The sequence below is a fragment of the Coregonus clupeaformis genome, chromosome 1 (genome assembly GCF_020615455.1).
Source record: "Coregonus clupeaformis isolate EN_2021a chromosome 1, ASM2061545v1, whole genome shotgun sequence".
In the NCBI taxonomy this organism is placed as follows: domain Eukaryota; kingdom Metazoa; phylum Chordata; class Actinopteri; order Salmoniformes; family Salmonidae; genus Coregonus; species Coregonus clupeaformis.
In genome coordinates this window covers 61,086,878-61,222,885 of record NC_059192.1, presented here as the reverse complement: position 1 = coordinate 61,222,885, position 136,008 = coordinate 61,086,878, and the positions used below count along the sequence as shown (strand labels likewise).

General features: G+C 41.6%; 1 protein-coding gene across 5 annotated transcripts; it reads right to left on the bottom strand.

Annotated features, from left to right (window-relative positions):
• Window positions 1–19,559: 19,559 nt before the first annotated feature.
• LOC121571460 (protein bicaudal C homolog 1) lies at window positions 19,560–135,802 on the bottom strand. 5 transcript variants are annotated; one of them, XM_041882930.2, is made up of 21 exons: window positions 135,385–135,802; window positions 92,323–92,369; window positions 81,773–81,842; window positions 60,720–60,799; window positions 59,487–59,648; window positions 58,412–58,465; window positions 52,023–52,205; window positions 50,762–51,013; window positions 47,568–47,699; window positions 31,424–31,613; window positions 30,542–30,703; window positions 29,954–30,141; window positions 29,709–29,850; window positions 28,530–28,701; window positions 27,925–28,096; window positions 27,771–27,810; window positions 27,485–27,657; window positions 25,466–25,628; window positions 24,731–24,894; window positions 22,919–23,033; window positions 19,560–20,416 (listed from the first exon to the last, which is right to left on the bottom strand). In XM_041882930.2, exons 1-21 carry the CDS (start codon window positions 135,575–135,577, stop codon window positions 20,289–20,291), a joined length of 2,982 nt encoding a protein of 993 aa, XP_041738864.1. In that variant the 5' UTR covers window positions 135,578–135,802; the 3' UTR covers window positions 19,560–20,288. The 5 variants fall into 5 exon arrangements, with proteins under 5 accessions (XP_041738864.1, XP_041738890.1, XP_041738883.1 ...); XM_041882956.2 differs by having other exon boundaries at window positions 27,503–27,657; XM_041882949.2 differs by having other exon boundaries at window positions 27,937–28,096.
• Between the last annotated feature and the right edge of the window lie 206 nt (window positions 135,803–136,008).

The window sequence follows — 136,008 nt, the reverse complement described above, 5'->3', positions numbered from 1 at the left end:
GAGTCATTCTGCTGAGAAGGCAGAGGCAGTAGCTAACTGCTGCGTATATGTGATTTAATACGCTTGGAAATAGGGAAACCCTGAGCCCGCCTATCTAGATACACGCAGGCATGCACAAAAGGACGCGCAATTGCTTGTAAACACACACACACACACACACACACACACACACACACACACACACTGTGGAAACACAAAACATGACAAATGCCAATTCTTGCAGCATATTCAATGCCAACTAAGGATGTGTTGCTGTTCACAGTATGCTACCATGTCTTTATCAGTGTGCTACTGAATTTTGGTCCAATACAGGGCAAATATGAAAATGCCTGCATATTGATATGGTACTGGTACTCCCTGTATATAGCTTAATTCTTGTGTATTTTAATTCCTCTTGTGTTATATATTTTTTGTCTTAAAAAAATAACTCTGCATAGTTGGGAAAGGGTGAATTAAACATCCATAAGACCTTAATCACCATGGCATTCCAAATGCAGCACACTGATGAGATTCTAACTCAAAATCAAATCAAATTGTATTTGTCAATGGCACCGAATACAACATTGTATTCAGCCACAAGAGGAATTAAAATACACAAGAATGAAGCTGTACAGCGCCTTCAGAAAGTTTTTAGACCCCTTGACTTTTTCCACATTTTGTTAGGTTACAGCCTTATTATATTTTTTTTAATCCCTCCTCATCAATCTACACACAATACCCCATAATGACGAAGCAAAAACCGTTTTTTAAACATTTTTGCTAATTTATTACAAAGAAAAACGGAAATATTACATTTACATAAGTATTCAGACCCTTTACTCAGTACTTTGTTGAAACACCTTTGGCAGCGATTACAGCCTCAAGTCTTCTTGGGTATGACGCTACAAGCTTGGCACACCTGTATTTGGGGAGTTTCTCCCATTCTTCTCTGCAGATCCTCTCAAGCTCTATCAGGTTGGATGGGTAGCGTTGCTGCACAGCTATTTTCAAGTCTCTCCAGAGATGTTCGATCAGGTTTAAGTCCGGGCTTTGGCTGGGCCACTCAAGGACATTCAGAGACTTGTCCCGAAGCCACTCCTGCGTTGTCTTGGCTGTGTGCTTATGGTCGTTGTCCTGTTGGAAAGTGAACATTCACCCCAGTCTGAGGTCCTGAGAGCTCTGGAGCAGGTTTTCATCAAATATCTCTCTGTACTTTGTTCCGTTAATCTTTGCCTAGATCCTGATTAGTCTCCCAGTCCCTGCCACTTAAAAACATCCCCACAGCATGATTCTGCCACCACCCTGCTTCACCGTAGGGATGGTGCCAGGTTTCCTCCAGACGTGACGCTTGGCATTCAGGCCAAAGAGTTCAATCATCAGACCAGAGAATCTTGTTTCTCATGGTCTGAGAGTCCTTAGGTGCCTTTTGGCAAACTCCAAGCGGGCTGTCATGTGTCTTTTACTGAGGAGTGGCTTCCGTCTGGCCACTCTACCATGAAGGCCTGATTGATGGAGTGCTGCAGAGATGGTTGTCCTTCTGGAAGGTTCTCCCATCTCCACAGAGGAACTGTGGAGCTCTGTCAGAGTTACTATCGGCTTCTTGGTCACCTCTCTGACCAAGGCCCTTCTCCCCCGATTGCTCAGTTTGGCCAGTGTTTGCCCACAGTGTTATATCAGGCCAGTGTTTGAGAGACATTATTGGTAATAATCCCCTGTTGTGTTATTGCAGTGCTTTGATTACCAGAGAAAACGGATTAAGACGGCATCTGTTTTGGATGGTCTGTTTACAGTTTGGTGTTTCCAAACTTCTTCCATTTAAGAATGATGGAGGCCACTATTCTTGGGGACCTTCAATGCTGCAGAAATGTTTTGGTACCCTTCCCCAGATCTGTTCCTCGACACAATCCTGTCTCGGTGCTCTACGGACAATTCCTTCGACCTCATGGCTTGGTTTTTGCTCTGACGTGCACTGTCAACTGTGGGACCTTGTATAGACAGGTGTGTGACTTTCCAAATCATGTCCAATCAATTTAATTTACCACAGGTGAACTCCCTTTCAAGTTGTAGAAACATCTCAAGGATGATCAATGGAAACACGATGCACCTGAGCTCAATTTCGAGTCTCATTGCAAAGGGTCTGAATACTTATGTAAGTAAGGTATTTCTGTTTTTAATTTTTAATACATTTGCAAACATTACTAAAAACCTGTTTTCACTTTGTCATTATGGGGTATTGTGTGTAGATTGCCGAGGATTTTTATTTATTTAATCAATTTTAGAATAAGGCTGTAACGTATAAAATGTGGAAAAAGTCAAGGGGTCTGAATACTTTCCGAAGGGAGTACCAGTACCATATTAATATAGAGGGGTATGTATTTAAGGTAGATATGTACATATAGACAGGGTATAGATAATAACAAGAGTAAAAAAGGAACAGAGTAGCAGCAGTGTATATGATGAGTGTGTGTGGTGTCAGTATGTGTGTATGAGTGTGTGTTATGTGTGTGTGTGTACAGTATGTAGTGTATGTTTTTTTGTGTGTGTGGGTTTGTGTGAGAGTGTCAGTGTAGTTACTGTGTGGGTAGAGTCTTGTGAGTATGCATAGGGTCAGTGCAAAATAGGGTCAATGCAGATAATCTGGGTAACCATTTGATTACAAATTCCGCAGTCTTATGGCTTGGGGATAGAAGCTGTCTTGGAGCCTGTTGGTCCGAAGACCCGATGCTCCGGTAGCGCTTGCCGGACAATAGCAGGGAGAACCGTCTATGGCTTGGGTGGCTGAAGTCTTTGGCAATTTTTCGGGCCCTCCTCTTACACCGCCTGATATAGAGGTCCTTTATGGCAGGGAGCTCGGCCCCAGTGATGTACTGGGCCGTCCGGACCACCCTCTGTGGTGCTTTGCGGTCGAGTGTGGTGCAGTTGCTACACCAAGGCCAGTGCTCACTTTTAGTAGTGAGATTTCCTGTCCAAAAATATATCCCATAAAAATTGAAGGTCAATGTGTTTTATTGCTTTCTCTAAAGCAATTTGTATGAGAAAAGATGCCAGAGCACTATTACTCTCAAACCAAGCTATTAAACCAAATACGCACAGTATATGTTATAAAGTGTGGAAACTGTCACAGTATAATGTAAACTGTAGACCTACTACACTATCCTCTGGATTGTAGGCAACATTAGTTGTTTCTGTGTGTGTTTGCCCACAGTGTTATATCAGGCCAGTGTTTGAGAGACACAATTGGTAATAATCCCCTGTTGTGTTATTGCAGTGCTTTGATTAACAGAGAAAACGGATTAAGACGGCATCTGTTTTGGATGGTCTGTTTACAGTACAATTTAATGTAATTAACCAAGAGGTAAGCCATCTACAGTCATCAAACAGCCATTATAACCTATATAACCTCTACTAGATAACTAACAGGAATATAGATTATATAATTTATAACATGATTATTACCTCTATCATTTTCCTCACTTACAATTTGAGCATTATCTCTGTGCTTATCTGGTTCTAGGGAGGAGGAAGATGAGGATGACTGATTCTGCATCCCTCCTCCCCCACCCATGCGCACCCCTAGGGGGAGTCACCCTGCGTTAGCATCAGAGCCTGCTACGGGAGGGGATGCCGCTGCGCCTTCCACACTGATCTGTGGCCATACCAGTCCATTTCTCCCCTCCCCCTCTCTTCTCATAGCAAAGGCTCTTACTAAGTGCACAGATGCGGAACACAGCCCATTTGTGTGTGTGTCATGTCTTCATACTGTATTGGTAGTTTCCTCATATTGCTCACTCTGTTGCACTTAGATCACAGAGCCCATGTGTGACCAAGGTGACAGATTGAAGGAGAGAGAGGAGAAACCATACAGGGGGAAAAGGGAGAGACTCGGCAAGTCAAAACAAAAGAAAAATACATTTGTGTGTTCAAGACAACTGGGAACTTTGAAAAAAAAACTAGCTCTGACTGAGAAAAATAGTTTTGAACGGTTATCCAACTCGGAATTTCAAGCCGGGAACTCTGGCCTCTTTCTAGAGCTCCGACTTTCCGACTGTAAGATGACAGATGTCATGATTTGACCTCGTTTTTTTTCAGAGTTCCCAGTTGTTTTTAAAGCACCATTACAGTTTACCAACACAGTTCGTCTCAAGGGTGTGTGTGTGCGTGTCTCAGTGAGTGAAATGGAGCTTGACTTTGAATTGCATTGAGCTCGGTCTGTGCTGTTGTTGGATTAATTGCCATGCACAAAGTGAGAGAGTTACCAGAGCCAGCTCATCAAGACTTGGTCATTCCATCCAAGTTATGAGTGGAAATCTAATAATTCTAATTGATAAATAAGCATAACAAGACAGATTCAAGGAAGATGTCATACTATTATCACCTACAGTGAAGGAAAAAAGTATTTGATCCCTGCTGATTTTGTACATTTGCCCACTGACAAAGAAATGATCAGTCTATAATTTTTATAGTATGTTTATTTGAACAGTGAGAGACAGAATAACAACAAAAACATCCAGAAAAACGCATGTCAAAAATGTTATAAATTGATTTGCATTTTAATGAGGGAAATAAGTATTTGACCCCTCTGCAAAACATGACTTAGTACTTGGTGGCAAAACCCTTGTTGGCAATCACAGAGGTCAGACGTTTCTTGTAGTTGGCCACCAGGTTTGCACACATCTCAGGAGGAATTTTGTTCCACTCCTCTTTGCAGATCTTCTCCAAGTCATTAAGGTTTCGATTAACAAATCTAGTTGATTCATCTAATAATTATTTAGTAACTGGTTTCACAGCCTTTTTTTGTTTACTCAACTTTTCAGTCAAAGTGTTACCTGAATTTAATCTTTTTGGTTAGGGACACCCACAAAGTGCTTTTAACATACAATATTTTCAACATACATATTTGATACACATTGACATTGTGCATGTATACAGTAATTATTATTCAACTAACTGGGATTTGAACAACGTCTTGGTTCACGGCATTCCCATCTTCCTGCTATGCCACCATGTCTGTGTAAATTATCAGTTAATCTGACTATTCTCTTATCATTCAATGTTCTTATTTACTTGTTTTAGGGATTTCAGTTTTAATGTTACTCCTTAATCACTAAGATAAATAAACGTTTTTCTTGAGTGCACTTTTAACAGAGCTGAGATTTACTGTGAAGTGCAAAGTATAGGAATAGAGGTGAAATCAGTCATTGATACAGACATGGTGGTGTAGCAGTAAGATAGGAATGCTGTGAACCAAGAGGTTGTGAGTTCAAATCCCAGGTGAGGACATGTTGGATAATAGTTACTGTAGAAATGAACATGCACAATGTAACCGTGTGTCAAATATATAAGTTGAAAATTTGTATGTTAAAAGCACTTTTGAATATGTGTTGGTGTCCCTAATGTTTTTACTAAATTTGGGCCAACTAAAAATGTTACGCTCAGTTAACACTTTGATCAAAAACTTTAGTAAACAAAAAAAGGCTGTGGAACCAGTTACTATATAATAATTAGTTGAATCAACTAGATGTTTTGTTTTACAGTGCATGCTTAGCGTCATGTACAAAAATGCCCAGTTGCCCATTATATTTGCTACCATGGCTAGAAGAAGAGATCTCAGTGACTTTGAAAGAGGGGTCTCAAAGGACTGTAGGGTGTTTAAAGGGTGTGTGTGTGTGTGTGTGTGTGTGTGTGTGTGTGTGTGTGTGTACTGTATGAGTGTCTCATTCACCAGATCTCAACCCAGCTAACATTGAACCTAGTTGGTTAGCTTTAGCTAACTACAGACTCATACTACAGCATTTCATGCATGATGGCTAGCTATGACAATCTGTTTTGTACTGTACAGTGGTGGAAAAAGTACTCCATTGTCATACTTGAGTAAAAGTAAAGATACCTTAATAGAAAATGACTCAAGTAAAAGTTTCACCCAGTAAAATAGTACTTGAGTAAAAGTCTAAAAGTATTTGGTTTTAAATTTACTTAAGTATCAAAAGTAAATGTAATTGCTAAAATATACTTAAGTATCAAATGTAAAAGTAAAATAATAAATAATTTCTTATTCCTTATATTAAGCCAACCAACCAATTTTCTTGTTTTATTTATTTATGGATAGCCAGGGGCACACTCCAACACTCAGACATCATTTACAAATAAAGCATTTGTGTTTAGTAAGTCCGCCAGATCAGAGGCAGTAGGGATGAACAGGGAGGTTCTCTTGATAAGTGTGAGAATTGGACCATTTTCCTGTGCTGCTAAGCACTCAAAATGTAACGAGTAACTTTGGGTGTTAGGGAAAATGTATGGAGTAAAAAGTACATTATTTTCTTTAGGAATGTAGTGAAGTAAAAGTAGTAAAGTAAAGTACAGATACTAAAAAAAACGACATAAGTGGTACTTTAAAGTATTTTTACTTAAGTACTTTACAACACTGGTACCGTATGGGTTGGGATTATGGTTAATTGTTTAGCTACATGTCTAAACAAAATACCACCAGGTTTGCACACATCTCAGGAGGGATTTTGTCCCACTCCTCTTTGCAGATCTTCTCCAAGTCATTAAGGTTTCGAGGCTGACGTTTGGCAACTCGAACCTTCAGCTCCCTCCACAGATTTTCTATGGGATTAAGGTCTGGAGACTGGCTAGGCCACTCCAGGACCTTAATTTGCTTCTTCTTGAGCCACTCCTTTGTTGCCTTGCCCGTGTGTTTGGGGTCATGCTGGAATACCCATCCACGACCCATTTTCAATGCCCTGGCTGAGGGAAGGAGGTTCTCACCCAAGATTTGACGGTACATGGCCCTGTCCATCGTCCCTTTGATGCGGTGAAGTTGTCCTGTCCCCTTAGCAGAAAAACACCCCCAAAGCATAATGTTACCACTTCCATGTTTGACGGTGGGGATGGTGTTCTTGGGGTCATAGGCAGCATTCCTCCTCCTCCAAACACGGCGAGTTGAGTTGATGCCAAAGAGCTCAATTTTGATATCATCTGACCACAACACTTTCACCCAGTTCTCCTCTGAATCATTCAGATGTTCATTGGCAAACTTCAGACCGGCAGGATTTCAGTCTTTCACAGCGTAGTGTGTTACCAATTGTTTTCTTGGTGACTATGATCCCAGCTGCCTTGAGATCATTGACAAGATCCTCCCGTGTAGGTCTGGGCTGATTCCTCACCGTTCTCATGGTCATTGCAACTCCACGAGGTGAGATCTTGCATGGAGCCCCAGGCAGAGGGAGATTGACAGTTATTTTGTGTTTCTTCTATTTGCGAATAATCGCACCAACTGTTGTCACCTTCTCACCAAGCTGCTTGGCGATGGTCTTGTAGCCCATTCCAGCCTTGTGTAGGTCTACAATCTTGTCCCTGACATCCTTGGAGAGCTCTTTGGTCTTGGCCATGGTGGAGAGTTTGGAATCTGATTGATTGATTGCTTCTGTGGACAGGTGTCTTTTATACAGGTAACAAACTGAGATTAGGAGCACTCCCTTTAAGAGTGTGCTCCTAATCTCAGCTCGTTACCTGTATAAAAGACACCTGGGAGCCAGAAATCATTCTGATTGAGAGGGGGTCAAATACTTATTTCCCTCCTTAAAATGCAAATCAATTTATAACATTTTTTACATGCGTTTTTCTGGATTTTTTTGTTGTTATTCTGTCTCTCACTGTTCAAATAAACCTACCATTCAAATTATAGACTGATCATTTCTTTGTCAGTGGGCAAACGTACAAAATAAGCAGGGGATCAAATACTTTTTTCCCTCACTGTACCTGTCTATTTGTGGAAAAATCACCCTGATTAACTCTTTAGTATTATCCCAGTTCACCTATTTGCTTATGGTCTTGCCTACACCTAGCAAACAGTTTTATAAATTATATGAGACAAAAATATTCAATTTTATTTGGAACGGCAAGCCAGACAAAATTAAATGGGCCTATTTATATAAATAATTTATAATCACTAAAAGCTTCAGTCATACAAAAGTTATACTTAAATCCGAACTGGTTCTCTAGCAAATTAGTAAGATTGTCTCACCCCATGTTCAAGAATGGCCTTTTTCCCTTTATTCAGATTACAACCTCTCACTTTCAGTTATTTGAAAAGGAAATAATCTCCCAAATATCACCATTTCTAAAACAAGCCATAGAAAGTTGGTTGCAATTTCAATGTAATCCTCCAGAAACTACAGAACAAATAATGCAACAAATATTGTGGTTAAATTCAAATATACTAATTGATAAAAAAGCCAGCATTCTTTGAATTAAAAATAAATAAATGTATAATCTTCGTAAATGATATTATAGGTAGGACTGGAGGAGTTATGTTGCACATGCAGCTAACAAAACATATGGAAATGTCTGCTCTACCCAAAATTACAACCAAGTAATTGCAGCATTCCCGCAGAAATTGAAGAGGAAAGTGGAAGGGGGAAAAAGTAAGGAACTTGTCTGTCGGCCCTGCATTGAAGAACATAATTGGTTAAAGAAAATTGTGATAAATAAAAAAGTATACCAGTTTCATTTAAGGACCAAAGGATTGACAGCCGTCCCATATAGATTGCAAAATAGTTGGGAAGAGATTTTTCACGTACCAATTCCATGGCACAGTGTTTATGAACTGATATGCAAAACAACGCCGGATTCAAAACTTTGAATTTTTCTATTTAAACTATTAATCAAAATTCTTGCGACCAATAGAATGTTATTTATATGGGGGATGCAATCTTCCCAGCTCTGCAGATTTTGCTGCGAAGAGACAGAATCATTAGATCATCTGTTTTGGCACTGTCCATTGGTGGCTTGTTTTTGGTCACAGATCCAGGAATGGCTGAAGGATTGCAATATTTACCTGGAGCTAACCCTGCAGATAGCACTACTGGGTGATCTGAAAAGTCATAGTCAATCGATCAATAATATAATAATACTTCTAGCAAAAAAGTTTATTTTCAATTTACGTATATATATATATATATATATATATATATATATATATATATATCTAGGGCTGTCAAATGATTAAAATTTTTAATCAAATTAATCAGAATTTTCAGTGGATTAATCATGATTAATCACTATTTGCAATTACACCTGAATCCTAACCATTTTTTTTCTGAAATGCATACGATGTCCCGCTCACGTGCAACAGACAGGAACTGTTCTTTACAAGCCTCCGCAAAATGACGCTCCTCAGTTTTTAATATAGTCAGCGCAAAAGACTTCAGTTCCCACGTGTCACTGATTAAATGTGCAGTTACTCCGAGGTAATTGTTGTTACTCACTGATGTCCAATGGTCTCCTGTCAGGGCGATATGATTTACTTGAGCCAAGACCTCTTTCCTTTTTTCTTTTTCGTTTTCATAGAGCTCGTGGATTTTCTTCATAACTGTGGCTCTTGACGGTGGCTTATAGAATGAGTCTTGAGACGCCACTTGCAAAACATCAAGGAAACCTGAGTCTTCTACAATGCTAATGGGTCTACAATCCTTTGCAATCCATTTTGCTATTGTGTTGGTCAAATTATCTGAGGTTGATTTTGTTAATTGCCTGCAAACATTCAGCGTGGTCTGGCGCAAACCACTTGCTGAATCTGACGGCCCAGCAAACGCATGTTTGGCGTTGACATGGTACTTCAAGCTTGAACAGCTCCGGTGAAATTGAAACTCCTTCTTACAAATCTTGCAAATAACCTTGTACTTGTTAACTGTACCATCATCATTCTTTTTATATTTGTATCCGTCAATAGGCTCACCTTGCTCCATCTCGCCTCTAGCTCCCAACCACTTTCCTGACCTGAATAATTTGTCACACTGCGCATGCGTGAAATGCGTTAAAAAAATTGACGTAATTAACAGCAAACAACTAATTAACGTCGTTAACGCGCTATTTTTGACAGCCCTAATATATACACATATACATACATACATACAGTGGGGAGAACAAGTATTTGATACACTGCCGATTTTGCAGGTTTTCCTACTTACAAAGCATGTAGAGGTCTGTAATTTTTATCATAGGTACACTTCAACTGTGAGAGACAGAATCTAAAATAAAAATCCAGAAAATCACATTGCATGATTTTTAAGTAAATCATTTGCATTTTATTGCATGACATAAGTATTTGATACATCAGAAAAGCAGAACTTAATATTTGGTACAGAAACCTTTGTTTGCAATTACAGAGATCATACGTTTCCTGTAGGTCTTGACCAGGTTTGCACACACTGCAGCAGGGATTTTGGCCCACTCCTCCATACAGACCTTCTCCAGATCCTTCAGGTTTCGGGGCTGTCGCTGGGCAATACGGACTTTCAGCTCCCTCCAAAGATTTTCTATTGGGTTCAGGTCTGGAGACTGGCTAGGCCACTCCAGGACCTTGAGATGCTTCTTACGGAGCCAATCCTTAGTTGCCCTGGCTGTGTGTTTCGGGTCGTTGTCATGCTGGAAGACCCAGCCACGACCCATCTTCAATGCTCTTACTGAGGGAAGGAGGTTGTTGGCCAAGATCTCGCGATACATGGCCCCATCCATCCTCCCCTCAATACGGTGCAGTCGTCCTGTCCACTTTGCAGAAAAGCATCCCCAAAGAATGATGTTTCCACCTCCATGCTTCACGGTTGGGATGGTGTTCTTGGGGTTGTACTCATCCTTCTTCTTCCAAACACCTATTTACAAAGCTCTTCCCATTCCTCCTCTGGATCATCCAGATGGTCATTGGCAAACATCAGACGGGCCTGGACATGCGCTGGCTTGAGCAGGGGGACCTTGCGTGCGCTGCAGGATTTTAATCCATGACGGCGGAGTGTGTTACTAATGGTTTTCTTTGAGACTGTGGTCCCAGCTCTCTTCAGGTCATTGACCAGGTCCTGCCGTGTAGTTCTGGGCTGATCCCTCACCTTCCTCATGATCATTGATGCCCCACGAGGTGAGCTCTTGCATGGAGCCCCAGACCGAGGGTGATTGACCGTCATCTTGAACTTCTTCCATTTTCTAATAATTGCGCCAACAGTTGTTGCCTTCTCACCAAGCTGCTTGCCTATTGTCCTGTGGCCCATCCCAGCCTTGTGCAGGTCTACAATTTTATCCCTGATGTCCTTACACAGCTCTCTGGTCTTGGCCATTGTGGAGAGGTTGGAGTCTGTTTGATTGAGTGTGTGGACAGGTGTATTTTATACAGGTAACGAGTTCAAACAGGTGCAGTTAATACAGGTAATGAGTGGAGAACAGGAGGGCTTCTTAAAGAAAAACTAACAGGTCTGTGAGAGCCGGAATTCTTACTGGTTGGTAGGTGATCAAATACTTATGTCAGTTGAAGTGTACCTATGATACAAATTACAGACCTCTACATGCTTTGTAAGTAGGAAAACCTGCAAAATCGGCAGTGTATCAAATACTTGTTCTCCCCACTGTATATACATATATATTTATATTTGCGAGAAAAAAAAAACATATGGGGGATTGGAAGTGATGCAGACAATTACATTGATGGAAGTTACAATCTATCTGCAATATTAAAGCTGATCTACCAAAAAAAAAGAACAAAAAAAAGAAACCACTACTAAAAGGACACCAATAAGAAGAAGAGACTTGCTTGGGCCAAGAAACATGAGCAATGGAGATTAGACCAGTGGACATTTGTGCTTTGGTCTGGAGTCCATATTGGAGATTTTTGGTTCCAACCGCCTTGTCTTTGTGAGGTGCGGTGTGGGTGAACGGATGATCGCCGCATGTGTATTTCCCACCGTAAAGCATGGAGGAGGAGGTTTTATGGTGTGGGGTGCTTTGCAGGTGACACTGTCTGTGATTTATTTAGAATTCAAGGCACACTTAACCAGCATGGCTACCACAGCATTCTGCAGCGATACGCCATCCCATCTGGTTTGGGGTTAGTGGGACTATCATTTGTTTCTCAACAGAACAATGACCCAACACACCTCCAGGCTGTGTAAGGGCTATTTTCCCAAGAAGGAGAGTGATGGAGTGCTGCATCAGATGACCTGGCCTCCACAATCCAAATTGAGACGGTTTGGGATGAGTCGGACAACAGAGTGAAGGAAAAGCAGCCAACAAGTGCTCAGCATATGTGGGAACTCCTTCAAGACTGTTGGAAAAGTATTCCAGGTGAAGCTTGTTGAGAGAATGCCAAGAGTGTGCAAAGCTGTCATCAAGGCAAAGGGTGGCTATTTGAAGAATCTCAAACTTTTTTGGTTACTACATGATTCCATATGTGTTATTTCATAGTTTTGATGTCTTCACTATTATTCTACAATGTAGAAAATAGTCAAAATAAAGAAAAACCCTTGAATGAGTAGGTGTCCTAAAACTTTTGACCGGTAGTGTATATGTTACCCTTTATCAGAAAGCACGGCATTGATTTTCACTGCTACACAGACGATATACAACTTTACATTTCTGTGGCGGCAGGTAGTCAGCCTAGCAGTTAAGAGCGTTGGGCCAGTAACCAAAAAGTCGCTGGTTCAAATCCCTGAGCCAACTAGGTGAAAAATATGCAGATGTGCCCTTAAGCAAGGCACTTAACCCAAATTGCTCTGGATAAGAGCGTAAATGTGTCATCAGAGGATTTTAGCTCCACAGATAAATGATTAGACTGTATTAGTGATTTAAATACTTGGATGGCTCACAACTTCCTCCAGCTAAATCAAGACAAGACCGAGGTACTTATTATTGGAGCCAAAGCACAGAGAGAGAATCCACCCACACATTTTAATTAACGAGCAGCAAAGATAAAACACCAGGTAAAACCTAGGTGTTATTTTAGATTCTGAACTCAATTTCGAATCACACATTAGGAATGTGACCAAAATAGCTTTTTACCACATGAGGAACATTACCAAGGTGAGGCCATTTCTCTCTCAGACTGAAACAGAGAGACTCATCCATGCTTTTATTACAATTAGGGTTGACTACTGTAATGCTCTCCTGTCTGAACTACCCAAGAAAGCCATTGGTCAACTGCAAAACATGCAGAATGCTGCAGCACGGGTACTGACCAAGACCAGACAGAGAGCACACATTACACTGGTTTTAAGTTCTCTGCACTAGCTGCCTGTGAGTTTTAGAATTAATGCACCCCAATACGTCAGACATGCTTTTAAGTTATGTACCCAGTAGGTCCCTCAGGTCCTCTGGTACTGGCCTTTTAATGCTTCCAAAGCCTAGGACCAAGAGGCATAGAAGTAGCCATTAGTTATTATGCCCCCAGCCTCTGGAATAGCCTGCCAGAAAACCTGAGGGGGGCCGAAACTGTGGACATATTTAAAAGAGATCTTAAAACATACATTTTTAGCTTTGCTTTTCCTTAGGGTGTTTTTAATCGTTCAGTTTTTTTTTATTATTTTGTTTTTTATCCTCTTATGTTTGTTGTGTACTAAATATTTCAGTTTTTATTTATTGTTATTTATTAGTTTTTTCCTGTGAAGCACAATGCTTTGCTTTCCATGTCTGAAATGTGCTATGACGGTCTTGATTAAACTAAATTAAATGTAAACTAAATAAATGTGACCTTAGACACTGACATAATGACTTTGTGAGCCAGAGCTGATGAGGATAGAATCAGAGAAAGCACGGTTGCGTAACATACAGTGATTTCAAAGTGTTCAGACCTCTGTGAAGCCAAGTGTGCTTGTAATGTTCTGACTAAACAATATCATGGCCAAATCTGATTATCTGCTCTAAGAATTCTGGGAATTTTGTAAAAAAATAAAAATAAATTATAATAATTATGTAACTAATATTAAAATCCACTATATAGCCTGCTATACAGACTACAGTGTATATATGATACGTCAAGTTAACACCACACAAATAACCATATCCTTTCTCATCCACACCTTCCAGGGTTGTTTGCCTGTTAGAGTACGGATGTGGGATTGCTGCTGTTAAGGGCCAGTGGGTTCATTGTACACATGGTTAGTTTGTAATTAAATACCTTTTAGTCTCCATGGTTTATTCTGTGACGCTATTGTAGGACTAGCAGTAGCAGTCTCTCGCTTTGAAACAGCACTTAAAATATACATTTTCACACAAAGAAATACATTCTGCTGCTCCATTATGTCATACTCTATGATTGACTGAAGATTTAATTTTAGATATACATTTCATTCATGTGGCAGCTGCCCAAAAGAACAGGTATGAGTGTTCTAAAAAATGAAACCTCTCAAAAGCAATATACTGTAGAGACCAGGGTCGAAGTCAATACCATTTCAATTTCAATCAATGCATTGTCATGAAGTTGCACAGAAAGTCCAGAGTATTTCTACAAAAGTCATACATTAAAAGAGTGAAGCTACTAAGGTGACAAGCGGTGAGGTGATGACACTGCCTGGAAAGCCTTCCCTGTCTGGAACCATCCTCGTGACATTTGCAGGGGAGGATAAACAATTTTTGGATGCCATCTTTTTTACTCTTATTTTTAGATACCATCACACCGTCTTCGTTGATGTCAAAAGGGCAGCACTGTTTACAGGACAGAGAAAACATTTCTCTAATGTTATTGAAATAACTTATTTCAAACAGTGTAACAATTCCAGGAGATATTTCATCTTCCCACCACATCCATTGGACATGAACTATAGATTAACATAAAATGCAGTGTTATGTTGTGTAACATAAACATTCAGCTTTCTCTCCCCAGCAGGGCTCCTATTCAGATAATGATGCTCTGAGATAATGAGGGGAATTACAGTCTACACACTATGCTTTAGAAAACAGTTAAAGGAGGCCACCTGTTTCTGCTGTCAAAGGAGAAGATCCATTTGCATTGGATGAAAGATTTCTACATCAGAGACCATAAATCTGCTGTGGGAAAGTGCAATGGGCCTCAGAAAATGTTACAGCCTCATATAATGAAATAAAATAATAAAATAACTCTGTAAGCTAAATAAGATATACCATAAATAAGCCTACATGAAACATAGTCCTACATCCAAGAATTTGAAATGTTCACACCATAAAACTAGGAACTACTATTTCCTCCAAAAGCAATTTTCTGTAAAAGCCTAATAAATTAAAGGAGCATGTTCTAATAATAACCACTAAGGCTGAATTATTCAAATAAATGCTTTGTTGTAATTGAGCTCTATATACTGGTAGGCCTAGTGGAGATATTTTTGTTACTGTTGTACCTCTTGGAGGAGATAAACACTTAAACATCCAGTCAATAATGGATTGGATTTACATAGTGGTTTTTCACCAGGTGCTGGTAGGGCTTTACATTGCATGCAGCAGAAACTCCCCCCATCCATCACCAATGTGTAGCACCCACCTGGGTAATGCCATGGCAGACATTTTACGCCAGAGCTCATCACACATCAGTTGGAGTGAGAGAGAGAAATACAATAGCTTGTCAAAGTGAAAAAGGTAAAGGGTATGTAGCTGTGACCTGAGTGGAAGGATGATGCATTCAGCAGAACACGTAGCTACCCTCTGTGCCCCGCTGACCCTAGGGTCACTATTACACAGGACTGGATTACATTTGCCAGCTGGTGCCTCGCTCCATCCATCCTCTCTTCAGGGCATCTGAGGGAAGAGAGGGAAAGAGAGAGGAGGGGCAGATACAGTGGAAAGATAACAGTACAGCGTCCGTGTTCAGTATTGTGTCAATGCAGGCAGGATGGTTGGTATGGGTTAGTGTTAGTGTGATTCCTCTATGGAGTGGATTCATTCTCTGGGATTAGATAGAGTAGATTCTGCCTCTGGGGATTAGTGGACATGTCAGCTCTGCCACCAATCGGACATCAAGAACTGGATTTATATTCCAGATTATCGGAGCGTGTGGGTCTCACACAGGCTCTCTTAGCAATGGTTACCAGAGTGTTCTATCAATTTCACTCTTCACACTTTTGCACTGAATATTATTACTCACTGTAATAGTCAAATGTATGTGCTATGAACAAAAACAAAAGGAAACATCTTACTGCATACATTTATTACCTTTGTAATAACACTTCAATGTTTTGAACAAACTTTTTTGCTCATTTGATAACTCCTCCAAAACACAACTTTTATCTGTACTATATTTACAGATATAACATCATAGCTAAAACAATGTCCCTCTCAATAATCGTATCAACAAAAGCCACAGGCAAAAGGCAATGTTCCTCTTTAAATTCTTCGGTATAACCTTTTTTGGAACTGTACCTTTCTCTCACACAAAACTGGAGATATACTGCTAACAACAAGCATGGCTGCACAGGATACAAAAGCGAGGCAAAACATACATAAATTCCTTAGTGGTTTACATTCATTATAAATGTTGTACCATTTGATCTAACTCAGTATAAAGTAGACCCCTTCAAATGTATCCCTCTGGGAATAACAAGGACTAAACACAAACATTTAAGACATAATAAGTGTAGGGACAGGGAGGCTGGTGGTAAACTTTGATTGCAAATGACTCCCTTCATTAAACCAGATAAAAGGCATCAATAATTAATAGGATAAATAATAGGATCCCCTGTAGCTCAGTTGGTAGAGCATGGCGCTTGCAATGCCAGGGTTGTGGGTTCGTTTCCCACGGGGGGCCAGTATGAAAAATGTATGCACTCACTAACTGTAAATTGCTCTGGATAAGAGCGTCTGCTAAATGACTAAAATGTAAAAATTTAATTTTCACTGTAACAACATTCATTTCACAGACAACATCTCTATTACCCTCCAAGCACACAATGACCGCAGGCCTAACTTTACAGAAGCAAAAACAAACATTGTCTGGTCTGCAGGGTAGGTACATGCCTCAACATAACTGCACTGACATAATCAATGCTGAACAGCTTCAATATAGTACCATGATAAAGGGTTGAACATAACCCATACCTTTTGTGGAATAACAAATCCCTTTTAATATCCGATCTCTAAGATAAAAAAATAATGATGACAACACTACTGGTCAGAAATGACAACCATGTCAGGATATCTTATTGATCCAACATGGACATTGAGAATGGCTCAAATCAGTTAGGAAAGTGGTATAGCGTAAACACATGATGCAACAGATCTTCATGAGAGAAAGCATGCAAAAAGAAAAACAAGTGACTTCTCTCTGTGCGTGATTACAGAATGGTCGATGCTAAGACTTCTGCTGTCAGTGATATTGCTGTTGTGTGGAAACAAAGTTTTGGCATGTAAGTTGCTTTGAAATGTTCTCACTATTCTCTCTATATCTACTTCAACATTCTGTAATTTAGCTTTTCATTTTGGGCTCTACATACAGTTCACTGCATTGTCCGTCAAATACTGTACCATCTACCAACAAACATTCTGCAAATGAAGAGTTTGTACTTCAAACTAACAGTCTATGTGATAGAATGCACGAAGACTATCAACTTCCAGGCTTAATATGGGGGTTCAATCTAAAATAGTTACAGCAAAAACATTCCAGAGTCAGACAAAATTAATAAAAGGGTATGAGAATACTGTTTTACATAATACAGAGATCAGAGTGACTCCATCCTTTGATGATAAGCAGCACCACTGCACACATAATCATGTTACTTCAAATATAGCTTTACAAGAATCCCAGATATCTGATTGCACAACTGATACTGAAAATGGTATATTTCCACTATTCTTAATTTAAGGTAGAATACATGTTATGAGGAAACAATCTTGGTAAACGTAGAAATGTGTCTAGGCTAGGGGCTGTCATATGAAATAAAGTTGAGTTTACACCTATGGTGTGAGGTACCTCCTAGGTGAGAGGTAGTGTCAGTCCAAATAGCAATATTCTAATAGAAACAATTCCCTGCTGAGCAACTTAGAGAGAGAAGTAAAGGCATTCTATACTGTAGTAGTGAGGAGGCATTCTACATTGTAGTAGGTTGCTTCTCTGTCCGCAGCTCTAAAAGCGGTTAAAGTGTAAGGAAAGATAAAAGCACACAGTCTGGAAATAATTACAGGTCTCCTGAATAGATAGAGGAACACATAGTGGGATTCAACACATAGAAAAGAGACCACAGAAAGGCTAACTGACAAAGACCATTGACGTGACTACAGGAGACATAATGACAATGACTAAGAAAACCACAGGAGGCCAGCAAACAGTATCAGAGAGAAGGGCCTACTGTTTTGACAGACTGCTCTCTTTCTCTGCTGCAGTCTCATGGCACAGCCTGACGGCTCCAAAGATGATTGGGTAAAGGTAATTATCAAAGAGACTAATAATAAACTAATTAGAAACCACAGATACTCATTCATGAATGTATAAAGTAATGAAAACATTACAAAAAATACATGGAACTGATTATTACCCCAAAAAGATACAAAATAAATCATACTGTGAATAAACAATAATATTTTACTAAATACATACATTACTGGTCAAAAGTTTTGGACCACCTACTCATTCATAAGGGTTTTTCTTTATTTTTACTATTTTCTACATTGTAGAAAAATTGTGAAGACATCAATACTATGAAATAACACATATGGAATCATGTAGTAACCACAAAAGTGTTACACAAATCAAAATATATTTCATATTTCAGATTCTTCAAATAGCCACCCTTTGCCTTAATGACAGCTTTGCACACTCCTAGCATTCTCTCAACCAGCTTCATGAGGAAGTTACCTGGAATGCATTTAAATTAACAGGTGTGCCTTCTTAAAAGTTAATCTGTGGAATTTCTTTCCTTCTTAATGCGTTTGAGCCAATCAGTTGTGTTGTGACAAGGTAGGGGTGGTATACAGAAGATAGCCCTCATTTGTAAAAGACCAAGTCCATATTATGGCAAGAACAGCTCAAATAAGCAAAGAGAAACAACAGTCCATCATTACTTTAAGACATGAAAGTCAGTCAATATGGAACATTTCAAGAACTTTGAAAGTTTCTTCAAGTGCAGTCGCAAAAACCATCAAGCGCTATGATGAAACTGGTTCTCATGAGGACTGCCACAGGAATGGAAGACCCAGAGTTACCTCTGCTGCAGAGGATAAGTTCATTAGAGTTACCAGCCTCAGAAATTGCAGCCCAAATAAATGCTTCACAGAGTTCAAGTAACAGACACATCTCAACATCAACTGTTCAGAGGAGACTGTGTGAATCAGGCCTTCATGGTCGAATTGCTGCAAAGAAACCACTACTAAAGGACACCAATAAGAAGAAGAGACTTGCTTGGGCCAAGAAACACGAGCAATGGACATTAGACCGGTAGAAATGTGTGCTTTGGTCTAGAGTCCCATTTTGAGATTTTTGGTTCCAACCGCCGTGTCTTTGTGAGAGTGCTGCATCAGATGACCTGGCCTCCACAATCCCCCGACCTCAACCAAATTGAGATGGTTTGGGATGAGTCAGACTGCAGAGTGAAGGAAAAGCAGCCAACAAGTGCTCAGCATATATGGGAACTCCTTCAAGACTGTTGGAAAAGCATTCCAGGTGAAACTTGTTGAGAGAATGGCAAGAGTGTGCAAAGCTGTCATCAAGGCAAAGGGTGGCTATTTGAAGAATCTCAAATATAAAATATATTTTGATTTGTTTAACACTTTTTTGGTTACTACATGATTCCATATGTGTTATTTCATAGTTCTGATGTCTTCACTCTTATTCTACAATATAGAAAATAGTAAAAATTATGAAAAACCCTTGAATGAGTAGGTGTTCTACAACTTTTGACCGGTAGTGTATGACATACAGACAGACTGCATCCCAACTGCAGCAGCTGCTGGTGGATACAACACTGACCTTCGTGGAATGTCAATCAATCAAAACAATGAGGGGTCAAAGGTCATTGCTCTAGGTTCTGCGTTTAGTCAATGATCTCACTTTGACCTTTGAACTTAATTTCTCCATCTCAATAAGTGCGTACATTTGGCTTGGTACAAATACATCTGTGCTTTGAGTTAATACAAAATGCATAGGTATTCCAATGAGGAATCAGGCTTTCACAGGCAAAAGTCTAGTATTGTTAAAGTGCATGTCATTGATACAACAGCATACTACGAATGCAGATGGTATCAATGTAATTATTTTGTACTAATCATTTGGCCTGTTCCCTTTAACAAAAATGGACAACTACTGGGCAGTACCTGTCCTTCATAACTAGTAAAATACCCTTCATGCGTAGATTACTCCACAGAAACATCTAAGCACTATGTGGAGTGAACACTGGACTTTCTATACCAATGAGATGTCTCTTCTCTTTTTTGGCACTTCTGGTTAAACTATGGCTTTTTGTTATGGCCTTTAAAAAAAAGAGTTGAATAGTCATTGGTCAGACCCAGAGAGGCTGTAGACTGGCCTACAGAAGCCCAAAGAGAGGCACTGAAGACTGGTTCTCTGTTGTGTTAGGTCCTGGTGGAGTGGAGCTCTACCACCGGCCACTGACACTGGCCATGTCAGCGTGGAACTGACGAGACAGACGACCGCTGGCTCCCCCTTCCAGGAAGGAGGACCTGATAGGAGCCTCAAACAGCTTCCTTCGGTTCTTGTTCAGTTCTGAAAAAGACAAAAGAACACAATACTGCATATCAATTGCAATTCTTACAGATATAAATGTTCAATAACATACTATGTTTTTCCACTCCGACAAGTCAATTCAAACTGTAATCCATATAAAGGGAAATTACTGTTTATTGGTGTTCCGATACAGTCAAGACTTAAATCAACAATGGCAGGAAAATGTGCTTCAAATAGCCAATGAAGAATGAGAACAGCTCATATCAACAAGATCCCTCTTTGTGACCCATGGGTTTGCCAGGCAGATCACCAAACTAATTGGACACAATTATTTCAAAATGTGTCAATAAAACGGTCCAGCATCTCTTATTCATTTGATGGCTGAATCATCATCCTCTGTCAGCAAAAACCTGACATATGATAATTGAGACTGGTAGCTCCAAAGTTGCTATTTTTACTGGCAGAAATACAGGAAGTGGACCTTAATGAGTTGGGGTTGCCTTTAGGAAAGAAAGAAGGGGGAAATGGATTGTATTCCTCTTTTGGAGCCCTCAGAGTCCTTCAACAGAGATTAGAGCTGATCTGAGCTTTGCAACAGAGCGCATCAGTGGAACTAACTCTCGCCTTGAGCCCTTCTCCTCACAACAGAACACAGATTAACTCCCTCTCCCAACCTCAATGTGACCCCCTACTGCACCAATAACACAGACTCCAAAAATAAGCAGCAAAACTATGACTTAAATATGATCCCTTCTAGATATGATCCCTTCACTCTAACAATACCACAAAAGCGTGAAATCATCATACATGAGATGAAGGACAAAACATGTTATAAATGTAACATCCCAGAAACTGAAGGAATACATATACACTGAGTGTACAAAACATTAGGAATACCTTCCTAATATTGAGTTGCACCCCCTTTTGCCCTCGGAACAGACTCAATTCGTCGGGGCATGGACTCCACAAGGTGTTGAAAGCATTCCACCGGGATGCTGGCCCATGTTGACTCCAATGCTTCCGAAAATTATGTCAAGTTGGCTGGATGTCCTTTGGGTGGTGGACCATTCTTGATACACACAGGAAACTGTTGAGCGTGAAAAACCCAGCAGCGTTGCAGTTATTGACACAAACCGGTGCGCCTGGCACCTACTACCATACCCCGTAAAAGGTACTTAAATATTTTGTCTTGCCCATTCACCCTCTGAATGGCACACATACACAATCCATGTCTCAATTGTCTCGAGGCTTAAAAATCCTTCTTTAACCTGTCTCCTCCCCTTCATCTACACTGATTGAAGTGGATTTAACAAGTGACGTCAATAAGTGATTATAGCTTTCACCTGATTCACCTGGTCAGTCTATCATGGAAAGAGCATGTTTTGTACATTCGGAGGGTATTCAGACTTTTTCCACATTTTGTTACATTACAGCCTTATTCTAAAATGGATTAAATTACATTTTTTCCTCATCAATCTACACACAATATCCCACAATGACAAAGCAAAAACAGGTTTTTAGAAATGTTTGCACACTTATTTACATAAGTATTCAGACCCTTTGCTATGAGACCATGAGAAAAAAGATTCTCTGGTCTGATGAAACCAAGATTGAAGTCTTTCGCCTGAATGCCAAGCTTCACGTCTGGAGGAAACTTTGCACCATCCCTATGGTGAAGCATGGTGGAGGCAGCATCATGCTGTGCAGCAACGCTCCCCATCCAATCTGACAGAGCTTGAGAGGATCTGCAGAGAAGAATGGGAAAAACTCCCGAAATACAGGTGTGCCAAGCTTGTAGCGTCATACCAAAGAAGACTCGAGGCTGTAATCGCTGCCAAAGGTGCTTCAACAAAGTACTGAGTAAAGGGTGTGAATATTAATGTATTTCTGTTTGCAAAAATGTCTAAAAACCTGTTTTTGCTTTGTCATTATGGGGTATTGTGTGTAGATTGATGAGGGAAAAAAAACAATTTAATCCATTTTAAAATAAGGCTGTAACAAAATGTGGGAAAAGTCAAGGGGTCTGAATAATTTCCGAATGCAATGAATCAAAATGCCACCTGACTGAATCATGTTCTCTCCTGGCAGAGAAAAGGTATTACTCCGGTAGTCATGCATTTATAAACAAGGATTAGTTCATGTCACAACAAACATGTGGGGCATTCATTGCCTTGGAACAGTATGAGAGGATCCGAGCTTCTCTATGTCAGACAAAAAGAGGAACACGACTTGCACCACTGACTACTGAAACCAATGGATGGCAGTAGATATTGTAATTAATGTTCAGCTATGGGTCAGTGGAAGTACGTGGCTATACTCAGGCATATGGCAGGGCCAGAAATGAGAGGTTTAATGAAAAGCATAGAAGACCATTTCACACAGCCTCCATCAGGAGAGGTTCTGGCACGCCCGACAGCCACCTCAACACTTCTGACAGACTTCTGAGCTATTATCAGCACATACAGCCCAGCAGGATCTCCCACATGTCATTGGAACTGGGTTCACACAAATACACAAGTACACACAATGTTTGGACATTACCATAGTCATTCACACCGGAGATGGCAAGCAGCATTTTTCTGCGTGCTCCAAATGTGGTGATGCCCAGCTCTTTCAGGTCCTGGTCTGTAAGAGTGAGGAAGGTCTGGAGATCGATCTGAAAATAGTGCATGTGTACAGTCAATATCTTTATCATGTCACTGCACACTATACAATTTTTGGGATAACAAAATAAATTCCCCCTTTGCAACATAAAATACCTGGGGCCTCATTTATAAACTGTGCGTACGTACAAAATATAGCCCAAAATGTTGGTGTGCCAGTTCACACACAAGTTGCCATTTATAAAAATTTTACTTGACGTGAATATGTGCTCACCTCCCTGCAAACTTAAGACCATGTGTACACACATCTGTAAGTAGTTGAAATATTGTATTGCAAGCTGGGGTGATATGATGACAAGCTTATTCATAAAAAAAAACTAAAAACAGGAAAACATTAACAAAAATGCAGCCATTTGCCATTAGTGAGAAGAGCGAAAATCAATGTTTTATTTTTAGAATCTAAAACAATTAGACATAGGAATCTATCTATTCCTCAACTTTTCTGGCCGTGATTAGTTCATATTCCTGAAGTAGCCATACAACAAATTACAACGCGCATATCTAATTTCCTAGGACCTAGTAGCCAAGTAAATAGATGGGCATTATGTATTTCAAGTTTTGAAATCCCATAGGCAGCGCGGTTTATAATATGCAGTCGAATTTAACAGGTGAACAGTTGATCATTTACATTGAAGTAGGCCTATTTATGCTACTGTTAGTACTGTAATTACATTTTGGGACATTCATGTAATCTCTTTTTTGGAAAGGAGCTTCAAGCTTATCACCTTGCACATTCACCACCCTGTGAAGTTCATCATAACTTATTTCATCTGTAGCCTAATAAACTACATGCTTTCCCGAGTCGTAATGGGAGGACCACACAACATATAATTGCGTGACTACATCGATATGATGGTTATTATATCAATATTTGTGCATAAAGGTGTTTCCACAGTCATTTCCCGCATAATTAAACTTAACCAACACAAAAAGATCCCACCATGTCGAACGAACAAATTGTCTGTCGGCATTTATAAAATTGTATCGGCATTTCATGTTTCCATCAGCTCGGTCGTGACTTTTTTTCATGTGTCAGGTAATTCATTAGCATGAAATAGTTGGATGGAAACGTGGTTATTGTCACCATAAAAGGTGAATGGCGAGCGTTTTCCAGGAAGAGTTTTAATACTCGTTCATGCTCACAGTTTTACGACAGGTCTGATTTATAACGGGAAACATGCATATGTATGGCGTGCACCAAGTTTCTAAATCTCAATATTTTTGTACATGCGCAGACTTTTCAGAAATGCCGCTAATAGAAATGTAGTATGATATTTACAATGGTTAAAAATGAGGCCCCTGAAGCCTATCCATTATCAAGTATTTGCAATGTGTGTGCTCTGATTTCAGTAAAAGTATTAGTTGGATATAAATCGAAGTATAGTCACTGGACCATGAGGACCACTCCAAAATATGCTGCAAAAAAGCTTAGCCTAGGTCGAGCGATGGGCAGCTAAAATGGAACTCCCTGCAAAATGTTTAAATCCATTTATTTATTGACAATTTCTACCCGAAAAGTTTAATACCAGCATGAAAATCTTAGCCTAAGCACTGATCTATCCATCCATAAATTCTAGCCTATGCTTAAGGTAGCATATCTCTGATATAGTCAGCCAAGCAGGGATGGATGGAGGCTTCTGCTCTTATGTTAATGTGGCAAACCCATGCTATGGCAGCCATAGACCAGTACCTCCTGTTGTTGGAACACGTCAGTGTATTTCCCCAGGCCCAGCTTGCTGAACAGCTCCGGCAGGTCCGACCCTTTCAGAGAGGACTGGAGACTGCAGCCGTTGCTCCCGGTGACCGAGGAGATACAGTCAATGTAGTTACTGCTGCTCAGATAGTGCTCTGCAGCTGTCAATCAAAAGATGTCACAGGAAGACAAGACAAGTCAGACAGTCATCATTAAAGACTTTCATAGAAAGTTATCATTGTAAAAAAAAAATGTACGCAACATAAAATAAACCCTGACGCATCTTGCTGCCGAAACATTGTTGTGACTAATTATTTGTATCTATTAGAGCAAGAGAATGCTGTTAGATTGTTTTTAATGTGTGCAATATAAGCCAACATACTGTAGATAAAATGTGCTTCTCTTCAGCATAACCGGTAGCGATTGGCTTTGATGATGACAAATAATTGAATACAAGAGTAAAAACATGAGGTGGAAATGAACAGAAGTATCTGGTCTCTAGAACTTTAGTGCAGGTGTGTTGGAGGAAGGAACACTCTCACGTTTTCATTAATGATGCAAGCTTTACACAGCATCTGCTGTTCAAGGTTAGGTGTTTTTATTTATTCATCATCAAAACTTTTAAGAGAGTTTACTTTAAATGGGAGTGTGATGATCTAGCCTTCTTGCCTTTCATTCTTATTTTTTTATTTCCGAAAAAAAGTTCAGATGGGTATCTGCTGAGTAGCTCACCAGATTTGTTCTGCTTCCTCTTGGGACTGCAAACAGACACTGGGAATTCGGCGTGGCCGGGAAGTCCGTTCCCACCCCCGTTCCTGTCTCTCCAGTTCTCAGAGTCACTGCCGTTGCCCACGCCCTCTCTGCTGCCGGAGCGGGAGAGGGACAGGGGGGAGCCCTGGGGGCACAGAAGGGGGACATCAGAACATATTGGGCTGTACAGTGGCTTGTGAAAGTATTCACCCCCCCGGCATTTTTCCTATTTTGTTGCCTTACAACCTGGAATTAAAATAGATTTTTTGGGGGTTTGTATCATTTGATTTACACAACATGCCTACCACTTTGAAGATGCAAAATATGTATTATTGTGAAACAAACAAGAAATAAGACAAAAAAACAGAAAACGTGAGCGTGCATAACTATTCACCCCCCCCAAGTCAATACTTTGTAGAGCCACCTTTTGCAGCAATTACAGCTGCATGTCTCTTGGGGTATGTCTCTATAAGCTTAGTACATCTAGCCACTGGGATTTTCGCCCATTCTTCAAGGCAAAACCGCTCCAGCTCCTTCAAGTTGGATGGGTTCCGCTGGTGTACAGCAATTTTTAAGTCATACCACAGATTCTCAATTGGATTGAGGTCTGGGCTTTGACTAGGCCATTCCAAGACATTTAAATGTTTCCTTTTAAACCACTGAATTGTTGCTTTAGCAGTATGCTTAGGGTCATTGTCCTGCTGGAAGGTGAACCTCCGTCCCAGTCTCCAGGTTTCCCTCAAGAATTTCCCTGTATTTAGCGCCATCCATCATTCCTTAAATTCGGACCAGTTTCCCAGTCCCTGCCGATGAAAAACATCCCCCAGCATGATGCTGCCGCCACCATGCTTCACTGTGGGGATGGTGTTCTCGGGGTGATGAGAGGTGTTGGGTTTGATGGCCAAAAAGCTCAGTTTTAGTCTCATCTGACCAGAGTACCTTCTTCCATATGTTTGGGGAGTCTCCCACATGCCTTTTGGCGAACACCAAACGTGTTTGCTTATTTTTTTCTTTAAGCAATGGCTTTTTTCTGCCACTCTTCTGTAAAGCCCAGCTCTGTGGAGTGTACGGCTTAAAGTGGTCCTATGGACAGATACTCCAATCTCCGCTGTGGAGCTTTGCAGCTCCTTCAGGGTTATCTTTGGTCTCTTTGTTGCCTCTCTGATTAATGCCCTCCTTGCCTGGTTCGTGAGTTTTGGTGGGCGGCCCTCTCTTGGCAGGTTTGTTGTGGTGCCATATTCTTTCCATTTTCTAATAAAGGATTTAATGGTGCTCCGTGGGGTGATCAAAGTTTCAAATATTTTTTTCTAACCCAACCCTGATCTGTACTTCTCCACAACTTTGTCCCTGACCTGTTTGGAGAGCTCCTTGGTCTTCATGGTGCCGCTTGCTTGGTGGTCCCCCTTGCTTAGTGGTGTTGCAGACTCTGGGGCCTTTCATGACAGGTGTATATATACTGAGATAATGTGACACTTAGATTGCACACAGGTGGACTTTATTTAATTAATTATGTGACTTCTGAAGGTAATTGGTTGCACCAGATCTTATTTAGTGGCTTCATAGCAAATACATATACACAAATCACTTTTCCATTATTCATTTTTTTGAATTTTTTGAAACAAGTTATTTTTTTCATTTCACTTCACCAACTTGGACTATTTTGTGTATGTCCACATGAAATTCTAATAAAAATCCATTTAAATTACAGGTTGTAATGCAACAAAATAGGGAAAATGCCAAGGGGGATGAATACTTTTGCAAGGCACTGTAGTTTTACCTTCTCAGTAATGGTTTAGTTCTGTGACTCACTGAGTATCAATTAAGTTTAGTTTTCATTAACTTACTTTTGTGCTTTACATATTTACCTATTGGTTTTCATTGTTTTATGCAATCCATGATGATGTTTCTTATTACAGTCTTTGCATAAGTTTTCATATCAGGTATGTTACTATAAACACGTTCTCTTCAACAGCGGAAACAACCTGGTCCATTGGTGTTTACCTCATAGTCGGAGTTTACCTCGTAGGTGGTACTCATGGTGGGTTTGTAGGGCACGTGGTTGGCCCTGCGCAGCTCCTTGATGGTCTCTGCTGGCATAGACTTGGAGAAACCCAGACCACTCCACGTGTTAGTGGGGGTCCGCACCTCAGTCACAACAGGCTTCTTCAACATGGCTGGACACACAGACACAGATAAACACCTCTTACCAATTAGTGCGAAAGGTCAGAAAAACGGACACAGTTTCCGTTGAGACTAGACAGGAATTGCCTGAAAGATTGACACTTACCCTTGGTTGCTAACAGCTTTTTCTGTTCATATTCAAGTGCCTGAAATAGAAATTGAGAGGGTCAGCGTCAGTTTTTCTACTTGTCAAATTCACATGAGCCATTTATTGATATGTGAGTGCGTGTATGTGAGAGAGAGAAGTGGAGTTCGAATACCTCTAGTTGTACCTGCATGTTGGCAAAGGAAGAATGTGGTGCCAAGCGGATCCTGTCCCTCTCGTTCTGCTGTGCTGCCCTCTCTGCTGCCCGCTCACTGCCCGGAGCCCTCTTATCTGTCACAGGGCTGTCTGAAGCACTCGACTCTGGGTCTGACAGTAGGCAGTCTGAGCTGTGGGAGGGGTACAACAGAGAGGAACAATTATATTAGAAAGACAGCAAGGTACAAACCCCATCACAATAGAGTAGCCTACAGCACAGAAAAGACATACAGCACAGCTCAACAAGGTATGGCATATTACAACAACGCATGACAGAATGCAGTATAACAGAGCAGTCCCCTGCTTTGTCTCCAAATAGCACCCCCCTCAAGCCCTTTTCCCCACTGACGTTCCTTCTGGAAAACGAAAGTCCTTTTTACATCAGCCCTTTTAACATCAGCAGTTGTCACAAAGTGCTAATATTTTCTATTCTATTAATTTATGGGAGTCATACCCACTGAACTAGAATGAGTTCTAGTCCTATGTTCATACCCTTTAGGCATGGGAATGGAAGCGTGAGGACATCTCTGAACGCCTTCAAAGATTTTATATAGGTAGTCTTACTGTAGCTCTGGACAGACATACTGGAGATGGGAGTTCTTGGTCCCCTGGAGGAGCTCCACCGCTTGCCGTTTCCCTGACGTCTTACAGGAAGCCAGCATCTGTTTCAGCTCGTTTCCATTTGCTGAGTGAGATGGGCTTCTGGGCATGCCCACTTCCACAAAGGTGTCAGAGCCTGGTGGAGAGAACGTAAAAGAGCATTTGTGAAGAAACGGTAATGTGGGATATTATATTTCTTCCTTCATGATTTAATAATGTCGATCAGTAGGCTATATATCTAGCTGTATGTACTATTATATCCTTTACATGTGACAAATGAGATACAATGAATTTCTATATTCTTATAGAATCCCTGTATTTGACAACCAAGTTTTTGTACTTCCATAGCAACCTTTTCTTTAGAGGGCATTATTGCTCAGCTTTCCATTGTCTGTCATGCATACATTACAGTACGTTCTTTGCACCTGCAAGTCACTCTGCATGATTGCATGAGCATTACTAAATATAGCTGCTCAACCTCACAGTGGCACCTGTGTTAATAAAAAACAGAAGCAGTCTAATGAAGGGGCTTTTTTCTTCTTCTCTCCCTCTTCCAGGCAGTAACCTGGCCTGCAGAACAGGATTTCTGTGTGCGTGTGTGTATGTAGGCCTTGACAGCGTAAAATAATAAGATGTCAGTCATCTTAATTAACATCTCCAAGCTATTATGTTTAGTTGATTCACCCTGGGCTCGATGGTTACGGGAAGCAGAGCCAGTTGGAACAGGTTGGAGAACACAGGAGGTGGTCAGGGAGAGGAAACAGTTACTACTGTGACCAGCCAAGCTGGGGCTGAGGCTGGGGAGTCAACATAGCTCCAGCTCCAACAACATGGGAGCGTGAGAGCAAGGCTACACTCAAACCACACGTTAGAGATGCAGGGAATTCGGAACCTCAACCACTGGAATACCAGCCATTAATGTCACCCTGCTGCAACCTAATAAAAGTGGTTTAAGAATGGGTACTTGACCGCATATTGGTCTACATATAAGATGAAAACAAATATATTGTGGCATAAATTCATTTAGCAGTTTATAAGGCCAAATACCAAGGTTTCCTTGTGGGTTCTATAAACCTCTAAAGTATAGCTACAAGAGCTATACATTTCCATGTTGTCTGTAGGTACGGTGTGTGTATGTGGTACCTTCGTCTTGGTTGGACTTGCTGGAGCGGGGTTCTGACGGGTTGTGTCCGCTGGCCTCCTGGACTGAGTCACACTGGTTGGGGTTCAGAACCGTGTCTGCCAGTGACGCACTGGACATCCTACCATAGACTGAGCCAGGATGCTGCACACAAACACAAATGTAGCCATATACATTATACTCACTATAGGCAAGGTATATATTCAATCTAACAGTTAGTGAGTATATGTCTATGAAAGTCAGTCACCTTGACATGTCCATTGAGGGTACAGGGGCCTTTGGAGCAGTCAGGGACCCCGTTGGTCTGCTTGTCGATTGGGGCAAGCCCAGGGGGAGGGGAGGGGGTGTTCTGGGTGTACCCCTGGACCCCAGAGAGCAGGATACTGCTCAGAGTGGCCTGGGCTACAGGGTGCATCATCAACTGCGACGAGAAGCCTGGATACACGAGGGAGAAAATCCTACACCTTTATCATAACATTTTCATCATATAATAATTTATTACATTTGTAAAGCACTTTTCATTATGCAGAATAATCTCAAAGTGCATAAATCCTTTTTTATTTTTTTATGGACACAACTAGACAGGGCAACTGACAAATAAAGCACAGCTGATGCTACAAGGGACACCAAGGACCACAGCTATTAACAGAAAGCCTTCCTAAAGAGAAAGGTCTTTAGGCCCGTTTTAAAGAGCCCAGAGTCTGTGGTGCCTTCAGGTGGTCCGGGAGAGCATTCCGGAGGCTGGGTATCAATCCCTTATAGCTATTTGTGAGCAAGGTGAGAAACCTGAAGGTGTGAGACAGCGAGAGATTGTGCACTAGCTGTCTGTACTCACTTTGGGTGCTGGTGAGAGAGCTGGGCCACAGTGAGGGGGAGGGAGATGGGGTGCTGGGGCTGGGGTTCTGCATAGGGCTCATGGAAGAGTTCAGACTGTTGAGAACAGAGTTTGGAGCCGGGGAGCTACTGAGAGAATGGGGCACTGATGCACCTAGGAGGCCTGGAGGAGAGAAAGACACAGAGTATAAGAATTTGTCTCAATACAGTGTCACTCTAAAACTATTTTCTTCCCACACCAGTAATAGATATTATTGCATACTACCACATCACTCATCAAGTCCTTTCATATCAGTGGTCAGAAAATAAGAAAATAAAGAGAGAGACATTTGAGAGAACTGGGTCTTTGACAAATATAACTCAACACAGTCAATAACTCCATGTTAAACTCTGCTACTCTATGTTTCAACCCAAACATATCAAAGCAGACTGAAACAGGTTTGTGGGTTTGACAAACTGATCATTTCACTCCAGAAATAAGGCTCGGATTTCTCTGGCAGGCTGAGCTGTAATCTGATGGAGAGGGATGTAGTAATTAACTATAGGCTGAGATGTGGAGGCCCATATCTTACCATGGGCCTTTGGGTTCATACTGTACGCCCCAGGAAGGGACTGTCAATGTGGTCAGTTTCCAGACATAAACCTCCTACACACTTAGAACAGTTTATCCCATGATACATAACTCATGAATCATACCGTTGTAAAGGAGTTTGTCTCATGTTTTTTTCAATTGTATTTCTTATTGTTTCTTTTCACAAGATAACAATACAGTTGGACTACATACAGTATGACACAAGCCTCTTTTTCCAATCACTGGTCTATAAACGTGTGGGAAAGGTCCTTGGGATTACATTTGTAGAAAGCCACAATCGAACTCCATTACCCAGACTGCTCAGCCCCAGGCCAGCTGAGGCCAGGATGTCCAGGCCGACAGGACAGATTAGGGTGGGGGAGGGGCCGTTGGTGATGGGGGAGATGGCTGATGACACCCCGTTGCTCTCCAGACCCAGCAGAAACTTCCGGGCCTCGTACATGTTCACTGCATTCCGCTCCACACTCTTTACTATCACAGACTGAGGAAGGGAGAGTGGCAGAAAGAGAGATGGAGAGACAGACAAGAGGAAGAGAGAAAACAACATGGCAGGTTTTTGTCAGTATGAACTGTACAGGAGAGACATTAGCAAGGAGAATAGGAGACAATACTGGTTCCTCAACTTTCGTAGCATAATTTGTCTTTCTTTAATGTAATGAACAGTGAAATCGAAAGGGATTAGTAAATTGTCAAAACAATCTTGATAAAATGGTTTTATTTCAATTTACGTGTGAGAAAGCATATGGGAGTTTGGGGAGGATATTCAACTTCTCCAGTTTCAATATTACCATAAAGAGTTCTTGGAACATAGCGAGGAATAAAAAATGAACATGCACACAAATGATGTCTTTGGACCTACATTTGCCAAAGAGGGCCCTGTCAAATTGAGTCCAGTCACAATCTTTCTTTCTCCACACCCTTCTTCTGTTATTTATTTTTATTTTTTATGATCAGCTTCAATATTGCAGATAGATTGTAACTTCCATCAATGTAATTGTCTGCATCACTTCCAATCCCCCATATGTTGTTTTTTTCTCGCATATATATATATATATATATATATATATATATACACACATACATACATACATACATACAGTGGGGAGAACAAGTATTTGATACACTGCCGATTTTGCAGGTTTTCCTACTTACAAAGCATGTAGAGGTCTGTAATTTTTATCATAAGTACACTTCAACTGTGAGAGACGGAATCTAAAACAAAAATCCATAAAATCACATTGTATGATTTTTAAGTAATTAATTTGCATTGTATTGCATGACATAAGTATTTGATCACCTACCAACCAGTAAGAATTCCGGCTCTCACAGACCTGTTAGATTTTCTTTAAGAAGCCCTCCTGTTCTCCACTCATTACCTGTATTAACTGCACCTGTTTGAACTCGTTACCTGTATAAAAGACACCTGTCCACACACTCAATCAAACAGACTCCAACCTCTCCACAATGGCCAAGACCAGAGAGCTGTGTAAGGACATCAGGGATAAAATTGTAGACCTGCACAAGGCTGGGATGGGCTACAGGACAATAGGCAAGCAGCTTGGTGAGAAGGCAACAACTGTTGGCGCAATTATTAGAAAATGGAAGAAGTTCAAGATGACGGTCAATCACCCTCGGTCTGGGGCTCCATGCAAGATCTCACCTCGTGGGGCATCAATGATCATGAGGAAGGTGAGGGATCAGCCCAGAACTACACGGCAGGACCTGGTCAATGACCTGAAGAGAGCTGGGACCACAGTCTCAAAGAAAACCATTAGTAACACACTACGCCGTCATGGATTAAAATCCTGCAGCGCACGCAAGGTCCCCCTGCTCAAGCCAGCGCATGTCCAGGCCCGTCTGAAGTTTGCCAATGACCATTTGGATGATCCAGAGGAGGAATGGGAGAAGGTCATGTGGTCTGATGAGACAAAGATAGAGCTTTTTGGTCTAAACTCCACTCGCCGTGTTTGGAGGAAGAAGAAGGATGAGTACAACCCCAAGAACACCATCCCAACCGTGAAGCATGGTGGTGGAAACATCATTCTTTGGGGATGCTTTTCTGCAAAGAGGACAGGACGACTGGGGGCGGCAGGTAGCTTAGTGGTTAAGAGCATTGTGCCAGTAACCGAAAGGTCGCTGGTTCTAATCCCCGAGCCAAGTAGGTGAAAAATCTGTTGATGTGCCCTTGAGCAAGGCACTTAACCCTAATTGCTCCTGTAAGTCGCTCTGGATAAGAGCGTCTACTAAATGACGTAAATGTAAAATGTAAATGTAAACGACTGCACCGTATTGAGGGGAGGATGGATGGGGCCATGTATCGCGAGATCTTGGCCAACAACCTCCTTCCCTCAATAAGAGCATTGAAGATGGGTCGTGGCTGGGTCTTCCAGCATGACGACCCGAAACACACAGCCAGGGCAACTAAGGAGTGGCTCCGTAAGAAGCATCTCAAGGTCCTGGAGTGACCTAGCCAGTCTCCAGACCTGAACCCAATAGAAAATATTTGGAGGGAGCTGAAAGTCCGTATTGCCCGGCGACAGCCCCGAAACCTGAAGGATCTGGAGAAGGTTTGTATGGAGGAGTGGGCCAAAATCCCTGCTGCAGTGTGTGCAAACCTGGTCAAGACCTACAGGAAACGTATGATCTCTATAATTGCAAACAAAGGTTTCTGTACCAAATATTAAGTTCTGCTTTTCTGATGTATCAAATACTTATGTCATGCAATAAAATGCAAATTAATTACTTAAAAATCATACAATGTGATTTTCTGGATTTACATGCTTTTTAAGTAGGAAAACCTGCAAAATCGGCAGTGTATCAAATACTTGTTCTCCCCACAGTGTGTGTGTGTGTGTATATATATATATATATATATATATATATATATATATATATATATTTTTTTTTATTACTTTCCAACCCCACCATCCCTTCCCTAATTGGAGTAAACCAGTGAACAACAATGCTTAGGCCTCTACTTCATGCTTATACATACTATACACATTTTATGGACACAGTCAATAATTATATTTTGTTTGTTTTTACTCCTGAACTTCATCCGATCATTTTCATGATGTCCATCAAGTATGCTTCTATATGCCATATCTTTCTAACTGTGCTCTTTCACAAAAGCTCACAATATATAACCTTTATACTAATATGGACACAGCATGTCTTACACTAGTTATCTTGTTGTTATTAGTTGTTGTTATTAGTCCCATCCTTCAGCTCCATTCAACACCTCCCATCTATCTCTTAACACCATCCATATTGGATTTTGTATTTGCCATATTATTTTTCAACTGTACTGTGATGTTTTACAAAAGTTCTGAACCTTTCTATTCTCATAGTTTCTACAGTTTGTGAATTGAAAATAAACATCTTTGCTAAAAGTATTATTATATTATTGATCGATTGACTATGACTTTTCATATAACCCAGTAGTGCTATCTGCAGGGTCAGCTCCATGCAAATATTGCAATCCTTCAGCCATTCCTGGACCTGTGTCCAGAAACAAGCTACAAATGGACAGTACCAAAACAAATGATCTAATGATTCTGTCTCTTCACAGCCAAATCTGCAGAGCTGGGAAGATTGTATCCCCCATACAAATAACATTCTATTGGTAGCAATAATTTTATATAATAATTTAAATTGAACAATTCTAAGTTCTGAATCCGGCATCGTTTTGCGTATCAATTCATAAACACTATGCCATGGAATCGGTACGTCAAAAATCTCTTCCCATATAGATTTGCAATCTATATTGGACGGCTGTCAATCTTTTGGTCCTTATTCATCACAATTTTCTTTAACCAATTATGTTCTTTAATGCAAGGCTGACAGACAAGTTCCTTACTTTTTCCTCCTTCCACTTTCCTCTTCCATTTTTGGGGTAATGCTGATTTCCTTTTCAAATACCTGAAAGTGAGGGGTTGTAATCTGAATAAAGGGAAAAAGTCCCTTCTTGAACATTGGGTGAGACAATTTTACTAGTTTGCTAGAGAACCAGTTCGGATTTAAGTATAATTTTTGTATGACTGAAGCTTTTAGTGAATGCTTTAATATTTAATAATTTCTGTCCTCCTAATTCATATTCATTATATAAATAGGCCCGTTTAATTTTGTCGGGCTTGCCGTTCCAAATAAAATTGAATATTTTTTTTTCATATAATTTTAAAAACTGTTCGCTAGACGTAGGCAAGACCATAAGCAAATAGGTAAACTGGGATAATACTAAAGAGTTAATCAGGGTGATTTTTCCACAAATTGACAGGTATTTACCTTTCCATGGTAGCAAGATCTTATCTATTTTTGCTAACTTTCTATTAAAATGTTTTGGAGTGATATCATTTATTTCATTTGGGATATGTATTCCGAGTATATCCACATCACCATCAGACCATTTTATTGGTAAACTACATGGTAATGTAAAAAATTGTATCTCCCTTCTTAATGGAGTAGCCGAGTAGCCAGAAGCAGGGGGGTGTTTGGAAGGCCGTTTGGATTAGTGCTGTCACCTTGTTAAAGTAGAGGTCTGGGTAGGGCTGAGTTTACACTGGCATCACACCAATGTACCCAACTGGCCTGTCTGGGTTTAGGCATCATGCTGGGGCACAAGGAGGGAAGGGCACCTGGCTAAGGTGGTTAGGTTGGGGCCAAGTAGGTTTGATGTGCCTAATATATTGTTCGGCTTATGATGTGCAGTGCTTTACAGTTAGGGCCAGGAGATTTTCCTGACCGCTTGACCTGACCAGGTAACACCTTGGGCCCTAGCTGTAGCGTTAGCCTGGTAAAGTAGCTCTGGATTTGTGTGAAGGCCACTATGTAACATACTATACTGAACAAAAATATAAATGCAACATGTAAAGTGTTGATCCCATGTTTCATGAGCTGAAATAAAAGATCCCAGAAATGTTCAATACACACAAAAAGTTTATTTCTGTCAAATTCTGGGCACAATTGTGTTGACGTCCCTGTTAGTAAGCATTTCTCCTTTGCAAAGACAACCCACCCACCTGACAGGTGTGGCATATCAAGAAGCTGATTAAACAGCATGATCATTATACAGGTGCACCTTGTGCTGGGGACAATAAAAGGCCACTCTAAAATGTGCAGTTTTGTCACATAACACAATCCCACAGATGTCTCAAGTTTTGAGAAACCGTGAAATTGGCATGATGACTGCAGGAATGTCCACCAGAGCTGTTGCCAGAGAATTGAATTGACCATAAGCCACCTCCAACGTTGTTTTAGAGAATTTGAGAGTACGTTTAACTGGCCTCACAACGGCAGACCACGTGTAACCACGCCAGCCCAGGACCTCCAAATATGGCTTCTTCACCTGCGGGATCGCCTGAGACCAGACACCCAGACAGCTGATGAAACTGAGGAGTATTTCTGTCTGTAATAAAGCCCTGTTGTGGGGAAAAACTCATTCTGATTGGCTGAGCCTGGCTCCCCAGTGGGTTGGCCTGGCGCCCAAGTGAGTGGGCCTATGCCCTCCCAGGCCCACCCATGGCTGCGCCCCTGCCCAGTCATGTGAAATCCATAGATTAGGGACTAATTTATTTATTTCAATTGACTGATTTCCTTATATGAACTGTAACTGTGAACAACCGTTGAAATTGTTGCATGTTGCGTTTATATTTTTGTTTAGATGTAGGACTGTCCCCGATCCCAAAATATATTGGTCGACCGAAAGTCGTCTATTATAGGTCAACATTTTTAAACATGTATTTTTCCATATATAGACACACCTTATGTGTTTCAATAAAATCAACTATATATGCATTGAGCTTGTCGGATGCTTTAGGCGCAATGTATGATGAAATAAGACACAAATGACTCCAGAGGGAGCCAGAGATCAATACATTTTTTTTTTACCTGACCCGACCATCCTCTTCCCGCTCTTACTGGCTTTCGCAGATTCTGCCATTACTCTCCTGAAGTTGCCGGTAATAGGCTACACGAGGAGTCAGCAACCTTTCTCATGTGGAATGCCAATTTATCTTACAATTTCTACCGATCTGCGTTCCAGTTTTGGTTTTCATATGCACATTTTCATGTAACAGTTTCATTTAATTTATAATAACGTCTTTGTATCTCAAAATCCTTGTCATGTGGTTAATCAAAATTCTATCCAAATCTAAATGAAAATTATACAAACCTAAAAAGTAACTTCTATTGCCATTGCCAACTATGTAAAAATTGCCTATAAAGCCAACAAATAAAACATTGCAGCCTGCAGGTAGAAAATATCCTGATAAGAATAAATATCCTAGAAATCAAATTGGCTATGCATGGCCTGTCTGCAGCGAACTTTAAGCATTGTATCAACTATTAACTTGGGTCTGGAGAGTTTCGCGCTAGCAAACTTGCAACATTGTATAAAATATTCTGGGCCCTGAGAGTTTTTCCACGCCAGTGAGCTCGGGACAGACACAGCTGTAGGCTATTTGCGCAGGTGATAAGAAGTAATCAGGTAGGCCTATTCTATGATGTTTCCACTGGATCAGAGCATGTCATTTTTCCATTTCACGCTGAGTGGTTATCGAAAGTGAGAGAGCTGGAAAGATTTTTCAAATACATTGAGTAACTATTGTCATTGGATGTAAAAACAGACTTCGTTTGCTTGCTGTTTGAGATGAAGAAAACAATTCTTTCAAAAGCTCCACAGCTCATTAGTGGTGGTGCGCTAGGCCAATCAGAAATACTATCAGATCCCCAAATGGGCACATTTATATGCCTATATTTGCGCGCAGGCCAGGTAGCCTATAGGCCTACTTCTATGCGTAATCAGGTGCGCGTACAAAAGTGCTCCAAACAAAAGACAATGACTAAATTGACAAAACTCATAATGGAATGAAATAAACCAAAACTTGGTTTCTCACAAGTGTAGCATAGGTTGTGTGCTCTGCAAACAACGCGTCCACTCCAACAATGAGAACGGAACGGTAAAAGACTGGAATAATAATATATTGAATGCATTAACAGAAATTACTGTAACAAAACTGTAAATGTACTATTGGTGATACAGTGCATTCGGAAAGTATTCAGACCCCTTGATAGCTTCCACATTTTGTTATGTTACAGCCTTACTCTAAAATTGGCCTTACTCAGCCTTACTCTAAAAAAATGTTTTCCCCCTCATCAATCTACACACAATACCCCATAATGACAAAGCAAAAACAGGTTGTTAGACATTTTTGCAAATGTATTACAAATAAAAAACTTAAATATGACATTTACATAAGTATTCAGACCCTTTACTAAGTACTTTGTTGAAGCACCTTTGCCAGCGATTACAGCCTCGAGTCTTCTTGGGTATGATGCTACAAGCTTGGCACACCTGTTTTTGGGGAGTTTCTCCCATACTTCTCTGCAGATCATCTCAAGCTCTGTCTGGTTGAATGGGGAGCGTCGCTGCACAGCTATTTTCAGGACTCTCCATAGATGTACGATTGGGTTCAAGTCCGGGCTCTGGCTGGGCCACTCAAGGACATTCAGAGACTTGTCCCGAAGCCACTCCTGCGTTGTCTTGGCTGTGTGCCTAGGGTTGTTGTCCTGTTGGAAGGTGAACGTTTACCCACAGCCAGAGTTCCTGAGCGCTCTGGAGCAGGTTTTCATCAAGGATCTCTCAGTACTTTGCTCCGTTCATCTTTCCCTCAATCATGACTAGTCTCCCAGTCCCTGCCGATGAAAAACATCCCCACAGCATGATGCTGCCACCACCATGCTTCACCATGGGGATGGTGCCGGGTTTTCTCCAGACGTGACGCTTCGCATTCAGGCCAAAGAGTTCAAACTTGGTTTTATCTTGGTCCCGTGTAGATCAGTTGGTAGAGCATGGCGCTTGCAACGCCAGGGTTGTGGGTTTGTTTCCCACGGGGGGCCAGTATGAAAAAAAATGTATGCACTCACTAACTGTAAGTCGCTCTGGATAAGAGCGTCTGCTAAATAACTAAAATGTAAATGTTATCAGACCAGAGAATCTTGTTTCTCATGGTCTGAGAGTCCTTTAGGTGCCTTTTGGCAAACTCCAAGTGGGATGTCATGTGCCTTTTACTGAGGAGTGGCTTCCATCTGGCCACTCTACCATAAAGGTCTGATTGGTGGAGTGCTACAGACATGGTTGTCCTTCTGGAAGGTTCTGAGGAACTCTGGAGCTCTGTCAGTGACCATCGGGTTCTTGGTCACCTCCCTGACCAAGGCCCTTCTCCCCCAATTGCTCAGTTTGGCCTGGCGGCCAGCTCTAGGAAGAGTCTTGGCTGTTCTAAACGTCTTCCATTTAAGAATGATGGAGGCCACTGTGTTCTTGGGGACCTTCAATGCTGCAGAAATGTTTTGGTACCCTTCCTCAGATCTGTGCCTCGACACAATCCTGTCTCGGAGCTCTAAGGACAATTCCTGTGCCAAGCTGTCATCAAGGCAAAGGGTGGCAATTTGAAGAATCTCAAATATAAAATATATTTTTATTTGTTTAACACTTTTTTGGTTACTACATGATTCCAAATGTGTTATTTCATAGTTTTGATGTCTTCACTATTATTCTACAACGTACAAATAAAGAAAAACCCGTGAATTAGGTGTTTCCAAACGTTTGACTGGTAGTGTATATCGAGATATATATACATTGCTCAAAACAATAAAGGGAACACTTAAACAACACAATGTAACTCCAAGTCAATCAAACTTTTGTGAAATCAAACTGTCCACTTAGGAAGCAACACTGATTGACAATACATTTCACATGCTGTTGTGCAAATGGAATAGACAACAGGTGGAAATTATAGGCAATTAGCAAGACCTCCAGCAGGCCACAAATGTGCATGTGTCTGCTCAAACGGTCAGAAACAGACTCCATGAGGGTGGTATGAGGGCCCGACGTCCACAGGTGGGGTGTCCACAGGTGTGCTTACAGCCCAACACCGTGCAGGACGTTTGGCATTTGCCAGAGAACACCAAGATTGGCAAATTCGCCACTGGCGCCCTGTGCTCTTCACAGATGAAAGCAGGTTCACACTGAGCACATGTGACAGACGTGACAGAGTCTGGAGATGCCGTGGAGAACGTTCTGCTGCCTGCAACATCCTCCAGCATGACCGGTTTGGCGGTGGGTCAGTCATTGTGTGGGGTGGCATTTCTTTCGGGGGCCGCACAGCCCTCCATGTGCTCGCCAGAGGTAGCCTGACTGCCATTAGGTACCGAGATGAGATCCTCAGACCCCTTGTGAGACCATATGCTGGTGCGGTTGGCCCTGGGTTCCTCCTAATGCAAGACAATGCTAGACCTCATGTGGCTGGAGTGTGTCAGCAGTTCCTGCAAGAGGAAGGCATTGATGCTATGGACTGGCCCGCCCGTTCCCCAGACATGAATCCAATTGAGCACATCTGGGACATCATGTCACGCTCCATCCACCAACGCCACGTTGCACCACAGACTGTCCAAGAGTTGGCGGATGCTTTAGTCCAGGTCTGGGAGGAGATCCCTCAGAAGACCATCCGTCACCTCATCAGGAGCATGCCCAGGCGTTGTAGGGAGGTCATACAGGCACGTGGAGGCCACACACACTACTGAGCCTCATTTTGACTTGTTTTAAGGACATTACATCAAAGTCGGATCAGCCTGTAGTGTGGTTTTCCATTTTAATTTTGAGGGTGACTCCAAATCCAGACCTCCATGGGTTGATACATTTGATTTCCATTGATAATTTGTGTGTGATTTTGTTGTCAGCACATTGAACTATGTAAAGAAAAAAGTATTTAATAAGATTATGTCATTCATTCAGATCTAGGATGTGTTATTTTGGTGTTCCCTTAATTTTTTTGAGCAGTGTATATGTATCCTTTTGAACATAGACTTGGCGCTCCGGTACCGCTTGCCGTGCAGTAGCAGACAGAACAGTCTATGACTAGGGTGTCTGGAGTCTGACAATTTTTAGGGCCTTCCTCTGACACCGCCTGGTATAGAGGTCCTGGATGGCAGGAAGCTTGGCCCCAGTGATGTACTGTGCCGTATGCACTACCCTTTGTAGCACCTTGCGGTCGGAGGCCGAGCAGTTGCCATACCAGGCGGTGATGCATCCAGTCAGGATGCTCTCGATGGTGCAGCTGTAGAACTTTGAGGATCTGATGACCCATGCCAAATCTTTTCAGTCTCCTGAGGGGGAATAGGCTTTGTCGTGCCCTCTTCACGACTGTCTTGGTGTGTTTGGACCATGATAGTTTGTTGGTGATATGGACACCAAGGAACTTGAAGCTCTCAACCTGTTCCACTACAGCCCAGTCGATGAGAATGGGGGCATGCTCAGTCCTCTTTCCCCCCCCCTGTAGTCCACAATCATCTCCTTTGTCTTGATCACCTTGAGGGAGAGGTTGTCATCCTGGCACCACACGGCCAGGTCTCTGACCTGCTCCCTATAGGCTGTCTCATCTTTGTCGGTGATCAGGCCTACCACTGTTGTGTCGTCGGCAAACCTTAATGATGGCGTTGGAGTTGTGCCTAACCATGCAGTCATGGGTGAACAAGGAGTACAGGAGGGGACTGAGCACGTACCCCTGAGGGGCCCCTGTCCTTAGCTTAGTGATGAGCTTTGAGGGCACTACGGTGTTGAACGCTAAGCTGTAGTCAATGAATAGCATTCACACGTAGGTGTTCCTCTTGTCCAGGTGGGAAAGGGCAGTTTGGAGTGCAATAGAGATTGCATCATCTGTGGATCTGTTGGGGCTTTATGGAAATTGGAGTGGGTCTAGGGTTTCTGGGATAATGGAGTTGATGTGAGCCATGACCAACCTTTCAAAGCACTTCATGGCTACAGACGTGAGTGCTACGAGTCGGTAGTCATTTAGGCAGGTTATCTTAGTATTCTTGGGCACAGTGACTATGGTGGTCTTCTTGAAACATGTTGGTATTACAGACTCAGTCAGGGACATGTTGAAAAGGTTAGTGAAGACACTTGCCAGTTGGTCAGCGCATGCTTGGAGTACACATCCTGGTAATCCGTCTGGCCCTGCAGCCTTGTGAATGTTGACCTGCTTAAAAGTCTTACTTACATCGGCTACGGAGAGCGTGATCACATAGTCATCCAGAACAGCTGATGCTCTCATGCATGCTTCATTGTTGCTTGCCTCGAAGTGAGTATAGAAGTAATTTAGCTCATCTGGTAGGCTCGTGTCACTGGGCAGCTCGCGGCTGTGCTTTCCTTTGTAGTCTGTAATAGTTTGCAAGCCCTGCCACATCCGACATGCATCGGAGGCGGTGTAGTACGATTAAATCTTAATCCTGTATTGACTCTTTGCCTGTTTGATGGTTCGTCGGTGGGCATAGCAGGAATTCTTATAAGCGTCCGGGTTAGAGTCCCGCTTCTTGAGAGCGGCAGCTCTACCCTTTAGCTCAGTGCAGATGTTTATTTTTATTTTTTTCAACTTCATTTAACCAGGTAAGCCAGTTGAGAACAAGTTCTCATTTACAACTGCGACCTGGCCAAGATAAAGCAAAGCAGTGCGATAAAAACAACAACACCGAGTTACATATGGGGTAAAACAAAACATAAAGTCAAAAATACCACAGAAAATATATATACAGTGTGTGCAAATGTAGCAAGTTATGGAGGTAAGGCAATAAATAGGCCATAGTGCAAAATAATAACAATTAGTATTAACATTGAAATGATATATGTGCAAGAGATGATGTGCAAATAGAGAAACTGGGGTGCAAATGAGCAAAATAAATAAGAATATGGGGACGAGGTAGTTGAGTGGGCTATTTCAGAAGGGCTGTGTACAGTTGCAGTGATCGGTAAGGTGCTCTGACAACTGATGCTTAAAGTTAGTGAGGGAGATAAGAGTCTCCAGCTTCAGAGATTTTTGCAGTTTGTTCCAGTCATTGGCAGCAGAGAAGGAATGGCGGCCAAAGGAGGTGTTGGCTTTGGGGATGACCAGTGAGATATACCTGCTGGAGTGCATACTACAGGTGGGTGTTGCTATGGTGACCAATGAGCTAAGATAAGGCGGAGATTTGCCTAGCAGTGATTTATAGATGGCCTGGAGCCAGTGGGTTTGGCGACGAATATGTAGTGAGGACCAGCCAACAAGAGCGTACAGGTCACAGTGGTGGGTAGTATATGGGGCTTTGGTGACAAAATGGATGGCACTGTGATAGACTACATCCAATTTGCTGAGTAGAGTGTTGGAGGCTATTTTGTAAATTACATCGCCGAAGTCAAGGATCGGTAGGATAGTCAGTTTTACGAGGGCATGTTTGGCAGCATGAGTGAAGGAGGCTTTGTTGCGAAATAGGAAGCCGATTCTAGATTTAACTTTGGATTGGAGATGCTTAATGTGAGTCTGGAAGGAGAGTTTACAGTCTAACCAGACACCTAGGTATTTGTAGTTGTCCACATATTCTAGGTCAGACAAGTCGAGAGTAGTGATTCTAGTCGGGTGGGCGGGTACCAGCAGCGTTCGATTGAAGAGCATGCATTTAATTTTACTAGTGTTTAATTATTTTTATTAATTTTTTATTTCACCTTTATTTATCCAGGTAAGCCAGTTGAGAACAAGTTCTCATTTACAACTGCGACCTGGCCAAGATAAAGCAAAGCAGTGTGATAAAAACAACAACACAGAGTTACATATGGGGTAAAAAAAACATAAAGTCAAAAAAATACAACAGAAAATATATATACAGTGTGTGCAAATGTAGCAAGTTATGGAGGTAAGGCAATAAATAGGCTATAGTGCAAAATAATTACAATTAGTATTAACACTGGAATGCTAGATGTGCAAGAGATTATGTGCAAATAGAGATACTGGGGTGCAAAAAGAGCAAAATAAATAACAATATAGGGATGAGGTAGTTGGGTGGGCTAATTTCAGATGGGCTGTGTACAGTTGCAGTGATCGGTAAGGTGCTCTGACAACTGATGCTTAAAGTTAGTGAGGGAGATAAGAGTCTCCAGCTTCAGAGATTTTTGCAATTCGTTCCAGTCATTGGCAGCAGAGAACTGGAAGGAATGGCAGCCAAAGGAGGTGTTGGCTTTGGGAATGACCAGTGAGATATACCTGCTGGAGCGCAGACTACGGGTGGGTGCTGCTATGGTGACCAATGAGTTAAGATAAGGCGGGGATTTGCCTAGCAGTGATTTATAGATGGCCTGGAGCCAGTGGGTTTGGCGACGTACATGTAGTGAGGACCAGCCAACAAGAGCGTACAGGTCACAGTGGTGGGTAGTGTATGGGGCTTTGGAGACAAAACGGATGGCACTGTGATAGACTACATCCAATTTGCTGAGTAGAGTGTTGGAGGCTATTTTGTAAATGACATCGCCGAAGTCAAGGATCGGTAGGATAGTCAGTTTTACGAGGGCATGTTTGGCAGCATGAGTGAAGGAGGCTTTGTTGCGAAATAGGAAGCCGATTCTAGATTTAACTTTGGATTGGAGATGCTTAATGTGAGTCTGGAAGGAGAGTTTACAGTCTAACCAGACACCTAGGTATTTGTAGTTGTCCACATACTCTAGGTCAGACCCGTCGAGAGTGGTGATTCTAGTCGGGTGGGCGGGTGCCAGCAGCGTTCGATTGAAGAGCATGCATTTAGTTTTACTAGTGTTTAAGAGCAGTTGGAGGCTACTGAAGGAGTGTTGTATGGCATTGAAGCTCGTTTGGAGGTTTGTTAACACAGTGTCCAATGAAGGGCCAGATGTATACAAAATGGTGTCGTCTGCGTAGAGGTGGATCTGAGAGTCACCAGCAGCAAGAGCGACATCATTGATATACACGGAGAAAAGAGTCGGCCCAAGAATTGAACCCTGTGGCACCCCCATAGAGACTGCCATAGGTCCAGACAACAGGCAGTTGGAGGCTACGGAAGGAGTGTTGTATGGCATTGAAGCTTGTTTGGAGGTTTGTTAACACAGTGTCCAATGAAGGGCCAGATGTATACAAAATGTTGTCATCTGCGTAGAGGTGGATCTGAGAGTCACCAGCAGCAAGAGCAACATCATTGATATACACAGAGAAAAGAGTCGGCCCAAGAATTGAACCCTGTGGCACCCCCATAGAGACTGCCATAGGTCCAGACAACAGGCCCTCCGATTTGACACATTGAACTCTATCTGAGAAGTGGTTGGTGAACCAGGCGAGGCAGTCATTTGAGAAACCAAGGCTATATAGTCTGCCAATAAGAATGCGGTGGTTGACAGAGTCAAAAGCTTTGGCCAGGTCGATGAAGACGGCTGCACAGTACTGTCTATTATCGATCGCGGTTATAATATCGTTTAGGACCTTGAGCGTGGCTGAGGTGCACCCATGACCAGCTCGGAAACCGGATTGCATAGCGGAGAAGGTACGGTGGGATTCGAAATGATCGGTGATCTGTTAACTTGGCTTTCAAAAACTTTCGAAAGGCAGGGCACGATGGATATAGGTCTGTAACAGTTTGGTTCTAGAGTGTCACCCCCTTTGAAGAGGGGGATGACTGCGGCAGCTTTCCAATCTCTGGGGATCTCAGACGTTACGAAAGAGAGGTTGAACGGGCTAGTAATAGGGGTTGCGACAATTTCGGCGGCTATTTTTAGAAAGGGTCCATACATGTTGCATGTAATCCATGGCTTCTGGTATGTACGTACGGTCACTGTGGGGACGACGTCATCGATGCACTTATTGATGAAGCCAGTGACTGATGTGGTGTACTCCTCAATGCCATTGGAAGAATCCCGGAACATATTCCAGTCTGTGCTAGCAAAACAGTCCTGTAGCTTACCATCTGCGTCATCTGACCACTTCCTTATTAACCGAGTCACTGGTGCTTCCTGCTTTAGTTCTTGCTTATAAGCAGGAATCAGGAGGATAGAATTATGGTCAGATTTACCAAATGGTGGGCGAGGGAGATCTTTGAACGTGTCTCTGTGTGTGGAGTAAAGGTGGTGTAGAGTTTTTTTTCGTTCTTAATGTTGTTTGAGCCAATCAGTTGTGTTGTGACAAGGTAGGGGGGTATACAGAAGATAGCCCTATTTGGTAAAAGACCAAGTCAAATAAGCAAAGAGAAACGACAGTCCATCATTACTTTAAGACATGAAGGTCAGTCAATCCGGAAAATGTCAAGAACTTTGAAAGTTTCTTCAAGAGCAGTTGCAAAAACCATCAAGCGCTATGATGAAACTGGCTCTCATGAGGACCACAACAGGAAAGGAAGACCCAGAGTTACCTCTGCTGCAGCGGATAAGTTCATTAGAGTTACCAGCCTCAGAAATTGCAGCCCAAATAGGTGCTTCAGAGTTCAAATAACAGACACATCTCAACATCAACTGTTCAGAGGAGACTGTATGAATAAGGCCTTCATGGTCAAATTGCTGCAAAGAAACCACTACTAAAGGACACCAATAATAAGAAGTGACTTGCTTGGGCCAAGAAACACGAGCAATGGACATTAGACCGGTGGAAATGTGTCCTTTGGTCTGGAGTCCAAATTGGAGATTTTTGGTTCCAACCGCTGTGTCTTTGTGAGACGCGGTGTGGGTGAATGGATGACCTCCGCATGTGTAGTGTGGAAGCTTGGAGGAGGAGGTGTGGGGCGGCAGGTAGCTTAGTGGTTAAGAGCGTTGTGTCAGTAACCGAAAGGTCGCTGGTTCTAATCACCGAGCCGACTAGGTGAAAAATCTGTCGATGTGCCCTCTTAACCCTAATTGCTCCTGTAAGTCGCTCTGGATAAGAGCGTCTGCTAAATTACTAAAATGTAAATGTAAATGATGGTGTGGGGGTGCTTTGCTGGTGACACTGTCTGTGATTTATTTAGAATTTAAGGCACACTTAACCAGCATGGCTACCACAGCATTCTGCAGCGATACACCATCCAATCTGGTTTGGGCTTAGTGGGACAATCATTTGTTTTTCAACAGGACAATGACCCAACACACCTCCAGGCTGTGTAAGGGCTATTTGACCAAGAAGGAGAGCTGCATCGGATGACCTGGCCTCCACAATCACCCGACCTCAACCCAATTGAGATGGTTTGGGATGAGTGAAGGAAAAGCAGCCAACAAGTTCTCAGCATATGTGGGAACTCCTTCAAGACCGTTGGAAAACCATTCCAGGTGAAGCTGGTTGAGAGAATGCCAAGACTGTGCAAAGCTGTCATCAAGGCAAAGGGTGGCTACTTTGAATAATTTGTTTAACACTTTTTTGGTTACAACAAGATTCCATATGTGTTATTTCATAGTTTTGATATCTTCACTATTATTCTACAATGTAGAAAATAGTAAAAATAAAGAAAAACCCTTGAATGAGTAGGTGTGTCCAAACTTTTGACTGGTACTGTATATATTTGCTACTGCTCAACATAATAAAATCTCAGTCGACCAACAGCCTATGGACCAAACAACCAGTCAACTAATTGGGGTCAGCCCTAACTAGATGTTCATATTTTAGTGTCGTACCTTGCTGGGCTGCTTTGGTTTGGGCTTGATGCTGATGAAGACATCCAGCTGCTCCATCAGAGCTGTGATACACTGTGGCTCCACCTCGATGTCCTCTTTAATGTCAAACATCAGCACCAGCGGCAGGCAGCCCTGTGGAACACACACATCACATCCCATGAAACAGACCCTTGTTACAGAACTATCACTGTGGGGCAGAGTTTTTCCTGACCAGACATTTAAATGACCTGACATTTAAAGTAGCCCCACAACCCAAATAGTGGTTGAAAATAGCAGATTTGGTCACTGATAAGCGACTAAATTGGAACGCAGTGGCTGTACAGTAATTAACATGCTATACATGATGTCAGAGCTCAGGGTCTCCACTTTACAGCGCTGTATGGGATTCAACTGACAGACGCTCTAAGCATGAGCACCAAGCACAACAAGAAGATGCCCCCACAGCAATATTTTTTTGTTGTCTGAGAAGGAGGACTCGATGTTTTCTGAAAGACGAGACATTGAGGATTATAATAAATACCGCTTTGATGTCATATAAGCAAACCACACACCCTTGAGTCCAAATCTGCACTTCACATTTCCATATGATAAAACTCACGTCATTTACAGGATTAACATTTGTGATCGCTATGTTTGATGTACAGTTGCAAGGATGACATGGCGTCATACTCTGGGTTGTTCTGAACAGAATGAGCTTATGTTTATTGTACTGTGAAAATTAGCTGCGGAACATGCACCTGAATGCACTCATGAATCCATAATATGCACACCAAAATTACCAACCGTTTCCCTAAAGTGCCTTGTGAAAGCCTAACACTAAGATTGTATTTTATAACTTAGCTAGTCATGTTGGCAATATAATAAGCTTTCAAATGATGCCCACCTGATCCCGACTGCGACTTACACTGCTCAAAAAAATAAAGGGAACACTTAAACAACACAATGTAACTCCAAGTCAATTACACTTCTGTGAAATCAAACTGTCCACTTAGGAAGCAACACTGATTGACAATACATTTCACATGCTGTTGTGCAAATGGAATAGACAACAGGTGGAAATTATAGGCAATTAGCAAGACACCCCCAATAAAGGATTGGTTTTGCAGGTGGTGACCACAGACCACTTCTCAGTTCCTATGCTTCCTGGCTGATGTTTTGGTCACTTTTGAATGCTGGTGGTGCTTTCACTCTAGTGGTAGCATGAGACGGAGTCTACAACCCACACAAGTGGCTCAGGTAGTGCAGCTCATCCAGGATGGCACATCAATGCGAGCTGTGGCAAGAAGGTTTGCTGTGTCTGTCAGCGTAGTGTCCAGAGCATGGAGGCGCTACCAGGAGACAGGCCAGTACATCAGGAGAAGTGGAGGAGGCCGTAGGAGGGCAACAACCCAGCAGCAGGACTGCTACCTCCGCCTTTGTGCAAGGAGGAGCAGGAGGAGCACTGCCAGAGCCCTGCAAAATGACCTCCAGCAGGCCACAAATGTGCATGTGTCTGCTCAAACGGTCAGAAACAGACTCCATGAGGGTGGTATGAGGGCCCGACGTCCTCCTAATGCAAGACAATGCTAGACCTCATGTGGCTGGAGTGTGTCAGCAGTTCTTGCAAGAGGAAGGCATTGATGCTATGGAATGTTTTTGGATTGCATAAACAATAACAGTAATTGTGTGATGGTGGGGATGCAGGGCTGTACTGCAAACAAATTGCGCACACTTTGGAGAGGTATGTGGTGACTTGGAGATACCAGTTAGGCCTCTCACTCAAACCCTTTAAAAAAAATTGTTCTTATGTTGCACCTACCCCACAATTTCCACCAATATTATTTATTTTGTTACTAAATGTATCCAGAGTATTTTCTGATTTCCTTATTGAGAAATGCGTACAAAAAGTACAGTAAATGTAAAATGCACAAAAAATCCAGTGTAATGTTTGGAATCAGTCTTCCAGTGTAATATTTGGAATCAGTCTTGTGTCAGGTGAAATGTTGTATCCTCACATTTGGTCTAATAATTTTCCATTAATATCCAAAGTGTTCCCCTTTCAATTGCTACCATGGTTATGCATATGCTTCTCATATTTATTCTGTTTGAAACATTTACATTTGGCCCTATCCACCATATAGGCCAATTCCCACAAGTGTAAAGGGTTGAGAGAAGGCTCAGTTGAAATACAACATTACTTGGGAAATTCCAAAACAATTGACCAACACAGCCTGTTTTGCATGATCCCACCACGAACTCCTTCCTACTTTATATTCAGCTGGGCGATAGAGGCCTTCCCATTGCGTGTAATTAAAATCAGTTTGGGCCAAGCTGGTGGTGACAGGCAGGGGCCGGAGCTGTAATTTACAGTCAGAGATGGTCTAAAGATGGCTCTCTGTGGGGGAGGCTCATCTCCTTGTCAAATGCCTCGGTTCTCCCAAGGCAGACCAAAGGGGCCTCTTCTTGTGTGTCCCACTTCCAGACAGAGAAAAGTTATGTTTACAAAACGACTTCTACATTCTTCAATAGTCTTTGGGTAAGAATGACGCCACAGACAAAGAACGCCAACACTGGCTAGCATAACTGCTCTATATTATGGTTAACGTGTCACGAATACAGCCGAGGCTGCCCCTCCTCCTTGCTCGGGCAGGCTTCGGCGTTCGTTGTCACCGGAGTACTAGCTGCCACCGATCGATGTTTCTGTGTTACACTAGTCTTGTCTTTATTAATCACACCTGTTACCCATTATGCTTATTTGTGTCCCTATAATTACCTCTGTTTTCCCTCCTGAGTTTGTGTGTGATTGTCCGTTGTTTTACGTCGTTTGGTGAGCTGTTGTTCTGCTCTTCCCTGCGTGGAGGGTTTGTTATGGTTTACTTTTGTTTAGTAAATCCATTCATTTTCTCAGTTCTGTGACCTGCGCCTGATTCCGTTTCACCACTTCACCCAGACGTTGACATAACGTTTAAGCAGGATGCCAATAAGTTTAAATGTAATGTCTTTGACGTCTTGCTCAGCAAAAGTTTTTACCCAAAGACAATTAAATGACCAACATTTTACACATTTGCAACCCACATAGCTGATAAAGTGCCTTGGTCAGAGACAAAACACAATAAAACTGTGGTTTAAATCAACAGAAATCCATGTGCAGGGTAATTTTCCAACAGAAACAAGGCAATTATTCTAATCTATACAAACCATGCATGGACACATACCATGAGGTACTGGCGCGCCAGGCAGACAGACTCGATGGTGCCCTGGATGTAGACAGTAGATTTCTTCTGGGGGCTGTTTGGGTCGGGGAAGTGGATCTGGGCTCCTGTTCTCTGGGTGATGTGTTTGATGTTGCTGCCGTTACGGCCCATCATGAAGAGGTGGTGCTGAGGGGCGATGTCCAGGTGGGTACTGACTGAGATGGCACTGGCCAGGCTTCCCGCCAGGTGCTCCAGCAGCATAGCAGTGCCCCTCTGGGATGAGAAGAAAATCACAAATCTATCAATTCAATCAATAAATCTGAAGCATCTAGTAATATTTTGACTAGGATTTTGTTTTCTTACAGTGTGTGGACAAATGCTCAAAGGAGCTAGCGAAGGTGAGTGAGTGACTGTGTGGACAGCACTTTCTACTAAAGATACCCTCTGTCGCAAAGAAAAAACACAGCTAAAATTAGATTAATTTTGCACATCCAAATGTGGCAGAGGAGCAGGAAGAAAAACCAATGAAAAGTGTCCACCCTGTTTGCTTCTCCCAAGAGCAATATTTATTTGAGCTTGTGAAACAACATTTAAACCATAGTTTACACCAAAGTAAACCACTGTTTTTCCATTTCACCTGGCAGCCAACAGAATTGTCAGATTCCCTGCCTCCTCTGCCTCTGCAAACAATCACTAGAGGAATTGGAAGGCCTTCCAATGGAATTCCAGCCTTCAGCCACTGAGGCTAGCACAGCAATCCACAGTGGTTTTGGCAGACCCCTTTTACAGAGCAAGGTCTCCAACCACATAGCATACTCCCCCAAAACCCCAGACCCGATCTGGCCAGCATCCCAAGTCAAAATGAACCCTCTACCAGTCCACTAACTCAACTCCCCCTAGGCTGGGTTGTACTGAAGGCCATAGTGAGGGTGGGTCAGTGGTAGGTGGGTGGGGGGTCCAGGGATGTTGGATTGAATGGTAAGTAAGGCTCTAGGCACCAGCCGCAGCTCTGAGGCCCAGGGTGGAGGAAGGGGAGAGGAAGAGAGCGCTCTAGACGACTTATATTAGACATTTACTCAGGAGGGAGATTTACTTGCTCATGGGTTAGAGAACAGCGCTTGGTTTTAAAAGCAACAGTACTGTAATTCCCACTAGGGAGCTGACCAAGCAACCCTCTGGTCACAGCAGTCCACTTCTCTAACCACAAAGCCCCAACCCCTGCTATTCTGTAAGTACTGTGGTGTGTTGGTGGGTAGATGTGTGGGGTGTTGCTAGGCCTCACCTTGACGGCACTAGAGTTGTTCTGGGAGCCGCGGACCACTCCGGTGGTCCCGTAGAGACGTGTGGGGGGCTTGAAGGATACTGTGAGGTTGTAGGTCTGGGAGATGTGCTGCACTGTGGGGGAGCCTGGGTCAGGCTGCACGATGGCCGGCAACTCAAACAACAAAACCAGAGGGAGCAGCTCCTGAGAGAGATAAAGATGAATAGACAAAGATAAAGATTATGAGATAGAGTTATGAAGAGGGAGGTAGAGAGAGAGAGCAAGACGTGCATACAGTTATTATCTTGCTATTACCATCATCATACTATTCTTTTGCAAACTTTATACAAATGCCCTGTAGTATGTAACAGAGTCCATTTTAATAGTGAAACAGTAAAAACATAAGAGTGAAAACATACAGTACCAGTCAAAGGTTTGGACACACCTACTCATTCCAGGGTTTTTCTATATTTTTACTATTTTCTACATTGTAGAAAAATAGAGAAGACATCAAAACTATGAAATAACACATATGGAATCATGTAGTAGCCAAAAAAGTGTTAAACAAATCAAAATATATTTTATATTGGAGATTCTTCAAAGTAGCCACCCTTTGCCTTGATGACAGCTTTGCAGTCTTGGCATTCTCTCAACCAGCTTCTCTCAACCAGCTTCAGAATGCATTTCAAATAACAGGTGTGCCTTGTTAAAAGTACATTTGTGGAATTTATTTCCTTCTTAATGCGTTTGAGCCAATCAGTTGTGTTGTGACAAGGTAGGGGTGGTATACAGAAGATAACCATATTTGGTAAAATACCAAGTCCATATTATGGCAAGAACAGCTCAATTAAGCATAGAGAAATGACAGTCCATCTTTACTTTAAGACATGAAGGTCAGTCAATACGGAACATTACAAGAACTTTGAAAGTTTCTTCAAGTGCAGTTGCAAACACCATCAAGCGCTATGATGAAACAGGCTCTCAGACCGCCACAGGAAAGGAAGACCCAGAGTTACCTCTGCTGCGGAGGATAAGTTAATTAGAGTTAACTGCACCTCAGATTGCAGCCCAAATAAATGATTCACAGAGTTCAAGTAACAGACACATCAACATCAGCTGTTCAGAGGAGACTGCGTGAATCAGGCCTTCATGGTCGAATTTCTGCAAAGAAACCACTACTAAAGGACACCAATAAGAAGAGATTTGCTTGGGCCAAGAAACACGAGCAATGGACATTAGACCGGTAGAAATCTGTCCTTTGGTCTGATGAGTCCAAATTTGAGATTTTTGGTTCCAACTGCCGTGTCTTTGTGAGACGCAGAGTAGGTGAACGTATGATCTCTGCATGTGTGGTTCCCACCATGAAGCATGGAGGAGGTGGTGTGATGGTGCTTTGCTGGTGACACTGTCAGTGATTTATTTAGAATTCAAGGCACACTTAACCAGCATGGCCGATACGCCATCCCATCTGGTTTGTGCTTAGTGGGACCATCATTTGTTTTTCAACAGGACAATGATCCAAAACACACCTCCAGGCTGTGTAAGGGCTATTTGACCAAGAAGGAGAGTGATGGAGTGCTGCATCAGATGACCTGGCCTCCACAATCACCCGACCTCAACCCAATTGAGATGGTTTGGGATGAGTTGGACTGCAGAGTGAAGGAAATCAAATCAAATTTTATTTGTCACATGCGCCGAATACAACAGTGAAATGCTTACTTAACCAAGAATGCAGTTTTAAGAAAGAATACCATAAAAAAAAAAAAAAAAATTAAAGAGCAGCAGTAAAATAACAATAGTAAAATAACAATAGCGAGGCTATATACAGGGGGTACCGGCCCTGAGTCAATGTGCGGGGGCACCGGTTAGTCGAGGTAATTGAGGTCATATGGACATGTAGGTAGAGTTATTAAAGTGACTATGCATCTATAATAAACAGAGAGTAGCAGCAGCATAAAAAAAAGTGCAAATAGTCTGGGTAGCCATTTGATTAGATGTTTAGGAGACTTATGGCTTGGGGGTAGAAGCGTCTTGGACCTAGACTTGGCGCTCTGGTACTGCTTGCCGTGCGGTAGCAGAGAGAACAGTCTATGACTAGGGTGGCTGGAGACTGACCATTTTTAAGGCCTTCGTCTGACACCGCCTGGTATAGAGGTCCTAGATGGCAGGCCTTGCGGTCAGAGGCCGAGCAGTTGCCATACCAGGCAGTGATGCAACCAGTCAGGATGCTCTCGATGGTGCAGCTGTAGAACCTTTTGAGGATCTGAGGACCCATGCCAAATCTTTTCAGTCTCCTGAGGGGGAATAGGTTTTGTCGTGCCCTCTTCATGACTGTCTTGGTGTGCTTGGACCATGATAGTTTGTTGGTGATGTGGACACCAAGGAACTTGAAGCTCTAAACCTCCTCCACTACAGCCCCATCGATGAGAATGGGGGCGTGCTCGGCCCTCTTCTTTTTCCTGTAGTCCACAATCATCCAACAAGTGCTCAGTATATGTGGGAACTCCATCAAGATTGTTGGAAAAGCATTCCTCATGAAGCTGGTTGAGAGAATGCCAAGAGTGTGCAAAGGTGTCAACAAGGCAAAGGGTGGCTACTTTGAAGAATCTAAAATCTTAAATATATTTTCATTTGTTTAACACTTTTTTGGTTACTACATGTGTTATTTCATAGTTTTAATGTCTTCACTATTATTCTACAATGTAGAAAATTGTAAAAATAAAGAAAAACCCTTGAATAAATAGGTGTGTCCAAAATTCTCACTGGTACTGTACGTTGAGAGAAATCTCTTAACATAGTGTAGGCATGTGCACATCTACACAGACAAAACATGCCCACTTCAGCTGGGTGTGGCCAAACATAGCATAGAAATGTTTTAACTCAATAAAACCCCTGGTGTCTATCACAATGGGTTCAACTGTGCCAGTACTCAGTAGGGACCTAACGCGTTACGCCCTTCATCAGGCCCATGCTACAGCACACTTCCATTAGGAGCCGATTAAACATACAGTAAAATGCTGTAGTAGCAGATCATGTCTGCTCCTAGACTGTCTGTTGATACTCAGACTGTAAATGTTAAGGTAAAGTCACTAAATCATCCATCAAGTCACGCCATCAAAGAGAACAGAGATCTGACTAAAAGTGGACCCCATCACTCAAATCACAGCAATTATTCAAACAGCCTAGAGTAGACGGAGGCCAGATTTTGCTGAAAAGTTCATACATACGCTTATGTCTACTTCTGTACGTGCACGCACACACACACTTATCCAAACACTCCTTCTTGGGCAGTGTGCCATAGCTTAGGCTGCCAGAGAATGGCAAACAGCATGAATTACACTGACCAAAGAAATGATCCCATGATTAATCCCATATGTTTCTGGGCCTACTTTTAGATCACATTTCAGGGGTTCCACTGTAAAGGCAGAGATATTTATGTCAGTGAGTAGGGAAACGCAGCGAGGACAAACAGTACAGTCCCGACCAGGCTCTGAATGAAGAATGGCTCAGACATAGCTGACATAAGCTTTTTAAAGCAGGTCTTCCTGGCAACTTTAAGCTTCATATTTATTCAATCTGAAGGTGTGCGTGAGTTCTGCAGACACAAGGGCAGAAAGGCAAATATTGTATAAAGACTGTATAACGACTACATAAATCTGGGACAAAGCTACAGACTAAAACATTCATCATACACCAAGTCTTCAAGGGACGCGGTACAACTCAACTTTAGCCTTCCCTTCAAAACAGCTCTAAGAACAAAGATCTAGCACAAACAAGGGATTTACCATATCTGCACTACAGCGAAGGTAAAACCCATCCAATCATTGTTTTGGTAACAGGCAGAGACGGATGAGGCCACCCAGGACCATGTATTGTTAACCCAAACAGTAAAGAGCAGATCCGGAGCAAACAAATGAAACTATGAAAGGTCAACTCTACCTATAATCCCTGCTGCTAGAGGCGAGTGTATATCAAAGTGGCAACTGACATTGACCTGTTCCTTTTCATTCATCTTTTATGGCAGCCAACATCGACCTGGCCAAGGCTTTCGACTCTGTCAACCACCGCATTCTTATTGGCAGACTAAATAGCCTTGGTTTCTCAAATGACTGCCTCGCCTGGTTCACCAATTACTTCTCAGATAGAGTTCAATGTGTCAAATCAGAGGGCCTGTTGTCTGGACCTCTGGCAGTCTCTATGGGGGTGCCACAGGGTTCAATTCTCGGGCCAACTCTATTCTCTGTATATATCAATGATGTCGCTCTTTCTGCTGGTGACGCTCAGATCCACCTCTATGCGGACGACACCATTTTGTATACATCTGGCCCTTCATTGGACACTATGTTAACAAACCTCCAAACGAGCTTCAACGCCATACAACACTCCTTCCGTAGCCTCCAAATGCTCTTAAACACTAGTAAAACTAAATGCATGCTCTTCAACCGAACGCTGCTTGCACCCGCCCACCCGACTAGAATCACTACTCTCGGCGGGTCTGACCCAGAGTATGTGGACAACTACAAATACCTAGGTGTCTGGTTAGACTGTAAACTCTCCTTCCAGACTCACATTAAGCATCTCCAATCAAAAGTTAGATCTAGAATTAGCTTCCTATTTCGCAACAAAGCCTCCTTCACTCATGCTGCCAAACATGCCCTCGTAAAACTGACTATCTTACCGATTCTTGACTTCGGCGATGTCATTTACAAAATAGCCTCCAACACTCTACTCAGCAAATTGGATGTAGTCTATCACAGTGCCATCCGTTTTGTCACCAAAGCCCCATATACTACCCACCATTGTGACCTGTACGCTCTTGTTGGCTGGCCCTCACTACATATTAGTCGCCAAACCCACTGGCTCCAGGTCATCTATAAATCACTGCTAGGCAAATCCCCATCTTATCTTAGCTCACTGGTCACCATAGCAACACCCACCCGTAGTCTGCGCTCCAGCAGGTATATCTCACTGGTCATCCCCAAAGCCAACACCTCCTTTGGCTGCCATTCCTTCCAGTTCTCTGCTGCCAATGACTGGAATGAACTGCAAAAATCTCTGAAGCTGGAGACTCTTATCTCCCTCACTAACTTTAAGCGTCAGTTGTCAGAGCAGCTTACCGATCACTGCACCTGCACACAGCCATTCTGAAATTAGCCCATCCAACTACCTCATCCCCATATTGTTATTTATTTTGCTAATTTGCACCCCAGTATCTCTATTTGCACATCATCTTTTGCACATCTATCATTCCAGTGTTAATACGAAATTGTAATTATTTTGCACTATGGCCTATTTATTGTCTTACCTCCATAATTTACTACATTCGCACACACTGTATATATATTTTCTGTTGTATTTTTGACTTTATGTTTTGTTTACCCTATACGTAACTCTGTGTTGTTGTTTTTATCACACTGCTTTGCTTTATCTTGGCCAGGTCACAGTTGTAAATGATAACTTGTTCTCAACTGGCTTACCTGGTTAAATAAATAAAAAAAGAAATGGATATCAGTGCAAAGCAAAGTAGGGCTTTAATTTGGGTGAAGGGGTGGAGGGCTGTTGGACGTTTGGAATGAGGGTAGCTGGGCAGGTGTTAATACTGTATGTGGGGTGGCTGTACAGATGTCATATGGTTGGGCAGTGTGAAGGCAATAGGCCAAAGGGTACAGGTGTGAGTAGTTGTACTAAGTGGTATGAGTAAGAACAGTGTACAGGTTTGGGTAGTGGGCAGCAGCTGGGCTGCTGTTTGGATGGAGGGTTGCTGAGTGATTGGGTGGACTAGTGGAGTATGGCTGCTAGGTGTTTGACTTTGGGAGGAGAGGATTCATGTGGCTATTAGAGCTTATCTTATAAACCCCTTCCTTCAACAAAGGTACGCTCAAACGCTACTTTGAAATTCAATTAGTAAACTTTTTATCAAGGAATTGCATGAACTGGGTTGCTCCCTGTTGCCTGTAAAAACACAATCACGTGTGCTCGCACTCTTGCGCTATACTCGCTCTCCCTCTTACTCTCCTCTCTCTCATTGAGCTTATTTGTCTTGGTCCACTTGGAAAGGAAGCACATGCGTGTGAAGAATTGTGATGGCGGCGAAACACAAGGAAGGTCTGGACAGCAGAGGCTGACAAGAGCGGAATGGCCCACCATCCTCTGAGCTGGAGCTGAATCTGGGTGAGTCGAGCACACTCTACCAGGCCAGACGCACTGTGTGCTGGGTTTGAACTGTTTCCTCTCTGCCACATGGGCTACGGCCAGAGCATTACCTCTGAGTTCACAGGTTCCACAGCTATCACATGCAGTTATAGGACAACTAAAGGATGACTGTAGTGACACAGGCTTACAATAACAGCCTGTTCCGAGTTCTATAGTTCAGACCTCAGAGACCTCCATAGAAATTACATCCAACTTACCCTGATTTTGGCGCGAGCTGCCTCTACCCCTCCTGGCTGGCCTGCAATGGACACCTGTTCAGATGGAGAGACAGAAGTGAAAAAAGAGACTTGGGGGGGGGGGGGTTTAGAGTTTAGAGCCAAAGCTCTTCTCTCGTATTTCCATTTGGTCCGATCATTCTAATTTCCATGGCTTATGTTATGTTTTTCATCAAAACTCAATCAGAATAACATCATACAGAGAAAGATGGTTTGGTGGTTTACCATATTTAAAAACCCCAACCCTTAATTTCTGAAATTGCCTTTCAACACTTTACATCCTGAATGTGTGCCTGCGATTAAAATAATTGCGACAGGAATCTAAAAAAGAGATAAATGCCTTCATTAGATATCCTGCCAGCGGAGCAGTAATCTCTGTCCTCCTTCTCTTCCTTTTCAAGCTTTTCATCGGTAACTCACCATAATGGAGTAAGGCTAGCTTTGACCCAAAGAACCATAACTTCTGCCAACTTTAATCAGCACTTCTGAACAAATTAAGCCTCAGTGTTTGAGACCAGCTGGTACCCCAAAAATGTAAAGTACATCTGGTTCGGGTCAGCACCTCCTCCTCACACACACGCATGCACACACACTGGGTTTGAGGTACAAGGTGTTTAAGGTAAGGGATAGCTTGCAAAGTTATGTATGTGTGATTGCATGGCACATGCAAAGAGATTGGCAGCTTGCCTCCTCCAGAGGTGTATGTAAATGGAAATTACAGCCGCTTCCAACTGCTCGTCTATCCAATCCAGCCCAAACACACTGGCTTCCTACGGCACAGCCAATCAAAACAGCCAATTACAGCAGCTCTCTGCAACATGGCCATTTAAAGCCACTCTAGCAACTAACAAATGGAACATACTCAAATGAGGACATACCAGTTCCATATGTGGTTAAAATTGTAAATAAAGGTGAATAAAGCCTGTGCAAACAGAGAACCTCTGATAGTCCCACACAAATGTGGTTGATGATGGCGTAGCACATTAACTAGTATTCAGTCTATCAGATCCAGTATACATTGTTAATTGTACATGTACAGTGGTGTATCTCTCCATACCTGGTTGCTCTTCTCCGCCTGGTTGTTGCGGTTGGAGTCGGGGAAGTGGATGTGGCAGCCCGTGTCCTCCATTACCTTCTTAATGTTGTTGCCTCCCTTGCCGATGACGTGGGAGTGCTCTGTGTGGGACACGTCCATCTTAAGGGTTACCCTGTTAGTCTGCTGGAGGAGAGGAAGGAGGGGGAGACACTCTTCTTAAGCATGGCCTGCCATACAATGTACTTAATAATACTTAGTGAATGATATGATAGAAATCTAACATGCATAAATATTACATTCTGTACCAACATATAAGACTGTAAACCATGGCAATATTGTGAATGCTCCTCGGCTAATAAGCCAAAGAAAAATAGGATGCATCTCTTCATCCAACACCTTGGCTCTGGTCCGACACCACTGCCAGGCAGATGGGTCCACCATGAGAAGCTCCACTTAGAGAGGCATGAGGAATATAACCAATCATATCAAACATAAACCCTTTCAGATGGCTAATTACACAGAGCTAAAGCAGATGAGCCTAAAAGTATGTTCTTGTTGTTAAAATGTTTCAAAAAGTTTAATTAGACAAATCCATTGATATAAAATGCTGACTAATCATGGTTGTTTAATGTTGAACTCATTGGGGTGCAATATGTAGGCAACCGTGTTGACCGTGTGCTGAGAAAATACTTGTTTAGATTGTTAGGATAAAACCTGCCCACAGGGGGTGCTATGGCGTGCCCATTTTGGGATGTGATGTTTGTTGCCATAGAGACAGGACATGCACCATGCCAAGCCAATACACACTCAGGAAAGGAAGCACTGGCCATCTTGGTGGCAATTCATATCACACGTCTGAGAGAGCAGCCTGTCATTTGAACTCTGTTGGAGATGGAGTGAGTGAGCCAAATAAGGTGTGAGAGAGAGGGAAAATGGACTGGGAAAGAGATGTGGAAGGGAGTTATTTTCTAAAATGGTGGACCCCTGCCACCTCAGTGAGATCCACGGGGCCCCTTACTCTCCATCCATCTCTCTTTGCCTCCATCACTCCATTTCTCAGTGTGTTACCAAGCCACTCAAATTAAAAAGGAACCAATTAGGTAGTAAACCAAGGTTTCCAAGAACATGAAATAACAGCCAGAGACACTCACTGGATACATCTTTGACTACCATCCTCTAGTTGATAATTTAGGGATGTCAGTGTTGGTGTTGCCATGAGAACAAAACAAACACCTTTCCATCATTCATACGCACCTTTGTGTCGAGGACTGACATGATTCGGTCTTTGGCTTCCCTCACGTTGTCTCTCTTTCCACAAACCTTAATGTGCGGATCTGGAGGGAGAGACGTGATGGAGAGGTGGAGATTGAGGTACGGAGAGAACAAAAGGAGACAGAAGAGGTTATTAAGATATTATTTTAATCACCTTTTCCCAAGACTATACATCAGGTGAATGCATTGATGGCATTAGTGATTATGACATCAGACAAAGCACTGTTGAGGTAAATGCTAATTTCAGATGTGCCAACTCTCATTATGGGCTGTTACACAGCAATGTTGGATCAAATGTGTGAATCACTAGCTATGTTTCTATTAACTTGTTCAGTGATTTTTTGTCAACATTTAAAAAGTTTGCATAGAAAATACGCAACAAATCAAATCAAATTTTATTGGTCACATGCGCCGAATACAACAGGTGCAGACATTACAGACATGCCTGCAGACATGCCTGCTAGGGTGCCTTTCCGCTTAACTATCTTGTGTTGATAAAAACAGCTGGACGTATGCTCAATGCTCATGACTGTAGAGTCCATTTGGTCGTGCAGCGAGCCAGCTCCTAGTAGCCCCCCTGTGTTGACTGTATGGAGGGGCAGGAAGTCAGTTAAGCTCCTTCCAGGAATCCCCCTCCCCACACACACCACAAATAGCTCAGATTTACTGTACTCCAACAGCAGAAAATATTTATATTCAGACTTTACTTACAGGCACTTTATAGAACCTATTGACATTTGTTGGGTTTAGAGATTTTTTAGCTAATGTGAGTAGGGCTGTGGCAGTCACGAAATTTTGTCAGCCGGTGATTGTCAAGCAAATAACTGTCGGTCTCACGGTAATTGACCGTTAATTAACATAAACACATTTAGCATCTCCTGGCTTCCACACATTTACATTTTACATTTACATTTACATTTTAGTCATTTAGCAGACGCTCTTATCCAGAGCGACTTACAGGAGCAATTAGGGTTAAGTGCCTTGCTCAAGGGCACATTTACGTCATTTAGCAGACGCTCTTATCCAGAGCGACTCACCAATTGGTGTGTTCACCCTATAGCCAGTGGGATAACCACTTTACAATTTTTTTGGGGGGGGTAGAAGGATTACTTTATCCACATAGCGTACAAGCCACTGATGCAGACCTTTGGAACATCTACATTTTAAAAAAGTCTAATAAATCCATGTAATATAGCTTATACCTTCACAATAAATCCATTATTTATTTTAGACAGGTCTAAAGAAGCATGATATGAAGAAAATGAAGTCTATTTCAGAAGAACAGAACAGCATACCCGGAGATGTCCTTATGTTAGGTCCTAATCTGGCTATACCAAATGGCTGTGGGCTACACTAGTTCATTTAGCAAACAAGATTTGCTTAGAATTCCGTGGCAATATTTTATAGTATGAAGAATACAATTGAACAAAGCTGAATAAAATAGAAAGGATATTTTCTCCAAACGATTTGAGGGAGTGCGCACATTCTGTGTTGAGAGGTTAACAAAGAAATAGGTATTCCTATATGCTTAATTTAGAGTTATTAATGTAACTTGAGTTGTTCTACAAACGTTGGGCTATATGTTCTGATTTGTAATACATTGTACAGTGAGGGAAAAAAGTATTTGATCCCCTGCTGATTTTGTACATTTGCCCACTGACAAAGACATGATCAGTCTATAATATTAATGGTAGGTTTATTTGAACAGTGAGAGACAGAATAACAACAACAAAAATCCAGAAAAACGCATGTCAAAAATGTTATACATTGATTTGCATTTTAATGAGGGAAATAAGTATTTGACCCCTCTGCAAAACATGACTTAGTACTTGGTGGCAAAACCCTTGTTGGCAATCACAGAGGTCAGACGTTTCTTGTAGTTGGCCACCAGGTTTGCACACATCTCAGGAGGGATTTTGTCCCACTCCTCTTTGCAGATCTTCTCCAAGTCATTAAGGTTTCGAGCCTGGCGTTTGGCAACTCGAACCTTCAGCTCCCTCCACAGATTTTCTATGGGATTAAGGTCTGGAGACTGGCTAGGCCACTCCAGGACCTTAATGTGCTTCTTCTTGAGCCACTCCTTTGTTGCCTTGGCCGTGTGTTTTGGGTCATTGTCATTCTGGAATACCCATCCACGACCCATTTTCAATGCCCTGGCTGAGGGAAGGAGGTTCTCACCCAAGATTTGATGGTACATGGCCCCGTCCATCATCCCTTTGATGCGGTGAAGTTGTCCTGTCCCCTTAGCAGAAAAACACCCCCAAAGCATAATGTTTCCACCTCCATGTTTGACATTGGGGATGGTGTTCTTGGGGTCATAGGCAGCATTCCTCCTCCTCCTCCAAACACAGCGAGTTAAGTTGATGCCAAAGAGCTCGATTTTGGTTTCATCTGACCACGACACTTTCACCCAGTTCTCCTCTGAATCATTCAGATGTTCATTGGCAAACTTCAGACAAGCCTGTATACCTTGCGGGCGCTGCAGGATTTCAGTCCTACACGGCGTAGTGTGTTACCAATTGTTTTCTTGGTGACTATGGTCCCAGCTGCCTTGAGATCATTGACAAGATCCTCCCGTGTAGGCCTGATTCCTCACCGTTCTCATGATCATTGCAATTCCACGAGGTGAGATCTTGCATGGAGCCCCAGGCCGAGGGAGATTGACAGTTATTTTGTGTTTCTTCCATTTGTGAATAATCGCACCAACTGTTGTCACCTTCTCACCAAGCTGCTTGGCGATGGTCTTGTAGCCCATTCCAGCCTTGTGTAGGTCTACAATCTTGTCCCTGACATCCTTGGAGAGCTCTTTGGTCTTGGCCATGGTGGAGAGTTTGGAATCTGATTGATTGACTGCTTCTGTGGACAGGTGTCTTTTATACAGGTAAAAAGCTGAGATTAGGAGCACTCCCTTTAAGAGTGTGCTCCTAATCTCAGCTCGTTACCTGTATAAAAGACACCTGGGAGCCAGAAATCTTTCTGATTGAGAGGGGGTCAAATACTTATTTCCCTCATTAAAATGCAACTCAATTTATAACATTTTTGGCATGCGTTTTTCTGGATTTTGTTGTTGTTATTCTGTCTCTCACTGTTCAAATAAACCTACCATTAAAATTATAGACTGATCATTTCACAATTTGACAATTTCACGGCGGCATCCCCTTTGTGTGGCCGTAATGCATCCTAAAAAAATCCATGCCTTTTGCGGCCAGTGGCTGTTGTGCCCTTCTCCCTGAGTGCTGCGCGCTCCGAATCACATCTCACTCACATGGCTCTCCATCACGTGATCGGGTCTTTCTCACAGGCTACAAGTGAAGACAGACACATCGGGGACGCAACTGCGCGCGTCCTTATCCAATTCCAAGGTGCATATTGAAGATATTGGAAGAATTTACTTTTCGTCAGCCAACAAGTTGAGTAGGCCTAATGAACAGCAAAAGCATTAGCCTATGTCAATCTATTATCCCCCATAGTACAAAAGTCGACCTATTCTATTCTGTGCGAGAAAGAAACATTCCAAACATAGTCTGGGACAGTTGTGGGATGCGATAGATCCCAAATTAATACAACCACTAGCATTAAAACAACTTTTTTACGCAATGTGGCTGACGCAACAGATCAGAACGTTTAGCTTAAAATGTTGATAAACTATTAGGCTATTTCTTCACATTAAAAGCACAGCAATGCACACATGATGTCGCTCTTGCTGCTGGTGACTCTCAGATCCACCTCTACACAGATGACACCATTTTGTATACATCTGGCCCTTCATTGGACACTGTGTAAACAAACCTCCAAAACGAGCTTCAATGCCATTCAACACTCCTTCCGTGGCCTCCAACTGCTCTTAAACGCTAGTAAAACTAAATGCATGCTCTTCAATCGAACGCCGCTTGCACCCGCCCGCCCGACTAGAATAACTACTTTCGGCGGGTCTGACTTAGAATATGTGGACAACTACAAACACCTAGGTGTCTGGTTAGACCGTAAACTCTCCTTCCAGACTCACATTAAGCATCTCCAATCCAAAGTTAAATCTAGAATCTGCTTCCTATTTCGCAACAAAGCCTCCTTCACTCATGCTGCTAAACATGCCCTCGTAAAACTGACTATCCTACCGATCCTTGACTTCGGTGATGTCATTTACAAAATAGCTTCCAACACTCTACTCAGCAAATTGGATGTAGTCTATCACAGTGCCATCCGTTTTGTCACCAAAGCCCCATATACTACCCACCATTGTGACCTGTATGCTCTCGTTGGCTGGCCCTCACTACATATTCGTCGCCAAACCCACTGGCTCCAGGTCATCTATAAATCACTGCTAGGCAAATCCCCATCTTATTTTAGCTCACTGGTCACCATAGCAACACCCACCCGTAGTCTGCACTCCAGCAGGTATATCGCACTGGTCATCCCCAAAGCCAACACCTCCTTTGGCCGCCATTCCTTCCAGTTCTCTGCTGCCAATGACTGGAATGAACTGCAAAAATCTCTGAAGCTGGAGACTCTTATCTCCCTCACTAACTTTAAGCATCAGTTGTCAGAGCAGCTTACCGATCACTGCACCTGTACACGGCCCATCTGTAATTAGCCCACCCAACTACCTCATCCCCATATTGTTATTTACATTATTTATTTTGCTCATTTGCACCCCAGTATCTCTATTTGCACATCATCTTCTGCACATCAATCACTCCAGTGTTAATAATAATTGTAATAATTTTGCACTATGGCCTATTTATTGCCTTAACTCCATAACTTACATTTGCACACACTGTATATAGATTTTCTATTGTGTTATTGACTGTACGTTTTGTTTATTCCATATGTAACTCTGTGTTGTTGTTGTTTTTAATCGCACTGCTTTGCTTCATCTTGGCCAGGTCGCAGTTGTAAATGAGAACTTGTTCTCAACTGGCTTACCTGGTTAAATAAAGGTGAAATAAAATAAGAATAAAAAAATAAAAAAATTGTAGTATGCTATAAGCACGAATGTTCCATTAGCGGAAATCACCATTATCAAAAGTGACCGCAAATGCAATTATGCATGAAATGCTTTTATTATAAAGGTGCATTTATGGTGAAAATTATCTTCCCCAAACTTGAAACTCACGCGCTGCTTATGTATGCCAGTTAGGCTCTACACCCCTTGTAAAGCGGAATAATGTGCTTAATTTTAAGAATTTAATTGTGATACAAACCTTAGCAAAACATAAAGGCCTACAGGCTAGGCAACATGAGGTGTTCGACTATGAAAAAGTCCCCCCCCAAAAAAGCTTTGTTTCTTATGCTGGGCATCATTCACAAGTGATAATATATAATTTACAAGTGATAGGCTAATATTGTCACCCATCAGACTATTCTTGATTTAATCTTGTCTTTACATATACTAAATAATATATGTGGGAAATGTGTTTTGATTTAGAATGGACCATTACCATGCACCTGTATCGAAACAGGGGCAGCGGGAAAAAATACATGTCATCGATGCACTTAAATAGCGAATGGAGGACGCTTTGCCCGTGGTTAATTTTCATGCCAGCCAGGTAGGCTATACTCCTGTTGTAAATATAAGCAATGTGCTTAATATTAGGAAAGTTGAGAAATAAATATAGTAGGCCTAGCCTATAGAAAGCTGATGGGATCCTCTTTTTAGTAGAGGCCATCACTACGTTTTCTCGCTCAATTGCATAGCCTATAGAAATGTTGTGCAACATGAGCTCATTGGATCTCATGAAGTGTTTGATTAGATTTTCGATTAGATTTGCATTGATGTCAGAGTGATTAGAGGGACAATAGAGTTCTGAGTACCAGGCAGTTATTAGCAAGTTTGGTAGGCTACTAATGACCAGCAGCAGCATCAGAGCTTGGAGAAGCCTAATTACCGTGACTAAACGGTCACGTGGAATTTGACTGCCGGTGTGGCGGTAATACGGTCACCGTATTAGCAACAGCCCTGCTAATGAGCAGGAAAATGCAGGTAAAAGCCTATACTGTTAAACAGAATAGCACATTCAAATGTAGGCAATTACTGCACCATCACTGAAAGAAACAGAACAGTCCGTTATTGTATACTGCACTGTATAGGCCTAACACCACATCAAAACTCCAATTACACAAACCAAACAGAAACTCTCCATAGAGTCACAAAACAAAAAGTGAGAGGAAAGCACATGAACTGGCCCTGGTCCCCACTGAGGAGAGATCTGGGTTGGCTGGGCTCTGGAATGCTGCTGCAGGGAAGCGTTTAGGAGCCTCTGTGCTCAACGTTTTATGGGCCTACGGGGGAATTGTGGGAGCAGTGGAAGGTTGTGTGGATCTCGTCAGTGTGACATGGGACCTTCGTGGCCTCAGCGCTGAGGTGAGATCACAGAAGGATGAAAAAACAGTTGTGAGAATATATATTTTTCCTCCACAAAAACAACCCAAAAGCCTCTCAAGTCCACAATGGGTTACATCATGATAGGAGTGGGTGCCGTCTGAGACAGAAAAACAAAGTAAAAATACAGCAGTATTAGAAGAGACCCTCACAGCTTTGGTTTCAGGAAACGTTCCAAACACACAGCTGTGACTAGAGACTGTACAGTCCACTTCTACTTCCTCTGGTGGCATCTGTGGTCCTCTGTAGCTCAGCTGGTAGAGCACGGCGCTTGTAATGCCAGGGTAGTGGGTTCGATCCCCGGGACCACCCATACACAAAAATGTATGCACGCATGACTGTAAGTCGCTTTGGATAAAAGCGTCTGCTAAATGGCATATTATTATTATATTATATCTCACCAGCAGAGGGCGTTGGCCTTCCGCTCCCGTACCCTACCCTACACATCTGCCACTCATTACATTAGGTGGGCTAAATGAGTGTTGCTATGTGTGATGTTAAACACCCACACATTTTTGTGATGTGTGTACTCATATGATTGATTGTGGAATAGAAAATGAACACCTTAAGTCTTAATTTGGCACACAAAACACCCAGAACAACAAACAATATGACAGCTGAGAAGAAAGGTCTTGGTAGTTGACACTTGACACAAAATAAACCATTTGACCCCACTCTGCTTACTGTCAATGCTAATACATTTTTCCAGAATGGGCTTACACACAGATATATTTTTTCAAAATGTATTTAAGGCCAGGCACCACAGGCTAAAATATACTTTTTGCATCTACTTATCAATTTTGAGTTTTTTGGTATTTTGGTCCATTTATAGGAGTATTTTCAAGAAGTAAAAACAGAAGTGTCAAAAAGTTGGATATACATTTATATTTTCATTAGTTTATACTACCGTCACCAAAATTTCATGAATTGTAACCACTTTTAAATGGACATACATCCATAATTTCATAGAATGTAACAAACTGGACTACATACAGTAGTAACTTACTTTGACGAGATGGTGATTGATTCAGTCTAATAGGCGTTTCGCGTTTGGTAGTCTAAATCCATTGTACTTGTCTTTAAAGCAGCAATCACTGCAGCTGAAAAAAGTGTTTTCCCCGACCCTGTTCCGGTAAAAAGCTGAGGAATGGGCTGGAGAAATGTAACCACTCAAATTCATACAGATGTAGGATCTTAATTTGATCATTATTTTGTTGCTGAGAACTTTCCTGCACTGCAGCAAATGCAAACTTGTAGTGTATTCAAGGTTTAATAAGGCTTCTAACGTTTGTAATTTCCACTTTAAAAATGTCAGACTTGATTTGACCTAACAAAAAATGTATCAACCCCTACAGAAAGTTTCCATGATTTATTATCCACATAATAATTCACATTTCCTTACGCTGCAGGATTATTTACCTGCTGTAGCAAAGTGGCTGAAATTAAGATTCTACATCTGTAGACAGAGCTATGGATGCAAGGACTGGATATCCATGATATCAAAATTATAGTTTCAACCATGTTTTGAGGCTATATAGTGTTCGTTTACAATTTTTTTTTTTTTACAAACATTGGAGTAAAACAAGCTTATATTTTGGGCTGTTATGGGGTATGACAGTTGAACTAAGCTCATTAGGCATTTATAAGTTATATTCTTCAAGAATCAATGGGTACATATCATTCATATGTTCAAAAATTGATGTAGCAACTGCAGATTGCCCCTTTAACTGCCATTTCCCGAAAGTCAGACTCTTCCCACACGCCAACACATTTTTCTCAGCCTCAGAAGCATCTGCATTCACCAAATTGTATGTGGTTATCCTTAGACATACAGTGGGGGAAAAAAGTATTTAGTCAGCCACCAATTGTGCAAGTTCTCCCACTTAAAAATATGAGAGAGGCCTGTAATTTTCATCATAGGTACACGTCAACTATGACAGACAAAATGAGGAAAAAAAATCCAGAAAATCACACTGTAGGATTTTTAATGAATTTATTTGCAAATTATGGTGGAAAATAAGTATTTGGTCACCTACAAACAAGCAACATTTCTGGCTCTCACAGACCTGTAACTTATTCTTTAAGAGGCTCCTCTGTCCTCCACTCGTTACCTGTATTAATGGCACCTGTTTGAACTTGTTATCAGTCTAAAAGACACCTGTCCACAATCTCAAACAGTCACACTCCAAACTCCACTATGGCCAAGACCAAAGAGCTGTCAAAGGACACCAGAAACAAAATTGTAGACCTGCACCAGGCTGGGAAGACTGAATCTGCAATAGGTAAGCAGCTTGGTTTGAAGAAATCAACTGTGGGAGCAATTATTAGGAAATGGAAGACATACAAGACCACTGATAATCTCCCTCGATCTGGGGCTCCACGCAAAATCTCACCCCATGGGGTCAAAATGATCACAAGAACGGTGAGCAAAAATCCCAGAACCACACGGGGGGACCTAGTGAATGACCTGCAGAGAGCTGGGACCAAAGTAATAAAGCCTACCATCAGTAACACACTACGCCGCCAGGGACTCAAATCCTGCAGTGCCAGACGTGTCCCCCTGCTTAAGCCAGTACATGTCCAGGCCCGTCTGAAGTTTGCTAGAGTGCATTTGGATGATCTAGAAGAGGATTGGGAGAATGTCATATGGTCAGATGAAACCAAAATATAACTTTTTGGTAAAAACTCAACTCGTCGTGTTTGGAGGACAAAGAATGCTGAGTTCATCCAAAGAACACCATACCTACTGTGAAGCATGGGGGTGGAAACATCATGCTTTGGGGCTGTTTTTCTGCAAAGGGACCAGGACGACTGATCCGTGTAAAGGAAAGAATGAATGGGGCCATGTATCGTGAGATTTTGAGTGAAAACCTCCTTCCATCAGCAAGGGCATTGAAGATGAAACGTGGCTGGGTCTTTCAGCATGACAATGATCCCAAACACACCGCCCGGGCAACGAAGGAGTGGCTTCGTAAGAAGCATTTCAAGGTCCTGGAGTGGCCTAGCCAGTCTCCAGATCTCAACCCCATAGAAAATCTTTGGAGGGAGTTGAAAGTCCGTGTTGCCCAGCGACAGCCCCAAAACATCACTGCTCTAGAGGAGATCTGCATGGAGGAATGGGCCAAAATACCAGCAACAGTGTGTGAAAACCTTGTGAAGACTTACAGAAAACGTTTGACCTGTCTGTCATAGTTGACGTGTACATATGATGAAAATTACAGGCCTCTCTCATCTTTTTAAGTGGGAGAACTTGCACAATTGCTGGCTGACTAAATACTTTTTTCCCCCACTGTATTCTCCAGACTTATACATAGGGAATTGTTGATATGTTGCCCCCCAAAAATGAAAGAATAAATTTTCTTTATAAAATCGTACCTTTCTTTAGTATTTTACAGATAGAAAGATGAAAAAAAGTATTAATCCACAATCTGCTATGTATAAATCTGGTACTGGGGTGTCTTAACAAAATAAAACCAAAATATATAGGCTGAATTCATCAAAAATGGATTTGCGTGATATGCAAATATGCACATGTTTTATGAGATTACCTAATTTGCATATATTAGCATAGTATTTCAGAAAAAAATGTATACAAAAAAGCATTATATGTGTGTCCACATTCAACTGGTAAAAGTTCATTGTGATATGATTAGAGGGGGAAATTATCCTATTAGGGTGTGGTGTCAGGCCTTAAGAAGGGAGTGACCATTGAGACCAGGGTCTCTTTCATTAGGAAGCCCTGCATATACAATTTCATAAGACAGAAAAAAAGAATACAATATAAAACAAGTAAAATACAGCACAACACAAATATTCAAGAAAAACTATTACATTCCTCAATAACAAGGTCCCCAATCAATATTTTAAATTGCCTGAGCGGCACCAGAACATCCAATTGTATTGCATTTTGTAGTTGGTTCCTGCAATGAGCTGCTTTAAAACTAAAAGTGGATTTACCTAGTTCGGTGGAAACCTGAGGAACCTCAAGAGTTAACAAACCTTGTGAATGGATTTGGTATCTCATGTTTTTATAAATTAACAACGAAGTCAGGTAAGTCAGAAGCTTGTGTAGTAGAGCTTTGTTAACAAAAAGGGAATAACTAAGTGATCTACAGGACTTTAATGAGGACCAGCCTACCTTTTGATATAGTATGCAGAGGTGAGTTTTTAAATCTGTGATAAAGCGAAGGGCGCTATGGTAGACGGCATCCAAAGGTTTAAGAGTAGTGGCTGCTGCAATCTGGTAAATGGTGTCACCATAGTCAAGAACTGGCAGGAAAGTTGACTGTACAACATGCTTCCTGCTATTTAGGGAGAGGCCAGATCTATAAATAAATAAAATGTTTATGCTTGCTCATTCGTATGCTTTTTAAACATAACATCTTTGTCAATCCAAATGCCCAGATATTTATAGGCGGGAATCCGATCGTTGGGAGAACCATGCAATGAATAAATATGTAGGCCATCTGAAACATTTTTGCAAGAATTAGAGAACATATATTTAGTCTTGCCCACATTAAGTACAAGTTTTAAACCAACCAGGGCTTTCTGTAAGGCAACAAAGTCAGATTGCAGCTCTAACATAGCCTGGTCAATAGTTGGGACAATGGCATACATAACAGTATCATCTTCATACAGATTTAACAGATAGACCAATATTATTTATATAAATAGTGAAGAGAACAGGTCCCAAAACGACCACCGCAGTACACCTTTTGTAATATACAGGAAACTAGATTTGACACCATCAGAAATCGCGCATTGTGTCCTACCTGACAGATAATTCTCAAACAACTTGCAAGAAGCCTGATCCAGGCCTACTTCAGCCAGCCTTTGAATTAGAGCGTAATGGTCAACAGTGTCAAAGGCCTTGGAAAGGTCTATATACAGTGAGGGAATTAAGTATTTGATCCCCTGCTTATTTTGTACATTTGCCCACTGACAAAGAAATGATCAGTCTATAATTTTAATGGTAGGTTTATTTGAACAGTGAGAGACAGAATAACAACAACAAAATCCAGAAAAACGCATGTCAAAAATGTTATAAATTGATTTGCATTTTAATGAAGGAAATAAGTATTTATAAGTATAAATCAGAAAGATTTCTGGCTCCCAGGTGTCTTTTATACAGGTAACGAGTTGAGATTAGGAGCACAGTCTTAAAGGGAGTGCTCCTAATCTCAGTTTGTTACCTGTATAAAAGACACCTGTCCACAGAAGCAATCAATCAATCAGATTCCAAACTCTCCACCATTGCCAAGACCAAAGAGCTCTCCAAGGATGTCAGGGACAAGATTGTAGACCTACACAAGGCTGGAATGGGCTACAAGACCATTGCCAAGCAGCTTGGTGAGAAGGTGACAACAGTTTGTGCGATTATTCGCAAATGGAAGAAACACAAAATAACTGTCAATCTCCCTCGGCCTGGGGCTCCATGCAAGATCTCACCTCGTGGAGTTGCAATGATCATGAGAACGGTGAGGAATCAGCCCAGAACTACACGGGAGGATATTGTCAATGATCTCAAGGCAGCTGGGACCATAGTCACCAAGAAAACAATTGGTAACACACTACGCAGTGAAGGACTGAAATCCTGCAGCGCCCGCAAGGTCCCCCTGCTCAAGAAAGCACATATACAGGCCCGTCTGAAGTTTGCCAATGAACATCTGAATGATTCAGAGGAGATCTGGATGAAAGTGTTGTGGTCAGATGAGACCAAAATCGAGCTCTTTGGCATCAACTCAACTCGAGGGGGAATGCTACCTATGACCCCAAGAACACCATCCCCACCGTCAAACATGGAGGTGGAAACATTATGCTTTGGGGGTGTTTTTCTGCTAAGGGGACAGGACAACTTCACCGCATCAAAGGGATGATGGACGGGGCCATGTACCATCAAATCTTGGGTGAGAACCTACTTCCCTCAGCCAGGGCATTGAAAATGGGTCGTGGATGGGTATTCCAGCACGACAATGACCCAAAACACAAGGCCAAGGCAACAAAGGAGTGGCTCAAGAAGAAGCACATTAAGGTCCTGGAGTAGCCTAGCCAGTCTCCAGACCTTAATCCCATAGAAAATATGTGGAGGGAGCTGAAGGTTCGAGTTGCCAAACGTCAGCCTCGAAACCTTAATGACTTGGAGAAGATCTGCAAAGAAGAACAAGGGTTTTGCCACCAAGTACTAAATGATGTTTTGCAGAGGGGTCAAATACTTATTTCCCTCATTAAAATGCAAATCAATTTATAACATTTTTGACATGCGTTTTTCTGGATTTTTTTGTTGTTATTCTGTCTCTCACTGTTCAAATAAACCTACCATTAAAATTATAGACTGATCATGTCTTTGTCAGTGGGCAAACGTACAAAATCAAAGTCAGAATGATCTCCTCTGCGTAGGAGGAGGACATGTGCCGCTTTCCTAAAGTACCATACAAAAGCTCGGAATTAAGTCAATTTGGCTCGAGGTACCTCTTTCAAAACATTGGCAAAATGACTGAAAGACAAAGAAAGATTGGGGAAAGAATGGGGGCTCAACCAACTTAAAAAGTTGGAAGTCAATGTCTGTTTAATGTTTAATAGTCGTGCTGCTGTCCCGAAAAGCTAAACATTTTCCAAATTATTCCCGCGCCTAAAGTGCATGTATCTTGACCGAATGCCATGAACTTGGACTACTCCCACGAAAGATCAATGTCTAATCTCCACCTCTCCAATGTTGATTAGAAGAGAATAAAGCCCTAGTTAAACTTTTACCTTTGATTAGGCGTTGTGTTGCCTTTGAGCACTCTGGCAGAACTGAAGAAGCAGGTCACGAACATGTTTTCCTAAACTTTACATGAGAGCATTGCCATAGGCCACCAGAAGGAGAGGAAAGGCTCCAAGCGTTATACATGTGCATAGACATTGTAACCACTGCTAGCGAACTTCGTCATATCATTGTGAATAGAGAGATTGATAATATTAGTTGGTCAAGAAACATAGCTTACCTTAGCAAACCACACACTTGCCCTCAATAAGTGTGTGGAGGTTGACTAATCTGTATGTAGCCAAATGTTGCTCCGATGTATGTTGGGTGACATTTAGCTGTGCAACTTTGTCATGAGAAGGCAAAAAAATATTTTTTTTGCCTTGATCACAAGGCTCGGTCTGACCTAGGCGCTGCGGATATGCTCTACCGTTTTTTTATATTGACAACTTGTCCCAGGTCTTTTTTTACAGGTGTTCAGAAAGTATTCACACCCCTTGACTTTTTTAATTTTTATTGAATATTAAAACAACCAGGGTCAAGCGCCCTGCCCAAAAGCACGTAGAAAAATCTCACACCAAGTCAAATATTGTGTGTAGATGGATGAGAAAAAAAAACTATTTAATCCATTCTGAATTCAGGCTGTAACACAACAAAATGTGGAATAAGTCAAAGGGTATGAATACTTTCTGAAGGCACTGTATGACAAGTCAACACTCTGCGGCTGTGTCCAGTGTACTGATAAAGGCCAAAAAGGTGTTCAAAAACCCTAAGTCTTCCATTTTCATACCTGGATGTCATTAATGAACAACTGATAGGCCTATCTGTGGTATTACAACAGTAGCCTACTATACCATATATTCTCTACAGAAGGAAATTGATCATTCATTTGGGTAACTCCAAGTATAAAATAATGTAGAAAAGAAGGGTTAAACACAATAAAATGCTGCCAATTCCAAATGTGTCCTAAGATGGATAATTTGAGCATTTCCCACTGGTCATACGTATAAATGTGTAAGGACAGTGACCATTTATTCTCATGGTGAAATGTTCTGGTAAAGTGTAATATAAGCCTGAGATACGGTTTCTCCTATGAATCACTGACAGTATATTGATGATGCCCTGTTGTAGGGGCTGGACTCCGGTAATGTCACAGTGGTGCAGGTGGTAGTGATGCTAGCTGGAGGTGTTAAGGCAGTGCAGCGCCTGACACTTTGACGGAGAGGTAGAGGGGACCTGAATGGAGACCTTGCAAACAACTCTCGCTAAAGAAAACCATCCATACAAGATGCCATTTTCAGAGACAATGGCCACACATCATGATTACATAAAGTGGTACAAATAGTTTGAGTTTTGACAACCCCCAATTTGATAATAATTTACATTCAGACAGCTGGTGATTCAAATTGAAAGGTAATGGAGAAACAGAATGACATGGGGATCCAACATTTTGTCTCCTGTAGTTGTGTTGATGGCTAACCTCAGCTCAAACTCACAGGTGTACAATTTCCAGTCATTCTGGGTAGATGTCAGGGTTGATTATAGTCCCTAGAAGACAGTACTCTCTCCCCTCTGGTTGTTAAGGAGAAAGGTCACAAATACATGTTTTTTTTTCCTCCAAAAGGAACAAAAATGCCGTGCATGCACCCATGAGATACCTGGAAGAGATTAGTGGACATTGTTCATACTCCTCCTCTTGGTTTATGTAATACTAAAAGGCTGACAGCCAACAAATCATAGGGCAGAATTTAAATGGACAAACTGTTCTCCCAATGGAAGTTAGATTTGTGAATGAGCTTAGAAGGTTGACTAGGAGTAGAAGAGCTGTTCAAAAGATTTAGGGCTATCCCCGACTAAAGAAAATATTGGTCGACCGAGAGTCGTCTGTTCTTTTGACCAATCGATTGGTTGACATTTTAAAATGTGTATTTTTTAATATATAGAAACCTACCTATGTTTGAATAAAATCAACTATATGTAAGCTACTGAGTTTGTCAGATGCTTTAAGCACTGCGATTAAACATTAAGACATACAAATTACTAAAGAGGGAGGGAGCCAGAGATCAATATAGTCTAACCAGAAGAACAAAAACCTGTTCCCGACCCTCCTCCCGCTGGCGTTCCATTATGCTCCTGAAGTTGCCGGTAATAGGCTACACCAGTAGTCGGCAACTTTTTCCATTTGGTGTGCCAAGTTATCGTACCATTTCCACTGATCTGCATGTGCCAGTTATGATTTTCATATGCACATTTCCGTGGAACAGTTTAATTTAATTTATAATAAAGTCCTATATCTCAAAATCAATGTCATGTGGTTAATAAAAAATATATCTAAATGAAAATGACACAAATCTAAAAGTAACTTCTATTGCCATTGCCAATATGTAAAAATAGCCTACATAAAACCAACAAATAAAAACATTGCAACCCACAGGTAGAAAATATCCAGATAAAAATAAATACCCTATAAATCACATTGGCTACACATGGCCTGTCTGCAAGGAACTTGAAACATTGTGTCAACTATTGTATTAACTTGGTCTAGCCCAAAACCTATGCTAGCAAACTTGCAACATTGTATAAAAGAGTTTCCATGCCAGTGAGCTCTGACAGACAGACACAGCTGTAGGCTATTTGCGCAAGGGATAAGAAGTAATCAGGTAGGCATATTCTATGATCTTTCCACCAGATCAGAGCATTAAAAACATTTCCCCTTTCATGCTGAGTGGTAATCAAAAGGGAGAGAGCTGGAAAGACTTTTCAAATAGGCTACATTGAGGAACTATTGTCATTCTCAATGGATGTAAAAACAGACTTCATTTACTTGCTGTTTGGGGCGAAGGAAAACATACTTTGAAAAGCTGTGGAAGTGATGGTGAGTTAAGACAATCAGAAATAGTATCAGATCCCCAAATGGGCACACTTATAGGCCTACATTTGCACGCAGGCCAAGTAGACTAGTCCTACTTCTATATGTGTAATCAGGTGCGTGTCCTTACTCAGAATTGACAGGAGTGCTCCAAACAAAAGACAATGAAAACATTGACAACTTGTAAATGGAATGAAATAAACCAAAACTGTGTAGCCTAGGTTGTGCGCTCTGCAAACAACGTGTCCACTCCTACAATGACAACGGTAAGACGGTAATAATAATATATTGAATGCATTAACAGAAATGACCGTAACCAAACAAACATTGTAGATTAGAAATTATGGGAATTAACAGTAAATGTACTACTGGTGAGCCATCCCTGCAGCCTACGCAATGGATTAGTCCACTCAAACAGGCGTGAATCAGACAGTTGTCTCATGTGCCATCATTAAAAAAATATATATTTGCCACTGCTCGACTAAACAAAACTTGGTCGACCAACAGCATATCGACCAAACAATCGACCAGTCAACTAAATGGGGTCAGCCCTAAAAAGATTCCAGTGTAAACTCATCAACTTCTGGGTCAAGTTCAGGAAGTTACATAATGTTTTGAGAATTCACATCTGGCATGAAGATGCACACTGGCATTCCATTGGGGTCAACAAAGGGGGCACGTCGAAACCAACTCCCCCAAATGAGCTTTAAATAGCATTAGTATTTTATTGGCAACAGTGCACTGGAACTTCTCAGACATTACATGCACATAACTCCTAACTCAACCTCCCTTGTACAAACTCACAAATTGGTGCAAATTCTGACCAGAATGGCAAACTCTGAAATTACTGACCAGAGAGAAGAGTAGGAGCTTTCACCTTTAAACATACAGCACCGGTCACAAGTTTTAGAACACCTACTCATTCAAGGGTTGTTCTATATTTTTTTCTATTTTCTACATTGTAGAATAATAGTGAAGACATCAAAACTATTAAATAACACATATGGAATCATGTAGTAACCAAAAAAGTGTTAAATCAAAATATATTGTATATTTGAGATTCTTCAAATAGCCACCCTTTGCCTTGATGACAGCTTTGCACACTCTTGGCATTCTCTCAACCAGCTTCATGAGGTAGTCACCTGGAATGCATTTCAATTAACAGGTGTGCCTTCTTAAAAGTCAATTTGTGGAATTTATTTCCTTCTTAATGCGTTTGAGCCAATCAGTTGTGTTGTGACAAGGTAGGGGGGTATACAGAAGATAGCCCTATTTGGTAAAAGACCAAGTCCATATTATGTCAAGAACAGCACAAATAAGCAAAGAGAAACGACAGTCCATCATTACTTTAACACATGAAGGTCAGTCAATACGGAACATTTCAAGAACTTTGAAGGATTCTTCAAGTGCAGTCGCAAACACCATCAAGCGCTATGATGAAACTGGCTCTCATGAGGACCACCACAGGAATGGAAGACCCAGAGTTACCTCTGCTGCAGCGGATAAGTTAATTAGAGTTACCAGCCTCAGGAATTGCAGCCCAAATAAATGCTTCACAGAGTTCAAGTAACGGACACATCTCAACATCAGCTGTTCAGAGGAGACTGTGTGAATCATGCCTTCATGGTCGATTGCTGCAAAGAAACCACTACTAAAGAACACCAATAATAAGAAGAGACTTGCTTGGGCCAAGAAACACGAGCAACGGACATTAGACCGGTGGAAATTGGTCCTTTGGTCTGGAGTCCAAATTGGAGATTTTTGGTTCCAACCGCCCTGTCTTTGTGAGATGCGGTGTGGGTTAAAGGATGATCTCCGCATGTGTATTTCCCACCGTAAAGCATGGAGGAGGAGGTGTTATGGTGTGGGGGTGCTTTGCTGGTGACACTGATTTATTTAGAATTAAAGGCACACTTAACCAGCATTGCTACCACAGCATTCTGCAGCGACACGCCATCCCATCTGGTTTGGGCTTAGTGGGACTATCATTTGTTTTTTAACAGGACAATGACCCAACCCACCTCCAGGCTGTGTAAGGGCTATTTGACCAAGAAGGAGAGTGATGGAGTGCTGCATCAGATGACCTGGCCTCCACAATCCCCCGACCTCAACCCAATTGAGATGATTTGGGATGAGTCGAACCGCAGAGTGAAGGAAAAGCAGCCAACAAGTGCTCAGCATATGTGGGAACTCCTTCAAGACTGTTGAAAAAGCATTCCAGGTGAAGCTGTTTGCGAGAATGCCAAGAGTGTGCAAAGCTGTCATCAAGGCAAAGGGTGGCTATTTGAAGAATCTCACAAATAAAATATATTTTGATTTGTTTAACACTTTTTTGGTTACTACATGATTCCATATGTGTTGTTTCATAGTTCGAGGTCTTCACTATTATTCTACAATGTGGAAAATAGTAAAAATAAAGAAAAACCCTTGAATGAGTAGGTGTTCTAAAACTTTTGATCGGTAGTGTATATTTTTAAAGTAAGTGGTGAAAAGATGAATGCTGCTGCGACCTTGATATACGTATCCCCTCTATAATTACTTCCAGTGGTGTAAAGTTCTTAAAAGTAGTACTCTTAAGTACTTTAAGTATTTTTACTTAAATAGTATCTGTCCTTTACTATTTATATTTTTTGACAACTTTTACTCCACTACATTCCTAAAGAAAATACATTGTCCCTGACAACCAAAAGTACTCGTTACATTTCAAATGCTCAGGCAGGACAGCAATATGGTACAATTCATGCACCTACAGTGAGGGAAAAAAGTATTTGATCCCCTGCTGATTTTGTACGTTTGCTCAGTGACAAAGAAATGATCAGTCTATAATTTTAATGGTAGGTTTATTTGAACAGTGAGAGACAGAATAACAACAAAAAAATCCAGAGAGGGAAATAAGTGTTTGACCCCCTCTCAATCAGAAAGATTTCTGGCTCCCAGGTGTCTTTTATACAGGTAACAAGCTGAGATTAGGAGCACACTCTTAAAGGGAGTGCTCCTAATCTCAGCTTGTTACCTGTATAAAAGACACCTGTCCACAGAAGCAATCAATCAATCAGATTCCAAACTCTCCACCATGGCCAAGACCAAAGAGCTCTCCAAGGATGTCAGGGACAAGATTGTAGACCTACACAAGGCTGGAATGGGCTACAAGACCCTCGCCAAGCAGTTTGGTGAGAAGGTGACAACAGTTGGTGCGATTATTCGCAAATAGAAGAAACACAAAATAACTGTCAATCTCCCTCGGCCTGGGGCTCCATGTAAGATCTCACCTCGTGGCGTTGCAATGATCATGAGAATGGTGAGGAATCAGCCCAGAACTACACGGGAGGATCTTGTCAATGATCTCAAGGCAGCTGGGACCATAGTCACCAAGAAAACAATTGGTAACACACTACGCCGTGAAGGACTGAAATCCTGCAGCGCCCGCAAGGTCCCCCTGCTCAAGAAAGCACATATACAGGGCCGTCTGAAGTTTGCCAATGAACATCTGAATGATTCAGAGGAGAACTGGGTGAAAGTGTTGTGGTCAGATGAGACCAAAATCGAGCTCTTTGGCATCAACTCAACTCGCCGTGTTTGGAGGAAGAGGAATGCTGCCTATGACCCCAAGAACACCATCCCCACCGTCAAACATGGAGGTGGAAACATTATGCTTTGGGGGTGTTTTTCTGCTAAGGGGACAGGATAACTTCACCGCATCAAAGGGACGATGGACGGGGCCATGTACCGTCAAATCATGGGTGAGAACCTCCTTCCCTCAGCCAGGGCATTGAAAATGGGTTGTGGATGGGTATTCCAGCATGACAATGACCCAAAACACACAGCCAAGGCAACAAAGGAGTGGCTCAAGAAGAAGCACATTAAGGTCCTGGAGTGGCCTAGCCAGTCTCCAGACCTTAATCCCATAGAAAATCTGTGGAGGGAGCTGAAGGTTTGAGTTGCCAAACGTCAGGCTCGAAACCTTAATGACTTGGAGAAGATCTGCAAAGAGGAGTGGGACAAAATCCCTCCTGAGATGTATGCAAACCTGGTGGCCAACTACAAGAAACGTCTGACCCCTGTGATTGCCAACAAGGGTTTTGCCACCAAGTACTAAGTCATGTTTTGCAGAGGGGTCAAATACTTATTTCTCTCATTAAAATGAAAATCAATTCATAACATTTTTGACATGTGTTTTTCTGGATTGTTTTGTTGTTATTCTGTCTCTCAATGTTCAAATAAACCTACCATTAAAATTATAGACTGATCATGTCTTTGTCAGTGGGCAAACGTACAAAATCAGCAGGGGATCAAATACTTTTTTCCCTCACAGTATAACGTGTTGTCATCCCTACTGCCTCTGATCTGGCAGACTCATTAAACACAAATACTGCATTTGTAAATGATGTCCGAGTGTTGGAGTGTGCCCGTCTGTCCGTAAAAAAAAAAGAAAAAAAAAAGGAATTTGATGTATAGCGTTTACCTTTACTCAAGTATGAAAATTGAGTAATTTTTCCACCACTGTACTTAAGTACATTTAAAACCAGATACTTCTACTCAAGTAGTATTTTACTGGGTGACTTTCACTTTTACTTGAGTCATTTTCTATTAAGGTATCTTTACTTTTACTCAAGTATGACAAAGGAGTACTTTTTCCACCACTGATTACTTCACTAAGCACATTCTTTAAGTTAAAAATAAAACACTGATTCTTCTCGATTATAAAAATGACTTGGGGGGGTCATTCAGGGGTAAAACAAACAAGCCTATGTTATCTTTGTAAATTAACTGATTTATAGTTTCATATACAGACATCAGCATATATCTTCCAAAAACAAAACTAAAGACTTACATCCGGTAATGAAAAAGCTACAGTGGAGTCAAAAAAATATATAAATAAAAAATAAAATGCACTCACTAACTGTAAGTCGCTCTGGATAAGAGCGTCTGCTAAATGACTAAAATGTAAAAGTAAATGTAGGGCAGTAAACAAGAGGGATGTTCTGTTACTTTTGATATAACCACTGCTGAGCTGTAGCTGTAGAATCAAAACAGACAACATTCACCTTTTTTGGACTTGGCTCCGATCTTCAGTTTGGAAGGCCACGCTATCTGTGTTTTGGTTTCATCCATGACCTGCAACAGATATTGGTCATATTCAATAAAAGGAATAAGTGTCATTACATATCTATGTTTAATATACTGTACAGAAATGGAGATCAGGAAAACGATAACACAATAATGCTTCTTCTTGAGACTGCCTATACTGTAGTCCGTTTAAATGACCAATTTGACATGACAGATAACTGCATGGTACACATTGATATATACAAATCTTAACACAGGTGTCATTTTACACATAACATATATCCAGCCTCACTTCAAATTAACAGTATAAATGAGGACCACATTCTAGTAAGCACTAGCCAGAAAAATTCACAAGTCTGCTGTGTTTACGGCTGATTGAATGTGGCTTGAGGCTTGTCTAAACTTTGGACAATGCCTCATTGCCCTACACCTCTTCCAACCTCTTGCCATGATGACTTTGGAGAGAACCTACAAAGAGAGGTCTACCACCAACAATTTTCTAGAAAGGCCTTGCACTCGAAGGAGAGAACGTGCGCAAAAGTCATAAACTCAAAAGAAACTGGAGAAATCAACCAGAACGGTTGAGAAATGGTACGATCCAGCCAAAATATGCCTTTTGATATAAGCTTACTGAAACAAATGTACTCTGTGACGAAAAAAGCCGACATCTCCATATTTTCTGAAAGTGGACTGGGTGTTGTTGGCTTAGGAACACGTGAAACGTGTCAGCTGGAATCTATGTGAGAGCCCTTTGACAAGTCTACCCATCGTAACCAGGAGCATATGCACAAATGTGAAACAAAAAAGAAACAAAAAAATAAAGAGCAAAGTACAAGTCCGAGAGGAAAGAGTGTGTTATTCTGAGGTACTACAGGCCTCCTCCACACGCTCATGAGGCCGCTCACCGTCGCCTAACTTCCTGAACATAGACTGGGGATCAAACAGTTCAGCCCTGAGAAACATGAACCATCTGCATTGCCTAATGGAGACCTGCTGACTGGTGGTTTACATTAGAAACTAAAATCTCAGAAAACCATCCATCTCCAAAACACAGAGATCTGTCCTTGTCCTTCAATTTCCTTGTTTTCACAAAGGTCCTGTCGTGATTGTTTGTTTTAACGCGTACCAGGGGCTCGTGTTTTTAGGTGGAGAAGGAATGAACTCAAACTGGTTTGGACACGTGAGCGCCCTATGAATGTTCCCTCATACAGTATGAAGCTGCTCCATGTTCTTCATGGGCTCCAGTGGTTATGCAAGGACCTCCAAACCTCACATGGGAACCCATGCAGAGAGACAATATGCTTAGAGCAGATGTCCCTGTCGATAACCAGGTTTCCATCCAACCTTTTCATGTGAATAAAGTCTAATAGAAAATGTCACGACAGACCTGATAGAAACTTAGATTCACATGATATGTTGTGTGGTCCATGCAGTTTATTAAGCTAAAGATTAAATAAGTTGTGATGAACTTCACAGGGTGGTGAAAGTGCATGAAAGTGTGGTTGTAAAAGTGCATTTGGTTTTTGGAATAATGGGGACCATGTCGTCCAAAAGGTTGACTGAAGTTTTCCAAAAAGCCCCTGGATAATCATCAAGACTCTTGGAAGAATGTTCTATGGACAGATTATTCAAAAGTATAACTTTTTGGACGACATGGGTCCTATTATACAGTGAGGGAAAAAAGTATTTGATCCCCTGCTGATTTTGTACGTTTGCCCACTGACAACAAAACGATCAGTCTATAATTTTAATGGTAGGTTTATTTAAACAATGAGAGACAGAATAACAACATCCAGAAAAACGCATGTAAAAATTGTTATAAATTGATTTGCATTTTAATGAGGGAAATAAGTATTTGACCCCCTCTCAATCAGAAAGATTAATGGCTCCCAGGTGTCTTTTATACAGGTAACGAGCTGAGATTAGGAGCACACTCTTAAAGGGACACCTGTCCACAGAAGCAATCAATCAATCAGATTCCAAACTCGTTGAGAAGGTGACAACAGTTGGTGCGATTATTCGCAAATGGAAGAAACTGTTATGTGGGCAGCTTGTCTCTCCCTTTTCTGTTTCCCTTCCTCCTTGTTTTGTCCCCTCTGTGTCTGTTGTATCTGTATGTGTGTTTGTCCCCTTTATGTGGGTGTGTCTGGAGTGGATCAGGGGGCGTGCTCAGGATCTGCCTCTCCTGTGCAGCTGCGGGTTGTTTCCAGTGATTCCTGCCTACGCAGCTGCATCCTATTCTCTAATCAACCTGCACTACTAATTCCGGGGCATGGCTCTCCACCGGCGCCAGATCGTTGTTCTTACCAGAGCGTTTCGGACATACCTCCCAACCTGCCTGCCTTCCTGCCTGTCGGCCTGCCTGCCTGCCTGCCTGCCCGCCTGCCTCAGCCTCTCCTTCCTCCGGAGCCGACTAGCCCACTCTGTTCCTTTACTTCAGTTGTTTTTGGACTAAGACAATTTTAACTTTTATTAAATATTTTTGTTTCTTCCACTCCCTTTGTCGTGTTTGTTTCTCTGAGTGCTGGGTTGAACCATAGCCTAACAGAAACACAAAATAACTGTCAATCTCCCTCGGCCTGGGGCTCCATGCAAGATTTCACCTCGTGGAGTTGCAATGATCATGAGAACAGTGAGGAATCAGCCCAGAACTACACGGGAGGATATTGTCAATGATCTCAAGGCAGCTGGGACCATAGTCACCAAGAAAACAATTGGTAACACACTACGCCGTGAAGGACTGAAATCCTGCAGCGCCCGCAAGGTCCCCCTGCTCAAGAAAGCACATATACAGGCCCGTTTGAAGTTTGCCAATGAACATCTGAATGATTCAGAGGAGAACTGGGTGAAAGTGTTGTGGTCAGATGAGACCAAAATCGAGCTCTTTGGCATCAACTCAACTCACCGTGTTTGGAGGAGGAGGAATGCTGCCTATGACCCCAAAAACACCATCCCCACCGTCAAACATGGAGGTGGAAACATTATGCTTTGGGGGCATTTTTCTGCTAAGGGGACATGACAACTTCACCGCATCAAAGGGACGATGGACGGGGCCATGTACCGTCAAATCTTGGGTGAGAACCTCCTTCCCTCAGCCAGGGCATTGAAAATGGGTCGTGGATGGGTATTCCAGCATGACAATGACCCAATAACACACGGCCAAGGCAACAAAGGAGTGGCTCAAGAAGAAGCACATTATGGTCCTGGAGTGGCCTAGCCAGTCTCCAGACCTTAATCCCATAGACAATTTGTGGAGGGAGCTGAAGGTTCGAGTTGCCAAACGTCAGCCTCGAAACTTTAATGACTTGGAGAAGATCTGCAAAGAGGAGTGGGATAAAATTCCTCCTGAGATGTGTGCAAACCTGGTGGCCAACTACAAGAAACGTCTGACCTCTGTGATTGCCAACAAGGGTTTTGCCACCAAGTACTAAATGATGTTTTGCAGAGGGGTCAAATACTTATTTCCCTCATTAAAATGCAAATCAATTTATAACATTTTTGACATGCATTTTTCTGGATGTTTTTGTTGTTATTCTGTCTCTCACTGTTTAAATAAACCTACCATTAAAATTATAGACTGATCATGTCTTTGTCAGTGGGCAAACGTACAATATCAGCAGGGGATCAAATACTTTTTTCCCTCACTGTACCAAACACTGCATTCCACAGTAAGAACCTCATACCAACGGTCAAGCATGGTGGTTGTAGTGTGATGGTTTGGGGATGCTTTGCTGCCTCAGAACCTGGATGACTTGCCTTAATAGAAGGAACCATGAATTCTGCTCTGTATCAGAGACTGATCAACAACTACAGGAAGCATTTGGTTGGAGTCATCGCAGCTAAAGTTGGCACAACCAGTTATTGAGTGTAAGGGGGCAATTACCTTTTCACAGAGGGGCATTGGGTGTTGCATAACTTTGTTTATGAAGTAAATTAAATAAGTATGTAATTGTTGTGTTATTTGTTCAGTCAGGTTCCCTTTATCTAATATTAGGTTTTGGTTGAAGATCTGATAACATTCAGTATCAAATATATGAGTAGAGAAAATTAGAAAGGGGGCAAATACATTTTCATGGCACTGTATGTGATCGTATACAAATGTAAGCAAGGTTTGAAATGATTAAATTTTTTGTCAAATACTATATCGGTTTGGGCTTCTTGCCGTCAATTTGCAGTCTACAAATTATTCGTAATTATGTTCCGGCCCCCTGACCATCCGCTCAAGAAAATAATTGCGGCTGAATCCTAGTTAATGATCCCAGATTTATGTACTGCACTGCATTTTTATGAAAAATTCAAAACAAAAGCAACTATTCATAGAGGAAATGTTCAAATTCTTCCATATGTTTGGGAAGTGTTGGCCTGCTCGGCATCCTTCAAACTGACAGACAGATTTTCCAGCGCCAGTCTCAACCACCTGTCGGGCAGTGCTTGTTCACTCCAGTATTACACACTCTTAAAGACCACTGATGGTTGAGTGGATGGCCCTTCAAGCCTCACTGAGTTTTACAAACATACTATAATCTAACAAAGATTGCAAAAAATATTTATCCTAGTTATTGCAGGGACCCATGTAAACATGAATGATGATGATATATATTCATAAGCACATTTGATTGCTCTGGTCAATTCAATTGCAAAGATAAGAACCTTTGAAAATGTAGCCTATACAACATAACTCAAATATCTGGTCAGAGTTAGGCTAAATTATTAATCCCGGTTGTTTACACACCACAGATGGGCTGATGAACTGCCATGCAAGCACATAACTATGCTATGTAGCATCACTGATTGTGGGGCCTATCCACAACACAAACACTACAAACTTGATTTTAGAAAAAAAAGTCTACATTTAATCCAGTTGCTGTCTCTGCATTCTTCATTGAAACCAATAAAACAAATCCACTAGAGTATTGGCAGCCAAAAAATGCTTCCATGATATAAAACACATTCCTACAGTATAACAAATGTGTCTTGTTGAGTTGCATTTTTCATTCTCTCACTAAAGACCTTGGCTCATGTTACTGGTCTTGGGTATTATCTTTGTCTACTGGCAAGAAAAGCCCCGCCAAGCTGGAGTTCTCATGAAAGCCCTTGGCTGTGGCACTTCTAACCATTTCACAAGATAATACAAATAAAATAGAGAACCAAGAAGGTCGTCTAACGAACAGAATAGAGCAGTTTGTTTTCTGAATCGAACAGATACTGATGTACAGGATACTAACCTGCTAGGACTTCATGTGGAAACGGTTTTGCATCCAACTATGAGGACGACATGGTATACAGTTGACCTCCAATAATCTAGGACTCTGGGAAATCTAGCCCCAGGGATAGCCAAATTCAAGATATATGATAAGTCCCATCTTTACCAACGTTCCACACCAGCACTGCATCAGAGACTGTCTTTTTAGCACATTCTCGCCATCATGATACACGTGAGCATATTATCATACATTTTATATGAACCACCCCCATAGACTTTCATTCTGTAAACAAAACTTTGTGCTCCCACTCAACTGTTCGACTAAAACACATCTCTGGAACATTTTCTTCATTATATCCATCATATCTCTGGCCCTTTCCCTCCCCAATTGTATCAGTCTCATGGGCCAATAATGGGGTTTCAGCTTAATTCCACAAAATGATTTTGTCCCGGTGAAGAAACCCAACTCGCCTTTTTACTCTCTATGGCGCTTTAAAATTCTTCAGGTACACCAGAGTAACTACAGTATGCAGATCTATGCATTTCATCCAAAATATAGACATTTCCAAAACTACACACATTCCAGGAAAGGCCAGGGAATGGACTATGATCAGATATGATATCACATGATACAATGGATACAGGACAGGGATTGTATACTGTAGCATAGCAACATGCAATGCAACAATAGTTATGAGATGACCACTGCCCTTTGTTGCATCCAATTGGGAAATGTATGCCTCAGTAAAGGCCAGGCATGTTTTGAAAGCCAGTTAATACAAAGCAGAGCAAAACCCTATTAAAGGGACGTCAAATAATTGTGATGAAACTGACAACCGTATGTTTATAGAGGTATATGCAATTACACAGATTCCCTAAGTCCAAACTTTACAGCCCATTACATTTTTTGACGCCCTCTATTTCTTCTCTAGAGGGTCTTGTTCAGGAACTTGCTTCCTCTCCATAGTTGCGGTTCTTGGCAAGGCCATACAGATGGGAGTGATTTCTGACAGACCACACACCATTTTAAGGGTGGATGGCGTTTATTTTTATGAAGGGGCCAGCAAATACCTCTCAAATGGATCAGATATTTGCACAAATTAGGTATACTATACATTTAATGTTCCACTCTTCAGTCTTTCTGCTACTGCGCCCTTCTCAAATAATGCATACATTTAGCATTGTGATCAGTTTCATAACGAATTACGATGATTGGATCTTGCAGGTGCAGATACATACGTAGTGCTATAACCCAAATTGAACAGGATGTCATTTTGGGAATGTCATGTAAAACAGCCACATGTGCTATGTGCACGTGAGTGTATACAGTGCCTATAGAAAGTCTACACTCCTCTTGGATTTCTTCACGTATTATTGTGTTACAAAGTGGGATTTAAATTGATCTACACAAAATACTCTAATGTCAAAGATTAATGAAAAATAAAACACTAATATGCCTTGATTAGATAAGTATTCACCCCCGAGTCAACAATACAAATTAAAAACACAGTTGGCAGCGATTACAGCTGTGATTCTTCTTGGGTAAGTCTGAGCTTTACACACCTGTATTGTGCAATATTTGCTCATTATTTTTTTCAAAATTCTTCAAGCTCTGTCAAGGTGTTGGGGATCATGGCTAGACATCCATTTTCAAGTCTAGCCATAGAATTTAAAGCAGATTTTGGTCAAAACTGTAACTTGGCCACTCAGAAACATTCACGGTCTTCTTGGTAAGCAACTCCAGTATAGATTTGGCTTTGTGTTATAGGTTATTGTCCCGCTGAAAGGTGAATTCCTCTCCCAGTGTCTGGTGTAAAGCAGACTGAAAAAGGTTTTCCTCTAGGATTTTGCTAAGCTCCATCATGTTTCTTTCACCCTAAAAAACTCCACAGTCTTTGCCGATCTCAAGCATACTCATACCATGATGCAGCCACCACCACGCTTGGAAATAAGGACGCAGTTCCTCAGTGATGTGTTCTGTTGGATTTGACTCAAACATAAGGCTTTGCATTTAGGCCCAAAAGTTTACTCCTTGGCTGTGTTTTTTTGCAGTATTACTTTAGTGCCTTGTTGCATGTTTGTATTCTTCTTTTCACTCTGTCATTTAGGTCATTATTGAAGAGTCACTATAATGTTGTTGATCCATCCTCAGTTTTCTCCCATCACAGACATTGAACTCTGTAGCTGTTTTAAAAATGGCCCCATGGTGACATCCCTAAGCAGTTTTGTTCCTGTCCTGCAGCTCAGTTCAGGACAACTGCATCTTTGATGTGTCTGGGTGGTTTAATACATCATCCACAGCATAATTTTTAATTTGACCATGCTTAAATATATATTTAATGTCTGATTTGTTATTGTTAACCATCTACCTATCACTGCCCTTCTTTATGAGGCTTTCGAAAATCTCCCTGGTCTTTGTAGTTGAATCTGTGCTTGAAATTCAATACTTGACTGAGGGACCTTACATATATTGTATGTATGGGGGGCAGAGGAAGGGGTAGTCATTCAAAATCATGTCAAACACAAATTTTTCACACAGAGCGAGTCCATATAACTTATTATGTGATTTGTTAAGCCAAGTTTTACTTCTGAACTAATTTAGGCTTGCCTAAACAAATGGGGTGAATACTTATGCAATGACTATATTTTAGTTCTTTAATTTGTTATTAATTTGTAAAAGTTTGTAGAATGTTCTTCTCACTTTGACCTTATGGAGTATTTTGTGTAGATCAATGAGAAAATATTACAGTGAAATCTATTTTAATCCCACTTTGTAATGCAACAAAAAGGTTCAAGGGGGTGTAGACTTTCTGTATACTTTTCTGTGTGTGTGTGTGGCACGATGGCAATCAACATGGATGGAGTGGACTTACTTCCTGTATCACTGGTGCAGCTGTTGATTCAGCTGGGTGTGTGTGTGTGGGTGTGTGTGTGTGAGAGAGAGAGATAGACAGAGGGTTTAGGGGGTAAAGGGATGTGGGTGGAAGTTCTCCTGTTTCAGCTGAGAGCTGAGGGTCTTAGTCAGTGATCCATCAACTGTTTTCATCCCATGAGACTGATCGCATGAATTGAACATGTGGCAACAATCCAAGGGTTAACTCTCACAAGCTCCATTATGTTTGGGGAGAAGACCTTTACCTTAAGGTGCTCAACTAATATGTGCATAGTTCATAATATTATCCTAAATTAGGAGCTACTGCACAATATCTGCTACTTTTTAAAACATACAAAGTATTTACAGAGGAACACAACCAATTTAGAGGGCTATTGGGTTGATGTAATGGACACCTCGCAAAGTCAGCAACTACATTTAAATAACCATACAATTAATTCCTTCATTGCGATGTGATGACTCATTTTCACCCTTTCTTCACTTTCTTCCACTACCTTGCTATCCCTCTAGTCTACCAAAATAATCAAAAGATTTTCCTTTCACACTTACTTAGCAGCACAAAACTACAGGGCGGTGTTGTACTCCTAAAGTAATGAAGTAGAATCCTTCTGGCCTCAGATCAGAGTGCATCTGTGCTCATATATCAAGCTGGCACTGTTTACAGAACCACAGCCGAGGGATGAGGGAGAGAGGGAGGGACTGGCTCAGCACTCAAATAAATTTGACTAAAGCCTCCACTAAAGCTCTGTGGTCCATAGTCTACCAGTCCAGCTCTTCACAGTCCAATAGCCCATCAATCCAACACTCCAAAAGGTTTAATGGTCCACGGTCTACCAGTCAAACTGTCCACTGTCCAGACATCGGATGGTCCAACAGCCTGTCGAACTGTTCAATGGTCTTGGAGTTAAATTGTCAAGCAGTTCCACAATATATAATAGCCTAAACATAAAGTATGTTGTCCAACAGTCAAATACACCAAAAGTCCATATCACAATATATAACAAATTGTTTAATACACTGATCTGAGTGGGAGACAATGCTTGGACCCAGCATGAGAGGGAGAGAGAAAATGGGGATGGATGTGGTTGGGTCTGAGAGCTGGCCTGAACGGAAGACAAACAGACAATGAGTAAGAGAGTGATCTACCACAGGGAAATGCCTGCAAGAGTGTTTTGTTTTTCTCCTACTGACCTCACAAAAACTTGCAGCTCATTTCCATGGAACTGCTGGGACTCCAACCCTCACTATAAAACTGTATGTGCATGTGTATGTGTGGTGGGGGGGGATCATTGTATGCATTTTGTGTGATATAGGAGGGACTGCATATGTGTGTGTGGTACATGGGTGTGTTTGAGGGAAGGAAATGGTGCAAGTAAGACTTCCCATTTTCATTGACTTCAAGATAGTCCAGACACCTCATACATTTTATTTAGAATAAAGCCTTCCAGATGTCTACAATGTTTATTTTTCTGACATTAATTGGGTCTGTGTGGTGGTCATGCTATCGGAGGGAAATTAAAGACCCATTTGAACAGAAATTCTTCAATAAAAACTTCACAGTCTATGTTAGTGGCCTTTTCCTATCACCAATTAATGTACAATTATTGACCTTTTAACTTCTGACAAGCATAGTTTGGAATGGAACATTGGCATAGTAACGATTGCATGTGAAGACAGGGCAGTGGCTTTGGAAAAGCAAAATTGGCAAGCCAAGGCACCACCTACAATTATGTCAGATAAATTGAATTGAATGAGCTCCATATTTAGAGACAACACATGTCTAGAATCTATGGTAAAAAATAATGGGATGGTGCCTGGTTTGCATTTCTTGGTTATGAAATGGCTGTAGGGACAGTTAAATTGCCTACTGCTGTGTCATTTAATTTAACTTCCGTCAAAACCAGAGAAAATAGACATGAGAATGCTAAAATAAACCAATGTCCATCACTTAGTTAAAGTCCATTAAACATACTATGGAAGGAGTTCAAACACTTCAGGAAACAGCACTTTAACAGGAGCAGTGTCTTCAAACACTTTTCCATTTTCTTTTAGGCAATTACTTGGATTCTATGCAATAATGTAGAGCAGAGTAGTACAAACTCAACTGAGTCTTCGAAAAATATGAAAATATTTGATGGTAACAAAGTATGACAACAAAGCGGATGCATCTGTGTATGAATGCATTGTATCCATCACATTGGCCTATCAAATGTGCAGCCTCAGCCTGTAAAGCACAAGCCTGACTTGTAAAAGGCCCACGATAGTTTCAGGTGCAATGGTTTCAAGTCGAAATTATACTAACGTATCTGAAATCAGGACCCTATTAAGGACCACCTGACACTTGGTCTACTTTCCTCACCTGAAGGCAAGTGCTCTCCTCTGGATTTGAACACAATCCAAACATAATCCAATAATACAGATTAGAGACTTACCTTCTGAAAGAAATCCTCGCCACCATTGACTCGTCCCCCAGTGGCCGCTGTAGAGGAGAGGAAAAATAAACAATTCATGAAACCATTAACTTGTAAATATACAATAATGTATAACATTCACAGAGCCAAATCACGCTTCGGTTATCCAATGTCCTGGAAATGTGAGGATACCAGGACTAAATCCCAAAAATATACTTTTCAGTGGATCTCCATTCCTTAGGTGTTGTGATTGGCACATCAGTACCTCTAATTTTTGGATTTAGATAGACGTCAAACTCATTCTTGATAATCCTTATAATCAGATACAGCTTCCCTGTAACAAATTGCTGAACTTTGTGTAAAGGTCTCAGTGCTATACTACCATGATGGGTGATCCATCTTTTTGGGATATTCACACTTTTGGACAGACAATGTCTCCTCCTGTATTAGTATGGTGCCATAAGGCTGGCATGAGGAATGTTAGCTACCAGAGAAATGACTGACAGATACCTTGCAGAGCACACAATTTTGTAAGGATATCCCTGAGTATAAGAAATATTATTTGAAAGACTTGCCATGAAAATATAGTCAAGACCACTGCTTATGGTACTATATAATATGGCAAGGAACAGTCTCCTAACCACAGTGAATACAATAATTTGTTTCTGATACAGATATTTCTGCAAGTCCTTTTGTCTGGTTTGTGGCTTTTCTGTTGATGTAAAATACATAGTTGTTCTCCCAGAGCATTCACATGTTTATCCGTCATTTGAGGTGGTTGATGTAAAGCTAGTAATGATGCGTTTCTGTATTCACTTTATGGATTTACCACATTTTCAGAGAAACTGGGTCAGGAGCACCACAGAACTGGTGTACAGTGATAAATAATGGCCTTGGTGTAATGACAATAATTAATGTTATGATCAATTTAACCCAATGTTCTGTTTAGTATCACTTCTGGACAGCAATGCATTTTCTTTAGAAAAATTACCGAAAATGTAAACATTCCAAATGTTTAACTGCCTATAATTGGTCCATGGAAACACATGGTATATGTACCTTGGCAAAAGACTGCAGGACAATGTCATATGTAGGGTTGCAAAAACCTGGTCACTTTCCCAAAATTCCCAGGTTTTACAGAAATCCCGGTTGAAGATTCATAGAATAAGTAGGGAATAAGCAAATTAACTAGAATACTCCAAACAGGAGTTATTTAAAACTGTGGATTTTTCAGAAAGTTATCAGAATTTTGCAACCCTAGTCATATGTCATCATGATTTTCTATTGAAATACAGTACTTTTGCTTTCTTGATATCAACATGTAATTCATGTTGTGGAGGGGTTGACAACTTGACAGAGTATCAATATATCTGGTCCTGAGATTGATCCAAGTTGTTTCTCCCACTTTGAAACCTGGCCACAGTTTCATTAGATTTAAACCTTAATATGCAGACATGTGCAAAGGTACCTTCTAAATTCTCCAGTCATGAACACCATGTGATGGATAAGGAGTGGTAAAATGAAACACTAGTGGCTTGACATGATTTGAAGGAAACAAATATTTCGCTGTCCTTTCTCAATATAAAATTTCTGGGTAAGCAAACATTTAGGAATTAGATAAGCGAATAAATGACCCCAACTGGTACTGTTTTTTTTTGTGTCCAGACAAACTGGCCCTTGGCGATGGAGTAATGCCTTCATAATGTACATTGCACACATGCTTGTACTTACTCCCCCGCAAAAACACCTTTGCAGCTGTTTCACACGAGGGCCTGCTTCACTCAGAAGAATGTGGCCCATAAATTTCAGTCCCCGATTAGTCTGAAAGTTGCAGCTTTCTTACAGGGAACATGATTTTAAAAAGAAATTACCAATGGTTAAAAGGGTTTGATGTTTTCACAGAAGTAAAGAGTGACTGCCTATAAAAAGCAACGAAACGGCCTATGTGGCATCGATTTGAGTAAGAAACAGTTATTCTAGTGTCACAAATAACTACAAAGTGTAAATAGGATAATTTTGGTCATAAAGCCAGTCTCGTCTAAAACGGAGTTTGGAACATCCATGCATCACAACGGGTAAATTAAGGTTGGGTTTTGAGTTGAGGATGTTCATATGCCCGCTAACATGGGGTGAACAGCTGCAGTGATTGCGCTCTATCCAATAATATAGACAGTGAGACAGACCTGCCCAGCAATCCGACATTGTTTACATAAGACAACACACATTTTTTCACTTGAGAAATACTGCACCAAACACTTTAGATGTAAAATTGCGCGGCAAAAACATCCAAATTAAATACAGATTTCTTGAGTTATCATAGACTCATTCTGGGGATTTTGAAGAAGTGAAATAGGCTTCCACGTCTACAGTGTCTCATGGGGGACAAACATAATTACCCAAAATCGGTCAGGAAACACCTCCAAGACTGAAATCTCGTTTTCCTAATGCGCAACAGACAAACATGTGCCAATCGGCGTGTTCAGTGGCTCTTTAAGGAAATGCTGTTTCAGAAAGAGCAGGTTGGGGTCAGGATGCCCTGTGGGAGTTGCTGGTCATTGTAGATGAGGAGTGTGGTGAATCACACTGTTGAGAGGAGGTGGGAGTATTTATCTTGGAGGTCCAAGGGATGAGGTAGATGATACAGCCTATTAGGGCCACACTATGAAATGGCATGATACTGGGCTAGCATGTCTGATTTTGGGAAAGATTAAGCCTCTGGTAGCGGGTGGGCCGGCATTATTGGAAACATACAGTATCAAATTATAGAATAACACCAACAGAAAGGAATACTGCACAGTAAAAACAATACACACTCTGATTCATCAAAATACTAACATTGTCTTAGCTCTGTAGGTTATGAGACAATGGAGACATAGCAGCAGGTGTACTGTAGCTTAGCATTTTCAGGTTCAGCCAACAGCTCTTAAGACACACAGAAAACTAGACAGAAATAAACCACACAAAACTCTGCTCTGTAATGCTCTCAAGCAAACAATTTGTTGATCAAATCTCAATGTCCACAACATTCCGTTTTTTTTCAAGTGGTAGAATGAGAATTTACAACAGGGGTAAAAAACCAGGCCCTCAAAGGAAAGTCACTAAATCTCAGTGACTGTAAATTATTTAAGGTAATTTCCATGTAAAAGGAGCCAAGAGCACCAACACGAAGTTCATAGGAGCATGTCAAATGAAAGCTAAGAGTCTATATATTTTTGTAGTGCTGAGCGATTAACTGAAAATCCTGTTATTTTTTGGTTTTTAAACAACTAATTGACCAAAGTCGGTACAATTATTTGAATTCCCTTTTTGTTTTTTTCTTGAGAGCTCAATGCGCACATTGCACAGTTTCTCTAGAGATTAATCAGATCCAGCCTGAACTGTGCAATGTAGTAGGGAGTAGTAGTTTCCAACAGACCAATATTCTACATAGTTTAGCACTTAAAACGTGGTAATTAACTACAATGACCATAATCCATTGTGCATCTACAGTGGCTTGTGAAAGAAATTAGACAAAAAAAACTAAAAAAACTTTGTAGAGTCACCTTTTGCAGCAATTACAGCTGCAAGTCTCTTGGGTTATGTCTCTATAAGCTTAGCACATTTAGCCACTGGGATTTTTGCCCATTCTTCAAGGCAAAACTGCCTTGGCTCCTTCAAGTTGGATGGGTTCCGCTGGTGTACAGCAATTTTTAAGTCATACCACAGATTCTCAATTGGATTGAGGTCTGGGCTTTGACTAGGCCATTCCAAGACATTTAAATGTTTCCCCTTAAACCACTCGAGTGTTGCTTTAGCAGTATGCTTAGGGTCATTGTCCTGCTGGAAGGTGAACCTCCGTCCCAGTCTCAAATCTCTGGAAGACAAACAGGTTTCCCTCAAGAATCTCCCTGTATTTAGAGCCATCCATCGTTTCTTCAATTCTGACCAGTTTCCCAGTCCCTGTCGATGAAACACATCCCCACAGCATGATGCTGCCACCACCATGCTTCACTGTGTGGATGGTGTTCTCAGGGTGATGAGAGGTGTTGGGTTTGCGCCAGACATAGTGTTTTCCTTGATGGCCAAAAAGCTCAATTTTAGTCTAATCTGACTAGAGTACCTTCTTCCACATGTTTGGGGAGTCTCCCAAATGGCTTTTGGCGAACACCAAACGTGTTTGCTTATTTTTATCTTTAAGCAATGGCTTCGTTCTGCCCACTCTTCGGTAAAGCCCAGCTCTGTGGAGTGTACGGCTTAAAGTGGTCCTATGGACAGACATTCCAATCTCCGCTGTGGAGCTTTGCAGCTCCTTCAGGGTTATCTTTGGTCTCTTTGTTGCCTCTCTGATTAATGACCTCCTTGCCTGGTCTGTGAGTTTTGGTGGGCGGCCCTCTCTTGGCAGGTTTGTTGTGGTGCCATATTCTTTCAATTTTTTAAATAATGGATTTAATGGTGCTCCGTGGGATGTTCAAAGTTTCAGATATTTTTTTATGACCCAACCCTAATCTGTACTTATCCACAACTTTGTCCCTGACCTGTTTGGAGAGCTCCTTGGTCTTCATGGTGCCCCTTGCTTGGTGGTGCCCCTTGCTTAGTGGTGTTGCAGACTCTGGGGCCTTTCAGAACAGGTGTATATATACTGAGATCATGTGACACTTAAATAAAGTCCACCTGTGTGCAATCTAACTAATTATGTGACTTCTGAAGGTAATTGGTTGCACCAGATCTTATTTAGGGGCTTCATAGCAAAGGGGGTGAATACATATGCATGGACCACTTTTCCGTTATTTATTTTTTCGAATTTTTTGAAACAAGTTATTTTTTTTAATTTCACAATTTTTTTCATTTCACTTCACTTCATTTCACTATTTTGTGTATGTCCATTACATCAAATTGTAATGCAACAAAATAGGAAAAATGCCAAGGGGGATGAATACTTTTGCAAGGCACTGTACTTGGCCGGTCTGTGTTTCTTTTAAGCCTGCTATAGAAAAGACAGAAGAATGCCCGATCATGAGGTGATATAAAGAGCAGCTGTTGCGTCGGGAAGTATCTCTACCTGAAAATACATGATCTAAGTGATTGATAATTGGTATTCAGCAGTCATAAAAGTATGCCTTATTTACTTTGAAGAACTACAAAATAGTGATTCTGTCAGACGCATCTACCAGAAAAAGTTAAGGTATTACAAATACACCAAAAAACTATAATGTTGAAGTAAATAACCCTGCCAACTAATATCTAATACACTTATATTTAGTTTAGGAGAATTTGTTCTGCTTTCTGTAAGTTTAAGAAACTTTGCCTTGTGCCTTGAAATTCTGTTACCAAAAACGCACATATCTTTAAGATATTTTCAAATTTCTCTCCCTAATGAGGAGGGAGGACGTGGTCCTCTGTAGCTCAGCTGGTAGAGCACGGCGCTTGTAACGCCAAGGTAGTGGGTTCGATCCCCGGGACCACCCATACACAAAAATTTATGCACGCATGACTGTAAGTCGCTTTGGATAAAAGCGTCTGCTAAATGGCATATTATTATTATTATTATTAGGATAATGAAAGTTCACAGAAGTAACAAGCAAAAGGTAGACCTATCAATTACATATAGTATTTTTACAAATACATTTTGTTTATGAATTATTAAGTGATTAACTCGAAATTCTGTTACCAAATCGATGGACAAATTGATATAACGGAATTTCTGCAATTGAATTGGCCAAAATGGGAATTCATAGTAGTCACAAAACACAGTTGGGTCACCTGCTACGATCCTCCCTTCCACTGGCATACTGTTATGTTCAGCTGATTACTGTTTTCTTTCTCTTTCTGTCTTCTGGTCCTTTGTAGCTCAGTTGGTAGAGCATGGCGCTTGTAACGCCAGCATAGTGGATTCGATTCCTGGGACCACCCCTACGTAAAATGTACAGTGCCTTTGGAAAGTATTCAGACCCGTTGACTTTTTCCAAATGTTGTTACGTTACAGCCTTATTTTAAAATTGATGAAATACAACAATTTCAAATCTACACACAATACCCCATAATGACAAAGCAAAAAACAGGTTTTTAGAAATGTATGCAAATGTCTTCAAAACAAAAAACATCATATTTACATAAGTATTCAGACCCGTTGCTATGAGACTCAAACTTGAGCTCAGGTGCAACCTGTTTCCATTGATCATCCTTGAGATGTTTCTACAACTTGATTGGAGGCCACCTGTGGTACATTCTATTGAAAGGACATGATTTGGAATGGCACACACCTGTCTATATAAGGTCCAACAGTTGACAGTGCATGTCAGAGCAAAAACCAAGCCATGAGGTCGAAGGAATTGTCCGTAGAGCTCCGAGACAGGATTGTGTCAAGGCACAGATCTGGGGAAGGGTACGAAAACATTTCTGCAGCATTGAAAGTCCCCAAGAAGTGGCCTCCATCATTCTTAAATGGAAGAAGTTTGAAACCACCAAGACTCTTCCTAGAGCTGGCCGCCCGGCCAAACTGAGCCATCGGGAGAGAAGGGCCTTGGTCAGGGAGGTGACCAAGAACCCGATGGTCACTCTGACAGAGCTCCAGAGTTCCTCTATGGCAATGGGAGAACCTTCCAGAAGGACAACCATCTCTGCAGCACTCCACCAATTAGGCCTTTATGGTAGAGTGGCCAGACGGAAGCCACTCCTCAGTAAAAGGCACACGACAGCCCGCTTGGAGTTTGCTAAAAGGCACCTAAAGGACTCTCAGACCATGAGAAACAAGATTCTCTGGTCTGATGAAACCAAGATTGAACTCTTTGGCCTGAATGCCAAGCGTCACGTCTGGAAGAAACCTGGCACCATCCCTACGGTGAAGCATGGTGGTGGCAGCATGCTGTGGGGATGTTTTTCAGTGTCAGGGACTGGGAGACTAGTCAGGATTGAGGCAAAGATGAACGGCGCAAAGTACAGAGAGATCCTTGATGAAAACCTGCTCCAGAGCACTCAGGACCTCAGACTGGGGCAAAGGTTCACCTTCCAACAGGGCAATGACCCTAAGCACACAACCAATACAACGCAGGAGTGGCTTCGGGACAAGTCTCTGAATGTTCTTGAGTGGCCCAGCCAGACCCCGGACTTGAACATTTCTGGAGAAACCTGAAAATAGCTGTGCAGCAATGCTCCCCATCCAACCTGACAGAGCTTGACAGGATCTGCAGAGAGGAATGGGAGAAACTCCCCAAATACATGTGTGCCAAGCTTGTAGTGTCATACCCAAGTAGACTTGAAGCTGTAATCGCTGCCAAAGGTGCTTCAACAAAGTACTGAGTACTTATGTAAATGTGATATTTCTGTTCTTTTATTTTTTATAAATTAGCAAAAATGTCTAACAACCAGTTTTTGCTTTGTCATTATGGGGTATTGTGTGTAGAATAAGGCTGTAACCTAACAAAATGTGGAAAAAGTCAAGGGGTCTGAATACTTTCCGAAGGCACTGTATGCAAGCATGACTAAAGTCGTAAGCATACTTTAGTTCTGCTGGCGCCTAGCCGAACTCGGCTAGCCGAACAAGTGTGCTCACGTACTCCCTTAAAATAACTTTGCTTGAAAACAAGAAAAAATTGGCAATAGTACTGTTTGTCCATTTTGAGACGCCATAGCCAGTATACACTTCCTCAAAATAGTAAGAATTAATCTAAGATAACTCAAGAAATGACATTAATTTTGATATCTTAGTCGCACAATTTTATAATCTAACTAAGATGTTTGGTGCAGTATTTCTCAAATGTAAAATGTGCATGAAAACGAGTCATGTCTCGTTGAATGACAAAGACTTTATTGAAGAATCCCTACTGTTGACCAATCACCGATGAAGGGGCGTAGACTACGGCTCCGAACTTCAGCTTGCCTCAAGAAAAACATTTATGTCCCCGAACAGCTGAAAAAGCTTTTACCGAAGTCCAAAACGAACAAAAACGTCACAAAATGCCATCATAATATATGCACAAACTCTTCCGAACTGTTTCAGCTGGGAAGCATGCGGATGCCTTAAGTCGCTTTGGATAACAGCGTCTGCTAAATGGCATATATAATATGTGACGGACCGGCTCGGTCATATGTAGTAAAATTTGAAATTGTGTTTTTTACATTGGATAAAAGTAGAGACTAGAAAATAGTATATCATACACTACAGTTGAGGAATAATGGGAAAGCAATTCTGCTTTGAAAGTTGATAAACTTGTAACCCCACTTTTGAGAAAATAGCCCTTGAACGTTTTGGTACACCTACTGGAGAGCTCTTTGTCTACACCCATTCAGCATCGTTCACACCCTCTTAAGCCTTAGCCCCAACCATCTCTTTAAGGATTCACATGAGGCCATGTGCTATAAAGAGTGAGTACGGTAGTGTACTAAACAACCAAAGATTTCAAGACTAAAGGCTGGTTTATACTACGTCTACAGACATGTCTGTAGACAGTTCTCGCAGTGACATCATGAACATTCTACTGTCATCCGACATCAAACTTTTTGTTGTTATGAAAATGTATGAACAAAAAACGACATGCTGCATGACATCAGCAGCCTGGTGGTCCAAAATAGCATAACTGGTGTATTTTAACACCAATAAACCCATCTGTCTAAAAATGAATTTAGTATGTCAATCTAGCAAACCAGGCAACTAAAAGCAACTTTCTAAACAATGTTTTGGTTCGTTTCTAGCTTGTTAGCTAGCTAGCTAACGTTAAGTTCGCTGCTAGCCAGTTCAAATAATGATCATATCATATAGCTGACATCGTTTTAACTTTAGCTCATTTGTATTCGTTATTACAGGAAAATAAACTCACAACAAGATCATTATTTACAAGTTAATGGCGAGCTAATTACAGAAAATAGCTTACGGTTGTGAGTGTGACGAAATAAAAGCAGGGCATTCTACCGGAGAATTTTAGAACTTGGACACCGTCTCATTGGCCTAACGTTATATCCACATTTGACTTTGGTGCAGGTCATGTTGTTCTTCACATTACCATCTCTGGTAAACACACACTATATCAAATAAAATCAAAGTTTGTCACATGCACAGGATACAGAAGGTGTAAACGGTCCAGTGAAATGGTTCCTTGCATAGTGGAGTCTTTTGTTTAGACATGTAGTTAGCTAGCTAAACAATGAGCCATAATCCCAACTCATAATGTTACTACCCTGCATGAATCTGCTGGTAGCTAAAGCTAACCAACTAGCTAGGTTCAATGTTAGCTAGCTAGCTAACATTAGGCTATAACTAGCAATGCAAATGGCTCTGAGATACGTGTATGATCTGTGTAGTAATATTATTCGTAACATTAGCTAGCGAGCCAGCCGGCTAACGTTAGCTAGCTAGCAAACAGTACGCTTTAACTTGCAATGAAAACTACTTTCTGACAAATATTTTAAAAAAAATATTATCTGAAAATGTAGCTAGCTAGAGACTCTTACCCATATACATGGATGAACGCTTCTCCCTCTCTGTCATGGATTCCATGGTTGCCCTTAGTTTGAAGATGTCATCCGGAGACAGGTGTTTTATATAACAGCCTTCTTCTGTGTGTTCTCTTTTCGACTCCCGCCGCATTATTTGCAATCAAACGCCAGAATTTTCTCCATCTCCTTAGCTATCATACTCTGCTTCCACCGGTTATTCCACTGATTTCAAAACTCGGTCCTCCAGAAAGTGGAGAGCATTAGCAACACTTATGCAGTTCTTTGTGGTATCTTTCAAAATAGCCACATTAGAAAGGATTACCTACACATAGAGTAGCTCATGTTATAGACAGAAACACGCTACATGGCAGACCAATCCGAACTCATCTCTCGGCATGTCCAACCCAGCCATTATCTCAGCCAATCATGGCTAGCGGGAAGGTTCCTGTCTTTTTCCGTGGTTAAACCAACTAGGCTCGTAATTTAACAATTGTATTCTTATTTACAGATGGCGTATACGTTTGTTATTAAGGCACATGAAAGTTCACATGTTCCAGAAGGCATTTCTGCAAAAGAATGCATTTTGATAAAAAATTAAATGTTTAAGTTTAAATGCCTCTCCTGTAAAGTAGTGACGTGCGACACACGCCTAGTTTCCTGAAAAGAGTCACATATGTTATTCTGGCAGTCAAAGCAAGAGAGTGTGAAAAGTCTGGATAACCCCTCCCTCTCTCTAATTAAGGTGACCTCTCCCGGCTCTTCGGCTTTTACTGACACCTACATTTACATTTACATTTTTGTCATTTAGCAGACGCTCTTATCCAGAGCGACTTACAGTTAGACATGAGCCCCCTCTCTTTCCATTTACTGTAACCAGCATCCTCACCCACTGAGCACTGACAGACACTGAATGTCCATGGACGTTGAAAAGTAGTTGAAATTTGGTCAGTCCGCCCTGGCCTTGATTTCAACGTCCACAGATGTAATTCATTTGGACCGGACCAAATCTGAACCAATCATGGACGTCTATGTTTCACAAGTTTGGACAGCACAGTGCAGTACATTACAGTAGAGCACAGTAGAGAAAAGTAGAGTATAGTTCAATACAGTACAGTCCTGTATTAGAATTGAGTGGAGTAGAGTTCACTGTACTATATTGAACAAAAATATACACGCAACATGCAACAATTTCAATGATTTTACTGAGTTACAGTTCATATAAGGAAATCAGTCAATTGAAATAAATAAATTAGGCCCTAATCTATGGATTTCACAACTGGGTAGGGGCGCAGCCATGGGTGGGCCTTGGAAGGCATAGGCCCACCCACTAGAGAGCAAGGCCCAGCCAATCAGAATGAGATTTTCAACCTAAAAAGGGCTTTTTTACAGACAGAAATACGCCTTAGTTTCATCAGCTGTCTGGGTGGCTGGTGTCAGACGATCCCGCAGGTGAAGAAGCCGGATGTGGAGGTCCTGGGCTGGCGTGGTTACACGTGGTCTGTGGTTGTGAGGCCGGTTGTACGTACTGCCAAATTCTCTAAAACAACATTGGAGGCAGCGTAAGGTAGATAAATGAACATTCAATTCTCTGGCAACAGCTCTGGTGGACATTCCTGCAGTCAGCATGCAAATTGCACGCTCCCTCAAAACTTGTGACATCTGTGCCATTGTGTTGTGTGACAAAACTGCACATTTTAGAGTGGCCTTTAATTGTCCCCAGCACAAGGTGCACCTGTGTAATGATCATGCTGTTTAATAAGCTTCTTGATATGCCACACCTGTCATGTGGATGATTATCTTGGCAAAGGAGAAATGCTCACTAACAGGGAAATACATTTGTGCACAAAATTAGAGCAAAATAAGCTTTTTGTGAGTATGGAATATTTCTGGGATCTTTTATGAAATATGGCACCAAAACTTTATATGTTGCATTTATATTTTTGTTCAGTATAGAGTGGAATAAAGTTCAGTACACTGTATAGCACACTTGTTGAGTACACTATAATGTACTGTACTGAACTCTACTTCCTGTGCTGTACTTTGATGTCCATACTTGTAAAACATAGAAGTCTATGATTGGTTCAGATTTCGTCCGATCCGCACCAACCAAATTTAGTCATTTGGTGGCGGAGCTCATTAAAATAATAGCCAGTATGTAGAATAATACCCCCATATGCAAAGGAGGATATTGCATATTTCTACCTTTGTGTTCCTATTTAGGATACATCACCATGAAGAGAATGGCATTCATATCCATAATTATGCATTTCTGTACAGTACAGATCAGAGACCCATGATGAAATGCCGTTACCACAATTCTGTTACCGGATGTAAATCTGCTTCACTTACTGTAGTTCAATAACCAAAAGATAATTTTTTTAACTCAAGGTGTCATGTCATAGCTGACACCCCATTCTTTCTGCAGACATATTTGAATCATATTAGAATTATTTATTTTGTGTATTTTTTCACCTCAATTTCGATCGTCTCATCACTACAACTCCCCAACGGGCTCGGGAGGCGAAGGTCGAGTCATGCGTCCTCCAAAACATGACCTGCCAAACCGCGCTTAACACCCGCCCGCTTAACCCGGAAGCCAGCCACACCAATGTGTCAGAGGAAACACTGTTCACCTGACGACCAAGGTCAGCCTGCAGGCTCCCGGCCCACCACAAGGAGTCGCTGGAGCGCGATGAGCCAAGTAAAGCCCCCCCGGCCAAACCCTCCCCTAACCCGGACGACACTGGGCCAATTGTGCGCCACCCTATGGGACTCCCGATCACGGCCGGTTATGATACGGCCCGGGATCGAACCCGGGTCTGTAGTGACTAGGGAGGCCGACATATTTGAATCTTAATTCTAAGCAGATATTTAAGAGTTTTTGCAAAACATGGTCACATAAAAAAACTGAGGGAGATTTCACCAAAATCCTGTTACCAAACTTTGCATCTGCACAGTTCTTCCAGTAAATGTGTTTTTGTAAAATGTTCAGTGAAATTGTTAAATGGAGTCCTTGTGCATAGAGTTGTAAGGTACAGTGGGGAAAAAAAGTATTTAGACAGCCACCAATTGTGCAAGTTCTCCCACTTAAAAAGATGAGAGAGGCCTGTAATTTTCATCATAAGTACACGTCAACTATGACAGACAAAATGAGAAAAAAATCCAGAAAATCACATTGTAGGATTTTTAATGAATTTATTTGCAAATTATGGTGGAAAATAAGTATTTGGTCAATAACAAAAGTTTCTCAATACTTTGTTATATACCCTTTGTTGGCAATGACACAGGTCAAACGTTTTCTGTAAGTCTTCACAAGGTTTTCACACACTGTTGCTGGTATTTTGGCCCATTCCTCCATGCAGATCTCCTCTAGAGCAGTGATGTTTTGGGGCTGTCGCTGGGCAACACAGGCTTTCAACTCCCTCCAAAGATTTTCTATGGGGTTGAGATCTGGAGACTGGCTAGGCCACTCCAGGACCTTGAAATGCTTCTTACAAAGCCACTCCTTCGTTGCCCGGGCGGTGTGTTTGGGATCATTGTCATGCTGAAAGATCCAGCCACGTTTCATCTTCAATGCCCTTGCTGATGGAAGGAGGTTTTCACTCAAAATCTCACGATACATGGCCCCATTCATTCTTTCCTTTACACGGATCAGTCGTCCTGGTCCCTTTGCAGAAAAAACAGCCCCAAAGCATGATGTTTCCACCCCCATGCTTCACAGTAGGTATGGTGTTCTTTGGATGCAACTCAGCTTTCTTTGTCCTCCAAACACGACGAGTTGAGTTTTTACCAAAAAGTTCTATTTTGGTTTCATCTGACCATATGACATTCTCCCAATCCCCTTCTGGATCATCCAAATGCACTCTAGCAAACTTCAGACGGGCCTGGACATGTACTGGCTTAAGCAGGGGGACACGTCTGGCACTGCAGGATTTGAGTCCCTGGCGGTGTAGTGTGTTACTGATGGTAGGCTTTGTTACTTTGGTCCCAGCTCTCTGCAGGTCATTCACTAGGTCCCCCCGTGTGGTTCTGGGATTTTTGCTCACCGTTCTTGTGATCATTTTGACCCCACGGGGTGAGATCTTGCGTGGAGCCCCAGATCGAGGGAGATTATCAGTGGTCTTGTATGTCTTCCATTTCCTAATAATTGCTCCCACAGTTGATTTCTTCAAACCAAGCTTGCAGATTCAGTCTTCCCAGCCTGGTGCAGGTCTACAATTTTGTTTCTGGTGTCCTTTGACAGCTCTTTGGTCTTGGCCATAGTGGAGTTTGGAGTGTGACTGTTTGAGGTTGTGGACAGGTGTCTTTTATACTGATAACAAGTTCAAACAGGTGCCATTAATACAGGTAACGAGTGGAGGACAGAGGAGCCTCTTAAAGAAGAAGTTACAGGTCTGTGAGAGCCAGAAATCTTGCTTGTTTGTAGGTGACCAAATACTTATTTTCCACCATAATTTGCAAATAAATTCATTAAAAATCCTACAATGTGATTTTCAGGATTTTTTTTCCTCAATTTGTCTGTCATAGTTGACGTGTACCTATGATGAAAATTACAGGCCTCTCATCTTTTTAAGTGGGAGAACTTGCACAATTGGTGGCTGACTAAATACTTTTTTTCCCCACTGTATGTTAAACTTTGAAAACCAATGGTTTTTGTTTGGCATACATTTAAAGGTGAAAAATCTGAGTCTCAGTACAATTCTGTTACCGTGGAATTGCCCTTAAACAAAAGCACATTCATCTAAGAATGTTCATCCTCTGGCAGTCCCAAATTAAAAACAGTCTAGAATAAAACATTAACTAGATAGAACGATGAAAGTACTAATGACAAACATCCGTACTGCACAAGAAGGACCATCAGACCAGAGGCCCAAAATAGTCCAACTATAAATGCCTTTGAATCCCCTACACCGTAAATCCACTAGATCAACAGGCCTGAAATCATGTTTGAAGTTATTGGCCATTCAAATGTACTCCATCCTTTTATTATGAAAAAGTGGGAGAAATAAAACATTCTCTGGCATAGGGATGATATGATGCAAGACTATCATATCAGTGTGCAGCAACAGTGTTTTCTAAAGATGCTGGCAGGCAAATATAAACAGATTAAGATGCTTTGAGATAGAAGGCGTACCAATCATACAAGTGGGTATGTGTTACACTTCAACTCAGTCTCAGTGGAGGAATACAAATCAAAGTGTTTTCTAACATTCCTTATTCCGTAGCCTTTTACACTTGTACCCGTATAAGGGTTGAAAATGGCAGATTTGGGTAGGCTTGGGCGGTACACCATATATACCGTATACCAGGGTTTTTGGAAGTAGTCACAGGATTGTTTTTTAATACGTCTAAACTATTTATTTGAAGTTTTTCAATACATTAAAATATTTGTAGCAATTTCTTAAGTAAATACCTGCAGTCAACTGTTTCAATGCATTAGGAGATAAAGCAGATCACATTATTTATGTCAACTGTCACATTATTTTACATTATGAAGCTTACATAGTTATCCAGAACAGTTGAGCCAGTCATGTATCTGTTTGTAAATAGCAAAACTGGAGAAAACGGGAGCAGGTGAGTCCAGCTGTGTATAAACAGGGGTCGCGTTTTATATTGAAAGTCAGTATTTGTTTTACTTCAATAGAGTGATCAGGGACGTGGAACTATAGTTTTCATCACAGCAAATACATTGGTGCAACATAATCGGCAGAAAATAGCTTCATTTTCATCAGATGACAACATACAGTGGCTTGCGAAAGTATTCACCCCCTTGGCATTTTTCCTATTTTGTTGCCTTAGAACCTGGAATTAAAATTGATTTTTGGGGGGGTTTGTATCATTTGATTTAACAACATGCCTACCACTTTGAAGATGCAAAATAAGGAAAAGGAAAAAATAACAGAAAACTTGAGCATGCATAACTATTCACCCCCCCAAAGTCAATACTTTGTAAAGCCACCTTTAGCAGCAATTACAGCTGCAAGTCTCTTGGGGTATGTCTCTCTAAGCTTGGCACATCTAGCCACTCGGATTTTTGCCCATTCTTCAAGGCAAAACTGCTCCAGCTCCTTCAAGTTGGATGGGTTCCACTGGTGTACAGCAATCTTTAAGTCATACCACAGATTCTCAATTGGATTGAGGTCTGGGCTTTGACAAGGCCATTCCACGACATTTAAATGTTTCCCCTTAAACCACTCAAGTGTTGCTTTAGCAGTATGCTTAGGGTCATTGTCCTGCTGGAAGATGAACCTCTGTCCCAGTCTCAAATCTCTGGAAGACTGAAACCAAACGTGTTTGCTTCTTTTTTTAAATTAAGCAATGGCTTTTTTCTGGCCACTCTTCCGTAAAGCCCAGCTCTGTGGAGTGTACGGCTTAAAGTGGTCCTATGAACAGATACTCCAATCTCCGCTGTGGAGCTTTGCAGCTCCTTCAGGGTTATCTTTGGTCTCTTTGTTGCCCCTCTGATTAATGCCCTCCTTGCCTGGTCCGTGAGTTTTGGTGGGCTACCCTCTCTTGGCAGGTTTGTTGTGGTGCCATATTCTTTCAATTTTTTTAATAATGGATTTAATGGTGCTCCGTGGAATGTTGAACGTTTTTGATATTTTTTTATAACCCAACCCTGATCTGTACTTCTCCACAACTTTGTCCCTGACCTGTTTGGAGAGCTCCTTGGTCTTCATGGTGCCGCTTGCTTGGTGGTGCCCCTTGCTTAGTGGTGTTGCAGACTCTGGGGCCTTTCAGAACAGGTGTATATATACTGAGATCATGTGACACTTAGATTGCACACAGGTGGACTTTATTTAACTAATTATGTAACTTCTGAAGGTAATTGGTTGCACCAGATCTTATTTAGGGGCTTCATAGCAAAGGGGGTGAATACATCTGCACGTACCACTTTTCCGTTATATATTTTTTTGAATTTTTTGAAACAAGTTATTTTTTTCATTTCACTTCACCAATTTGGACTATTTTGTGTATGTCCATTACATGAAATCCAAATAAAAATAAATTTAAATTACAGGTTGTAATGCAACAAAATAGGGACAACGCCAAGGGGGCTGAATACTTTTGCAAGGCACTGTAAGTGCCACGCTATTTCGCTGGCAGCCACACAAGTAAATGAGCTTACAATGAAAAAGCAAGGTGGTTTTTGCAAAAACGATGCATGGTCATCATATTTCTAATGTTTAGGCCTATCATTGAAAGAATGTCGCCAGCTACATTTCCTAATGTTTTGATTAAAGTTAATCTTTCATTTTACCAGAGAAAAATAGGCTGGCTACACTGAGAAAAGTTGCTGCAGGGGGGGGCCAGTACTGTTCTTCCTTCAGACAAGCATGCGCCAACACTTTGTTCATTTGCACAATGTCTCTCGTTCACATTCGCTTGTAAATGTCCAAACTCATCAAAAATGACATTTACATTACATTTACGTCATTTAGCAGACGCTCTTATCCAGAGTGACATACAAATTGGTACATTCACCTTATAGCCAGTGGGATAACCACGTTACAATGTTTTTTTTTTTGGGGGTAAGGGGGGTAGAAGGATTACTTTATCCTATCCCAGGTATTCAGTTGCTCCTGCCTATATACACTGTATGTATAACTTTATGAGCTGGATTGCCTGTCTTTGCAATTAGTTTATTTTCGTTTGTGCACGTTAGCATATTTCACATGTGCTAATTTTGTTAGCATTCTGGTAATAGACAGCCAATGGGAATTTTTAGCATTTTGTTTTGCGCCACCTTGTATACTAAGCCGCTAATAACGTAATTCCCGGGATGAGAGAAGTAAGGTATGACGATATGAAAATCTGGATACCGCCCAACCCTACTAATAAGCGCCTAAATTGGAACGCAGTGGCTACTGTAACATGCTATAAATGATGTCAGAGCGCAGACTCTGCACTTCACAGCGCTGTAGGGTCTTGACTGACAGCCATTCTGAACTTGAGCACCGCACGCGACAAGAAGTTGCCCCATCTCTCTCCCTAAATTGTGCAACTTTTGCTAATGTTTTGTTGTCTGAGGGAAATGCTGTAAATTAAGAAGAGATGTTGAGGATTATAGTGAATATCGCTTTGATGTCATACAAGCAAGCCAAACACCCGTGAGTCCAAATGTGCGCTTCACATTTCCATATCATAAAACTCTTGTCATATACAGTGTCAACATTTATGTTTGGTGTACAATTACAAGTTGACATGGCGTCATACCCTGTGTTGTTCTGAACAGAATGAGCCTATTTTGTCGATTGTGAAGAAAATTAGCTGCGCAACACGCACCTGACTCCTTTCTATGCACACCAAAATTACGATCGGTTTTCTCTAAATTGCCCTGTGAAATCCTAACTCTGTCAGATCATATTTTATAACTTAGCTAGTCATGTTGGCAATAGGACAAGCTTTCAAATGATGCAATTTATAATGGACTCTTTTTGGATTGCGTAAACGACAACAGTAATTGTGTGATTGCGAGGATGCAGGGTTGTGTTACAAACTAAACTAAGTGTGTTTGCTCTAGTTCCTCCACGGCACAGCTAGAAGACTCTTCAAGTCATAAAAGTGCATTGAAATGACTTAGGAACCTGCACACTTTGGAGAGGTGTGTGGCCACTTGGAGCCACCAGTTAGTCCTCTCACTCAAACTCTTGGCATTTTTTGGTGTTATGTTGCACCTATCCCACATTTTCCAAGAATATTCTCATCATGTTACGGAATATATCCAGAGTATTTTCTGATTTCGTTATCAGCAAATGCGGTGAAAAGTACAGTAAATGTAAAATGCACATAAAATCAACAGTGTTATGTTTGGATTCAGTCTTGTGTCAGGTGAACTGTTGTGTCCTCAACTTGTCTGATAATATTCCCATAATCTCCAAACTGTTCCCTTTCGCTTGCTACTATGCACATGCATTCCATATTTCTTCTGTAAGACACATTTCAATTTAGCCCTATCCATATAGGCCAATTCCCACAAGTGTAAAGGGTTAATAACACAGCCAGAGGAGCTGAAATGAATCTCTTGGTGGAGTTTGACTGGAGACAGTACTGTAGTACAGGACATAACGGCCATGCGAGGAGTGAAAAACATCCTGTCAGCAGATGCATGGCGTGCAACAGCAGCAGGCAGGCAGAGTATCAGAGTGCCTTCTCTATAAAAACCAAAAAATGCGTGACTGGGATAAATGAGGATTAGGTTAAACAAGGACAAGCCATGGACTCATGCTTCCAGCTTCTTAGAGGAATCTATGGGTTTCAACATTTAAACCCCAGAGTACGAATGGGATGTTGCAACCAATATCTCTGGGGCGTATGTGAAATATTAAGTAAATGTATGAGTAGAAATCTCCTATGTCACCATAAAAAAAAAAAATGCAATCAAAATGATCTAATTAATCAAATTCACACACCCATTAGTTTAAACACTTGGATATTCTACATTCCAGCTAATCTTAACCAATGCATCATTCCTGTCACTATAAAATAGCTCCAGGGAGCAGTATGGAGGATGCAACACGAGCCTGGACAGATGAATTAAGTATGGTATCTATTATGAGTACAGAGAGTGATATTCTCACTCGTTTTGGAGGGTTGAGGGGTAAGAGGAATTAAAACAGTTTTGGAGATGTAGAATTATGGCCTCATTCCACATACAAACTATTATATAATAATATGCCATTTAGCAGACGCTTTTATCCAAAGCAACTTACAGTCATGCGTGCATACATATTTTTTTGTGTATGGGTGGTCCCGGGGATCAAACCCACTACCTTGGCGTTACAAGCGCCGTGCTCTACCAGCTGAGCTACAGAGGACCACGAACTAGGATTGGGCGGTATACCGTATAGTGGGGTATTTGGAAATAGCCAAGGGATGGTTTTTCAATACCATCAACACCGTTGAAACTATTTCTTTGAAGTTTCTTTAATAAATTTGAATATTTGTACCTACTTTTTAAGTAAATATTTGCTGTCAACTTGTGCAATATGTTAGGAGATAAAGAAGATTGTGAACTTCATTTCACCTGTCACATAATTTTTAATTAGGAAGTTCACCGGTAGTCCCCAGTCATATGGATTATGAGCTGGGATTAGGGCTGTTGCGGAGACCGTATTACCGCCACGCCGGCAGTCACGAGTCATGAAGGCAGTCAAATTCCACATGACCTTTTAGTCACGGTAATTAGGCTTCTCCAAGCTTTGCTGCTGCTGCTGGTCATTAGTATCCTACCAAACTTGCTAACTGCCTGGTACTCAGCACTCTATTGTCCCTCTAATCACTCTGACATCAAACAAAATCTATTCAAACACTTCATGAGAGCCCATGAGCTCATGGTGCGCAACATTTCTATAGGCTATGCAATTGAGGGAGAAAACAGAGTGATGGCCTCTAATAAAAAGCAGAGGATCCCATCAGCTTTCTATAGGCTTACAATATTTATTTCTCAACTTTCCTAATATTAAGCACATTGCTTATATTTACAACAGGAGTATAGCCTACCTGGCTGGCAAGACAATAAACCAAAGGGAAAAGCGTCCTCCATTTGCTATTTAAGTGCATCGATGACATGTATTTTTTCCCGCTGTCCCTGTTTCGATACAGGTGCATGATAATGGACCATTCTAAATCAAAACAAATGTCACATATATTATTTAGTATATGTAAAGACAAGATTAAATCAAGAATAGTCTGATGGGTGACAATATTAGCCTATCACTTGTGAATTATATATTATCACTTGTGAATGTTGCCCAGCATAAGAAACAATGCTTTTTTTGCGACTTTTTCGAATCATAGTCGCAAACCTCATGTAGCTTAGCCCATAGGCCTATATTTTTTAATAAGGTTTGTATCACAACTAAAGTGGCCAAATAACTTCTTGAAATTAAGCACATTAATCCGCTTTACAAGAGGTGTAGATTTTCCTACTTACAAAGCATGTAGAGGACTGTAATTTTTATCATAGGTACACTTCAACTGTGAGAGACAGAATCTAAAACAAGAATCCAGAAAATCACATTGTATGATTTGTAAGTAATTAATTTGCATTTTATTGCACTCCAGGACCTTGAGATGCTTCTTACGGAGCCACTCCTTAGTTGCCCTGGCTGTGTGTTTCGGGTCGTTGTCATGCTGGAAGACCCAGCCACGACCCATCTTCAATGCTCTTACTGAGGGAAGGAGGTTGTTGGCCAAGATCTCGCGATACATGGCCCCATCCATCCTCCCCTCAATACGGTGCAGTCGTCCTGTCCCCTTTGCAGAAAAGCATCCCCAAAGAATGATGTTTCCACCTCCATGCTTCACGGTTGGGATGGTGTTCTTGGGGTTGTACTCATCCTTCTTCTTCCTCCAAACACGGCGAGTGGAGTTTAGACCAAAAAGCTCTATTTTTGTCTCATCAGACCACATGACCTTCTCCCATTCCTCCTCTGGATCATCCAGATGGTCATTGGCAAACTTCAGACGGGCCTGGACATGCGCTGGCTTGAGCAGGGGGGACCTTGCGTGCGCTGCAGGATTTTAATCCATGACGGCGGAGTGTGTTACTAATGGTTTTCTTTGAGACAGTGGTCCCAGCTCTCTTCAGGTCATTGACCAGGTCCTGCCGTGTAGTTCTGGGCTGATCCCTCACCTTCCTCATGATCATTGATGCCCCACGAGGTGAGATCTTGCATGGAGCCCCAAGACCCGAAGGTGATTGACCATCATCTTGAACTTCTTCCATTTTCTAATAATTGCGCCAACAGTTGTTGCCTTCTCACCAAGCTGCTTGCCTATTGTCCTGTAGCCCATCCCAGCCTTGTGCAGGTCTACAATTTTATCCCTGATATCCTTACACAGCTCTCTGGTCTTGGCCATTGTGGAGAGGTTGGAGTCTGTTTGATTGAGTGTGTGGACAGGTGTCTTTATACAGGTAACGAGTTCAAACAGGTGCAGTTAATACAGGTAATGAGTGGAGAACAGGAGGGCTTCTTAAAGAAAAAACTAACAGGTCTGTGAGAGCCGGAATTCTTACTGGTTGGTAGGTGATCAAATACTTATGTCATGCAATAAAATGCAAATGAATTACTTAAAAATCATACAATGTGATTTTCTGGATTTTTGTTTTAGATTCCGTCTCTCACAGTTGAAGTGTACCTATGATAAAAATTACAGACCTCTACATGCTTTGTAAGTAGGAAAACCTGCAAAATCGGCAGTGTATCAAATACTTGTTCTCCCCACTGTAGTTTCAAGTTTGGGGAAGATAATGTTCACCATAATAAAAGCATTCAATGCATAATTGCATTTGCGGTCACTTTTGATAATGGTGTTTTACACTAATTGAACATTTGCGCCTATAGCCTACTACCATGTGCGCATTGCTGCGCTTATAATGTGCAGAAATAGCATAATAGTTTGTCAACATTTTAAGCTAAACGTTCTGATCTGTTGCGTCAGACACATTGCATAAAAAAGTTTTTTTGATGCTAGTGGTTGTATTAATTTGGGATCTATCGCATCCCAGAACTGTCCCAGACTATGTTTGGAATTTTATTTCTTGGACAGAATAGGTAGACTTTTGTACTATGGGGGATAGTAGATTTACATAGGCTAGGGCTTTTGCTGTTCGTTAGGCCTACTCATCTTGTTGGCTGACGACAAGTAAATGTGGACAGTTCTTCCAATATCTTCAATATGCACCTCGGAATTGGATAAGGACGCGCGCAGTTGCGTCCCCGATGTGTCGGTCTTCACTTGTAGCCTGTGAGAAAGACCCGATCACGTGATGGAGAGCCATGTGAGTGAGATGTGATTTGGAGCGCGCATCACTCAGGGAGAAGGGCACAACGGCCACTGGCCACAAATTGCATGGAATCTTTTAGGGTGCATTACGGCCACACAAAGGGGATGCCGCCGTGAAATTGTCAAATTGTGAATGAGTGACTGATGTAGTGTGTACAGCTTGCGCCAAAAAACTAAGCAGAGCTCATGCCTTTCAAGTGACTTTTTTCAAATCATCATTAGAGTCGCATCATGCAGCCTTACAATGTATTAAAAATCAAAACATATAGCCCAACGTTTGTAGAACAACTAAAGTTACATTAATAACTCTAAATTAAGCATATAGGAATACTTATTTCTTTGTTAACCGCTCAACACAGAAAAGCCGCATGTGCGCACTCCCTCAAATCGTTTGGAGAAAATATTTATATTTTATTCAGCTTTGTTCAATTGTATTCTTCATACTATAAAATAAAAAATAATGCCACGGAATTATAAGCAAATCTTGTCTAGTAAATTAACTAGTGTAGCCCACAGCCATTTGGCATAGCCACATCAGGACCTAACATAAGGACAACTCAGAGTATGCTATTCTTTTCTTCTGAAATAGACTTCATTTTCTTCATATCATGCTTCTTTAGACCTGTCTAAAATAAATAATGGATTTATTGTGAAGGTGTAGGATATATTACAAGGATTTATTATACTTTTTTAAATGGCCTGTAGGCTATGTGTGGAAGCCAGGAGATGCTAAATGTGTTTATGTTAATTAACGGTCAATTACCGTGAGACCGACAGTTATTTGCTTGACAATCACCGGCTGACGAAATTTTGTGACCGCCACAGACCTAGATGGGATCTTATCAATAAATAAAAAGCAGAACATTGTGAGGGTTCACAAGGAGAGCATGTGTTAAGCTATATTATAATGTTGTATAATAATGTTGCATAATCACCTTCTGGTGTAAAAACCATGGAAATTAAAAACAAAAAACTAAGTGGACAGGTATTTTTAGAAAGTGTCATACAGTCACATAAGGCTTTAACAGTGGCATTAGGGCATGAAGCACAAACCGGGATTTCAACCACTTACCCTCTCGGAAGCAGCCCACCAATGACTAACTCAGTGATCTGGACCATGTATTGGTGGCATTTGGCTTTACCAAGACATATGCAATGCTGAATGCCTTAAGGAATTAGCAAGAAAAACAGGCATTCGTATCAAAGGATTTATGAAGGTTAAAGCTTTTTGGAGCATGAAAAGTGAGGAAAACCCAAAAGCACCAGCTAAAACTCTAAATCACTAGGCCTGATGAGACAAATCCTGGTTGGGCAGCAGAAACAACAGAGTGACTTAAGCACAGAGCTCTGAGGACATTGGGGTGTAGACTAGAAGAACAAGGCTTTGGTAGCCTACTTACAGTATGTTTTTGGACATTAGAACTAAAGCGAAACACATAAAACTATCTTTGCTCTGACACAAACAGGAAAAAAAGACTATGACCAGTAATCACCGGTTTAAAAAGAGAAGGACCGTTAATACAAGGTAAATTAATACTTATGGTGGCTTAAATTACCAGCAGCCAATATATCACAGATACAAGGAAATCAATGTCAGCATATTAAGACTGAGGTGGAACTGCCAAATGCTGTAGCTAAAAAAGTATAGTTCTGAAACGCTGTCCAAATTTCAGGTTTCCAAAATTTCTGTCCAAACTCTCTTGCATGTACTTGTGAAAGTTAGCTGGCTGTAAGTCCTTAGGCCAAGTCTGAATGAACTACTACCACTCTCAGATAGAATGGAGTGTTATATAGAAAGAGCAGGATGTTTTCTCACCATGATTCTCCACCAACCAGAGGCTCTCAAGCAGAACACTATGAACTTCAGCACCTCAGCTGATTCAACACAGACCTGACAAAGTGCGCATAGGGGAGTCTTTTTAAAACACAAACACACATGCATGCCCAATTGCACACTCCCCACGCACACTTGAGTTATTGCTTAAGACAAAAATAATTCACCAGTTATTAACGTGCTACATGCAATACTACGCCTTTTGAATCTTGCCATCCCCATCCATCTCTCTGAGAAATGATATGACAGTGGTTTAAGATGTATCTACATGTAAAGCTATAATAAAGGACCACTGGAATGTTTAGGCAGGACAATAAACAGAAGGATGTGATTAACGTCAAAATAATTTTTGGTTGTTGTTGCCTAAAACTTTATTTTTCACTGACAAGCCTGTTCAAATAAATCAACTCTAAATGAGAGGGATCAAAGATATGATATTTTCATCCAGTATATCACCTTATAACAGACAGGTTGCTGGCAGCACTTGAGTTGGAAAGCAAAATGAAAACAGATACAGAGTACTATTTAGTCTCTTCCTCTATGTGGTCCTTAGACAAACCATCACACAGGTTGGCATCCATTCACTAAACTTCAGTTCCCAAATAGCTCTCGACTCCCACACTATGAACACAAGGACAGTAAAAACAGAAGAACCAGGGAAGTCATAGAAGAGTTTCCCCTATATTCATTTAGCAGCGGTGCACCAGTGCAAGACGCACTTTTAAAGATCAGAGTGACAAGATACAACATCGGATCGCCCGAGAAACCTCCAAGGTAACTAGCTAGCTAGCTTGTAATCCTGGAAGTGTAGCCAACCCTATCAATAGATGTACAGATGTACAGTGCATTCGGAAAGTATTCAGACCCCTTGACTTTTCCCACATTTTGTTACGTTACAGCCTTATTCTAAAATGGATTACATTGTTTTTTTTCTTCAATCTACACACAACACCCCATAATCACAAAGCAAAAACAGGTTTTTCGAAATTTTTGCAAATGTATTAAACATTTAAAACTTAAATATCACATGTACATAAGTATTCAGACCCTTTACTCTGTACTTTGTTGAAGCACCTTTGGCAGCGATTACAGACTCGAGTCTTCTTGGGTATGATGCTACAAGCTTGGCACACCTATATTTGGGGAGTTTCTCCCATTCTTCTCTGCAGATCCTGTTCAAGCTCTGTCTGGTTGGATGGGGAGGGTCGCTGCACAGCTATTTTCAGGTCTTTCCAGAGATGTTAGATCGGGTTCAAGTCCGGGCTCTGGCTGAGCCACTCAAGGACGTTCAGAGACTTGTCCCGAAGCCACTCCTGCGTTGTCTTGGCTGTGTGCTTAGGGTCATTGTCCTGTTGGAAGGTGAACCTTTGCCCCAGTCTGAGGTCTTCAGTGCTCTGGAGCAGGTTTTCATCAAGGAGCTCTCTGTACTTTGCTCCGTTAACCTTTCCCTCGATCCTGACAAGTCTCCCAGTCACTGCCGCTGAAAGACATCCCACAGCATGATGCTGCCACTACCATGCTTCACCGTAGGGATGGTGCCAGGTTTCCTCCAAACGTGATGCTTGGCATTCAGGCGAAATAGTTCAATCTTGGTTTCATCAGTCCAGAGAATCTTGTTTCTCATGGTCTGAGAGTCCTTTAGGTGCCTTTTGGCAAACTCCAACCAAGACCTCCCTGACCAAGGCCCTTCTCCCCCGATTTTTGAGTTTGGCCAGGCGGCCAGCTCTTGGAAGAGTCTTGGTGGTTCCAAACTTCTTCCATTTAAGAATGATGGAGGCCACTGTGTTCTTGGGGACCTTCAATGCTGCAGATTTTTTTTTTTTTACCCTTCCCCAGATCTGTGCCTCGACACAATCCTGTCTCGGAGCTCTACAGACAATTCCTTCGACCTCAATGCTTGATTTTTGCTCTGACATGCACTGTCAACTGTTGGACCTTATATAGACAGGTGTGACTTTTCAAATAATGTCAAATCAATTGAATTTACCACAGGTGGCCTCCAATCCAGTTGTAGAAACATCTCAAGGATGATCAATGGAAACAGGATGCACCTGAGCTCAATTTCGAGTCTCATAGCAAAGGGTCTGAATACTTATGTAAATAAGGTATTTCTGTTTTTAATTTTTTAAGAAATTTCAAAAAAATCTAAAAACCTGTTTTCTCTTCATCATTATGGGGTATTGTGTGTAGATTGATGAGGGAAAATGTTAATTTAATCAATTTTAGAATAAGGCTGTAACGTAACAAAATGTGGAAAAAGTCAAGGGGTCTGGATACTGACTGCAGTCATCTCCAAATGGCTCCTTTTGCAGGAGAACAAAGTATGTGCAGTTGCCAGGCAACTGTGAAATAATAAATAAATAAACAAACTCCCAGATGTGTAATGTTGCAGTGGAGTTGACATACTGCCAGTACTGGACTGTTACCAAGGTCATCAGGTTGAGATATAGAAAATAAAATAATATGATAATGAGCTTACACAACTCACAACATCCATAAACACTATAGACAGTTTAAGACATCCCACATAAACAGTTAAGAATAAAACACACTGCTAACAAAATTGCTCCTTTTTCCAGCTATAAATACAAGTCAAATAAGGGCAATTCCACAGTGACGGAGTTACGCTGAGACTCCGACTTTTCACTTTTAAAATGTTAAACAAAAACCATTGATTTCTAAGTTTAACAAACCATACAACTCCATGCACAATGACAACTTTGAACAATTTACATTGTAAAAAAACAACAAACAATTACTGGAAAAAAAAAAGTTTTTCTAACAGAATTACAGTAAAATCTCCCTCAGTTTTATTCTGTTTCCAAACGTTGTATCTGCACAGTTCTTCCTGTAAATGTGTTTTTGTAAAATGTTCTGTGGAAATTGTTAAAAGTAATCCTTGTGCATAGAGTTGTATGGTTTGTTCAAGTTTGAAAATCAATGGTTTTTGTTTGCTAAACATTTAAAAGTGAAAGATCTGAGTTTCAGCGTAATTCCGTTACCATGGAATTGCCCATAACAAAAAAATAGGAGACACAGACAAACATATCTACAACCACTGAGTCAGTCTGTTGGTTTAATTGCTAAGTAAAGGCAAGATAATCAGGTGCAGGAATGATGCGTTATCACATTCTGGGTATCTGGGTGTTTCCCCATTTCACCCCCATGTGTGAATTGTGAGTGAGTTGTTGCAAACTTTCCAGAAACATTTCACAACCTGAGCATTCCCCTGGTACCTGGTATGTAGTGTGAGATCTGGCTCCATCAGAGGGGCTGGGGGAGTGTGTCTCACTGAAACAGACGGAGCCAACAGATGCAGCCCCCCCAAAAACGTTGTTTTGTTTTGTTTTTATAGCAGCCGTAAACCAGACAGAATGTAAATCTGCACTTTGAAGGAGCAGAAGAAAAAGGGCTTTGAGTGAAGTAAAAAACAGGTATTCATTTCACCTCATTTACAGTTCCAGAAGGAGAGAAATTGGTCAGAGCGCACTAGTCAAGTCGCACCGTTGAAATACGATTCCAGGTTTTATTGTCTTGAGTAAAGAAACAGGTTTTTCCACAAGACCAAAGCTAAATTATATTAGAGGATCCTGAAAGCTTCATCATGCTTGGGATGAAGGAATTCAATGCGTAAGAAAAGTTGAATATATTTGTATCACCATTTTTCAGAAAAGGTTGTTAGAGAGGGGAGCTACAGTATACAAAGGCACAGATCCAGATAAAAGAACAATAGTATGATTAGAAAATCAACTAAATCATATTTATCACATACCATTTTGGCATAATGTATGCTTCCCACGATGTTGAGGAGCACTGCACAGCGTGCTGTTAAAGCTCCAATTAATTCTAGTATATTTAGGTTTAGGCAACTTTCTTTGAGCTACCTCATGATCAGTTCCAGTAATGTCCACAGTAAACACCACTTAAAACAGCCCATTAGTTTAATAGTATATGACTATGGACCATGGATATGGACCCTTTCAAGCTCTGACAGTATGTGGTTCTGGAGGTTAAAACAACAGGCCTGTGTACTCCTGCAGTAGAGAGAGTGCCTGCAGCACATTCCCCACACGACACTCACTTCCTGTCTGAAGCTCTTACTCAGCACCCAGGAGGAAGACAAGGATGAGGGCCTATATACACACACTCCACACTGTTTCAGGACAAAATATGGACATGTGCAGCAGAGAGGAGACAAACCCTTTTTCAGCATTTTGACCCAGTTTGTGAGTCTGTCTTTTTCCATACAGAATCAGTTTTACATTGGCATCAATGTACTCAGTTCCATTCCTACTGGGAGAGAGTGGGTAATGTTGCAGGGCATGGACTACTTGATATCACCGTACGGTTAGTTAATGTTACAGGCTTTGGTTTTTCCATTTGTGTTTTGAGGTTGGACTTCAGCACGTATAGCTCATTGGCCCGTGGGGCGCACCGATTGGTGTCACCTCGTTGATCAGTGTGTGTTACACATGTGCTGGTTGCCATCTCATTGGTGGGAGGGTGTTTCACCTGTGCTGGCCTAGGTGCTGTTTAAGAGTGGCTGGCCCAGTGCTCCAGTTGTCTTGAGAGATGTGGAGGGTCAACACCTTTAGTTGGCTCTCCATATTTTGATTTCTAGACAAACAATCCTTTATCCAATTTCCCTGATTTTGTTTTGCTCCACCTTTTTTTATTTGCTTCCTGTCTTTAGCTTTGGTGTGGGTTTTTCTTTTGTTTGCCTCTTCTTGGGCAAAATGTTGTGGGCGCTCAGTGGACACCCCCAAGACTTTCTTTCAGAACCCCTCCTAAAACCCCACCTGTTTTATTTTGGTTGTTGGTCGGTGACTGTTTGTTCCCCCTTCTGTTTGAGCAACATTTTTGGTTCTTGCTGGGGAAAATAACACTAATGACATTTGTTTAGGATGCATGAGAAAACTAAAATAAACCTGTAGGCTTACAGGGTAGCAGCAAATCTGCTTGTTTACTACCTTCTTTCGAGGAGCGCTTTTCCACATCAAGGCCAAGATGCAGATACCCGATAATAGTCTGAGGTTTAGGGGAGGGAAACCAAATTAGTTACAATCAGGAACATATTTATTTAATTAGGGGGGTGTAGTTAGTCAGCTAACACGAAGTCTGTACACTGTAGCCCACCAGGAGTCAGTACACAGAGATTTCACATAACTTGAAATGAACAATAAAATGTTGAACAATGAATGTTTTCCCACACTTGAGTGAATAAAAATCCTAATTTTAATTATACTAAACAAAAAGTTAGTCAATATCTGGTGTGACCACCATTTGCCTCATTCAGTGCGACACATCTCCTTCGCATAGAGTTGATCAGGCTGTTGATTGTGGCCTGTGGAATGTTGTCCCACTCCTCTTCAATGGCTGTGCGAAGTTGCTGGATATTGGCAGGAACTGGAACATGCTATCATACACTCGATCCAGAGCATCCCAAATATGCTCAATGGGTGACATGTCTGGTGAGTATGCAGGATATGGAAGAACTGGGACATTTTCAGCTTCCAGGAATTGTGTACAGATCCTTGCGACATGGGGCCATGCATTATCATGCTGAAACATGAGGTGATGACGGCAGATGAATGGCACGACAATGGGCCTCAGGATCTCGTCACGGTATCTCTGTGCATTCAAATTGCCATTGAGAAAATTAAATTATGTTCGTTGTCCGTAGCTTATGCCTGCCCATACCATAACCCCACCGCCACCATAGGGCACTCTTTTCACAACGTTGACGTCAGCAAACCGCTCGCCCACACGACGCCATAAACGTGGTCTGCGGTTGTGAGGCCGGTTGGACGTACTGCCAAATTTTCTAAAACGAAGTTGGAGGGATGACTTATGGTAGAGAAATGAACATTCAATTCTCTGGCAACAGCTCTGGTAGACATTCCTGCAGTCTCCCTCAACTTGAGACATCTGTGGCATTGTGTTGTGTGAAAAAACTGCACATTTTAGAGTGACACAAGTTGCACCTGTGTAATGATCATGCTGTTTAATCAGCTTCTTGATATGCCACACCTGTCAGGTGGATGAATTATCTTGGCAAAGGAGAAATGCTCACTAACAGGGATGTAAACAAATTTGTCCACAAAATTTGAGAGAAAGAAGCGTTTGTGCGTACGGAACATTTCTGGGATCTTTTATTTCAGCTCATGAAACATGGGACCAACACTTTACATGTTGCGTTTATATTTTGTTCAGTGGGAGTTTGTGAACAGAGAACCATAAAGAACTCTACACCACATTCAAGTTTTCATCCTGCACCAACACACAAGTACTTGAAATGCACGAAAAAAATTGAACTATCCATTTTCGCTTTTATTAATTATAGCACAGACATGATTTACCCCTCCACAGTTTTCATTATCTTATCTAGTAATTATAGAATCACCCATGTTTTGTAGCCTATGCTGTTTCATGCAACACTTTCTGGCCATGAGCATGTTGTTAAAATGTAGCCTATCACTGATCAAATGTTCTCATAAGGTATGAGCAAACGAGTTTGGTACAGGGACAGACATTTTTACATGCAAATCTGATTGGATACAGCATTTGATGATTTAAATATCAGCCTCAATTTAACTTCCAGAGTTGCTTTTTTTATTCTGAGGGCTAACCAGGGACATTTCCAGGGACAGCTCTACTAGCTCAGGACACCAAAATCAGGGACTGTCCCAGAAATCAGGGATGTCTGGTCACCCTAACTTGAGGGCTGCAGACAGTTAGTTTGACACCTTACAATCATTAATGGACTTAAAACTGGTAATGCCTTGACTGCCAATTCGAGGCATTTCAATTTGACCATGTCATTTTATTTAGAAGTAGGGCACCAAAACAACTTGTGATCATCTGCAACGGAGGCTCTGCACGGTCGGGGGACTTTTATTACTATTTCTATTCAGCTCCTTATTTAAATATTTATTCGGGAAGGATCTGATCCAAACTGGTAGGGAAAGTATGACACATAGGCCTACACGAAGTGAGTGTTAGTGGGTATGTCCTTCTAATGTGGTGATGTACGGTGTAGACATCATTATGTTTTTTAATGTACCCACTGTGTTTCTAGGTAACTGTTTTTCTCCGACAACAACCCTATCTCTCCTCCAACTTCAAATCTTACATACTCCCTTCAGCTCAAAAACTCTGATAGACAGCAGGGGAAACAGACAAAACAGAGGACACTATAAAAAATATTATATCCTCAGCCCCACGTACAGTATACACGTATAAATTCAGTTACAAGTGATATGATGTCTCTGATAGTAAAAACAGACTTGACATACAGTAAATCCATGTGTGGGAGAATACTGGCATAAATGGGAAATAGATGCTCTTCTGTCATATATTTCAACACCTCATGACTATCTGGAAGAACAGATACTGGCTTAATGGATTTTATAGGGAGGAGTGGAAAGAAGTCACACTGCAATGTAAGCCAAGAGGAGACAGACATATGGCTATTCAGATAAGATGTCTCATTACTTCACAAAATAAAAACCTACACACATTCCTAACAGGTGTTTCTTCACTCTAAATGAAGTCTTCCAAAACTTCTCAATACTGGAGCTTGAGATGGGAGAAAATGTTGTTTTAAGCACCTTTTAACATTAGCAAGGCTTTATGCAGGTCCTTGTCCTTTTGCATAGTGCAGGTTACACAAGTTTCCAAGCAAGGGAGGCCAGAGATACTGTCACAGACAATAAAACCTGGAGTAAACATATACTGAAGTTCCCACACAATGATTTCATTATGGGGCCAAACTCTGGACTGTGTCCACTTCAGGACAGTGTCCCATATAAACAAAACACTCTCCTCCAATGAAAACAGAGCCAGATGTTACAACGCTGACGATAACACGTAATGACCAATCAGAGCATCCTAAACAGTCTGGGAGGTACATATACAGTGCATTCGGAAAGTATTCAGACCCCTTCCCTTTTTCCACATTTTGTTACGTTACAGCCTTATTCTTAAAAGGGATTAAATAAAATGTCCTCATTAATCTACACACAAAACCCCATAATGACAAAGCGAAAACAGGTTTTTAGTCATTTTTGCAAATTTATTACAAATTTGAAACAGAAATACCTTATTTACATAAGTATTCAGACCTTTTGCTATGAGACTTGAAATTGAGTTCAGGTGCATTCTGTTTCCATTGATCATCCTTGAAATGTTTCTACAACTTGATTTGTGTCCACCTGTGGTAAATTAAATTGATTGGACCAAGCCATGAGGTCGAAGGAATTGTCCGTAGAGCTCTGAGACAGGATTGTGTCGAGGCACAGATCTGGGGAAGGGTACCAAAACATTTCTGCAGCATTGAAGGTCCCCAAGAACTCTGTGGCCTGCATCATTCTTAAATGGAAGAAGTTTGGAACCACCAAGACTTTTCCTAGAGCTGGCCGCCCGGCCAAACTGAGCAATCTGGAGAGAAGGGCCTTGGTCACTCCATCAATCAGGCCTTTATGGTAGAGTGGCCAGACGGAAGCCACTCCTCAGTAAAAGGCACATGACAGCCCGCTTGGAGTTTTCAAAAAGGCACTTAAAGGGCTCTCAGACAATGAGAAACAAGATTATCTGGTCTGATGAAACCTGTCTCTCTTTGGCCTGAATTCCAAGCGTCACGTCTGGAGGAAACCTGGCACCTTCCCTACGGTGAAGCATGGTAGTGGCAGCATCATGCTGTGGGGATGTTTTTCAGCAGCAGGGACTGGGAGACGAGTCAGAATCGAGGGAAAGATGAACGGAGCAAAGTACAGAGAGATCTTGATGAAAACCTGCTCCAGAGCGCTCAGGACCTCAGACTGGGGCGAAGGTTCACCTTCCAACAGGACAACGTCCCTAAGCACACAGCCAAGACAATGCAGGAGTGGCTTCGGGACAAGTCTCTTAAATGTCCTTGAGTTACCCAGCCAGAGCCCGGACTTGAACCCAATCTAACATCTCTGGAGGGAGCTGAAAATAGCTGTGCAGCGACGCTCCCCATCCAACCTGACAGAGCTTGTGAGGATTTGCAGAGAAGAATGGGAGAAAATCCCCAAATACAGGTGTGCCAAGCTTGTAGCGTCATACCCAAGAAGACTCGAGGATGTAATCACTGCCAAAGGTGAGTAAAGGGTCTGAATACTTATGTAAATGTCATATGTCAGTTTTTTATTTTAAAAAACAGTTTTAAAAACCAGTTTTTGCTTAGTCATTATGGGCTATTGTGTGTAGATTGATGAGGGGGGGGGGGGGACAATTTAATCCAGTTTAGAATAAGGCAGTAACGTAACAAAATGTGGAAAAAGTCAAGGGGTCTGAATACTACTCCATCTAGCCACAATGGTAGAAAGGTAAACAGACCATCACTCCCAACATACCATCAGTATCATAACACCGGCACAGTTTTTCTCCAAGTGTAGTGTAAAAGTTCTACTCTTACTACTGTTGAAGAAAGAATGTCTTAAATTCTTCGACAAGCCCCATGGGCTAGAGTACATCCTGGAACTGCACCAGATAAGAGGTAGTAAATAAAGGCTATTGCTGTTTCACGGTTGAGATTGTATGACCACGCTCCCTGAACCACTTGGGAGATTCACAATTGGATTGCCTTAATTCCTTGCGACCTCTCCTCCACTACTTTTGAAAAAGGTGAAAGGTAATCGAGGAGAGGAGGCGAGGAGAAGAAACAAATGTGCTTGTATAAAATGAGACTATCCTTTTCCACTAGGGCAAATTATTTTTTACAGAGGTGGAATCCCTAAATACATGTGCAAAGTGCTAAAAAAAGAAATGTAGCTAGTTGTGCTAGACATTTTATAGATAAAACGATCAGTAACGTATCGTTTTTAAATGTGTGCATGCTTTTCTCCTCCGAGAGTACAACAACAAAGGGGGTGTGGCAGATTTCAAAATTCTTCCGCGGTAGGATACACCGGCGCATCCTCCACCAGAGGAGGCAATCGAGGAGAGGAGCAAACTCCTCCGTTTACCTATTAACAAATTGACACTCACATACAAATGGCGACCACTTATCGGTTTCCGGGTCATGGAGGAAAGGAGTACCGAGGAGTTGAGGAAAGAATGGACTTCTTCCCAATTGAGAAAAGGCTAATGACTGACCAGAGATGGAAACAAAGAGTAATATTCACTTCATGCCATGGGCTGAATGTTAACATGGAGAATTCCTGCCATGATCATAGAAAGCACTAGAAAACAACATGTTAAAGAGATTGTCTCTGTGCACGCACACACACGCACAACGTCGCATACAGTATGTCCGGCAGACTTGGGTTTAGGGACAGCCTCTTTTTAAGTTGTTTTCCTGGAAAAGGCAGGGATGACATGGAGCTTTAAGGAATGCAGAGCAGCGTAGCAGCAACGGGGCCACAACCAGGAGGAGCTGAGCTGGAAGTGTGTGTGTGTGTGAGAGAGAGGGTATGAGTGTGTGTGAGAATGTGAGAGTGTGTGTGTGAGTGAGAGAGAGTGTGTGTGTGTGTGTGTGTGTGTGTGTGTGTGTGTGTGTGTGTGTGTGTGTGTGTGTGTGTGTTGAGAGTGAGTGAGTGAGTGAGTGAGTGAGGTCACTTTAAAACCAGCTGCCATTATTCCTGTATACAAAAGTCAAACTGCATATTTTCTTTCAACCAAAAAAGAAAACGAGGCCATTAAATTAAATTAACAAAGAGTGCATCCTCAAGATCATCAGGCTCTCCTAATTAACCTAAAAAAGTTTTTATTTCAACTTCAAAACACAGAACTTAAGAGCAGGTTTGATAAATGTGCTCCAATTAAACAATAATTTTTATAACAACGTCCACCCAAACAGGTCTGGATTATATTTGGCACACTCATACACTGAGGAGAGGCTTGGAGCATGAAACAACAATCCGAGATTGAGAAAGGGAAAATAATCAAGGGAGAGTAGAGCAAACAGAATCCCACTGACTAGATATCTTCCTATCCAACAGGATAAGAAATACGAGTCAAGACAGACAAAGACATGGGTTGTCTTGTGTCAAGCTGAATATGAAACCCCTTGTTATGGATGATATTATTTGAGATTTCACTGGTTGTTTTCATTGGGTTGATTATCTCATGTTGTTAATGTTCCCCGTATGGTCTCCTTTGGCTGTTCTTCCAGCTGATGGCGACTCACTTTCTTCATGTGGGATTAATAAAGAATCTTCTTCGGTTACATAACGCTGGAATCTTCAAGAAAGTGTGTTGCAATAACGCATGATGATCTCATCCTTTACACACTCCAAGGAACGTCTCATTAGAGTGACCACGCACAACCCAACATCAGTCATTTAACTGTTCACTGACATGACAGTGACAGAGATTGTGCTGAGTAGATAGGAGAGTGAAAACTTCATCACCATCTGGAAAACTATAACAGTGGATGCAGATCCACTTTGTATCTCAGACAGATCTATGATTATAGGTTTGTAAAGTACTGCACATATAGACTATATGATATATTGACTAAAATGGTCTTCATAGACACTTTCAATGAGGTTTAATAAGCATTAAAAAAAACTTTGGTCATGTTACCAATGACCAGGAAATATTTTTAGGATAGTTTGATCTCATTAAGGGGTATTATTGAGAGAAGTGTTTTCACCAGCTATTGAGGAAGGTAAAACATGAGTCTTGACCATAACACACACACTTGCTCATAGCGACTCCTATTCGTCGAGTCGTGTTCATGCTCCTCAACTGCTCATGCACAAACATTATTGATGCATGTGTGGTGACCATAGCCGCGGGAAGTAGCTTGGGGGCGGGGTGCTGCGATAGTTTTGCTGAAGGGGGCGGGGGTCTATATTGGTCCGCTAATACAGGACTAGTAAAGGCCCAGTGCAATACTTTTGTTAAAAAAAATTAACTAAATGTATACTGGACAAAAATATAAAACGCAACATGCAAAGTGTTGGTCCCATGTTTCATGAGCTGAAATAAAAGTTCCCAGAAAAATTCCATACGCACCAAAAATGTATTTCTCTAAAATTGTGCACTGATTTGTTTACATCCCTGTTAGTGAGCATTTCTCCTTTGCCAAGATAATCCATCTATCTCATTTACAGTTCTTTGAAAAGGAAATATATATATATTTTTTTTTTTGTCATTTAGCAGGCGCTCTTATCCAGAGCGACTTACATTTTTAGTGAGTGCATACATTTTTCATACTGGCCCCCCGTGGGATTCGAACCCACAACCCTATTTACCTGGAGCTAACCCTGCAGATAGCACTACTGGGTGATGTGAAAAGTCATAGTCAATCGATCAATAATATAATAATACTTTTAGCAAAAATGTTTATTTTCAATGTACAATCTGTAGAAACAATGAGAATAGAAGGGTTCAGAACTTTTGTGAAACATCACAGTACAGTTGAAAAATATATGGCAAATAGAAATCCAATATGGATGGTGTTAAGAGATAGATGGGAGGTGTTGAATGGAGTTGAAGGATGGGACTAATAACAACAAGATAACTAATGTAAAGCATACTGTGTCCATAATAAGTATATAGGTTATAGGTTGAGAGCTTTTGTGAAAGAGCACAGTTAGAAATATATGGCATATAGAAGCAAACAGGATGGACATCATGAAAATGATTGGAGAGGTTGAGGGTAGAGGAAGTTCAGGAGTAAAAACAAACAAAACAGAATTATTGTAAAATTGACTGTGTCCATAAAATGTCTATAGTATGTATAAGCTGGACGTAGAGGCCTTAGTATTGCTGAACACTAGTTTACTCCAATTAGGGAAGGGGTGGTAGGGTTGGAAAGTAATAAAGGGATTTATTTATTTTTAAAATGTGGATATGTATATATACAGTGGGGAGAACAAGTATTTGATACACTGCCGATTTTGCAGGTTTTCCTACTTACAAAGCATGTAGAGGTCTGTAATTTTTATCATATGTACACTTCAACTGTGAGAGACGGAATCTAAAAGAAAAATCCAGAAAATCACATTGTATGATTTTTAAGTAATTAATTTGCATTTTATTGCATGACATAAGTATTTGATCACCTACCAACCAGTAAGAATTCCGGCTCTCACAGACCTGTTAGTTTTTCTTTAAGAAGCCCTCCTGTTCTCCACTCATTACCTGTATTAACTGTACCTGTTTGAACTCGTTACCTGTATAAAAGACACCTGTCCACACACTCAATCAAACAGACTCCAACCTCTCCACAATGGCCAAGACCAGAGAGCTGTGTAAGGACATCAGGGATAAAATTGTAGACAAGGCTAGGATGGGCTACAGGACAATAGGCAAGCAGCTTGGTGAGAAGGCAACAACTGTTGGCGCAATTATTAGAAAATGGAAGAAGTTCAAGATGACGATCAATCACCCTCGGTCTAGGGCTCCATGCAAGATCTCACCTCATGGGGCATCAATGATCATGAGGAAGGTGAGGGATCAGCCCAGAACTACACGGCAGGACCTGGTCAATGACCTGAAGAGAGCTGGGACCACAGTCTCAAAGAAAACCATTAGTAACACACTACGCCGTCATGGATTAAAATCCTGCAGCGCACGCAAGGTCCCCCTGCTCAAGCCAGCGCATGTCCAGGCCCGTCTGAAGTTTGCCAATGACCATCTGGATGATCCAGAGGAGGAATGGGAGAAGGTCATGTGGTCTGATGAGACAAAAATAGAGCTTTTTGGTCTAAACTCCACTCGCCATGTTTGGAGGAAGGATGAGTACAACCCCAAGAACACCATCCCAACCGTGAAGCATGGAGGTGGAAACATCATTCTTTGGGGATGCTTTTCCGCAAAGGGGACAGGACGACTGCACCGTATAGAGGGGAGGATGGATGGGGCCATGTATCGCGAGATCTTGGCCAACAACCTTCTTCCCTCAGCAGTAAAGATGGGTCGTGGCTGGGTCTTCCAGCATGACAACGACCCGAAACACACAGCCAGGGCAACTAAGGAGTGGCTCCGTAAGAAGCATCTCAAGGTCCTGGAGTGGCCTAGCCAGTCTCCAGACCTGAACCCAATAGAAAATCTTTGGAGGGACCTGAAAGTCCGTATTACCCAGCGACAGCCCCGAAACCTGAAGGATCTGGAGAAGGTCTGTATGGAGGAGTGGGCCAAAATCCCTGCTGCAGTGTGTGCAAACCTGGTCAAGACCTACAGGAAACCTACAGTATGATCTCTGTAATTGCAAACAAAGGTTTCTGTACCAAATATTAAGTTCTGCTTTTCTGATGTATCAAATACTTATGTCATGCAATAAAATGCAAATTAATTACTTAAAAATCATACAATGTGATTTTCTGGATTCTTGTTTTAGATTCCGTCTCTCACAGTTGAAGTGTACCCATGATAAAAATTACAGACCTCTACATGCTTTGTAAGTAGGAAAACCTGCAAAATCGGCAGTGTATCAAATACTTGTTCTCCCCACTGTATGTATGTATACGTATTTATATGTATGTGTGTATGTATGTATGTATGTATGTATGTGTGCATGTATGTATATGTATATATATATATATATATATATATATATATATATATATATATATATATATATATATATATATATATATATATATATATATTTGCGAGAAGAAAAAAAACATATGGGGGGATTGGAAGTGATGCAGAGTGGCCGGGGACTTTAATGCAGGGAAACTTAAATCCGTTCTACCTCATTTCTACCAGCATGATAAATGTGCAACCAGAGGAAATAAAACTCTAAACCACCTTTACTCCACACACAGAGACGCATACAAAGCACTCCCTCGCCCTCCATTTGGCAAATCTGACCATAACTCTATCCTCCTGATTCCTGCTTATAAGCAAAAACTAAAGCAGGAAGCACCAGTGACTCGGTTAATAAAAAAGTGGTCAGATGCTAAGCTACAGGACTGTTTTGCTAGCACAGACTGGAACATGTTCCGGGATTCTTCAGATAGCATTGAGGAGTACACCACATCAGTCACTGGCTTCATCAATAAGTGCATCGATGATGTTGTCCCCACAGTGACCGTACGTACATACCCCAACCAAAAGCCATGGATTACAGGAAACATCCGCACTGAGCTAAAGGGTAGAGCTGCCACTTTCAAGGAGCGGGACTCAAACCCGGACGCTTATAAGAAATCCCGCTATGCCCTCCGACGAACCATCAAACAGGCAAAGAGTCAATACAGGACTAAGATTGAATCGTACTACACCGGCTCTGACGCTAGTCGATTGTGGCAGGGCTTGAAAACTATTACAGACTACAAAGGGAAGCACAGACGCGAGCTGGCCAGTGACACAAGACTTCCAGACAAGCTAAACCACTTCTATGCTCGCTTCGAGGCAAGCAACACAGAAGCATGCATGAGAGCACCAGCTGTTCCGGATGACTATGTGATTACGCTCTCCGTAGCCGATGTGAGTAAGACTTTTAAGCAGGTCAACATTCACAAGGCTGCAGGGCCAGACGGATTACCAGGATGTGTACTCCGAGCATGTGCTGACCAACTGGCAAGTGTCTTCACTGACATTTTCAACATCTCCCTGACTGAGTCTGTAATACCAACATGTTTCAAGCAGTCCACCATAGTCCCCGTGCCCAAGGACACTAAGATAACCTGCCTAAATGACTACCGACCCGTAGCACTGACGTCTGTAGCCATGAAGTGCTTTGAAAGGCTGGTCATGGCTCGCATCAACACCATTATCCTAGAAACCCTAGACCCACTCCAACTTGCATACCGCCCCAACAGATCCACAGATGATGCAATCTCTATTGCACTCCACACTGCCCTTTCCCACCTGGACAAGAGGAACACCTATGTGAGAATGCTATTCATTGACTACAGCTCAGCATTCAACACCATAGTGTCTTCAAAGCTCATCACTAAGCTAAGGATCCTGGGACTAAACACCTCCCTCTGCAACTGGATCCTGGACTTCCTGACGGGCTGCCCCCAGGTGGTAAGGGTAGGTAACAACACATCTGCCACACTGATCCTCAACACAGGGGCCCCTCAGGGGTGCATGCTCAGTCCCCTCCTGTACTCCCTGTTCACCCATGACTGCATGGCCAGGCACGACTCCAACACCATCATTAAGTTTGCCGACGACACAACAGTGGTAGGCCTGATCACCGACAACGATGAGACAGCCTATAGGGAGGAGGTCAGAGACCTGGCCGTGTCGTGCCAGGATAACAACCTATCCCTCAACGTGACCAAGACAAAGGAGATGATTGTGGACTACAGGAATAAAAAGAGGACTGAGCACGCCCCCATTCTCACCGACGGGGCTGTAGTGGAACAGGTTGAGAGCTTCAAGTTCCTTGGTGTCCACATCACCAACGAACTATCATGGTCCAAACACACCAAGACAATCGTGAAGAGGGCACGACAAAGCCTATTCCCCCTCAGGAGACTGAAAAGATTTGGCATGGGTCCTCAAAAGATTCTACAGCTGCACCATCGAGAGCATCCTGACTGGTTGCATCACCGCCTGGTATGGCAACTGCTTGGCCTCCGACCGCAAGGCACTACAGAGGGTAGTGCGTACGGCCCAGTACATCACTGGGGCCAAGCTTCCTGCCATCCAGGACCTCTATACCAGGCGGTCAGAGGAAGGCCCTCAAAATTGTCAAGGACTCCAGCCACCCTAGTCATAGACTGTTCTCTCTGCTACCGCACGGCAAGCGGTACCGGAGAGCCAAGTCTAGGTCCAAAAGACTTCTCAACAGCTTCTACCCCCAAGCCTTAAGACTCCTGAACAGCTAATCATGGCTACCCGGACTATTTGCACTGCCCCCTACCCCCACCCCCCACCCCATCTTTTTACACTGCTGCTACTCTGTTAATTATTTATGCATAGTCACTTTAACTCTACCCACATGTACATATTACTTCAACTACCTCAACTAGCCGGTGCCCCCGCACATTGACTCTGCACCGGTACCCCCCTGTATATATAGCCTACCTACTGTTATTTTATTTTACTTCTGCTCTTTTTTTCTCAACACTTTTTTGTTGTTGTTTTATTTTACTTTTTTTATTCAAATAAATGCACTGTTGGTTAAGGGCTGTAAGTAAGCATTTCACTGTAATGTCTGCCCCTGTTGTATTCGGCGCATGTGGCCAATAACATTTGATTTGATTTGACAATTACATTGATGGAAGTTATAATCTATCTGCAATATTAAAGCTGATCTACCCTATAAAAAATAAATAACAATAATAATAATACAAAATAATAATAATAATCCATCCACCTGACAGGTGTGGCATATCATAAAGCTGATTAAACAGCATGATCATTACACAGGTGCACCTTGTGCTGGGGACAATAAAAGGCCACTAAAATGTCCACCAGAGCTGTTGCCAGAGAATTTGATGTTCATTTTTCTACCATAAACCGCCTCCAACGTCATTTTAGAGAATGTGGCAGTGCGTCCAACCGGCCTCACAACCGCAGACCACACCAGCCCAGGACCTCCACATCCGGCTTCTTCCCCTGCGGGATCGTTTGAGACCAGCCACCTGGACAGCTGATGAAATTGAGGAGTATTTCAGTCTGTAATAAAGCCCTTTTGTGGGGAAAGACTCATTCAGATTGGCTGGACCTGGCTCCCCAGTGGGTGGGTCTGGCTCCCAAGTGGGTGGGACTATGCCATCCCTGGCCCACACATGGCTGCACCCATGCCCAATCATGTGAAATCCATAGATTAGGGCCTAATGAATTGATTTCAATTTACTGATTTCCTTATATGAACTGTGACTCATTAAAATCTTTGAAATTGTTGCATTTATATTTTTGGTCAGTATATTTTAGTGTTTACCAGCATTTGTAACTTGAGTCTGATAATTATCTGTACAAAACAGTTAATCTGATAATACTTGTGGAATATAAAAATACTTGCTTGATATGTTTTCCAGGTTCTTGAAATACTTTGCAAATGCAACTTACTTCTATGTGAAAACTGTAATGGTCTACTCATTCCTTTTCCATTTTATTAGACGCTCTTATCCAGAGCAATTTACAGTAGTGAGTGCATAAATGTTCATACAAGTCCCCCATGGTAATCGAACCCACAACACTAGCATTGCAAGTGCCACGCTCTGCCACATCGTCACGAACCACTTGATGTGTCAATGTACTCAAATATTGTATTTTACATTGTTATTCTTCATGGTGATGGAAAGTCTATAGGTACAAACCTAGATGATCAGCCTATGTAGAATACAGTAATGTATATTTACATTAAGTGGTTTGTAAAGATGGTAAATTAATACTGCACAAAAAGTGTTTGTTTGATTAAGAAAAATATTTAATTTGATGTGGATGTTGTATCTTTGCACCTTTTGATGTAAATGTTTGAGGACAGGTTATATTTTTATTCTGTCTGGATTCCATTAGAATGACAATCGCAGAGAAAGGGACAGGGCAACAACTCCTCCAATTCCACCTATTGAATCCTGCAAGATACTGTTCTTAATTATCCAACTACCTTTTTTGCCAAAGTGGAGATGCTCAAAAAATGTTTTTGCTCCTACTACAGACTTCTATATCGGTCCGCTAATACTAATAAAGGCCCAGTGCACTATTCACTCTTTTGTGGAAAAAAAATATTTTCTTTGTTTGTATATTTTATTTCAGATTTTTCAGCACCCCTACTTACATTTTACATTTTAGTAATTTAGCAGACGCTCTTATCCAGAGCGACTTACAGTTAGTGAGTGCATACATTTTCATACTGGCCGCTCGTGGGAAACGAACCCACACTCCCGCGGCTATAGTGGTGACCATGACCTCACTTAACAATGCTAAACTTCAGTCAGAATTAAATAACTAGTATTGCATAAACTATTGTACCTTGTCTATAAAGTTTGTTTTAATGCATGTAATATTGATTGAACATATACCTTACGATGGGGTAAAACAATTTTTTGGGAAGCATACAGTTGGCATCGTTCCCATTCTCATAACAAAGGAATGTTTTTAACTGTAGTCAAAAGTTGTACAATTTAGCAAAACATGGCACAATATTTCTGTATTTTTTTCTTTACCTAATAACATGATTTCCAGTTTCTTGCGGTCCACTCGAAATCTCTCCTCCGTCCACTCCGGGTCTGGTAAGGCATGGGGTCCGCTCAAGTCATCCTCCGAGCCGGGGACCGGGGAGTCAGTACTACGCTCGCTATTTGAGCCGTGGTCCGACTGTTGCAAGTATCCGCTCAGAGAGTCGCACTGGGCAGCCATTGCGCTGCACAGCAACGTTTCCAATGGCCACTGCGTTTCGAAATAGTTGTAAACTACCACGTTGTGGAGTGTAAAACCTACTTTCCCTTATTTATATATCACTCTGAAATGTTGTACAGACTCATTGTTGCGCAGTGACTTCTTCCTCGACCGTTGCCTCGAGGCTCTGTTTTCCCCATTGAGTGGCGCTTGTGATCCACAGTTTGCTGAGTCTAGAACACAAGTAAAGTTTCACGTGTCAGACACAACTCAAAGATGTGGGACTCCTCCCAAATTTAGTTTCTTTAGCATGTATTATTCTTTCCCCTCATTTGTCCCAATAAACTGGTTTATTTTCCATTGACCCAGGTTCATCCGACAAAAGCAATGTCGCAACAAACAAAAAACATTGCGACATGTGTAATGGAAACGGCAGATAGGCTATAGGAGAA

Bases quoted from the DNA above. Each gene is read 5' to 3' on its own strand.
- LOC121571460 (XM_041882930.2), bottom strand. From the start codon at position 135,577: ATGGCTGCCCAGTGCGACTCTCTGAGCGGATACTTGCAACAGTCGGAC. The intron at 81,843-92,322 runs GTAAGTCTCTAA...TATCTGTTGCAG, and splicing joins GCGAGGATTTCTTTCAGAAG to GTCATGGATGAAACCAAAAC. The intron at 58,466-59,486 runs GTATGGAGAGAT...CCATCTGAACAG, and splicing joins AGGCGGAGAAGAGCAACCAG to GTGTCCATTGCAGGCCAGCC.